Source organism: Pelobates fuscus, chromosome 5, assembly GCF_036172605.1.
Source record: "Pelobates fuscus isolate aPelFus1 chromosome 5, aPelFus1.pri, whole genome shotgun sequence".
Classification (NCBI taxonomy): domain Eukaryota; kingdom Metazoa; phylum Chordata; class Amphibia; order Anura; family Pelobatidae; genus Pelobates; species Pelobates fuscus.
The window spans coordinates 269206782-269350960 of record NC_086321.1 but is presented as its reverse complement, the minus strand read 5'-3'; positions in this window follow the sequence as shown (position 1 = coordinate 269350960).

Genomic DNA, 144179 nt, shown 5'->3' with positions numbered 1-144179 from the left:
ACATATATATAGTCATAACCTCTTTTTCTTAGGAAATATGTATTTTAGTGTTAAACTAATAAAGTGAATCTCTAGCGTGCGTCACAGATACAGGGTGGTCTCTTACAGCGCACTCTGTAATACAAGGAACTCTGAGGAATTCTACTGTATGTTAAAGTTCTATACATTTCATAAGCACTTTGGTTTTGCGTGTCATTTTCCTACAGCCTGTCTGGGCAACATCTATAATTTAAGAAAGCGAGCTAATCTGGAATGAATCATCTTTTGTTGCAGAGCATAAAGAGGAAATAAGTTAATAGCGATAAAAAGCTTTCTTCAAGGTATATGTGAGTGTGGGTTTGTTAGAGATAATGACTGATCAACGCTTGACAGTCTTGTTTTGAGAAAATTCAATCTCTATACTAGAAAAAAAAAATTAGGAAGCAAATTTAAATGTAGATTTTGAACAAAATAGTTTTTATATCTTGCGGTTTGTTGGCAGATGATTGAAAATGAGCAAATTATCAGATAATGTGAAGACATATATCTTTAAATGAGATACATAAAATGATTTTATTCTATTAAAGATCACAAATACCAGCGTGCGTCTTTTACATAATTAGAACTCAAAACGTTCATAATTGTAAATGCTGAGCAAATATAATAAATATAATATTTCTACCGCCAAGTGCACTAAAAACCTTAAAGGAATATTACAAGCTACCGTAACCACTACAGCTTGCCTTGGCATCCCCCCTTCTCACTGTAAGTGTCAAACTAGTTTGTACCAGTTTTAATTCTTGCCCGGGTTTCTCTGGGCTCTGCTCCCCACCTCATGTTTATAGTGAACTACTTAAAATGGGGAGTGAGCTGTAGTGGTTTTGGTGTTTGGAGTGTTATTTGAAAGAATGAATTCTCAATGTCCTTGTTGTTTTAATTAAATTCTCTTTCTTTTGCATTTTTTTTATACAAAAAAATCTACTCTGATGCCATAGTATAAAGTAGTTATGTTAGTTTCACAAATCATGGGAACATTTTCTCTAATTTAAATAGAAATCTACACTTTTTGAAAAATGAAAAAAGCGGACACACTCTTCACACATACAGGGTCTCTGCGAAATCCCAATATTGAGGCAGGTTTAATCATTGGTGAATTTTTTGGGGGGCTTTGGGGGGGCAGAGTTATATTTGTTTATTACATGCCCCCCACCAAAAAAAAAAAACATTTTATTTTAGCTTAGTTTAATATGTGTGTTTACTTTCAGATCTGCAGTTGAAAGGTGTGCTTTGCTACTCTTATATAAAGCAATATAAAGCAATGAAACAGATACATTAATGCTCTTGAATATTTAGGGTTTTGGGCTTGGAAAGCTCAAGGTCTCAGAATCTAATACATTTTTAAATTGTTTATAATTGCGTTGTTCTAATGTTGATTCTACTGCGCACTATATAGAGCACAAAAAGATCTATGTGGTCAGACACAGGAGATCCAACACAGTATTCTGTATTGAAACGCTCAATATCTGAGAAAAACGTAGCACCAGTTTTAATGGCGAAAGCTAAATTCTCTCCCTTGTCTGTGCTAAAATAATCAGATTGAAAAACTAGAAACTCATGTACACTTCATAGCAATACATTCAAGTCTTCACTATTCTTCATCTAAACCCTACGCCTTCAGTGTCAGGCCATACAAGGAATTTCTCTTAACCTCACGTTCAACTTCTTCAAGCTCTGCTTTGCCCATATTGTTTTTCTGCTTGCCCTGACCTACTGGTTTTCCCAGTCTCTTATGAACCTGTTTGTCCTTCTCTGAACAAAGAAGTGGGATTAGTTCCTGGCAGGCTTCATGTTAACGCCATTCACCGCGATGCAAGCTGTGCATTATACCACTTATCTCTTAAAATATTGTTCTTATTGCCAACTCTTTCATATTTTTACAAATACGGAATCCCGTGGACAAAAGACTACACTGCCACAGCTTGCTTTGCACATTATCTTTTCCATTTTCGTTGCCGTCACTGTCTGTGCCAGTTATTCCTTAATCTGGCTTCGATCTGAAAATAAAAACCTGTCAGCAAAGATTGTTAAGAATTGTCTAATGAATCATCGCAGCTCACGGATGTGTCACTGGAAATGTGGGCGGAATCCACTATTGTAGGTTTGCATGCCAGACTAATCTAATCCGAGCAAACGAAATCTTGACGTAAAGCACTCTCTGCAACAAAGTCTTGTAAGAGGTTATGCGATACAGTTTAGGGAACTAAGAACAACCTGTGTGTCCCCTTGTTGAATTGCTATGTGCAATGTGACCAGATGGCATCCCACCTGGCCACTATTGTTTTCATAGGGACCATATTGCATATTCTGGAAAATGATAAGAAAACAAATATTGGATACTTAGTAAATTTGTTAAATGTGAAGATGTGCTAGGAGTGATAGGCACCTGTAGATGACAGTAAACAACATTTTCTTTCCTTTGAAGGTCAGTCTAGGTCAATTCTAAAGGCACGCAAAGCATCAAGATAGTAGTAGTTTTACAACATCTGGGGACCTACATTTTGGGCACCCCTGCTCCAGGCATTATAACCGCTACAGCTCATTGATTTCATCATGGTGCAAAGAGCCATGAAGCGGTTTGAGTCAAACCGGTTTTGAGCTTTGGCAAAAACAGGGCTATCCTAGTCCCTAAACTTTGGCTCCTATCTACTGCTGCTTGTTTAGTGTAGAAATGAATCAGCAGTCCAACTTTGGAACACTGCGGGAAAAGTTAGCCCAGCTTAGTTTTACATTAGCTAAACCATGCATGGTCCGTCTTGTCGGTGCTGACAATCCTCTTGATCACCTAAAGCTTTACTGGTTTTCGTCCTTTTATTTCAGATGCAAAGAATAGGCAAACCCTATGCATCTCTCTGAGGCTATTCATCATAATAATTAAATGCCTAAAATATGAAGGAAATAAGCAATTAGATAATTTGGTTTACTTAATATTCTTTGTGTGTGCAAAGGTTAATTTATGGTGCCATGTTTAAACAGTCATACTTTTCCTCTCTCATTAGTTCATGCTCCCACAATCCCAGGTGTTTCTTTGACATCTTTAACTCTCTTCTTTGCCCTGCTGTGGCCACCCCCCAAACTAACCTTACATGCTACTTTACCGCCAAGATTTCACAGCTAAGGAAAGAATTCTCCCCACATTGCCGTTCTCTTTCTCAACCACACGTAAATCATGCCTTTCCTACCCTTCAGACTTTCTCCCCGGCTACTGAACAAGAGGGGGCTGCGCTTCTCCTTTCCTCTCGCCCCACCAATTGCTCGCTCGATCCTGTCCCATCTCACCTTATCAGAACTCTCTCCCCTTGTCTTGTGCCTTCCTTAACACACATCTTCTGCTCTCTCTTCTAACATTGTCTCAGCTGACCTTAAACACACCACTGTAGTAGCCATCCTGAAAAAAAAACATCTCTTGACCCATACTCCCCCTCTAACTATCGTCCCATATCGCTGCTCCCTTTTACCTCAAAGCTTCTGGAAAGATTTGTCATTACCCATGTGTCTCAATTCTTCAATTCCAACTCTCTCCTTGACCCTCTTCAATCTGGCTTCCGCCCTCTCCACTCTACTAAGACTGCTCTTATCAAAGTTACGACCTAATCGCAGCTAAATCCAAATGCCACTACTCCATACTAATTCTTCTTGACCTCTCTGCTGCCTTTGACACTGTTGATCATGCTCTCCTTCTTCAAAATCTTCAATCACTCGGTCTCTGTGACTCTGTCCTCTCGTGGTTTTCCTCTTATCTCTCCCAACAGTCATTCAGTGTTTCCTTTTCTTATGATACCTCCTCCCCTCATCCTGTCTCGGTTGGAGTCCCTCAAGGCTCTGTCCTTGGTCCCCTTCTATTTTCTCTTTATACTGCCTCTTGGCAAACTTATTACCTCTTTTGGATTCCACTACCACCTGTACGCTGATGATACCCAGTTATATCTCTCCTCTCCGGACCTCTCCCCTGCCATCCTGCAATGTGTCACTGCTTGCCTTTCTTCCATCTCTGACTGGATGTCCTCCCGCTTTCTGAAACGAAATCTCTCTAAAACTGAGCTCCTTGTCTTTCCTCCTTCTAATACTGATCCTCCTCTTTCACTCTCCCTTCAAGTTAGTGGTATCCACATAAGTCCATCCTTGCAAGCATGCTGTTTTGGCATCATACTTGACTCTGGCCTCACCTTTGAGCCTCACATCCAGTATGTTGCCAAATCCTGTAGATTCCATCTTAAAAACATAGCCCGCATCTGCCCCATTCTTACGCAAGATGCTCCCAAGGAGTTTTTCCATACTCTAGTAATTTCCCACAAGGAATATTGTAACCCTCTCCTGATTGGTCTACCCAAAACCGTATTGCCCCTCTACAGTCTGTAATGAGTGCTGCTGCCAGACTGATTTTCCCCTCTAATCGGTCCTCTTACACCTCACCCCTCTGTCAGTCCTTACATTGGCTTCCTGTATCCTGTTGGGGGGTCAAATCAAAGTGCTAACCCATACCTATAAAGCACTGAACAAATTTTGGCCCCTCTTATATCTCTTCACAGATCTCTGATCTGCCGTTGACCTTCTTCTGTCCGCTGCTCGCACCCATACAGCCAACTCACGCTTGCAGGACTTCTCACGGGCGGCTCCTTTTCTATGGAATAGCCTGCCTACCACCATCAGACTCTCCCCTAGTCTTCAATCGTTTAAGAAGTGCCTTAAAACCTATCTCTTTAGGAAAGCTTATGGCCTCCCAGAGTAACCTCTAACTTACATACCTGTCTCTTGCTCTCTCCTAAAGGGCAGCACTCTACTCTCTCCTCCAGCTCTGCTTCACTCCCACCTTGTTTGATTGCTATTTCCTATCCTAATGTGTTTTATACCCCACCTCCTATAGACTGTAAGCTCGTTTGAGCAGGGTCCTCTTCAACCTATTGTTCCTGTAAGTTTTCTTGTAATTGTCCTATTTATAGTTACATCCCCCTCTCATAATATTGTAAAGCGCTACAGAATCTGTTGGCGCTATATAAATGGCGATAATAATAATAATAATTAAAGAGGGGATAATATTCCATGCATTCAGATAGACAGTTTAGGGATATAGATATACTTAGGTTAGAGATACAGTAGATTTCATGTACAGTAAATCAAATGTTGCTTTGGCTCTATATTACAGCATATTTTATTGCAATCAAATAATGCCAATCACGGCAATAATGTGCCATGTGCCCCTTTTATGGTGAATGCACTTAATTCCTTTCACAGAAACCATGTAACAATTACACACAGTTTAACAGCTTGTCCCAAGTCGTGATGAGTGCAGCATCCAATAAACCCCAGGTTAGTAGTTAAACCATTCTAAAACAGGGCACTCCTGGCACCAAACCACTAATACATTATGTAGTGGTTATGGTGCTTGGGTTGTTCCTTTAATGCTGTTGTTGTAAGGCCCAGATAGAGGGTTAATTATTGTATTTCTAAAGAAACTAAAAACTATGAACTGCTTACTGATGTCAGAAATCAAAAAAGTTGTATAGCTGGGAAGGACAATTAGCATACTGATAATGCAACAAGGATGCAAATGCTGTCGTTTTAAACTGTTCTTATGTCATTAACAATACAATAACAGAAAACACATTAGAAAAAAACTTGTCACAAAGACAGAAATATAACTAGAATTTTACTAGGCAAATAAAATCACAATAAATCATAGATTTGCTTCAAGTATTTTGAGCCAACACAATTACCGGTATGTAATGCCCTTATTCCTCTGATAATTCTCCTTTGCAAGTTATTGAACAACTTAATTGAGAGTGTGAAGTGAGTACAGAGAGAATAATTGATGACTGGGTTGAAGATGGAGCAAACGATCTAGTGGTAGATACACTTTTTCCCTTGGTGGAACACAGAGGTTTGTTTCTGAAGATTATAGAGAGCTGTTGTGGTACTTGCCTAAGGAGAAGAATAGGGAGTTACTAGTTTTATTTCCAAATTTAACGCAAAGAAAATCTAGCTTTATAGGAATTGCATTTGCAATGTTGAATCAGGCCTTCAAGAAAATAAAAAGTAAATTATTTTTGGCTCACCTTAGTAAATATAATATAAACACTTGCCAAATACTAATATACATTTTAGTCCAGAGAATATAATGTACTCAAGTGATGCTGGGAGTGAAACCTGTATAAGGAAAGTCTGGTCAATAAGTAAATAAAATGATGGATTTTCCATATCTAAATCTCAGTTGGGACATATGTTGGTCAAACTACTAGTTCCGGAGGATGGAATTAACTACCAGACAGACCGGCCAAGTGCAAGGAAAAGCTGTAGAAAATGTTATAAATATGCATATTTATAAATATATATGAATAACAAAAAGGTGTATTTAGAAATTCTCACATGTGTGGATGTTTAAAGTCTGGGGCTTACTACGCATATAATGTTGTCCAGTCATCTCCAGTAGTAGAAAACTAAAATGGTTTCACAGGACTTTGGGAAAGTAAAGACATCAAATTATTGGCTGTCTGTGTAGCCCCTGACAGTATTTGCAGAGCAATTCTAAGTTATAGTGCAATGAATACCAGCATCAGTGCCATTAGGGTTGATTTCACCCAGTGCAATCAATGGACCTCCTCCTGCACCATACCATAAGAGAATTCTGGTGGTCCAGTGGTGAGCTTTCCAGTCTGCATTTTCCACAGTTGCAGACCTTTTATATTCCTATTGCTAGCAATACTCCAATATTATCAGGGATAGTACCATAGTGATAGCTTGTGGGAGGATTTCCTGTGCAGTGGAAATCTTGGATCTTTAACGGCCCATGAAAGGACACAGTTCCCTGTGCATGTATTGGCCAGCTGAGACCGCCAGTCCTGTTGGTGTCACCTCATCTGATGATATCACCCGGTGCGGTCCACAACTGCACTCCCATAGTGATTACAGTGGAAACCACACTCATAGATGTAATAGCCCCTGCAATAAGACATTCGCCCAAAAGGCTGGAATTTTGACATTTGCTTTCTGGCATGCACTGCTATATCTCTGATGTCATTTACGTTTTCTATGGGCCCTTCATTATGTTTTTCAAAAAAAGCAAACATTTGCACAGGGAATGGTACTTTGCATATGATTTGAAAGTTCATTGATAGTCAAAAAGCCTGGAATGATTAAGTGTTCCCATGGAAGAATTGAGAAAGATAGGATTGCATAGAATTGCATAACTTTGCATTTTTTTTGCCAGCATTATATAGTAAAGAACTTAAAAGTTTTTTGATAAATAGATTTGCAAACACATGCTTCATTTTTCTTTTTGATCAAAGGGAAACCTTAGTAAAGTGCAGTGTTGGACCATGGTTATCAAATTCATCTAAGCGTTAGCTGCAAAAAAAAAAAGGATTTTATATCAGTTTACATATACTCATTATCATGGAATACATTTTAAAATATATTGGTGTTTATTAACTAAGCAGTGATACGTAGTATATTAAAACACTAAAATGAACTTAACCCTTTCAATGTAACTATCGTATGCATATAGTTGTCTAATGGTGCTAATATTGATAGGACTACAGAGTTCCCAAGCCCTTTAAAAAAAATACCACCCATCCTAAAACCAATTAGGGATCAGGAGATGTTGAGACCCCTATTCCTAAGTCAAACACAACTCATCTCCGAAGTACACCCACACAATGTTTGTTTCCCACATTGTTCACGTTCATTACTAAATGCAACAAAAATGCCTCCGTATTACAAGATTAATTTTGTCTGGAATGTAAAATAAAAAATAAGTATAAAAAAAAAATACATATTCAAAAAATAAATAAAAAAAGAACAAGCAATTGTGCAATTGTTTTCATTAAGAACAGTAAACCCAATTTATTATTTACTAATTAGTTTTCTCCTTACAGTAATCCTGTAAAAGCTCCTGTGTTCTGAATGCTCCCATTGCATGATGAGTTTCTGACTCGCAGAAAAATCTTGTTTATTTTGCAGGCTTTTAAAAATTGTTCCGCGATCCTTTAATGGATCTACATACAAAAGAACAACACCACTTTCTAATCCCCTTTAATATCCCCCTTTCCAAATATAATTTAACTTGTTTTTCTTTCTAATAAAGAGGAGCTACTTCACAATTGTATTCTTTGTGTATGAATCCTTCTCAGTGCTTTTTAGACAATGCATCTCTGTAGCCATTTGACCTGCAATGTTTTTGCTTGTTAATGCCTCATTGATAACTAGTCAGATTGGAAGCTGAACATATATTGCTACATCTCGATATACGTCCACATTCCTTGCACTGCTGTGTATGTAATCACTCACAAACTCTGTTACCAAATCTTGAATCAGGAAATGGTTCTGACGATGTAAGTATTGTATTGTACAAGTTTTGCTAACACAAAACCTATATTGTGGAAACATTTTGCTAAATTGTGCACCCAATGTAATAGAATGTACGCACAATTCACAATTCTCTGTGGCACCTCCTGGACTCCATAGGATATTACACCTGTGGTAGTAATGTAAATAGACTGGGGGTACCTGTTCAGTTTTCATTTTTATTTAAAAAAGTAGCACTTTTTGTATTATTCTGTTATTTTTTTATATAGTGAATCTAAAGAGGTTATCATCATAAAACAAGTTATTTTATGAATATGCGTAAGACGTTAACATTAGAATATTAATTGTCATTTTATGAAGATGTATTTGCACAGGGCTCCTAAATGTGTTAATTAATGCAGGTGGTTTGTTTAACAGTTTTATAGGTTTATTATTTCAATCCCAGATTTAAATCTAAATCAATCTAAATATTGCTACATCAGAGGTATTGGACAAATACACATCTCACTGACACATACATGCACATATTATCTCTGTCTTATTAAAACCTAAATATATATGTGTAAAGTAAAAAAAAAAACACCACAGCTAAACTTACTTTATTATTTCACCGCCCTGAAATTGGTATATGAAATACTATCCACCATATCATAACCTCCTCCTCACATATGCAATCCCTTAAAGCAACACACCAAGCCAGCTGTAATGATTATGGTGCCAAACCTATTCTGACACCCACACAGAGACAGTTTTAAAAAAATAATTTTGATAACTTACCTGGCGACTACTGGTGGCCCGTCACATGTTACATAGTGGCATAATGCTGGAAACCACTGAAAGAAGCTTCTCTTAGCATCTCTGCACAAAGCCCTACTGTGCTGTGATGGCTCTTTGGCTAAGCATATCAGCTAAGCACTCTTATTTAATATATGTGGGCCTGTGTGAGTGAGGTTAGCTGAATGGCAGAGCCTCTGGTCCCTTTAACCATTCTTAAATAGTTTGACCACTTACTCTCACTCCTGGCACCATTTCAACTACAGTGTGCTGTTGGGGCTACGGTGTTTGGAGTATAAACATTCCATATCGCAGGTCCTCATTTATTACAACCCCTTATACTCCTTCCACATTGTAACTTTCAACTTTTTACAATTCTTCAAATTCCGCTCTCCCTGAAATATTACATATTACTATTTACTTTCCATATTGCTAAGAGGATGAGTGTTGTCCCTGGTGGCTGGTGAAGGACATGTGTGCTCTTTCGCTGCTCCCAAGCTGACCCAAAGGTCCAGAATGACAAAAGATGTAAAGTCTTGACCCAGCGGGGGTTATTTATCAAAGTATTCTAAAAAGTGTGGTTTATTTTTGGTCTCTAATCTTTTTATATTTATTAACTTCATGGTTGAAAAATGTTTTGCTTTTCTCAGCCTAAAGCAGAAATCCCCATTTCATAAAAGATTGCCAAATTTAAAGTAGAAAAAGTAGAAGATAAACATGATGATAGAAGGTTTGATAAAACCATTGCGTCACTGAAAATAATGCTATACATTTAAAAACGACATTTAGAGTGCAAAAAAAAAAAAAAGAACTAGAAAGTAAAATAGGTGCAAAACTGCCTGCAACAGCATGATCAATTTCCCTAGTGCAGGGATAGGCAACCTTCAGCACCCCAGATGTTGTGGACTACATCCCCCATAATTCTCTAGCATCCATAATGCTGGAAAAGCCTTATGGGAGGTGTAGTCCAAAACATCTTGAGTGCCAAAGGTTGCCTATGCCTGCCATATTGTTATAACTCTGCCCAGCTGCCCTTTAACATTCACGCGCACACAGGGCCTTGTAGGAGCAATGAACATCTGGATGACCTCTGGACAGCACATATTCCACTTGTACCTATGTCACTGAAGTTCCACTAACTGAATTTGGGGCTCTTTAAAAGGCAGAGCATTTCTCACTGCCAACCTAAGGATGGCCCTGTATTATATCTGTATGGAGAACATTCTACTGAATAGAGTGATTTTAGTGCCTTTTTAATAACATTTATGTCTATGTTATTGGCTTACATACCTGCCAATGTTTCTCTCCATCCCAGATAATGGACAGGAAAGAGAGAAAGCTGCATAGAGCACTGTGCAGGAGATGTGCCTGTCCGTCAAAGAGCCTGGCCCGCACCAAAAAGGGTACGATAAGCCTATCTTCTGTCTTTGTGTTTGTTAGGTCGCTGCCTCTCACCTTGCTGAGGATCCTCTAGCCAACCATAATAAAAAATCCATTTTAAAAAGTGTTCTATGGGGGGGCGTGGCTTGGAGCGCGAAGGGACCGGCCGCATTAATGTGAAGCTCCCGCAGCCCGGGTCTTTAGGGGCACAATTAACCGGCACCACTAGCCACCCAATAGCAGCAAACCGATTACTCACCCCCACCATGGCACATAGAAGCAAGGGGAAGATCCCCAGAACAGAGAAAGCCTCCTTCTTCCTCGCACGAGCTCCGGCGGGAATACACAGGGAAGACCATGCCCAAGATGGCGGTGGACAGCGCTCAGGCGAGGTTTCACCCTCCCCTCCACCCTCACCAAGCTCAGCCTCAGAGGAAGGTCCCCTCACAGTTGCAGGGATGAGAACCCTGATGGCAGAGCTCTCTGACAAACTGCAGGCAAGCATTAAAGTGCAGATGCATGAGCTCACCACAGATCTCAGAAAGGAGCTGCTGGAGATTGGGAGCAGGACAGCCCATGTAGAAAAATCACTGGATGATTTTGAAGTGGCCCACAACAGCCTTGCAGACAAGCTACAAGAACTGGAGACCTCGTAAGAGACCCAGAAACGCAAATTCGCAGATCTGGAAGACACATCCAGGAGGAACAATCTTCGTTTCAGAGGTATACCAGAATCAGTTCAAACCACAGAACTGCACAAATACTTGACCGACCTGTTCCAGGAATTAATCCCAGCTACCCACCCAGACCTCTTGGTAATCGATAGAGCCCACCGCCTGCGCAGACCTAACCACCTACCTGCCACTACAGCGAGAGATGTAATTGCACGCATCCAATTCTACCACGTGAAAGAGCGCATTACAAAAGCCTGCAGAAATGCCTCCCTTCCTGAACCATACGCTAACATCAAAGTCTTCGCAGACCTGTCAGCTGCCACGCTGCAGTTTAGAAAATCGATGTCCCTGATCACTACCACGCTCCGATCCAACGATATCAGCTACCGATGGGGATATCCGGCGAAGTTGTTGGTGCAAAAGCAGGGGGTGATCCATGCCGTAGCGACGGAAACTGATGGCCTAAAAAAGCTACAGGACTGGGGTATACCGCTACCTACGCCTCTGGCGTCCTCACCGGCTAAAGTCCCCAGACTGACTCCGGAATGGACTCGCGCCTAAGGGCAGAAGGCCCTCCCGAGTAGGGTATTGTATACCAGTGCACATTCTATGTTTTTACCAGAGAGATGCTTATGACACTTATGTTTCATGCGAACTGTGCACTTCGTTGTAATGATAGATTTTAAGGTTAGAACCCGACACTGCCCAATTAGCATGACCATGCATGTATAGCAGTTGAACAAGACGCATAGAGAGAACAAAAAAACGGTTTTAAAAAAATAAATAAAAAAATAACAATTCTATGACATTTGAGCATAGTCACGCTTCAAAGCGGGGACCCTCTAGTTGTAGGACACCTCGTACCAAGGCATCTACCACGCCTCGCCATATGCGACGACCCACGGTTACTATATCTACCCCACTAGGGCTAGACCTCAGAGTAGTACACTCAGATTTAAGTACTAATCACCCTAGATGGTTTACTTTGCCTCCATGACCTGTGGTCGTCCTCATCACTTCTTTAATAGTAGAGCATACCACTGTACGCTTGGGCGTACGCCGCAGCATAGTCGTGACTTGAAAAAATGCTGCCTCACTAAACCAATGCTTCCCAGCAGCCCCGACTGGGCCCTACGACCAGAGTGACTCTATTCACTGTATGGAGACACTCGAAGCCGCCCCCCACTCCGTGTGGGTCTGGGAGAACCAGACCACACTGTTGCTCAGACTTGCTGAGCGTTTTCTCACCCGCAGTTGCGTGATTTTTCCTTCCACCTATAGTTTCCTCCCCTCCCTATCACCACCCGGCATCACCAATTCCTTCAACGAAGACATGCAGTCCTAGATTGCAATGCTACGACAAGAGCCGAATACTCCACATAGCTCCAACCACAGGGACACCATACCACTGGGCCACCACCGCAGCAACCTTACACTTATGAAAATTACTTTACCTTAATGTCAAAGGGCTTTACCTTAATGTCAAAGGGCTTAATACCCCCGGCAAATGGAGTCTACTACTCAGAGACCTGAAAAAAGAGAGAGTTGACATTGCATGTGTCCAGGAGACCCATTTTAAGAGAGATCATACTCCGGGTATATTTAACAAATACTACCCGACCCAGTTCCACGCCCTTTCAGATCCCAAAACTAAAGGAGTCTCAATTTTCATCCATAAAGACACATCCCTCACACTCCATAGAAAAATCGTGGATCCTAAGGGCAGGTTTATCGTCCTCGTGGGCATGTTTAATAACACAATGTATACCCTGGCTGCGGCATATTTTCCTAATGTAGAATCCAAACGCTACCTACAAACTCTCCTTCTCACCATAGATGAGGTTAGGACAGGAGGCCTGATCCTATGTGGAGATTTTAACTTTATCCAACTGCCAACCTTAGACACGACTGCCCGCCCCACGGGTAGGAGGAAATCACACATAGCCGACACATGTAAAGCTTTTGCCAAAGTACTGGCACAACACGGACTATATGACGCCTGGCGAACATTACATCCCACACAGGCTGACTACACGTTTCACTCGAAAGTCCACAACACATATACTTGAATTGACACCTTTTTCTTAGACAATGCCACACTAGCGCAATTAAGAGACTGCAGGATAGGGGAAATCACATGGTCAGATCACGGTCCAGTACACCTACACCTACACGATAACTTTCAATTCAGAGGACGGGGGCAGTGGCGACTTAACGAATCGCTCTTGGCAGAGGCCACCTTTCGTGATTCGATCCAGACTGTACTGACGGAATTCTTTCAAACGAATGGGACAGGACAGGTCACAGACAGCATGGCGTGGTGCGCCCACAAAGCCGTAGTTAGAGGGCTTTTTATTAGAAGGTCCTCCTATCTTAAGAGGAAAAAACAGCTCACGCTACTAGATGCTTACAAAACCTTGGCTTAGGTCAGTACAAAAAATAAAGCCCAACCTACGCAAACGAGCTTAAACCAAATAAATGACCTGCAGACGACCATTACTAAACTACAGGCGGAAAGAACGAACGGTCTTCTTCATAGGCTCAGGGCCACCACTTACCACACCTCCGGCAAACCCACCAAACACCTAGCAGCACGGGCTAGATCGACCCAATGTAACATATCCGACATAATAGACGACGACGGCAAGAAACATATTGACCCACAAACAATCAGTAACACATTTGCAACCTTTTACTCTAATTTATATAACCTCCACACAGATGACACTAGACCTCACCCTTAACCCTCGGAAAAAGCCCAATACCTAGCAGACATTACACTGCCCAAACTGACAGTGGGCCAATGTCAGACCCTATTACAACCCATTACTGTACAAGAAATCATCAGTACTATTAAGCAGCTCCCCCCAGGGAAGTCTCCAGGGGCAGATGTACTCCCCAAGGCTTACTATAAAGAGTTCAGAGCCACACACACTGGCGCCGCAACTCCTAAAAATGTACCAGCAGACGGCCACTACCGGTATCCTGCCTCCTGAAGTATTACTAGCCACGATAGTGACAATCCCCAAACCTGACAAATCCCCGGACCTTTCCCTACTTAACACGGACGCAAAAATCTATGCAAAAATCCTGGCGAATAGAATGAGCACAATCCTACCACACTTGATACATGATGACCAGACAAGTTTCGTGAGGGGCAGACAGGGCTTAGACAACACCTGAAAATTGGCCCTGGTGCAGAGGGAGCTCGGGAGGCCTGGTCGAGGGGGTCTCCTCCTAGCGCTGGACTCGGAGAAGGCATTTGACCGCCTCGGCTGGGTCTTCCTGAAACAGGTTTTGGAGAAATTTGGGTTCCCCCCACAAATAATCCAACAAATCTTTGCACTCTATTCCTCGCCTTCTGCACAGGTAAACCAAGCAGGTTTCCTGTCCCCCACCTTTCCGATTACCAACGGTACGAGACAGGGGTGCCCCCTATCCCCACTTTTATACGTCCTTGCATTAGAACCCCTCTTTCACCGCATACGCTCGAATGAGAATATAAAGGGAATACACCTAGGGGACAAGCAGATTAAGATTAGCGCATTCGCAGATGATGTACTGCTATACGTAACAAATCCTCACGAGTCCCTGCCTACACTGATGCAGATAATACACACCTATGGACAGTTCTCATACTATTTAGTGAATGCGGCCAAAACACAGGCCCTGCCTATAGGCATCCCTGCCCAGGTTCTACGCACCCTCACACGCACATACGACTTTCACTGGAGGACTGAATCCATACGTTACCTAGGCCTGACGATCACTAAAAACCCTGCGAACCTTATGTCAGCAAATTATGTTGTAGTTTGGAACAAATGCAGTCAACTGCTGAAACAATGGTCGCCACTGTACCTGTCCTGGACAGACCGCATCGTGACACTCAAAATGTCAATAATACCGAGGCTACTGTACCTCTTGCGCACCATCCCCCTCCGTCTCCCTCCCTCCTACTTTAAGACCATTCAGGCTGATATGGGGAAGTTTGTATGGGCAGGAGGCAAAGCCAGAGTAGCCGCAAAGGTCTTACAGGCCCCCAAGAAACAAGATGGTTTAGCACTACCCAATGTCCAAGGCTACTATCATGCGGCAGTACTAGCTACAGCTATCCCACACATAATCTCTGCACTCAAACCACAGTGGGTCTCCCTAGAGCGGGATCAATTAGATAACCACGACATCTTGCACCTACTTTGGACACCGTCGCATCCTAGGCCTGACTTGCCGACAGTTCCCCCCCAGATACTGTTGTTGTTTCAAATCTGGGATAAGTACAGACCTAGGTTGGGCAGTACACCCAGCCTCTCCCTGGCAACCCCCCTAAAGGCCATACCCTACATTATCCCCACATTCTATGCCCTACCGTGGCACAGAAGTGGCGCGACGCACCTTTACCATCTATTTGATGCCCATAAACTACTAGACTACACGACCCTAGCCAGCAAAAACACGCTCCCACAGTCCTCATAGTACTCGTACCTCCAACTACACTCCTACATCTCTAATGAAGCGAAATGTTTCTTAGACACCTCTAGAGATGCTAACAGGTTAACTGCATGGGAACAAATGTGTATAACTGCAAGATTACTACCTCAATGTAAACCAATCTCCATGTGTCTCAGCTGCATATCGAAACACAACCACTTCTCCACCACAAAATATGCTCAACAATGGGAGAGCGATCTAGGCTGCGCAGTGTCACCCATATCCTGGGACTCTATCATATCTGACCCACTAAAGCTACTAAAATCCACCTCCCACATTGAACAGCATCGCAAAATTCTATACCAGTGGTACTTAATGCCGACCAGACTGCACAAGATCTTCCCCTCCACTTCACCACTTTGTTGGAGATGCCAAGCAGCAGAGGGCACAATGCAACATATATGGTGGAGCGGCCCAAGGCTACTCCCTTACTGGACTGATGTCCACACATTGATCCGAGAAGCCACACAGAGCTCTCCCCCATTCACCCCACAGGCGTGTCTATTGCTGGACCTCCCTAGAGAAATGCCCCCACATGTCAGAAAGTTGACCTTACACATAGCCTTGACGGCGCAGCAATTAATAGCAAGGAGATGGAAGTCCACAATCATTCCCAAGAAGGAAAACCACTTAGAAGAATTGCATAAGCAGTGGATTTACGAATTCTCCTACATGTCCCTCTTCCCCCCCTCTACGCTCTATAGGAAAACTTGGGAGCTTTGGCAAACATGGAGATCTGGTAAGGTACCGGGTAAAGCACCAGGGGCTGTACCTAGCAAATGAGCTGTAATGTCCTCAACATACCCAAGTTGCATATGCTTACTCACACTCCCACAACCACCCGTGGGACAGTGGGGACATATTGTCGTTCTGAACTGGAAATAATGTGGATTTACTGTTACTGTAACAAAAAAGATTGTCTGTATCAACCTGTGACGCACCTCCCCCCCCCTCTCCTGCCTCCCCCCCTCTTCCTATGTTATGTACCCTCCCCTGGTATAAGGAGCAACTGTACAAATCTAATCTTATTAATTATTATCCCCTTCTTTTCTGTAACATGAATACGTTGCTTACTGACAAAATAAATAAAAATTGTCAAATTAAAAAAAAAAAAAAAAAAAGTGTTCTATTTATTAATGGAAATCTAGTATAAGGAAATACTTGTAAAGAATATTTTCTCAAAAGATTATTTTACAAAATGACAATGTTATCAACTGTTACTAATTTTAGGTGCGACAAGCTGTCACTTGGATACACATTTTGTTAAATATGTTGACTCTTCTTTAAAACAACGAGTCAAAACAACATAGCTAGCTGTCTTGCACTTTTTATTTTGGTGCCAAAAAGAGAATGATGAGTATGCATGTTTGAGAGGGGCCTCTTTACTGTCTGGATTAATTCATGTGGTCCATAACATGAGGAAGGGAGACACAGGATAACTTGTCCCATAGAGTTTTTAAAAGGAACACTGTCTATCGAATGTGGTAGAGAATGTAACAAATTATATGTTCTGATGTTTCCATAATAATTGTATTACGTTTTCTTTAAATTACTCTTTTTTTTTTTTTTTTTTTTTTAAAGAAACATTCTAAGCACCAACAAAACTTATGTGCATATGGTTTATTTTGGATTTATATTCATGCTGTATTTTTCTCCACGTTAAAAAATGTTTTGCAGTATACAGTACTTCCGTCCTCCCCTTTTCACAAAATATCTTCCTGATTGGATGGTAAACAATGTAGCTCAGCCAATGAGAAACCGTGTGAGCTGACTTGCTGATTTGATTCTGTCCAACAAGCAATCACTCTCTTTTTATCTGTATGGTACATCTGTCACAACACCTGTGGTTATGGTGCCATGATATAGTCACTAACCTCCTGGTCACCCTTCCCATATTTCTCTGTGCACTTTGGTGCTGTTGCTTACGTGGAATGCTGCTGCCCCAAAATTTATTTATAAGCACTCACATTTGCCATGGAAATTTGAAAAGGGGCATCCCTCCATTTCGTACTGCTGCCCTGTCTCCATTTATGACATGATTGCGTCACACACAGGGCTAAAGTGATCTGTCATCATCCACGCACATTCTGGCATTGTACATGTGATGCTGACTGATTGGAGAGTCCCTGCCTATTTAGGTCTCTCCTTGATCCTTTGCCATGCTGTGGTTTCCTTACTGGTTTTCTGAAGTGCGTTGATTAATGATTCCTGATTTCCCTAATTTCCCATTTTTCTTGACTATTCTGTTTGTATCTCTGGCCTAGGGCTATTCTCTTGAGGTGTACATTTATTCTTGACTTTGGCTTCTATACTGACTTCTCTATTTCTCTCTACTTTATTACGTTAATCATGGCAATACATACTTGCCATATTACCCTCGTAGTATACGCAAAACTGCTGCATGGTGCCAAGTCAACTTTGCATCCAATTAAAAAAAAAAAAAAAAAGTATACTTTTTTTCTTTTATTGGAAATGACTCAATAGAACTAATGAATTTTGTATTATTCATTACTGTTTGCAAGAAACTTGCATTTTAGTAAATGTTTGGTATTTGAAAAAAATTAAATAAATGTTATGATGATAATGATTAAATATAGTTCCGCACCTTTTAAAAAGAACTGATCTTAACTCGTGTACAAGGCGGGTTGGTTGCCCGTCTGATGTTGACTTATAGAATCCGCAAGTCATTTCTATAAATGTGAGGATGCTTACAGACAATACTCTAATTATCCCTTCAAAAACATGTGTTACCTTCCTTTCTGTACCTTTTATTTCTGAAATACAACTAGTCCACCCCTCCAAATGTCACTAATCCCCTCTTCTTTATCAATGACTTAGTGAACTGATGACATGTCAAACACTGAGATCCTGTAGGGGCTATGGAAAGTTCATGTCTTACAGTAGAGTCTGTTATTGTATGGTTGGAATGTTTTACCTGAGACACGGATTATGAGGACTCAAGGTGAGAAGGTCACGTTTTATATTAACTCATATGCAGTTTGCAAATATAGTTCATAATATTAATAAAAATAATATTAATGATAGAACAAAGTAAGTTCTATATTTGTATTTTTAAGTGTACTATTTGCATTAAGCCTGATACAAATCCCAAAAATGAAGTCAAGTATGTTAAAATTATAATCTAGTGATTTTAGTGTCCTTTTAATAAAATGTATGTCTATGCTAGTGGCTTGTTCATAATGTTTCTCTCCATCCCAGAAGGTGGGTAGGGAAGAGAGAAAGCTGCATAGAGCACCGTGCAGGAGATGTGCCTGCCAATTGAGGGGGCTGACTTGCTCATGAAGGTGGTGGGCCTGTCCATCAAAGGGCCTGGCCCACACCAAAGAGGGTACGATAACACCCGGACACTCGAAGTCCTGCAATACGAGTCTTCATATCCCCCTGTTTTTGTATTTGTTAGGTTGCTGCCTCTAACCTTGCTGAGGATCCTCTATCCAACAGTACCAACACTAAAGTACTTTATAGTAATTTGTAGGGTTAGTACCATGCCATTTTTTTAAAATTAATTAAACAGGTTTTGTGTAATGATTATATCTGCGCCACACCGGATAGGAATCAAAGAATTAGGACCACTTATAAAAGTCTGGCTAAAATCCAGGTATATCCACTTCTGATGAAGCCCAAACCCGGGCGAAACGCGTTAAGTGAAGGACTGGAAGCTTATTTTATTTTTATCAATAAAGTCAAGCTTTTTTATCCATCCTCTTCTGGTTTTTACATTTCTTCTTGGTGCTGCTGGATCCTGTTATCTCCTTATATCCTTTGGTGGGGATCATACCACCACAAGCTACCAACACCAGATCAAGTCATTGCTCTGGATACTGTAAGTAGGATATTTATATTTTACTCTCCCATATTTGGTTGATTTACTGTACCATTGGATTTTGTATTCTATTCTTTTTCCCACATATATGGGTGCTGAACTTGGATGCCCCATACAGCCAACATATCCTAAGACGGGGATTATGCCGTCCAGGCGCTATACAGCAGAGCTCTAAGTAGCTCTGCAAATTGTGAGTTTGCCTTTTATCTAGTATTTTATGCACACACGTGTCTATTACTTACAGCATATTGCACTATTATTTTGTTGTTCTTTTGTTTCCCTTGAGGATTTTACCATGTTATATTAATCAAAACCAATATGTATGTATAACAGACTTATTTTGCACTTTGAGCAATTTTTGGCGCGGTTTACCACTTTATTTATTTACACCTCAGTCTTCTGTAAGCAGGTATTGGGAAATCCTGCTGGTTTCCTTCTGCCTCACATTTTGGTCATCTAGTGAGCGCCTAACTCCCTGCTTTTTACCTAGTGTGTGTGTGAGAGGTACAGTGTGTGTAAAGGGTGCAGTGTGTGTGTGAGGGGTGCTGTATGTGGGTGAGGGTTGCAGTGTGTGTGTGTGAAAGGTTCAGTGTGTGTATGAAGGGTGCTGTAACGCTTACATATATTTAAGTGGAGCACAACTGCAGATCTCTTAGGAATCAGATTGATGACTATGATACTGAAGTACAGGAACTTTATCTTTAATTACGGTTAAAACAGGTACTGTATCTTTAATTACTTTGCTGGTTGTTTAAACGGAGTAAGCAGCTTCTGGCATACATGCAGTATAGTACATTGGAGTTTATGGAAATGGAGAATTATAGAAATGAGGTTGTAGCAGGAGTGATGTGATTTGGAGTTTGAAGTAAGCAGGCTGTAGCAGGAATGCTTAGCGGTTTGAGAGAAGGCTGTAGCAGGAAGGATTAGCAGGCTTGGGAGCAGGTAATCTCCTATTACGGATATAGCAATTGACTTAGCTTAAATGGAGAAAGATCAGGTTTCCCGAAGTTCTCCTCCGGGGAGGGAAGTTGTTTAAACAGGATGAGGAAGGTCCAGATACTAGCCGTGGTCGAGGAGAGGAGATGGAGGGTCTGTAGATTTCCAGTCCGGTTCGGTTCACAATTAGAGATTGGAGAAATCTTTTAGCCGGTTTGATTCCGCGGTAACGCTGTTCAATAATCCAGCGTCTTGAATCTGGCGCGGTCGCATTATGTAGCGTGGGGAGACCGCGTCAGAGAAGGGGGTGTGGCTAAGCTCTGTCAACCCGGAAGAGACAAGGATATACCGGCAATTAAGGCATGACAGGTGCAGAGGGTGTGTGAGAGGTGCTGTGCGTGTGTGAGGGTTGCTGTGCGTGTATGAAGGGGCAGTGCGTGCGAGGGGTCAGTGTGTATGAGGGGGCAGTCTGTGTGTATGAGGGAGGCAGTCTGTGTGTGTGAGGGGTGTAGTGTGTGTTTGTGTGTGAAGAGTGCCTAGGGTCTATGCTGTGTGTAGGTGGGTGAGATGTAAAAATCTTAATGTCTCCCCCTCCCTTCTTCTTACCTTTTACCAGGGAGGGGGGACATAATGCTGCAAGCCCTGGTGGTCTACAAGTGTGAATGATTTTTTAATTGCTTGCATGATATATAAAGCCACATATGCTCATTCTAAAAGATATCTTCACTTGAGGAAGACCTATCATAGGTTGAAATACGTTCTGCTTTATTTTGTTTTTTAAACTATATGTTAATAAATACTTACCTTTTAAACGTTCACCTTGGACTCTGGAGTTCCTGTTTAATTTCAGTGCAGAGCTCCTGAGAAGTGTAATCGCTGAAAATTCCATCTAATATCTCCTTGATGAGATGAAATGCGCTACAAGTTCCGAGCCAACTTTTAATAGGCTCTGAAAAGTGTGAGTTTACTGAGTATCTTCACATATATATGCATTTTTGTATACAGATTACACTATGTGTGTTTGTTTAATATTTGTCCAATATAGGAAAAAGAAATTCCACTGTATTGGTTACCAAAGAATCATTATCTGTAAAACCAAAGATATTTATGTCCGCAAATCACCTTGTTTGTTTTTAAATTGTATGTGTGTTACAGTCCACATCATTTTAAAAGTAGATACTATCTACACGCAAGACCCAATATTCTTAAGCACTACCTCATCCTGAAGCACTTAACACTTAAATGTACCTAACCCTAACCTTAAACTGCTCAGTTTTTGCAGCACAGTAATGATGTTGCACCGTTAATCACAGAGCAGTATGTCAGCGTCACTCAAACAATGATCTGCATTTAAGATGCTCCATTTAATTGACAATGTTTTAAATGGCTACCTTGTGTATTTGAAGGTTTCTTGCCTATTATTGCTGCAAATAGAAACAGACGCGTGTCGAGGCTGATTTTCTCACCTTTTAGTTTGGTTGCATAAAGTCCCAGAAAATGGTTAGCATGTTCGAACTCAGCCTTTCTAGGTTTGGTAAAACATAAACAGTGCCAAAGAACACTTAACTGGAGTCATGTAACAATTAAGCTACACACAACTACTTAATATCTCTCATGATTTCCAGGTATCAGATGTTCAAACTCCATATCCTTTCCACGCCTGCAATACATTCAATTCATTCCCACCTTTGGTAAACGTTTTTCTTTTTTTTCTTTTTTTAAACTCATGTGGACTCCCTTGAACAAGACCGATTGCATGTTTCAACCAAACATATCTGTATGCTCCTAAAACAGTATAATAGAATGCACTGCAAAGACAACCATGGGCATTCTGTTTATAAACTGTAAAAGAAACACTACAATTTGGAAATACGCGCCACAATGTCATGTCTACTGAAACCACTCCAGAGGTTCATAGTTTAAAAAAAAATTTAGTATGACATTTTCCATTACTGCAATAGATGTTCAGAACAATACTAGTTATAATGGTTTATAAATGTTTTCCACAAATGAAATAGTTTAATAAAAAAAAACTTTGGTTGGAAGTAAAACATATTTGGCTTGCTACTAGAAACTTTTTATTAGATATGTGCTCACACAAAATTTTATAGCTTGTGCGGCAAATATAAATGTATCAAAAAAAATGTCCTCTCCATACCGCTGTCACCTCAGACACCTGTTGCTTAGTCAGGGGAATTAAATACTAGGACAAGACAGAAAAAACATGGATGCAAAAATGTGTACACAGTAGTACACACAATTATTGAAGGACATTAGAGAATCAAACATTTTGGTTTCTCCCCTTTTTCAATGCAAAATGTGCTTGCTACTAGAGGCTATTTATTACATTACTTTTAAATTGGTGAAATGCATCTGTAATGGTATTAATATAATGATTTACGTCATAAAATAAAGCATGATGAGTTTAATGCTTTAGAGGCACCACTAGGGGCAGTGTGTAGGATTCCGTAAGCCATGTGCTTCTGAGAATGATATCACAGGCCTGCCTACTTAGGAATACACTGAATAAAAGCCAGATGTAGGAAGTATTGAATCTCTTTGCTTTTCCTGACTGTACCTAAGATGTAGTACTAACTCTGACTTAACCCCAGCCAAAGGTCTGGGGCCTTGTAAGTAATATGAATCCATTGTAACATCTAGCATGTGTCATAGCCTGTTTAAGTTTGTTCATGTTTATTCGATTGCTACATCTATGTTTGTAGTATTGTATTGTAGAATTATTGTAGTACATTGACATTCTGCTAGCATCTGTTACTTATTATTATAATTATATTAAATATACATTTAATATTACAACCTTTTGTGTATTTTCTATCCACATATTCGACCATAATACCATGTATGTACGTAGTGGGGAATCGCGATGCAGCCTAGAACAAAATCTAACCCATTCAACCCCCCAATAACGACAGACCACTTAGTATGGATGAAACAGGCCACAGCATTTATTATCACAAACTAAATTGCTGCATAACACATCCATAACTTTATTTATTAAATCTCTTCTTTTTCTGTAACCAAAACGTTAGACATAAATAAGCATAAATTAACATATATACATATATAACTCCACACATAGTGTTATACAGTGACCCAACCGTCCTTGCCAATAAACATCCAGTGGTTCCTAATCACCACTTACTCTCACCTCCCCCTCGTCATAAAAATCATATCTTTCCAATGCCCGCCATCAGCCGACCTTATCCACGCTCGATGGGCACGAGACCTCAGGCAACCTAATGTTAAACCTTTGAAGCAGGGGAGGTTGAGACCTTAAAAACTTGTTCATCTCATTCCATATACTTAAACGTAACCCCTCAAACTCAATTGGCAAGGACATACCCCCGCCACAACCCCGCTGTTTTACACCTAAAATCAGGGGGGGACCCCACCACAACCAGCCATGGCCTGTTCCACCACTTCTCGCAGCGCTAGATGAACAGAGGCCTATTCTGACCTCCAGCAAGCGCACCCATCCCCTCGAGATAACTAGGCCACATCCGGCCAAACCCTAAGGCGAACTGGAATCCCCCAAGACAAACCTAGAAACCCATCTCGTCCGAATTTCGACGGCAGCGCACCAGGGCACTCACATTGCTGAGCGCACTGCCAACAGGAACCTCCGGGAAGAAGCAGAATGCGTAACATGTCCAGATGGAAGAGCACCCAATTCCTGAACCGTCACTGAACCCATGTCATTTCACCCAGAGATGACAAAACCCCTGGTACCCCCATGAGGCGGGACAGCTAACCCAGCATAAGGAGGAGCCACACCCCCTTCATGTATCTGGTACCAGACCACCGAACCTCCGCTCCTGAAGGCGTAAGATCCAACCACTCGCCCCTGCCTCCTGGCCCAAATTACATACGAGAATCCCACCATCCCCATTCCGGGGGGGAGGAGAAAGGGACCGTAACCGCGGAGATAAATCCATTCAGAGACCAGCAGGATGAACCTAAGGAACCCCCCACCCTGACTCCCATCATTCGAGCCCTCTGAACCATTGGCGCAGGCACGCCAAGCCTGGTGGCGTCTGTAGCTGCCCCTAACCAGAATGAATGCCCCATGAACTCCCCACCATCCTTATCCAGGAATTCGAGCCCCCAAGCGGAACACCCCAACTAAATGGACGCAGGTGAGAAAACCCATCTCTGAGAACCAAACAGGGGTGAGGAGGCCGAATAATCCAGGGGATGGGACAGCACTACCAATGAAAAATAGGCAAATGACGGAACCCTGCGTCGCCCGCGATCGGAACGGTATATTTCAGACTATCCTGGGAACCCACTACATGATGGTAGGAGCCCAACCATCACCCCGTGCATTCCATCTACCTCAGGAGGATGCAGAAAGTCAACCCTGCAACATCCAAGAATTGCACAGATTCCATCGTCGAATCAGCCAACCGCAACCGACTTACCCTTCCCAACGACAACAGCCGTCGAGCGGCGAAACCTGAAGGAAGTCCGTTCCAACGCTTACTCAACTCCACCAAAACACCCTCTCACTTGCCAACGACGGTAACATGAACGGGAAGCCGAGCCCCGCTAGTCGCAGAAATCGCCCCCAACGCCTGTAATAGACGGAACCAAACATGTAGATGAGCAGTCCAATCTCGGAACCCCCAAGGAAACGTTCCCATCCGTCCCGATCACTCCCACCTTACTGGAGCGGGCCCCACGCCGCCTCAGAGATCGCCCACGGACCAGCTTCAGCAGACCGTTGGACCAAGCAACCACACCTCCACTGCCTTATAAATCGACCCCACGACACCTCTGCCCGAAGTACGCTCTATAATGAACAAGACAGAGCATCGGCCATAACATCGGGAATAACCGGACAAAAAAAAAAAAACATTCACAAGCCACCCCTAGACTCAAACAGCGCCGAGCCAGGCGCCGCAATCAGAGTACCAGAGTACCACCGGGGTAGAGGGTACTGGCATATGATAAAGACAGCCAGCACCACCCCACGATGGTCCCCAAGGAAAAACCCACCCACCTGTTCGTGAGCCGGGTACCCCATGCCTACCATGCCACCAGAAAGGGGAAGCTCCAAGAACACCAGAGTCCGCCAGAGCCAGCGTAATTGGCAAAAGTCAGCACCCCACCGAGAGCCCAAATGGCCCAAAACCTGCTGCAGCGGTAAACAGTTGGAAGCCAGCGGAAAGGACTTAGGGGGCCAGATTGCACAAGCCACCGTTAAAAGAGGCCCAGAAGGAACCCCATACAGTCCCAAGGGCAACCCCAACAGGCAAAGCCCAGCGTACCCAGGAGAGCCCACGGGTAGCGCAGACGAAACCCACAACGCCCCTCCAAACCCCCGACGCCTCCTGTCTGATGTCCCAAACCGCAGTCAAGGGCAACCGACGGTCCCCCTGCAGAAATCGAACCCACTATCCAGGAGACTACAGCACGTATCCTGTCCCACGGATAAGGCCTGGGCCACGGAACTCTGAAACTCCAAAACACTACCCCAGGAAAGCACTGCAGCAGCAGAGTGCGGACATGTGATACTGACATCCCCCACATCGGGAGCAACTCACGTGGAGGCACATAGCCACCTAAACCTGAAACACAGCCTGGAAACAATAACCCGACTGGCGTCAGCCGGAACACCGATTCCACAGCCGCCTTCGTCAGCAAGGCCCCAGGGCCCCGCAGTTCCACCCACGCAGACCGCTGCGCCGAGCCACCATCTCAAACCCAGCCCCTGGATGGAAACGACAACTGAGTAAATAAGGAATCTGGCGATATCAACCCTGCTCGCCCATGGGCACCACATCCCAAAGGGGGAACCCGCAGAGCGGACTTCAGGGGCACACTAAACGATCGGGAAGTAAGCTTATCAAGCGTTCTTGGTAAACGGGACCCACACCGCCCGATGGAGCTCTCACATGGACTGAGAGTCCTGCACCGAGAGCACTAACGTCCCCCATCCCGACAGATTGCAGAGAGATCGAAAAGGCACCGTGCTGAGGCGCCAGGCAAGCCCCAAGTAAAACCAGAGGCCGAAACCCATCCGATCCCAGGCCAAGAATGGTCGCACTGCCAACCGTGGACGAAAGTGCAAAACGTACCTCCACCAACTCAGCTCCTCCCACGGACGATATGCGTCCCGATCGCAGAACCACGCAGCGCATTCTCGGGGAGCCCTCTCCCCGACCATGCTATCCAGAACACGGGGTGCATCCGAATACGCGCAATGGGGTGTAAGGGACCACAGCATGCTCCCCACGACCCTCCCGGAGCCCCTAATGTCCCTTTTAGTCAAGGGACCCCCTGTGGCAGGAGGGAATATACCTGCAATAAAAGCTCCATCCCCCATCTGCTCCCTAGTATTGTGCGCAAGCCAAGCGGGCCATATTAGCTCAGCAACACCCAGAGTCACGGGAACCTGGGAGGCATCGCCGGCGCTATCAGCTGCACTGGACGCTGCAGAAAAGCGTACTTAAACATATGATACATACAGAACATGAAGGGGAGGGAAGCGGCGTCCATGTACCCAATTTCTTTTTTTTTTTTCTTTTTTTTTTATTCTATTTCAGTTTTTTTTTTGCTTTGTTTATTCTCCTCCTTGTACTTGACATTGTATTCACGTTTTGTTTTGTTTTGGTTTTTCAATTTATTTCATTTGTCCGTGCTAAGAGGACTAGACTGAATAAAAGAAGGAACAACGTACGCACGCGAAGCGCGAAAAAAGAGGGGGGATGTGTACTCACCGATCGCAGCCTGGCGATCCAAGAATGCAGCAGGCTGTAGTGGTAAGGATTGTTAGAGAAACCCTCTTTCTGTAACACAACGATAAACCAAGAGAACATTTGCACCTACCCATTGTAATAATGTAAATAATATAATGGGTAATATGACCTCAGCGTGTCCCTTGTTAAACCGGTTTTGAAATATGAATTTGATATTTTACCCTATATTCAAGAACCATTCAGAAAATAGAGGATTAACCTGAGTGACAGAGATAGACATTCTGGCTGCTTTCACTTCATTCCATGTAAAATATCTGTCATTGACATTTTGACATTTTTTCTTAGTGTGAAAAAACTTTGTGTAAATGTGTAATATTTATAATGACCTAAATTCTAACTTCTTCCTCCATTGTTGAGTATATACTTCATCATATTGGGAATTGAATCATTATGGCAGACTCACCTGTGATAAAGCAAGATATGCTTATGATACCATGCCTAACATCATGCTTCTGTACATTAACCTGACATGCGTGGTCTCACCAGACAGCAGGACATTTTAGAGGTAACTGGGAAGCTTTTGACTCTTGCTTCCAATTCCAAGGTAGACTTATCAAATCCCAATAGACTTTCCTGGCTAATCCATGTCAGCATCACCAATGGGTTAAGCTCCTCACTCTCAGGATAGGACAGGAATAATAAGCTTTGAGATAGCATATATTCTGGGATGTCTATAATATGAATAGGGCCCTGGGCAAAGTATTTTCTTGGGCGCCCTGGGTCCTGCCCCTCTCACAGCCACCAATTACACCAATCGCAATTTTCACCCCAAGGCAGTGGGGGAACTAAAGTAGAGAGATTCAAAACATACACAGCCATATACACAGGCATACTGACACATACACAAACAGACAGACATATTGACAAATTCACAAATACATACTGACACACACAGACATACTGACACACACATACACTGACACACAAATATATACTGGCAGACATACTGACACACACAGACATACACTGACATATATACTTACACACACAGACATATACTAACAGAAATACTAAAACACAGACACATACACTGACAGATGTATTAACACACACACACACACAGACATACTGACACACACACACACACACACACTTACATACACACAGACATACTAACATACATGCACACAGACATACTGACACACACGTACACTGACATGCACACACACAGACATACTGACATACACACAGACATACTGATGCACACACACATACTGAGATACACACACACACACACACAGACATACTGACATACACACACACACAGACATACTGAACCACATGCTACATTTAGCCACCCTCCAGGTTCTTACCTTTTTCTGGAGGGTGGTTTCCCTGGGGTCCAGTGGCAGGCTGAGGCAGTTGGGAGTTATCTTCTGGAACTCCTCTCGTCCCTGCCTTCCTCCTCCCGTGCGGCTCTGATCTCCAGTGGTAGGAAGTGACGCGTGGCACTCACTTCCTCCCAGCCGGCTGCCAAACAGGAAGGGGTCCGGTCACACTGTTTAAGCGTCAAATCGCCCGACCGGGCCCCTGCTGACACATGCTCACCTCGTAGCCCTTAGTGCATGGGCCACCTGGGGGGCCTCCTTAGTGTGCGGGCCGGTGCGGCTCTGTGCAGCCGCAGCACCTGGTTGATGGGAGATGCACAAATCGGGAGGGCCCATGGGGCAGCTGCTCTTGGGCCCCCAAGGTGCAACTGGGCCTGGGGCAGCTGAAAGAAATCCTGCTTTTGGGGATCTTTACAAGGTAAGAGAAGTTCTTCCTCAATAAAATTCTCATTGATCTATAAAACTATTTATATCTAATTTTAGCCATATGTATATGTGTATCTGGTTCAGTATATAGAGGTACTTATGTACAGGAGCATGAGGGATTTATGAATGCATTTGTATATATATATATATATATATATATATATATATTAGTAAAGCATATATATTAGTATGTGTATATATAGGTGTGTATATATATATATATATATATATATATATATATATAGTTTTGTATATTTTGTATGTATGTAAATATACAGGTGTATGGGTGTTTGCATATACATTGGTGTATATGTACTGTTCCTTTCTTTCCTTTATAGCTCAATCTGATTCTATGGCTTCCTCTTCCTCCGCCTCAAGAAGTTGATTTAGAAGTATAAGGTGTGCATTTTTACTATTAGAAAAGAGTGCCATTGGAGATGGCCCAAATATATGTGTATACTTATTCTACATTATATACATATCTTGCAGCCCGAGACAGCCTGTAAAGAAGGTTCCACAAGAAAAAGTAAAGAATAAACACAGTGTCAAGCTTGTCCTGTGGTGGCTATGGAGTTGAGAAAACTTCTTCCGAGACTGCCCCCGTGTTAGTGCTAACGAAGGACAATCTACTTGTCCCAGAACCCTAATGCAGATCTAGCAGACATTATCGCTAAGGCTATGGTTGCAGGTATTGAAGAGGCGACTCATAAAGGCATTTTCTCATATACAAATAAAAGAGCAAGAGAGGATTCCTCTAGGTCCCAATCTGAAGGGTAACTAACAAAACAATCCGATTCATCTGAGGATGAAGAAACTTTAGAATGTCCCTATAATTTGGATCATAAATCAGTAGATTCCATCATATCTCTTATCAGAGACACTTTACATATCCCAGAAGAACAGGGGTGATCTTAAAGAATCTGACGTCTATTTTAAAGACTTGCACAGGAAAAGAGCTACCTTCCTTATTCACTCTTCTATTAAAGAGCTAGTAGAATCAGAATGGAATAAACCTGAAAAAAGTCTGACTACTCCGTTCCAGAGTAATGAGGTAAAATTCTAGAATTCAGCACCTAAGATAGATGCGGCTTTTATTAAGGTAGCTAAGAAAACTGTACTCCCTATTGATAGCGCGGCTTGTCTGAGGGATCCTATGGAGAAGCGTATGGATGCTAATCTCATAAAAACATATACAGCTATGCATCCAGCTGTAGCCCTAACCTCATTTCCTAGAGCTCTGATAGTTTGGACAACAACATTGAGCGAAGACATTTCTAATGGAACAGGGAGAGAAGCTCTGCTAGAAATAGCCAGAGATTTAAAATTGGCATCGGATTTCCTTACCGAGGCTTCAGTGGATATTACCAAACTGATTTCCAAGGCGATGGGAGACTCGGTAGCAACCAGAAGTTCCTTATGGCTTAGAACTTGGGGAGCGGATAATGCTTCTAAAACTAACCTGTGCTTATTACTATTTCAAGATAACCTTCTATTTGGCAAAGCCTTGGATGAAGCTATATTGAAAGCAGCGGAAGGAAAGAAAGCCTTGCTGCCACAGGACAGGAGAAGTGAAAGATATTTCAGCAGCTGGGGAAGAGGATATAAGGATCATTTGACTTTAGATCATACAAACCTGGCAAGGAATACAACAGACCAACATACTGGAAAGGACAGGGATAAGCCCCAAAGTCACAAAGAAGAAAAGGAAGAGGTAATCCCTATTGATGGGGGTAGGGTTCAGATACTCGAGGTAGGAGCCCGACTTTAAAGATTTTCCCACATCTGGATCTTGCACAAAGGTCCTGGGTTCTGACTATTATAGAAAAAGGATACTCTCTAGAATTCGCAAATACTCCAAGGCCTACCGTGGTCAAGTCAAGGACATTGGTAGAAAAATAATTGCATATGAGAGAATGCATAAAAAAGCTTCTAAATCAGAAAGTGATTTGTCAAGTTCCTTATGAGGAAGAATTCACAGGGAACTATTTTCCTGTTTTCCTGGCTCCAAAAGCATCGGGAAGTTGGAGGAATATTTTTGGACCTAAGCAGACTGAATACTTTCCTGAAGAAAAGAACATTCAAAATGGAGAGTCTTCACTCAATAATTCCTCAACTACAAACATCAGAATGGTTAATATCAATAGACCTTCAAGATGTTTATTACCATATTCCTATAGCACCAAATCACAGAAAGTTTCTAAGGTTCTGGATTTTAAACAATCATTATCAGTTCCAAGGGATGCCTTTTGGTCTCACCTCAGCTCCCAGGATATTTACGAAGATCCTGATCATCGTGATTGCTAATCTGAGAGAAGGAGGAATACGATTATTACATTACTTAACGACATCCTGGTAGTAAACAAGTGCAAAGATTCCCTAGTATATCACAGGGGTATGGTCATAAAAACCCTACAGGAATTTGGATGGATATTGAATCTACACAAAAGTCAGTTGAGTCCTTCCCAAAAGTTTTCCCAAACTTTCTAGGTGCAAGAATCAACACGAAAACAAATTGGGTATCACTATCGGAAGACCGGATATCACGATGTTGGAACAAAGTGCAGGAAGCCATAATTTGCCTGGAAATGACAGGCTCAGAATATATGAGTCTTATAGGAACCCTGTCCTAGACTATTGGTCTAGTGAGATGGACACAATGGAACCTAAGGCCAAGTCAAATGAATTTCCTATTACAATTCAACCAGAAAGTTCAGAATTGGCATGAACCAATTGTATTAACAGAAGAAGTGAGACTGAGTATTCATTGGTGGATGAAGGAACAAAACATCAGGAGAGGCTTCCCATTGGAGGAACCAGAATGGGAAATAGTAGTAACGGATGCCAGCGGAACAGGTTGGGGTGCCTTAACAAACACCATATGGCTCAAGGTGTATAGCCATTGAAAAACTGGAATCTACAATCAAACATATTGGAATTGTGAGCGGTGTTCCAAGCACTGATTGCTTTCAAACCCTTCCTGATAAACAAGTGGGTGAAAGTACAATTGGACAACACTACGGCCATGGCGTATATAAATCACCAAGCTGGAACGGAAAGCAGGAAATTGATTCAAGAATCAAAACCAATTATCTTCTGTGCCCAACAATACTTAGAAGGGCTTGTAGCTATCCACCTTCAAGGGAAAGACAATATAGTGGCAGACTATCTAAGCAGGAACTACATAGACCCAGGAGAGTGGAAACTAGATGCGGAAATATTTACGGATGTTTGCAAGAAATGGGGAAAACCGGTGATAGATCTCATGGCAACCTTCAAGAACAAACAGCTCCCCAGATTCTTTTCCAGAAGATTCAATTGAAGGGCAACGGGTCAAGATGCACTTTCCCAGAAATGGAACTTCAAACTGAGTTACATTTTTTCTCTGTTCCCTTTAATCCCGAGGATTTTCTCAGGAAAATCTGGAAGGAACAAGCAACAGTCATTGCCATTTTTCCATACTGGCCAAGGAGACCATGGTTTCCACTTCTTCTCCAACTATCTGAGGTAGTGCCATGGGAAATTCCTCTAATTCCGCATATGTTGTCTCAAGGTCCGGTTCATCACGACAATCCTTCCCAATTCCAACTGAGGGCCTGGATGTTGAAAAGAACGTCTTAAAATCTAAAGGTCTGACTGATAAAGTGGTAGAAACATTCTAAAATCGAGAAAAAACTATACTTCTACGGTGTATTATAGAATCTGGGAAGCCTACTCAGACTGGGCACTATACGTGGGCAAAAATTCTAGCTCCATGAATCTTCCAAATTTGCTTGAGTTTTTACAGAACGACCTGGATAAAGATTTAAGCCTGAGTTCATTAAAGTCCAAATCTTAGCCTTTTCAGCTATTTCTAACATTCAATGGGCACTCAATTCTACTATAAAGCACTTTATAAGAGGTGTTATGCATATCAGACCTCCAATAAAGAATTTTGTGCCAGCTTGGGATCTACCCACGGTTCTTTACAGCATGGCAAGCTCTCCTTTCGAACCTGTGGAATCCTCATCTATCTGGGATCTATCATTAAAATTAATTTTCCTGATTGTTATCACATCTGCTCAAAAGGCATCAGAATTACAGGCCCTGTCCTCCGAACCTCCCTTTACTCAGATTCTGGGAGAAAAAGCTATATTAAAACAGATTCCGGAGTTTCTGCAGAACGTCATCTCTAGATTCCATCTTAATCAGGAAATAATTATATTCACCTTTTTTCCTAATCCAGCATCGGAAGAAGTCTACTGACATAATCTGGATGTCGGAAGAAGCCTGAAGGCATATTTTGAAAGAACTCAAACCTTTCGGAAGACTAACAGACTCTTTGTAATTCCGTTCGGATACAGAAAAAAAATATGCAGGGCTGCAGCTTGGTCTGTGAGACATTATCCCCTGAATATCTCTTCTAAAGATTCTAAATCTTTTGGGGAAATTGTTCTTTCTGTTGCTTTGTCCCGCAAGTAAATTTATTTTCAGCATTATGTGGGTGTTTTTGTTTATTCTGCCATGCAGGGCCGCCATCAGAAATGTTGGGGCCCCTGACAAAGCACAAGGTCTGGGCCCCCCCTACTCCCTCCCTCCCGGGCCCGCCCACGCCCTACCTAGTCCGCTCACAGGACTGAATGTGGTGTGTATAGTGGAAGTGAATTAGAATGTGTGTAATGGATGTAGTGTTTGTGTGTATTAGATACTGTTTGTGCAGTGAATGCAGAGTGTGTGTTTGTGTAGCGGACGCAGTGTGTATAGTGAACGCAGAGTGTATTTGAGTAGTGGATGTAGTGTGTGTTTGTGTAGTCGATGTAGTGTTTGTATGTACTAGATGAAATGTGTTTAGTGGATGCAGTGTCTGTAGTGGATGAAGTGTGTATTAGAAGCAGTGTCTGTGTATAGTGAATGCAGAGTGTTTCAATTTGTGGTGGATGTAGTGTGTGTACTGTGAATACAGGATGTTTGTGTAGTGGATGCTGTGTGTACAGTTAATGCAGAGTGTATGTTAGTGTAGTGAATGCAGAGTGTGTGTCAGTATAGTGAATCCAGAGTGTGTGCATAGTTTAGTGAATGCAGAGTGTGTGTTAGTGTGTAATGAATGCAGAGTGTGTGTTAGTGTGTAATGAATGCAGAGTGTGTCTTAGTGTGTAGTGAATGCAGAGTGTGTGTTAGTGTTATGAATGTAGTGTGTGTGTTAGTGCAGTGAATGCAGAGTGTGTGTAAGTATGTAGCGGATGCAGAGTGTGTGTTAGTGTAGTGAATGCAGAGTGTTAATGTGTAGTGAGTGCAGAGAGTGTGTTAGTGTGTAGCGGATGCAGAGTGTGTGTTAGTATAGCGGATGCAGAGTGTGTGTTAGTGTAGTGAATGCAGAGTGTGTTAATGTGTAGCGAATGCAGAGTGTGTGTCAGTATAGTAGATGCAGTGAGTGTGTTAGTGTGTAGTGTATGCAGAGTGTATGTTGTATTAGTGTATGCAGTGTGTGTATCGTATTAGTGTTTTAGTGTATGCAGTGTGTGTGTTGTATTAGTGTATGCAGTGTGTGTGTGTTAGTGTATGCAGTGTGTGTTGTATTAGTGTATGCAGAGTGTGTGTTGTGTTAGTGTATGAAGTGTGTGTGTGTTGTGTTAGTGTATGCAGTGTGTGTGTTGTGTTAGTGTATGCAGTGTGTGTTTGTGTTGTGTCAGTGTATGCAGTGTGTGTGTGTGTGTTGTGTCAGTGTATGCAGTGTGTGTGTTGTGTTAGTGTATGCAGTGTGTGTTGTGTTAGTGTATGCAGAGTGTGTGTTGTGTTAGTGTATGCAGAGTGTGTGTGTTGTGTTAGTGTATGCAGAGTGTATGTTGTATTAGTGTATGCAGTGTGTGTATTGTATTAGTGTATTAGTGTATGCAGTGTGTGTGTTGTATTAGTGTATGCAGTGTGTGTGTTATTGTATGCAGTGTGTGTTTGTTGTGTTAGTGTATGCAGTGTGTGTGTTGTGTTAGTGTATGCAGAGTGTATGTTGTGTTAGTGTATGCAGTGTGTGTTGTGTTAGTGTATGCAGTGTGTGTGTGTGTTGTGTTAGTGTATGCAGTGTGTGTGTTGTGTTAGTGTATGCAGAGTGTGTGTTGTGTTAGTGTATGCAGTGTGTGTTGTGTTAGTGTATGCAGTGTTTGTGTGTTGTGTTAGTATATGCAGTGTGTGTGTTAGTGTATGCAGTGTGTGTGTGTGTTGTGTTAGTGTATGCAGAGTGTGTGTTGTGTTAGTGTATGCAGAGTGTGTGTTGTGTTAGTGTATGCAGTGTGTGTTGTGTTAGTGTATTCAGTGTGTGTTAGTGTATGCAGTGTGTGTTGTGTTAGTGTATGCAGTGTGTGTTGTGTTAGTGTATGCAGTGTGTGTGTTGGTGTATGCAGTGTGTGTGTGTTGTGTTAGTGTATGCAGTATGTGTGTGTGTTAGTGTATGCAGTGTGTATTGTGTTAGTGTATGCAGTGTGTGTGTGTGTGTGTTGTGTTAGTGTATGCAGTGTGTGTGTGTGTTGTGTTAGTGTATGCAGTGTGTGTGTGTTGTGTTAGTGTATGCAGTGTGTGTGTGTTAATGTATGCAGTGTGTGTGTTAGTGTATGCAGTGTGTGTTGTGTTAGTGTATGCAGTGTGTGTGTTAGTGTATGCAGTGTGTGTGTTAGTGTATGCAGTGTGTGTTGTGTTAGTGTATGCAGTGTTTGTGTGTAAATGTGCAATGTGTAAACTAAATGTAAATGTTATTCCCCTCTCCCTGCTTACCTGTGTCCAGGGAGAGGGGAGATTCCATGATCCCTGGCGGTTCGGTGGGGGGGCCCCTGGCTCCCTGTTACCGCAGAGGGGGCCCTGGCAGCACACAGCTTCTCCTCTCTTCTCTCTTCTAATAACTCTCGCGAGACCCGGTTGCCATGGCAACGCTTATTAGAAGAGAGAAGAGAGGAGAAGCTGTGTGCTGCCAGGGCCCCCGCTGCAGTAACATGGAGCCGGGGGCCCGCGGCTGCACACATAGATGGCGATATTCGCTATCTATGTGTGCAGAGAAAGAAAGTGGGGCCCAGGACTGCCAGAGCAGTCCGGGCCCCCCAGGGCCGCCGGGCCCGTGACAACAGTCATGGTTGTCACCCCCTGATGGCGGCCCTGCTGCCATGGATTAGCCAGGAAAACAGAAAATTTTAAAAATACTTACCATGATTTTCTTTTCCTGGCTAATATCCATGTCAGTGTCAATAAATTCCCTCCTTTTTTGCTTTGCTTGGATACATGACTGCCGGTATAGGGGAGGAGGTTCCTTATATATGCTAACTCAACGTTTATTATTCCTGTCCTGTCAGCTTAGAGGGAGGAGCTTAACCCATTGGTGATGCTGCCATGGATATTAGCAAGGAAAAGAAAATTACGGTATTTTAAAAATTTTCTGTTTTTGCACCGCAGTAAACTTTGTTTTGGCCAAATAAGTTCATCCAAAAATAAAATAAAACTTTAGGACTGCAGAAACTAATCCATGTTGCTGATCGGCCTGTGAGAATTTCATTCACTGAAAAAAATTTGGGAAAAATTCAGCAAGCCTAAAAAAGCAGGAAAAAAAGGTGCCTAGTAGTGTGCAATATTGCCTAAATAGCTGTGGACTACATCTCCCATAATGATTGTAATCTTTTTCCTTTAGCCTTTTGGATGGTGAATCATATGTAACAGACATGCTTCTATACTGAATACTACTAATATTGGTAGAAACGGTGGTGGTGGTGGAGGGGGTGTCAGCAGTCCTCATGGCTTCTTTGGATTAGAACATAACATTGACGGTGGGTTTGCTTTTCTTATTACAATACATTTGGGATATGAATAATTTTTCATTGTGTGTTTTGTACAAACTAACATGACTTTATTCAGAAAAAATAGGTGTTTGTGTTACAAAATGTACTGGATTTACTACTCTAACGTAAGTGTTTTGACTTTAAGAAACACTACAGTACTCAGTGCACTGCACAGTGCTCAGACACTTGCACAGCACACACTGTTATTCCAAGTTGCTGTTAAGTGGCAGTGGTTAACAGTAGACCCTGGACTAGCCTAAGCACCAGTTATATGAATATAATATATGAATAAAAAAAACCTCTCATCTCCCACTGAAAGCTGTTTTAAATACCACAGGCAGTAGCTATCAAGCTATGTAGATACAACAGTAATCTAAACCTAGTTTCACACTAGGATCAATGACATAGGCTATCAACCAGTACCACAAAGGAACAGCATTGGTAAAACACACAATCACTGATGTTCTATTTCACTCAATAGCTGCAGTCAAAGTGTATGGAAGAATCCTGCTTAGAAGTATATATTATTTTACTGCTCCTCCTTTTTTCCTCTCTGTTGGTCTAATATGTAGTAATTGTCTTCTAACCATCAATCATCAATCATCGGTTGTCCAATCAACCGACTGGTCCAAATTCGGCAGAATTGCAGTTCAGGATGAGTCTAATTAGGAAATAAGAATTTGGGAAAGTAAACTATATGTGGTAAACATGTAACAACATACATGTTCTCTGTCATGAGTCATGTCATGTTACCTTTAGTAATTTTTCTTAATATATCATAAACTTATCACCTGCTGTTCCACAGTTTAATATAACGTACGTGTAGTGATAGTGTGACTAGAAGCTAGCTCTAGATGCATTATTTCTAGTAACTGTGCAAATAGCAGTTCTTTTCCAGGCAGGAATAACTCACCCTTTTACCATTACAAGAGTGTTAAAGTGAGTACCATTCAGTTGCCTAATAATTACATGGGTCAAATCTTACCAGAAATGTTGTCATCAATAGACTTGCATTGGTTAAGCATATTGCCATGCATATTGTTCCGGCTTCTAGGATTGTCATTGGGTTGTCATTGGGTTCCACCCCCAAACAGGGGTTGGAATTTGACCTCCTTAGATTGGTTGTTCTTTCCGAAATATAAATATCTACAGGGTCAGAATTTAAGTGAGAAATAAGGACAAAGTCTAACTTTGCAGGGACATAGAAAAATAATATTACATAAATCAGAGCAACAACACTGTGACTTACTTCCAAGTCTAAGGTCATGTTGGATAGGTTCTTCTGAAAATGATACTACCCTGTCCATTTTCAGAGATCATTCAGTAGGCAGAGCTTCCATTGGCAAGTAGTCTCAGGTCTGGCTAGTAGCATTGTAGCATAGAACTTGAAAATTTAAGCTCAGATGTCATCAGCCCCCATGGAGTCTAGTAAAAGCTAAATGTGCAATTGGTTAAATACTCAGAATTTTTTTTTATCAATATAACGTTTTCTTGTAATATATTTGCAATTTAAATAATAATTCTTCAATCTTTAAAAAAAAAAACTATAACATATAGCTGCGTAAAAAGATCTTTTAGAATGTGTTTTTTTTTTCTGTGCCAAATCTATGATCTTTAGCCAAAAAACACAAGAATACAAGACACTTGAAAGAGAAGACATGACTGAGGCACGAGGGATTAGTCATGACAGACAAAAGTAGGCAAACAGAAAGAGAGAACACGGAGGTCTCCTCCCATTCTTCGTTATCCAACACAGTTAAGCATGTGCTGTCACTATGACACAAGGCTCAATGCCATCAAGTCTACAGAATTTTTCTGTTTCTTTGTCTTGTCTCCAAACAATCTTGTTTAGTCTGCATAACTCTGAGATTAGGCCCTGGCACTTTGTCACAGATCATTATTTTATTTTTTTATTATTATTTAGGACAGGCTTGTATTTTTAAAGAGGGCAAATGTTGACCTGAAAAATTAAAAACTGAAATGATTAGTTAGGTAAAATGCTATAATTCAGCAAAGCAAATCTCAGAAGGTAGGAAAATGTGATATTGATCCCAGCAGGTTAATTGAGTTGCTCCTTGTGTTGGGATGTTCTCAGATTTCTGTTGAGTGGCAGCTAATGTTCAAAAGCATTTACCCATGAAACATGCATTACCATTGACATGGGGAAGGGCTGGCTCCGTGATGTTAACTACAACTTTCTCTTCAGAGCAGTGAATCATGAAGATGCACACGGCTTATTAAAGTGTACCTGTCCTGGTACACAGAACATATGTTCAAATGAAACAGCATAATATGTCATCTACGCATTGTGTTAGCCAAACTACTAACAAATGTGTAAATCCAATCAATTGATTATTTGCATACAAGGATTTCATGGGGTGCCCATAATATCAGCAGTTGAACATAAAACAATCCATACAACAGACACAGACACATACACTGTTATGTTTTAGTGGTTAGGTGATCAGATGTGGATGTTTTGGGGGCAAAGACTTTTCTGTGTGTTAATGGGAAATCTAACAAGAATTCAATTATGTTCTAATAATAACAGCAAAGTATTTAACCAGGATAGGTACATCCAGATTATAATGGTTTCCAAGTATGTCCTGGGGGTGTTACTTTAGCCAAAAATCCTTGTTGGAATATTACCTCTGGCAAATGTAATTTCTTAGTTTAATTTATGCAAGTTGTATGTATTAATCCACACCTCCTTAAGTAAAGATGTGTGACACAGATGGTGATTCATTGCTTAACTTGTTTGATTTATTGCTTGATTTGTATTGCTTTACCTCACAGGCAAGACCCACAAAAGCTGAGATGATTGGCTGGGGTTTCTGCATATCCTATGCATAGGGAATTGCCTGGCATTTCAATTCTGGACTACACTTTTTTGTAGGATCTGTTTAATATGCATGTGGTAGACATGTGCAATTCATTTAGTTCCAAATGTAAATTCGGACAAATTTCGGCAATTTGAACATTCAGGTTCTTTCGAATGTCCGAATTTCCGAAGTGCCGAATTTCCGAAGTGCCGAACTGAACCCCCAAAGTGACGAATTTCGAAAGTCCCAAAGTGCTCCGGATTTCTGAAAAGTGGCAAAACGAGAGAGGGAGGGAAAATTACGAGAATAATGACAGGAATCTAACCCTAAGCCTACCCCCGACCCTACCACTAGATTGGTACGGATTAGGGACTTGCCAACGTCCCGAAGTCCTGAATTGCTGAAGACCCGAGCTTTGAAAGTGCCGAACCGAATTGCCGGATCAAATTTTTTGCCCATGCACATCCGTAGCATGTGGTATAGGTTCCCCCTGTGATGGCACATAACACAAAGATTGTTTGAGAAGTGAGTGGGGACTAACAAAAGTCCAATTTCAGTCTACTGTTACTTTTTTTTTCATTTTGAAAAATATTTGTCCTTTAAAAGACTTAAAAAGACCAATTCTTGTTAAAAATGTTAGCAGTTGGAGGGGTGGAGCCTGACCATCAATGGAACCAGACGTGTGAGCTCTGAGTTCTCTCTACCCCGGGAATTAAATCTGCAACCATCCGCACTTATACAAAGGATTTTATCCAACAAACTACATTCACCCATGACACGAAACCAGATTGGAGGCAACAAGAAAAGAATAACCCCTTCAGTTGCCACGATATTCCACACACCCAGAGACTAGCGGTCGCCATCTTTATCACAAGGCCTCATGGACTAAGGCTCAGAATCGGAAGACAGCGAAATGCACCTAGATCCAGACACCACATTGACTGCAGGGGACCTCCTCAAGCTCTTAAAAGAAGCCATGAGTGATATTAAAAATGAATACCGCAGCGGAACTGGAGAAGCTACTCGCAGCACGGACAATCCAAGCAGAAACTCACCTCACAGACATATCCAAGAGATCCCAGTTCCACGACCAGGCCACCCAGAGAATACAGCACAACTTGCTCCTCCTCTCGGAGAACTCCTTAGCACAGAGCCCTGACAACCCGCTCACCACCACCCTGACCGACCCGCTAGGAATGACTGACCCACCATCCCCATCACGACTGGGAATCACATTGAGGACCCCCACACCAATCCCCCCCTGAACCCATCATAACTTCAACAAGAACGCCTTCCATAGTCATAAGATGCCACTAGCCCAAAGACAAATTAAGGAAACCACGGAAGCGGGACGCACAACAAAGGCACAGACCCCGAGCAAATAAGACCATCACATGCTGACCACCCACCCTGACCGAGCGTCCCCGACTAGGATGATAACAGACCCCCTGGACAGGCAGGCTACTGGAAAAACAAAAGGTGAAACAAGGCAAAGGGGACCCACCTACAACTGCACTACTTTAAAGGGTAACCCACACGCTGCTCACACCTGTGTATGCATGTAAATGTTACAATGCTTAACTTATGTGAACTGTTATCCAAAGATGTAGATAGTGACAAACTCCTCCTTTCAAGTGAGTTTTACACGAGTTCCTGTAGTTTCCCAAGAGCCTGCTTGCCAGCCTCCCGCCTACAGACTATGGACCCTGTAAACTGTGAAATAAAAGTATACTTCAACCGACACTTCCACGACTCTTAACCAGACGCCCAATCCAACAAACAAAACCAACCAGCCTACTCACACCAGCACAGCGACAGAACAAACCCATGATCCTAAACGTACAACCAAAATCCGCACCATGGCCCACACAAAGACACAATGCACGCAATCCCCGGGGGAGTGGACCCACCAACTCCTACTGGTTCACTCACCCAACCCACCAACCTACCAACCAACCTACCATAAATGAATAACCCATCACAACGCACAGCACAGTACCTATGAAGAACACTTGGTAACAACTGGACTTACCCTCTCCCTACACCATCTAACACGACCAGACCCACTCCACACCGACACCAACCAGATAAAACCAGGTCCATTCCACTTTCCTTTCTCTCACTACCTACTCCATCCCCCACCCCTCACTACCCACACCCTCCCACCCTACCTATATTCTTTTCTCTTCCTTCCTTTCCCATGCACCCCGACCTCCCCAGCCTCCCACAGCCAACCACACTGCCAGACCTGGGCCTCAGTCACATCCCACTGCAGGGCACACACCCAGGGCTTCTGAGCCCAGCACCCTTACATGCTTCTCTATCAACTGTAAAGTCCTCAACCGGTCTAAAGCAGACATAATCCTCACACAAGAAACCCGCTTTGCTTGGGGCAAATCGTTCCCTCTCCTGAGCCGACACTACCACAAATATTACACAGCTGAACCCCCAACAGGCAAACAGAATGGAGTGGCGGTCACACTGCAAATCCTGCCCCCTGCAAGCTTATGCACCCAACGTCCCAACGGCATCTTTTTGGCAGGCATTGAGAACGCACCTGACACTTTTCCCATCCCACCACCTAATAGTGGGTGGGGTCTAAAATGCCACACCCAACCCGACAATAGACAGACACCGAGCTAGACAACCCAGGCGCAATCGACCCCAACAGCCAGATCGGATAAAATGCTACACTCATTCATGAACACAACACATCTCCTGGACACATTTCGTCTAACATCCGACAACTAGAGATGACACTTTTTACTCCCACCCCCACCAATTCCACTCCAGAATAGACCTGTTTCTGATCTCCCCCTCCCTGGCAAAACATGTCAATACCTCGTGCAAAGGCTCAATAACATGGTCCAACCACACGGATATCACCCTAAAAATCACGTTAACCAATACCACGAGACCATGGTCATGGTGACTGAACCCCACCTTACTCCACAACCCGGCCATAAAGGAGGCAATTCAAAAAGCAATATTTTACACTAAATAAAGACTTTCCAAATTGTCTTAAAGGTTCATATCGATTGTATGTTGGAATAGGTTTTCTTTGAGGCAATGGGGTTCTATTTCTTTGCTCTTTCCTAATATCTGGTCGGCCAATTGGTCTATCATATCTGGGGCTTCTCCTCTTTTTTACTTCCACCCATTCATTCGCTCTCTCCCTTCTCTGGTATTTTATAACTTCATTCTCCTTTTTATAGTTATTTCTCTCCTGTATGGGTGCTTTTCTATAATAGCTTTTTTCAAAGTAATCATTATTTTTTGGCCTTTTTGGAACATTGTTGGTTAGATAATCATTTCTATCTCTCTGGAACTTCTTTTTCTTGTTTGAAATTAACGATACTTCTATTCTATCTAATTTAGACATAGTTTGTTCTGCTAAGGATCGAAAATCCTCTGTATCCAAAAAGGGTTCTAGTTTATTCTGGATAATTTTGATCTTTCTATCCAGTTCCTCTAAATTTATATTTCTCTGTTCAATGATAATGCCTATCATCTTACTTGAGAAAGATTCTAGGGCCCCCTCCCAAATACCCATAAATCTTTTATCTCCTTGATCAAATGTTGGATACTTCGTGAATCTCAGTCCACGTGGTGTAATCTCTTCCTTAAGGTACTTTTCCATAGTATATACCTCCCATTTGATTTTTAGTTCTTTAATTAGCAATTTTTCTAATACATGACACATTTCATCAAGATTATCACTAATTTCAAATTCCTCTTGTGATACAAAATCCTCTTTGTCAAATTTCTCAAATTTTTCATTAACCATATATTGCCATTTTGCTCTATTTTCAAAAATGGCCATTTTCTGAGCAATAACTAAAACACCTTAAAGTGGTTACTAGACAAGTGTAAAGAAAACCTTAACACACAAAGTGCAGGTGAAGTGAGATATTTTAGTTGCTCTCTTAATAGGTGCGACTTCCCCAGTGTTTAAAAACCACTTAAAAAACACAAAGTTAAAATATAAAATAAAAACAGATAGGGGGCGCTCCAAATAGTGAATCAAGGCAATAGAAAATACTTATACAGACTGGTTCTTCAATTCGTATGTACACCACCTAAATATTAAAGCCAATAGCACATAGCATAATACTGTATGGTGGAAAGAATTATTTAGAACAGTGTGTCAATTGCCAACTCACAGTTTGCAGAGCCACGTATAGTAGGCTCTGACTATAATCGCATGTTCTGATGTCTCAGGAAATACACCTCCGCTCTCAATGCCCAGAACTCAACTGATCCCAGGAGTCAGCAAAGAAAAAATAATGAGATTAATAAGTATATAGGATAAAAACCTAAATTAATATATAGGGGAGCACAAAATTTGAAACAAGTCTTAACCAATAGTTTTTTAGAAAAATCGGAGAAAGATTTTATAAGTATTAGTAGAGAGTATTGCAAAAGGTTTTAATTATTGTAAAGACTGTATGGGGTGTAAACTATTAGGTACCTTAACAAAGAAAATTACCACTTTTTCGTCTCAGTCTAGCCCTAAACAGTATGGAATAAGATCATTTATGACGTGTAAAACCAAAAATGTCGTATATGTGCTCGAGTGCCCGTGTGGTCTACAATATGTGGGTAAAACCACTAGATGTGTGGCCACTCGGGTATGAGAGCATATATATAACATCAGAAGGGGCTTTAGAAATCACAGTGTTTCGTTACATTTCTTAGAGTATCATGATAAAAACCCAAATGGGCTAAAATTCTATGCTATTCAGAGCATTACACGTCACTGGAGAGGAGGGGATATTGATGCAGCCCTCAGCTTATGTGAAATGGGCTGGATCTTCAACCTAGATACTTTAGCACCAAAAGGGTTAAACTGTGACTTTGAAATGAGTGCATTAATATAGGAAATGAGAATAAGGTATAAAGACATTCATGATAATAATATTCTCCCCTTTCTCCCTTTTTTTCCTTTCTTTCCCTTTTTTGATTGAAATGAGAATATATATATTTTTTATATTGTTTTATACATGGAAACATTTGTATATAGCTAATTATATTTTTACAGGTTTAATGGGGCATATAGGATGTATTTGTTATAGTATTGTGATATACAGGATGAATTTATCAGGTTACTGTAAATATGGTGCAATAATAGCTATCGATAAAGTATTTTTATATCCCGGGACTTCTGTGCAATATGAAAGAGTTAACTCAGTGTTGCCCGATATATGGACATTTAAAGATGGCGATTAAGTCCACAATGCCATCGATGGATGCAAAAGAAAAGCGCCGCATACAACAGGAAACGGAAAGACGCCATCACTGAGAGCCGGAAATGAAGGCGACACAGAGGAGTGAACGAGCGATTGGCGGGAAAACCATTTGGCGCCAAAAAAGATGATCTGGACAGGATATTTAAAGGATGTCCGGACAGTGGGACAATACACTTTGAGAAAGACCATCGGGTCGAAACGCGTTAGTGTTTTTTGCTGTTTTTATACAATATTTTTATTGTTTATTTTATATATCTTTGATTAAAATAGCTATTTTTAGCATTTCAAATACTCCAGACCTACCGATTATTTTTCTTTGCTGACTCCTGGGATCAGTTGAGTTCTGGGCATTGAGAGCGGAGGTGTATTTCCTGAGACATCAGAACATGCGATTATAGTCAGAGCCTACTATACGTGGCTCTGCAAACTGTGAGTTGGCAATTGACACACTGTTCTAAATAATTCTTTCCACCATACAGTATTATGCTATGTGCTATTGTCTTTGACATTTAGGTGGTGTACATACGAATTGAAGAACCAGTCTGTATAAGTATTTTCTATTGCCTTGATTCACTATTTGGAGCGCCCCCTATCTGTTTTTATTTTATATTTTAACTTTGTGTTTTTTAAGTGGTTTTTAAACACTGGGGAAGTCGCACCTATTAAGAGAGCAACTAAAATATCTCACTTCACCTGCACTTTGTGTGTTAAGGTTTTCTTTACATTCAGTTGACTGTACTGCTTGCTTAGCTCAATGAATAAAGCTTCCAGCTCTTGTCGAGGTGCCAATAAACCCCAGTTAAGAAGACAAGTCATTACAAAATGGTTTGACTTTTTAAAGTGAAAAGGGGGAGGCACCAAGGCTCTTCAAACACCACGTAGCACACTCTAGTGGTTATAGTGCTTGTTGTGCTCTAAACAAAAAAATATTATGTAGACACACAGTGATGGTATTGGAAAACACATTTCCAGCAGACACACAGTGATTGTATTGGGGGGCACATTTTCAGCAGACATACAGTGATGGGATTGGAAAACACATTTCCAGCAGCAATACACTGCTGATATTGCAGGACACAGTTCCCTTGTAGTCTATATAGTCTAGTGGTTAGCTATTTGATTGTTTTTTCAAATGTCAGACAAAAACAAAAACACTGAGATATCATATGCATTGAATATATTATTTTACATGGAACAGTAAATAAGTAAATTACGATTACATAGTAATCTAGGTTGAAAAAAAAACAACTACTCAAGTCCATTGAGTTTAATCTTAAAACACATCTTTCACTCCTGCATGTTCACCCACAACAACTCAGTAAGTGAAATTAATGCAGATTATCCAATTATCCAAGTTTCCAAACAAAGATTCACTAATACATTAAGATAATATAGATGTACAGCATTGCAAAATAAATTTGCTAATTACAATATACTTGTGGAAAAATAAAGAGCTGAAATTAGAAGCATGAATGAAAAAGAATAACGAAGCAAGAACTGAGTGTGCTATCTTTACGTTACAAGCCGATTTCTATACCTCTAATTTTCTAGTAGTAATAAACCATGGTATTGTAAAACTTTGGAATAATTATTTATAGAACATCCAGGCTCTAATGCCCCACTAGAAATTAAATGAGGCCCTTCAAAAGTCAATTCTAGAAGCTGACTGAGCATGTCTAAGGTGCTCTTAGACTGGGCATTTTTCACAAATGACATAAATTCTACGCATGCCCAGCTGCTCTTAGCTTATCCAGACAGCCATCATTCATTATCAATGAGTCAATCTGTACTGTGGTGGTGGAAGAAGAAATCATAGCACTGCATGATGTGTGCTTACCACTTATAGTGGGAGTTCTCCAGGGAAACAATGCCAGGTTTTTTTTTCCAATACCGTTTTTATTGTGAATGTCAGGTGGAAATAATACATCAAATACAATATCATCCGAAGTTTGTGAAAACTGAGCAGTTGTACAGTTGACAGAGCAAGGAAATACGACACATCTACTGATTTTTTTTACTTTTCTAAGGTAACAAAACATAATAAAAAATTTGAAAATCAGAACAATAAAAACCCAAAACAAAACATTATAACTAAGAGGAAGCACCATTTACATCCAGTTCCCTTAGTTAGTTAATTTTCAGCTGCTGTAGACATTATTGCTTTGTTGATGTCTGCAACAATTAGTCACAACAGACCATCTAATAAATAGTTATGTCTGGTTAGTAATGTGTGAATAGGTAAGACAGAGTGTCCGTCAATATGGTAAAGTACTAACTTTGTATGTCGTCCGTTTCAACTTTGGGTAGTGATGGACTGGACGTGTATCAAAGAAAAAATAAAAATAACTAAAGTAACAATGCCAATTTTAATTTAAATTCTTTTATTGAATTTTTTAAATATGCACATACATAAAAAAAAAAAAAAAGACAAAATCAAGACACATATATCAACACAACACCACATTATGCCTCCATTAATAAATGTGTCCTATTCCTCATGGATTGTTACATCGATATATACAGAAAAAAAAGCCCACAGAGTTTCTGCGAAGCCGAGAGGGGGGAGGGGTATAAAGATGCTCAGGGATATGATTGCAGGCAATGATATCTATTTTGAAGTCAGGCCTGTTGTGTTTTTGTTAGCCATGCTTGCCACAAAGCCTGTCTTTTTGGGGCATTCAGGAACGGGATGCTTAAATCTCTTTTCATCCTTAGCTGTAAGAGTCATTGAGCTTTAATTAGCTCTCATGATAATTCTTGCGTTTTTTTTTCCAGTTGCTTGCAAGTGTGATCTTATATGCAATAAAACAATGTATAATAAAGCTCTAATTATTTTGTGAGATGTTTGGCCAATGCATATGCATCAGTGCGACTTCAGGTTTCCTCTTTAATCTTACTTCTGTCTTATCCAAAATAGATTTAAAGAGTAAGTCTAATGCTTTCTGAATATATGGACAGCTCCACCATTTATGGAGGCAGGTACCTTCTTTGAGGCCACATCGCCAGCACATAGAAGAGACATTCTGATACATCCGTGCTATTCTATTTGGGACCAGGTACCACCTGTTTATAACTTTATAGTGGGTTTCAGCTAAGTTCAAGCATTGTACTTGTTTGTGAGTAATATTGAGAGCTTTACATCATTCTCGATTATCTAAAAATGCCAATTTTTTTTATCATTTTTTGTATTATGAATACAATAATTTGGTGGGGCTCTGCTCCAAATGCCTCTGTAGATGAGCCACCACTGGATAAAAGACAATCCAGACACATAAACTACATTAACTGTTCCTAAATGCATGCAGTACTGTGAATAATATTTAACTAGAAACCATTACAACCATCTCACCCTCAGCCATTAGAATCCACCCTACACTGGGCAGGGACATGAATACTACATTTCACTAGAATACTTCTGATCTCTGTTTGGTATAAGTATCTACAGCTTTTCTTTCCCCTTTTCTAGTTCACTCTCTTATCTTCATATTTGGTCTACAGATATTAATCCTGTAACTCTGTAGACACGTTGCTTACAATTAAAAGTGATTACCATATCACAGAAAGCAGCATACATATACTTCTTTTAAGTAAGAAAAGCGACAATGTAAGAAAAACGACAACGACAATGGAATACAAATGTGAGTGGAAAGCTTTGTATAGAAATCAATGCAATTGTGTCAGACATTCAGATAACCAGATGAGAAATTTTGCAATAGACTTGTAGTTCTTTCATGTAAATGCCAATAGACCAAGACAGAGTGTGCGCAAAGCATTAGAGTGGGCTTCACAGATTAATTGCAAACATGTTGGTACAATTCAGATGAAGATGAAAGAAGACATGGGCAATTTGCATTTTCCAAAGGGTTCTAGAATCAAAATGCATTTGAAATACTCCTGAAACTATCAAAGACAGACAACAGCTACTTTTCTTTATAAGACAGTCATTTCTACACCAGCAATTACATAAACAGATCATAGTGTAAACCCTTTAAGAATCTGGCATAGTATACACTAGTGATATAAATATACTTCATTGTAAGTTTGACTCTGTGTCACAAGGATAATTTACCATTTCCATCTCTTTCCACCCACCTTTGTATTTAATGAGTTGTTTAGTTGTTTTTTTTTATATTCAACAATGCAAAGAAAATAAGCCGATTTTCATGCATATTTGGGAAGGTTTACTGCATGCTTACAATGTAATAAGACGTTATTACTGTGAGTGTGTCTTGATTTAAAATCAAGTGGGTACATGTTTTATGATAACAAAAACAAATATGGAATTGTCAAAATAACAATGTGTGCAGTCAATATTTATCTATACATATATTCAGACCTCAAAGTTTGCACTAGCTTTGGTGAGTGGAGATTCACCTTGGGAGGGTATACTATTGGCTGCAGAGGTGAGTAGCCGTTAAGGCCTGGCTAATAGCACAGGACGTCAATCCTTAAATACCCATGTAAAAAGCAAACAAACAAAAATTAGTAGTGTGTGAGAATTGTAGGTGGCATGTGCTGCACAGCAACTAAAGATGGGGCCAGTCCCTTGCTTGGCACCTTAAGTTTGTGGGCATAGGCTAAAGTTTCTGAGAGGTACCCTGAGAATGCTGTGCCTGCAGGCATCTGAGATGTATATGGCAATATAGTCTAGTAGCAAATCTATTAGTGGGCATTTATTATTCATTTCTATTTTTATTGGAGATATTTGTTTTCTATAAACAAATTTATAGCTAGTTTTATATTGAATATGTGTGTGTGTGTTGTGTGTGTCTGCTACTGTGTGCACATTTAGTTCCCCAGTTGAGCTTGGGATCTGCTCTTGAAAGAAAACAATATTTTATGTAATACATCATTCCACTCCTACCCTGGATGGGTCAGTCTACAACTGGGCACGAAATAACTAAACACCAAGAGATCTTGAATACTGGAGGTAAAACAAAACTACTTACTTTGTGTGATTTCAACACTCAGGACTCCTGGCGAGTAAATTAACCAGGTACATCTGAGAGAACAAAACCAATAAATAAACAGATTCAAAATGGCAACTAAATTGCATAGAACTTCACATTTATTGATCTAAAATTAAAAGAAAGATGGTTTACACTGCATGACAGCCATAGCATCTTTGTGGACCAACGTGTCAGATAGTAAGAAAAGGTTACCAGCTTTAAATGTTTCCCGCTTTCTAGTGCCATTAAACACTACATAGTCAATGACAATGACCCTTGGAGGGGTCGCAACATTGCCAAGTCTGATTTGTGATGACTGGATAAAGTACTAGAATAGTTGAGTTAAGATTCATTCTTATGGTTCTAACTGTCCAGGGGGGAGCAGAACTCTGTTGGAATTTATTGAAAACTAGGCATTTAAAGACCACCCGGTAACCAAACTATAGGAAAAAAAAAAGGAAAATCCTGACCAATGTAATTTTAAAAAGGAAAGTAGAATAAATAAGAAGTCACTGAAACAAAAGTGTCATATTAGATTGACACCAAAGTATATATCAAATGATAAAAACAATATGAAACAGACTAACATTAAAAACAAACAGACACAAAAATAGCAAAAAAGAAATGATATCCAATAGCTCCACATAGTCATGGGACCAGTTCCCATTCACCTGTAAAATAATCTGCAGTGAATTCTGGTTTATTCTATGAAATTTGTTATAGCAATTTATCAGCCTTCCCATATGATCACTTTTTTCCTGGATAAAAAAAACAGGTTTGCAAAAAGCAAAACAAACAACATTTTGTCAACAGTTGCTTTCTTACACGTCACACCTCACAGAATAAGGTTCTTAAAGAAAATGGGATATACTAAAACTGCATATACAAGGAGTCTTTGTGAGGGGAAAAGAACTGTTATACTACAGCAGCACAAGTAACTAAAAACGAAATAGAGAACCTCCCAACGATGGGACCACCTGTCTGGTCAGCCGCACTTAGGGTATTGACAGCATGTTGAATAGAGTGAGGGCATGTTTGATGCTCTTGCAGTATGCTAATTGGGTATTTTTCCCATATCAATCTCTAACATGCACTCTAATATATATTAGAGTGCAATGTCTAATATATCCTCTCTTCACCCATAGAGGGTATACTATTGCTTGCAGTGGTGAGGATATTTGAAGTCCTATGCTACTAGCCTGGCCTTAAATATTAATATATACAGGGTGGCCGAAAAGTCGACATACAGGTGAATCAATGAAATTCATCACAACAGATTATATGGTACACATACACACTGACACACAACAAAGTGGCAGTTACATTTCAGTCATTAACATATCAGTGTGGCAGTTGGAAAGGAATGTTGAAATGGAATGTTGCAACGTTGATGGAAGACATTTTGAGCACTTGCAAGATTAAATTGTGTTAAAGATAAATGTAATAAACAATGTAATAAAATGCTATCAAACTATACTGTATAACTATTTTGGGCCACCCTGTGTTAGGGGAGTGAAGGAAGGGGGGGGGAGGGGACTGGGGTGTCGTAAATAGCAGAAGATGTGCCTGAAAGAGAAAGGTGCAGGTTGGCTGAGAATAGTCAGAAAAAGTAAATAAACAGAAGAGAAACAATAAGCTTGTTCAAAATAAAAAAAAATAAAAAGCACAAAAAAGAAAGAAAAAAAAAACAAAACAAGAAAATAACATAGCAGGGCATGCAAGTAAATAGCTGCATATGTATACATACATAAGATGTGTGTTTATATCAAGTTTTGGTTGTGTATGAGAAAGCCAGAATCTACATTGTCCTTCATTTCTGGTGTTGAAATATGTGATTATTTTCATCTCAAATATCTTTCGTTCATGAGAGTCTTTGAAATTCCCTTTAAGAACTTTAATCCTGAGGTTTTGGATGAATTGATGACCACCAGGGGTACCTTTTTCCTTGTGGTCCTTGATTGAGTGTCTGTCAGATTCTTACCTGGCGTGTAGTCTGAAGTGCAGAGATGTATGCTCACCCTTGCAGATAAACAGAGCGCACGGTAACAAGGTAAGAAGCTACCTTGGCTGTGAATCTGTGCTTGGGGGCTTAGATAGGAACAATAACTGGGTACAAGGAAACAGACAAGGGCAAATCCAGTAGAGTAGTCAGGCATGGTTCCAAAGGCCAGGGCAGACAGCAAACAGGCAATAATGAAGATTCCACAAGTAGGGGTAGACAACAGGAAACAGGATACAATGAACTGACAATGTAATCAGGGAGGGACAGTGTTTTATACCCAGCTGATGGGCGATCTGCCTCAGATGAAGCACAGGCAATAGCCACAGAAGAAGCCCAGCCCTCTAGTGCTGCAGACATTTAAAAGTACAGGATCTGCTGCAGCTCAGAGGCAGTATACCAGGCCCAAGACAACAAAAGACCCAGGTTTAAATCCCTGTGTGGCGACCACGCCAGGCCGTCTGGAAAACACGGTGAGAGCCGTGACAGTGTCTGTGTAGATTCATTCTCAGATGCAGCTTAAGGCCAGTTTCTCCAATGTCCTTTTGTCACACACTGTACACTGTATCATGTACACCACATTTGCAGATGTGGAGGAAGTCATGCACCCAGGCAGACTATTTCCATTATAGATTTATATTGTGTTCATACAGCGCAGCCCTTGTCCTCGCCAAACAGTCATACTTTTCCTCTCTTATTAATTCATACTCCCACAATCCCAGGCGTCACTTTGACACCTTTAACTCTCTTCTTCGCCCTGCTGTGGCCACCCCCGAAACTAACCTTACATCCCATAGCTTTGCATGCTAATTTGCCGACAAGATTGAACAGCTAAGGAAAGAATTCTCCCCATGGCCACCCCCGAAACTAACCTTACATCCCATAGCTTTGCATGCTAATTTGCCAACAAGATTGAACAGCTAAGGAAAGAATTCTCCCCACCTTGCCATTCTCTTTCTCAACCACACGTAGATCATGCCTTTCCTACCCTTCAGACTTTCTCCCCATCTACTGAACACGAGGTGGCTGGGCTTTTCCTTTCCACTTGCCCACTCAATCCTGTCCCATCTCACCTTATCAGATCTCTCTCCCCTTGTCTTGTGCCTTCCTTAACAGACATCTTCAACTGCTCTCTCTCTTCTGGCATTGTCCCTGCTGACCTTAAACATGCCACTGTAGTACCTATCCTGAAAAAAAACATCTCTTGACCCGTTCTCTCCCCCTAACTATCGGCCCATATCACTGCTCCCTTTTTCCTGAAAGCTTCTGGAAAGACTTGTCTTTACCCGTATGCCTCACTTTCTCAATTCCAACTCTCTCCTTGACCCTCATCAATCTGACTTCTGTCCTCTCCGCTCTATTGAGACTGCTCTTATCAAAGTTCAAACGACCTAACCACAGCTAAATCCAAAGGCCACTACTCCATATTAATTCTTCTTGACCTCTCTGCTGCCTTTGACACCGTTGATCATGCTCTACTTCTTCAAACTCTTCAATCACTTGGTCTCTGTGACTCTAGTCTCTCGTGGTTTTCCTCTTATCTCTCCCAACGCTCATTCAGTGTCTCCTTCTCTAATGATACCTCCTCCCCTCGTCCTGTCTCGGTTGGAGTCCCCCAAGGCTCTGTCCTTGCTCTCCTTTATACTGCCTCTCTTGGCAAACGTATTACCTAATTTGGATTCCACTACCACCCGTACGCTGATGACACCCAGATATATCTCTCCTACCCGGACGTCTCCCCTACCATCACGCAACGTGTCACTGCTTGCCTTTCTTCCATCTCTGACTAGATGTCCTCCCGCTTCCTGAAACTCAATCTCTCTAAAACTGAGCTCCTTGTCTTTCCTCCTCTTAATACTGTCTTGGTGTCATACTTGATTCTGGCCTCAACTTTGAGTCTCACATCCAGTATATTACCAAATCCTGTAGATTCCATCTCAAAAACATAGCCCGCACCCGCCCCTTTCTTACGCAAGATGCTATCAAGGAGCATGTCCATGCTCTAGTAATTTCCTGCAGGGATTATTGTAACCCTCTCCTAACTGGTCTTCTCAAAAGCCGTATTGCCCTGCTTACAGTCTGTAATGATTGCTGCCGCCAGACTGATATTCCTCTCAAGTTGGTCCTCTCACAACTTAGCCCTCTGTCAGCCCTTACATTGGCTTCATGTATCCTATTATAGTCAATTTAAACTGCTAACCCATACCTATAAAGCACTGAACAATTCTAGCGCCTCTTATATCTCTTCACAGATCCATAGGTATGCCCCTTCTCAGCCTCTCCGCTCTACCCGTGACCTTCTAATGTCCGCTGCTCGAACCCGTACGGCCAACTCACGCGTGCAGGAATTCTAGCGGGCATCTCCCTTCCTATGGAATAGTCTGCCTACTGCCATCAGACTCTCCACCAGTCTTCGATCGTTTAAGAAGTGCCTTAAAACCCATCTCTTTAGGGAAGCTTATGGCCTCCCAGAGTAACCTCTACTTAACATACCTGTCTCTTGCTCTCTCCTACAGGGCAGCACTTTACTCTCTTCTCCGGCTCTGCTTCACTCCCACCTTGCTTGAATGCTATTTCTTGTCCTAATGTGTTTTATACCCCACCTCATATAGACTGTAAGCTCATTTGAGCAGGGTTCTCTTCAACCTAACGTTCCTGTAAGTTTTTTCTTGTAATTGTCCTATTTATAGTTAAATCCCCCTCTCATAATATTGTAAAGCGCTACGGAATCTGTTGGTGCTATATAAATGGCAATAATAATAATAATAATAATGTGCACAAATATGATCCTTATCGTTGTATGATTTGTTATTGTGTCTGGCTGTGTTATTGCCACATATGTTGACAGTTTGCAGAGTGATTTGTTGCATCGTACAGTGCCATTCTGTGTGAGCTCCTGTTCTGTGGTCAATTTGCTGCTGAACAATCTCTGTCTCAGGTTGGGCGGTTGTTTGAATGCTAGTATGGGAGGCTCAGGAAATGTTCCTTTGAGTGTGGGGTCCTCTGAAAGTAATGGATGTAGCTCTTTAATAATTTAACGTACTCCTTCTAGAGTTGGGTTGTAAGTAACTACTAGAGGGATTCTTCGTTTTGTTTTCCTTTTCTTTGTGTTGTAGGCGCCTTTCTCGTGGTGTTTTTAGGGCAGATTTTTTTTTTCAACTAGCTTATTGACTCTCCTCTATTTATTTATGTTTTCTGGCTATTCTCAGCCAACCTGCACCTTTCACTTTCAGGCACATCTTCTGCAATTTATGACACCCCTCTCCTCCACCCCCTCCCTTCTCTAACATCAATCAGTTGTTTTAAGTGTTACACTGTATCAGATTGATCAGTATTGCTTCAGACCTGAAGAAGAGAAGAAAACTTGCGAAAGCTTATCTTTGAAGTATTATGTTAGTCCAATAAAAAAGGTATCATTGCATACTGCAATACTATGGTATTTTGGCATTTTCTATATATATATATAAAGAGCAATATTTTTTTATATATATATATACACACATACCGGTACACCCAATTATTATACCATAATAAATGTCTCAGTGACATGTAGTTCTACCTATCTATACAGTACAATGTGAGCATTCATGTATGAATTATTTGTTTCAGTAAATTAATCTAGACCTTAGACCTAAATCTAGAGACACACTTGAATTGATTTCCATTAGCAGGTAGAATACACTTAGCTTTTTCCTAGGTGGGGAACTGGGAATCTCACTGCACTTGAGTCTACACTTAGCTGCTTGAAGACTCTGCTGAGATCAGTTTTTCGGTCAGGAGCCGGCATAGCAGAGCCCTGGCTGCCCAAACACAATACAGGTTTTTAGAGTTAATGTAGTGTGTTAAAGCCAGTGGCACATTCCATCCCAATGTTGTCACAAGATGTTGGAGGGTCTCTGCTTAAAAACAGGTACTGAAATATATAAGCAAATCGAGTGATTAGCTATATGCTTCTAATCAATGGTTGCTGAAGTGTATTTTTTTTTTAATCACCTATTAATGAATCGGTTTTCCTTTATATTATATCAAAGTTCTATATTTCAGAGGTTATTTGCAAAACAGGTAAATGTGGCGAACTGACAATAGTTGCCTCTTTAAGCTAAGCAAGAAATTCATTTTACCTACATTTTGTAAGTTGTTTGTCTATTGACCTAAACTTACAATTTATAAAAAAAAAAAAACACAAATAACTACACTAAAATAAAACCTACCCTCATCCTTCTCTGACAGCCTATGATCTTTTTTGGAAAACTATCAACCCCAAAAAGCAGTTTGTGCATATATACACGTATGCTGCTGGATATCAAATTAGACAGACTGGTTGATGGAGTAGTTTAGTTGGTTAAAATGCCAGTGGTGAAAAATATCTTACATACAACAAAAGCAGTGTTAAAAGAGAGCATAATTTTTCTAATGTTAATTTTTCTTAAAGTTTTCAAAAATATAACAAGGATTGTACATCCCGAAAAAGCATTTTGTAAAACAATTTTCATTTTGGCACAAGAAACACAAAATTTGTTACAGCTATGATTGCATATAGCACAGTTAATAAACTAATCAGGATATTTCATGCAAGAATCCATTTGTGATTTGATGCTAGATAGTAACTTGAGGTTATCTTATTTGAGCAGTGAAGGCATGGAGGCTTTTTGTTTGACCCCCAAGTATAAGGAAGAAGTAGTACTTCAATTGAAATTATATTATAACTGTTTCAGGTGCTATAAGGACTGGTACATGGAAAATTGAGTCTTGATTCTTGCTAACATTGCGTCGTGTTGCCAAAGATGTCCCATCAAGCCATGTCACTGTCAATAATATGTCATCCACTAACTGAGACTTTTTTTATAAGGATGTCAACAATGGAAGATGAAGAATTGATCTTATACACTAATGGCTCCAAAGCCAAAATAAAAACAAGGAAGGATAGAGGACATTCCTCGTCGTTACCATTACTTATGGGAAACAGGTCCTAAAGGAATCCGGAAGATAGAACTCAAGCAGATAAGGTGTATATGAGCTAAGAATAGTCCTAAGGCAGGTGGGACATCATAATTTTTTAAAATTTAGAACACGGACATGACATCCAGTGCAATCTGTTGAATATTTTTTTGGCGTCAAGCGCAAGAAGAGAATTATAGATCGACTCTCTTTGGATGATTTCCCAAAGGTCCGAGGTACTCCTGGTAGTGTCCGGTTTATTGGGAGCAAATCTGGCTTGATTATGGGATACTAAGGATGGCAGTAAGGGAGCTACACTGGAGGCCAGGAATTCTGCATACAGATTTAGAAAAAGCACCAGAAAAGTCTGTTGTGGATTTTTTTTTAAAATTTGTTGTTTTTATGTTATAACAATAAAGTCTCTTTGTTTTTTTCCAGATACCTTTATTGTTATTATGTTTTTTTTTTGTTTTTTTTAATATATTTTTATTTTCATACCTGGCATACCAAGTGAAGCACTACCTAGTAGTTTCTCAATAGTTATCGTTGGTGGGGATTTTACCACCTATGCAGTAAGTACTGAGCCATCTAACTGCACTAAAAGAAGTGAGAACATTACTATATCCTATATCAGAGGCGGCTCTCTAATTAGGCGGTTTAGGCGGCCGCCTAAGGCCTCGCGCTGGCGGGGGCCTCGCGGCCGCCTAAACCGCCTGTTAGCAGAGTGTGTCAGGTCCTCGGTCAGTGACCGAAGACCTGACACCAGGAGGGGGCCCGGCGGCTTGCCCAGTATGCCGCCGGGTGCGAGGCCCCTCCTTGCTGCCAGGCCGGCCACCGCAGACACTGGTCTGCAGCTCCGCAGTGTGCAGAGCTGCAGACCATGTGACTCGCGAGAATTGGCCAATCAGAGCGTTGCCGCGGGTTACCACGGCAACGCTCTGAATCTCGCGAGATTACACGGTCTGCAGCTCTGTGGAGCTGCAGACCGGGAGCAGGGGCCACCGGACCACCAGGGAGCCCACTGGACCACCAGGGAAAGGTAGGCTCACTCACCACCATCACCCCCACCACCCTTAGCTTCACCACCATCACCCCCACCACCCTTAGCTTCACCCCCCACCACCATCACCCCCAACACCCTCAGCCTCACCCCCACCACCCTCAGCTTCACCCCCCACCACCACCATCACCCCCCACCACCCTCAGCTTCACCCCCCACCACCACCATCACCCCCAACACCCTCAGCCTCACCCCCACCACCATCACCCCCACCACCCTCAGCTTCACCCCCCCACCACCACCATCACCCCCCACCACCCTCAGCTTCACCCCCCACCATCACCCCCCACCAACCTCAGCTTCAACCCCCACCACCATCACCCCCACCACCCTCAGCCTCACCCCCACCACCCCACCCTCAGCCTCACCACCACCATCACCCTCACCACCCTCAGCCTCACCCCCACCACCATCACCCCCACCACCCTCAGCTTCACCCCCCACCACCATCAGCCTCACCCCCACCCTCACCATCACCCCCCACCACCCTCAGCCTCACCCCCCACCACCATCACCCCCACCACCCTCAGCTTCACCCCCCACCACCATCAGCCTCACCCCCACCCTCACCATCACCCCCACCACCCTCAGCCTCACCCCCCACCACCATCACCCCCCACCACCCTCAGCTTCACCCCCCACCACCATCAACCCCACCACCCTCAGCCTCACCCCCACCACCCCACCCTCAGCCTCACCACCACCATCACCCTCACCACCCTCAGCCTCACCCCCACCACCCTCAGCTTCACCCCCCACCACCATCAGCCTCACCCCCCACCACCCTCAGCCTCACCCCCCACCACCATCACCCCCACCACCCTCAGCTTCACCCCCCACCACCATCAGCCTCACCCCCACCCTCACCATCACCCCCCACCACCCTCAGCCTCACCCCCCACCACCATCACCCCCCACCACCCTCAGCTTCACCCCCCACCACCATCAACCCCACCACCATCAGCCTCACCCCCACCACCATCACCCCCACCACCCTCAGGTACACCCACCACCACCATCAGCTTCACCCCCCCCCACCACCATCACCCCCACCAACCTCAGCCTCATTCCCCACCACCATCACCCACCATCACCACCCTCAGCCTCACCCCACCACCATCACCCCACCCTCAGCCTCACCCCCACTACCATCTCCCCACCCTCAGCCTCACCCCCCACCACCCTCAGCCTCACCACCCACCACCATCACCCCCACCACCCTCACCATCACCCCTCCCTACCATCACCCTCAGCCTCACCCCCACCACCCTCAGCTACACCCACCACCACCATCAGCTTCACCCCCCCACCACCGTCACCATCACCCCCCACCAACCTCAGCCTCATTCCCCACCACCATCATCCACCATCACCACCCTCAGCCTCACCCCCCACCACCCTCAGCTTAACCCCCACCACCATCACCCCCCACCACCATCACCCCTCACCACCCTCACCCCTCACCACCCTCACCATCACCCCTCCCCACCATCACCCCCACCACCCTCAGCCTCACCCCCACCACCCTCAGCTACACCCACCACCACCGTCACCATCACCCCACCACCATCACCCCCCACCACCCTCAGCTTCACCCCCCACCACCCTCAGCTTCACCCCTGCCCACCCTCAGCTTCACCCCTGCCCACCCTCAGCTTCACCCCTGCCCACCCTCAGCCTCACCCCCACCACCCTCACCATTACCCCTTCACCCTCAGCCTCACCCCCCACCACCCTCAGCCTCACCCCACCCTCAGCTTCACCACCCCTCAGCATCACTCCCCCCACCACCTTCAGCATCACCCCCCTCAGCATCACCCCCCACCACCCTCAGCATCACCACCCTCAGCATCACCCCTCACCACCCTCAGCATTACCCCCCACCACCCTCAGCATCACCACCCTCAGCATAACCCTCCGTCACCACCCTCAGCTTCCCCCCACTCACCATCACCCCCTCCTTCTCACATCACCCCCTTCTCACTCTCACATTACCCCCTCTCACTCTCACATTACCCCCCCACTCTCACATTACCCCCCCACTCTCACATTACCCCCCCACTCTCACATTACCCCCCCACTCTCACATTACGCGCCCCACTCTCACATTACCCCCCTCTCACTCTCACATTACCCCCCTCTCACTCTCACATTACCCCCCTCTCACTCTCACATTACCCCCCTCTCACTCTCACATTACCCCCTCTCACTCTCACATTACCCCCTCTCACTCTCACATTAACCCCCTCACTCTCACATTAACCCCCTCACTCTCACATTACCCCCTCTCACTCTCACATTACTATCACCCCCTGCTCCCTCTCACATTACCATCAACCCCCCGCTCCCTTTCACCATAACCGTCCACTCCCTCTCACCATCACACCCCCCGCTCCCTCTCACCATCAGCTACCCCATACACATAGGGTCTCAGACAAAAACACAAACATGCTCACAGAGACATACATTCGCACACACAAGGATACTCTCTGTCAGACACACTCTCAGGCACATACACAGGTAGACAGTGCGTCAATGTGTATATGTGACACTTTTTTGTTAGTGGGGCCTCATGTTTGCGTTTCGCCTAAGGCCTCATAAAGTCTAGAGCCGCCTCTGTCCTATATCATTTGCTTTATTTCAGTAAGCACTATATTGTTTCTCTTTCTTCTTATATATTACATATTCCATTAATGAGTTTGATGAGTTTGAGACCAAAAGAGGTGGGGATTGTATCACCTTACACTTGATGCTTTGAGCTTAAAATGATAGCTCCTCTTGTGAGTGCTCTACTTTTTATTTAATACAACTCATTCTGTATTGGCAAGACTTATAGAAACATAGAAACATAGAATGTGACGGCAGATAAGAACCATTCGGCCCATCTAGTCTGCCCAGTTTTCTAAATACTTTCATTAGTCCCTGGCATTATCTTATAGTTAGGATAGCCTTATGCCTATCCCACGCATGCTTAAACTCCTTTACTGTGTTAACCTCTACCACTTCAGCTGGAAGGCTATTCCATGCATCCACTACCCTCTCAGTAAAGTAATGCTTCCTGATATTATTTTTAAACCTTTGTCCTTCTAATTTTAGACTATGTCCTCTGGTTGTGGTAGTTTTTCTTCTTTTAAATATAGTCTCCTCTTTTACTGTGTTGATTCCCTTTATGTATTTAAATGTTTCTATCATATCCCCCCTGTCTCGTCTTTCCACCAAGCTATACATGTTAAGATCCTTTAACCTTTCCTGGTAAGTTTTATCCTGCAATCCATGAACCAGTTTAGTAGCCCTTCTTTGAACTCTCTCTAAGGTATCAATATCCTTCTGAAGATATGGTCTCCAGTACTGTGTACAGTACTCCAAGTGAGGTCTCACCAGTGTTCTGTACAATGGCATGAGCACTTCCCTCTTTCTACTGCTAATACCTCTCCCTATACAACCAAGCATTCTGCTAGCATTTCCTGCTGCTCTATTACATTGTCTGCCTACCTTTAAGTCCTCAGAAATAATCACCCCTAAATCCCTTTCCTCAGATGTTGAGGTTAGGACTCTATCAAATATTCTGTACTCTGCCCTTGGGTTTTTACGTCCAAGATGCATTATCTTGCACTTATCCACATTAAATGTCAGTTGCCACAACTCTGACCATTTTTCTAGTTTACCTAAATCATTTGCCATTTGGCTTATCCCTCCTGGAACATCAACCCTGTTACATATCTTAGTATCATCCGCAAAAAGACACACCTTACCATCAAGACCTTCTGCAATATCACTAATAAAAATATTAAAGAGAATGGGTCCAAGTACAGATCCCTGAGGTACCCCACTGGTGACAAGCCCAAGCTTCGAATATACTCCATTGACTACAACCCTCTGTTGCCTGTCACTCAGCCACTGCCTTACCCATTCAACAATATTGGAATCCAAACTCAAAGATTGCAGTTTATTGATAAGCCTTCTATGTGCAACAGTGTCAAAAGCCTTACTGAAATCTAGGTAAGCAATGTCTACTGCACCACCCTGATCTATAATTTTAGTTACCCAATCAAAAAAATCAATAAGATTAGTTTGGCATGATCTCCCTGAAGTAAACCCATGTTGTCTCTGATCTTGAAATCCATGTGTTTTTAGATGTTTAACAATCCTATCCTTTAACATGGTTTCCATCACTTTCCCCACTACTGACTGCACTATTTGATTTATTTTCTGTGATTTCATAGCCATCATGGAAATTCTCACACAGCACCAATATCCATTGGTGGGGATTACACCACTACACGCTACCGTGATTGGAGCTTGTTTAAAGGTCCATATTATGTGAGTGTGACTTTTTCACCCATGTGTTGTGTGTCCTCATTTATAGAGAAGTACCACACCATAGCCTTTTCTTCTTTTTTATATGTAAAATAATTAAAGGAAGCAATATCATTTGGTAAATTCCCAAATCTTGGACTCTGCTCTTTGAAGTCTTTTATATTTAAATTTACATTCTGTCTACTATTAGGCAGAACCTGTTTTTTTCTTGTTGTATTGTGTTTTCATTTATTCAAGCGATTGAAGGAATAACTCTTGTTCAGTGTTTGCTGCCGAAAGTACTACTGGTTGAAATTATTAGCGCATGTACATTTTTGTGTGTATTAAGATCTGTGTTCAGCAAAGTGATAAGTCTCAAGTTTGCAGATGTGGTAGGATGTTTACTGGACTATAGAAGAGATATTATATTGGCTGACAACATCTCCTCTGGGAATTTTTTGCCCTGTGTCTTTAAAATGATTAAATAATACAGTTAGGGCAATGATTAAATAATACAGTTAGAATATTGAAAAATAGTCTGGCCCTGTAGCGTTATGGGTGGGTAGGGATTTAATGGTGGCACATAGTTCATTTTCAGATTGTTGAGCAGTGGAGAGTCACTCCTGTAAAAAATGATTAATTTCGGAAGTAGATGAATTGTGGGCATTTGGGCCAGTAGATAAATCACACAGCTATTTATAAAAGTCAGCAAACAGATTAACTAGGATTTGTAACCTTGTACCCCTGATAATCAATATTGCTTTGTGTGTAGTATGTTTTAATTTCCTTAATCAATGTTCTGTTAACTGCATCTGTATAGACTGTAGTTGGGGCCAGTTTGTAGGCTGGTTCTTTTATTTGGAGATTCTTTAGACCTCAGGGTTTTTATACTAGAGGTGGCAAGCCAACTGTTGAATGAAAGGACCTAAAAAAACAGCCTTATAGGCCAAACAGTCGACAGGATTGCTAGCAGTAGAAGAATGGTTAGTAGAAAAAAAAATGCTGTAGATTGCATGATATGGCTTACACTGATAATTTATCGTATATAGAAGCAAATGGAAAATAATTTTCTATGAGAAGCATCTGATTATCTGAGTGCTGCGCATGCACTTTTGCTTCTCTGACAAGTTTTGAATTAGACAAGAGAACATCAATGTAAGACTTGAAACATGCAGGTATTAAGCAGATTTCTAAAAGTGTTGATAACAGAAAAGTTATTCAAAGATTTAGGGAAGCACATACTATGGAAACAAATTGATTTAGAAGGAAAATTCCATGCTTCACTTTTAAAATTATCACCGTTTTACAGATGTACACCAGTCTTTCTATAAATAGTTGAGGATGGAATTTAAGACTCTGAATATAATATTTCAGTTCATTTAGGACGCAACTGTACTGCTCATATCTTCATACAGATTGATTGGCATCATAAATTCTCTTGCCCTCACTTGTTTTTATATGCTATACCTGACTTTTGTAAACAAACTATTGTGTGGCTTAATCATACATTGTGTTTTATATACAAGATAGGTTGTTAGTTTTATTAAACACTTCCTTGACAAAATCTTATCTTTGTGTTAACGAGAGTTGCAAAGTTCATCATTTGTTGATAGGATAAAGGCAATAACTAACTCACAGACAACCTATTAACAGCATACCACAATTATTATATTAGGGTTATTCAAAATTATATAAAAGGGGACAGCCTTTTTCTTTGCTTGTGAACAAAAGGCAAATATAGATAAGAGAACATGTAACCCACATCAACACAGACCTGACTTTCCCAATTGGCTGGATTTTTCTTTTGTGTAACATTTCTAAGCAAACAATACTTGGAATAATCCCCTAGAATACTCCCAGATGATCCACAGTCAAAGAGCTCTTTTTTCCCATGGCTTCATGAATGAGCTTGATAAATCAAAATACCTATCCTTAATCCGACAGATACTGTGTAACTCCTCAGCTGCTTCATAGGTGACTGTCAGGGTTAGGAAAAGTCATTGCAACATGTCAGGCTAATTAGGGTGGAGTGCAAGTAGCCTAATCTATCTTACTTTACATTGTACATTTCTACTCGGACGCATGCCCCTTAGGGGCGAAGGGTAAAAAATGCAGACTTACAATATCTTTCTAAGGAGATCCAACATGCTGTAAAACATGTAGAGTTTCTAACCAGTTACCTAATGCAAGGATATCATAAGGATGTAGCTCAATTTGTCCAAGTCTTTCTAAACAGGCTTACCTGTGCCTCCAGGCAGCTTTTCCATGCAAATAAGACCACAGTGTTTGCATGCTGCTGTTGAGGAGAATATTCAAAGTGGGTGGCATTTAATCTGTGTTAGTAGTCAGGCCCCATGCAAGCTTTAGTGGGGAGTTTAGCAGCCTGATTGTCATGCTTAAACTACAATTAAAAGAAAAGTGATATGTTTAGCTTACCTGGAGATTGCAAATGCCATTCCAAAACAAAAAAAGAAATTTGACAAACTGTGCCTATCACTGATTTAATTGCGATGTTTTTAGTTCATCAATAATAAATGAATGTACCATAATTACACTATTTAATGTGTCCCATACAGTCAATTGACTCTACATACATTTTTTTTTAAAAACATCTTAAATATTACAAAGTTAAAGTGTCACTCCAGACTCCTATAGCACTCCTATATGTGAAGAATATGCAGATTTCAATAGAAATTTACACTTTTATAAATTAATCTGGTTACTCCCTCTTGGCTCTCAAGCAGACAACATGTCCTGTTACTTTCTGGTTTGGTTAGCTCAGTGGAGCTAAACTCAATAGGCAACAATTGCCCAGAGCACCTTCTTATGGGGACTTCTGACTTGTGTAGTGTCCCCTACTCAGTGTAAGAAAACGTAATCTATACATAGAAAAAGATTAAAATAAAACTCTTAACAATTGCCTGTGGACTAATGTCTAAGGACACTATACTTTCTACTTTTTCCATGTATCCCATACAAATTGCCCCATAACCTATCATGTACTTTCCTCATTCTTCAAATATACTGTATTATAAACATGATGTAATAATTAGATGTCATAAGAAAAAGGTTTTATGCTGTCAAAATGAGATGTACTTTATGATGTCATAATTTCATGCACTTAATGTTATACTCAGAGGCCGTTCACATTGTCAAAATTAAAAGTAATTTGTATAATAGGAAAAGCATGATGTAATAATGAGGTGCACTTTGTGATATCAAGATGACGTGCACTTACTGATGTCATGAGGTGCACTCTATAAAGTCATAATTCAAAGTACTTTTTTCAAATAACACAATAATGAAATGCACTTCAGGATGTCATAACATTTTTGAGATGCACTTTATGATGTCATAATGACATGCACTAAATGGTGCCATACTAATGGGCGCTTTATTTTGTCATAATAAAAAGTACTTTTATAATACAAAACATTTTGATGTTACAATGTGATGCACTTTTTGATGTCCTAATCAAATGCATTTCATGATGTCATAACATTTTGAGATGCACTTTATGATGTCATAATGACATGCACTAAATGGTGCCATACTAATGGGCACTTTATTTTGTCATAATAAAAAGTACTTTTATAATACAAGAACATTTTGATGTCACAATGAGATGTGCTTTTTGTTGTCTTAATCAGATGTATTTCATGATATTATAAAAACTTTCTGATGTCAAAATAAGTATATACATATACAATAGTTATACAATTAAGTGTTAATTCACTTGATCCTATTAAAAGTTCATATTTTAATTTATTTACCATCCCACTTCCCATCCCTTCCCTTCTATAGTATTGCACAATTACTTTTTATTTTCTTTAGCCATCACCTCACATTTATGGTCAAAACTGAGACATGGGTCCTTTCAACAAATACTGCCCTCACAACAGTTTCAACCTTCTTCTCTCACACTCATTGTCCAGCTGATGTTGACCTTGTCACATCTTCATAATGGATACCTAACCCAACCTTTCCACCATCCCTTCTCTCCCATCCTCTTCATTTGAAACCCATATCTCTTATATCTCTGTCCATGTCTCTATAACTGTCATTATATATCCCCCTCCCTCCCCTGCCCCCAGGCCACATTAATCCTTTTATGAATTTGACATCTTTCTGCTCTCTCTTTTCTAACCCGCCCTAGTAATTTTTGATGACTTCAACATGACAATCTATCCACAGGATCTTTCTTTAAATGTATTTCTTCTTTTGGCCTGCCTCTTAAGACCCCTCTTGCCAGGCTGCTATTTACTCAAGCCTCTATATTCCACCAGTATTTCCATTCACCTTCCAAAACTACTGTCCACCAATATGTCCCCCTTCTCTTCAATAATTTCATCCCTTCTCCCCCCCCATTTTTCTCCATTCTTTTAACTAATGTTGCTGTATCTTCCATGAACAGAATTTCTTCTTGTTACTATCCTAGTGCCTTCAAAATGGCAGTTATCTCTCCACTTATAAAAACACAATCTCCCTCGATCCTGACCTTCATTCCCGTTTTCAGGCTGTCTTCCTTCTCCCTTAGATCTCTAAACGTCTTAAAGGCGTAGAAAAACAGGAGAAAAGGGAAGGGCTGCGCCACAGGTAAAATCTAATAGTACAACTGTATCTAGCAAAAACAAAAACAAAACAAAGTCTCTCAGTATAAGTTCTTATAATCCAAAGATGAAAAGTCAGTGCTTGATAGGATGTACTGTCCTCAGTTCAAAGCTCTAGCAGTATAGGCGTACAGCGGTATAATCCCCGCTTTAAAGGATATGCAGCAAATGTCCACCACATCCACACACTCTGGAAGGATTAAAAAAGGCAACAGATAGTGCTCTCAATAAAATAGAGTAATCTCTAATAAAAGGAAGTCAAATTATACTTACAAGGATAGAGCAGGCTGACTGAACTCGGCGTTGGTGGTATTATCCCCACCTTGGGATTACTTGAAGTATAAAACTTAAAATTGCCAGGGAAAGTGCATATAACAAAGGCGATTGGCACAAAAAGGTGACCAAAAAATCTTTAATTGGTTAAAATACACAATATTAAATGTCCATAGCGGGTTTCACCTTTACAGGCTTTTTCAAATGGAATAAAAACATTCAACCTGCCTAAGTAGAGTGTATATAGGGATAACTGTGTTTAAAATTGGCACCAAAATTAGCTTTATCCAATCTGAATTCAACATATTTAAAACATGCTAAAAGTACGTAAAAGGTATTAAATTACATTTATATACAAAGTCTAGATATCATAGATTATATAAAAAAAACAAAGGTTATAGAGATTATAGCTCCATTTAGAAGCCATAATGGGAGGGGAATGGGGGAAATACAGATAGGGAAAATGAATATTTCAATACAGGAAATAATTTGCATAAATACAAGCAAAAACAATAATAAATAATTTTAAAAGAGAGCATTAGGATATTAAAATGAATAGATATAAAAAAAAAAACATAAAACTGTTGATATTACAATTTATAAAAAGTTAAACAGATCAAAGTCTGCATTTAGACCACAAGGGGTTAGAATTTGTAAATTATATACCCATTCCATTTCTGTTTTGCCTAAAATATTTTTCATATTTTTGTATTTGTTATGTTTAATAAAATGTTTAGACACTGAATGGTTTAAGTATAGTTTTTTGATATTTCTACAGTGTTCACATAAACGTATTTTAAGACTTCTTGTAGTCATTCCTATGTATTGGAGGCCACAGGGGCACTCCAATATGTAGATTACATTTTTTGAATTACATCCAATAAAGTCATTTATTTTGTATGTTTTTTTTGTTCTATTGGATGCATATTGAATTACTTTGGATGGGACAGAGGGGTCGGTACTTTTACACATTATGCATTGTTTACATTTGAAAAAACCTTTTGCTTCAGGTAAAAAACTTTTTGTCTTAACTTCTCTAGTAAAATTGGAGGTTAAAATAGATTTGAAGTTAGGAGCTCCTCTCAATATTATGCTTGGTTTTTCAGGTATAATTTGCATAAGGGTCTCGCCTTGTCTTAATAGGTGCCAGTGTTTTTTTTATAATTTTTTGACATATCCGCTTTTATTATTAAAATTGAAATGACTGGAAGGGGCAAAGTGTCTTTAGTGCATTTGTTTTTGTATGTTAAAAGTTCATTTCTGTCTCTTTTCTTAATGGTATCAATTGTTTTGTTTAAGTCAGAAGGTGAGTAGTTTTTTTTCAATGAATTTGTGTTTTAAAAAAAATCAGCTTGTTGATTAAAATCTTCTAATTGGGAGCAATTCCTGCGGATGTGTAGAAATTGGCTTTTTGGTGTGCGTTCGAGCCAGGGTTTGTAGTGGCAGCTCGATTGTTCTATGGCTGTGTTTGAACAGACTTTAAAAAAAAATCTTTTAGTGTGTAGTGTCCCTTCTTTTATAAAAGTATTTATATTTAAAAAGTTAATAGTTTCTTTACTATATTCGTGGGTTAAGATGATACCTATGCTGTTTATATTTATAATTCCAATAAAATAAATAAGATTATCTTCAGAACCCTCCCAAATAAAAAAGATCATCTATATATCTAAAATAGGTGACCAGGTTTGCCCGCCAGTTATGATTGCCTTGTCAGCCCACACACTATTTGACAGACAGACACACACACACTCACTAACAGACACACACTCTCTCACTAACAGAACCACACTAACTTGACAGACAGACACACACACACTCACTAACAGACACACACTCTCTCACTAACAGACACACACACTAACACACTAACAGGCACACACACTAACACACTCACAATTTTTTAGAAATGTTCAAATTTCAGTCCACCCAGCCTCCCTACCTTTGGGAGTGCTGGAGTGGATTCTTCCCTGGGGTCAAGTGGGGATGGCTGCAGCTCGGCAGGCACAGCGGGCAGCCAGGTGGTGGGGTGTGGTGGGCAGACAGGTGAATAGTGGAGGAGCTATGATCTCCCTGCTCACCTGCCTTGTGCGCCTCTTAGTGATACAGGGGGTGGAGTGATGTCATATTCCGGCTCCGACATCACTGTGGGTGCGCAACGGAGCTGAGGAGGGGAGAGCTCTGGGGAGATGCCTGCCTCAGCAGATGGCCTGCCTCGGGGGGCCCTATGTTGGCCAGCCGGCCAGCTCCTGGGCCCCCCAGACTAGAGGCTGGCAAGGCATCTGTCAGAGTAATTAGGGGCGGCTTTTTTGCTGCCCCTCTGAAAGTGCCGTCCAAGGCAAATGCCTTGTCAATCTCGCACTAAATACAGTGCTGTGTTTGTCACTGAGTGTGTGTGTCTGTCACTGAGTGTGAATGTGTGTTTGTTAGTGAGTGTGAATGTGTGTCTGTCAGTGTGTGTGTATCTGTCACTGAGAGTGTGTGTATGTGTGTTTCAGCGTGTCAGTATGTGTATGCGTGTCTGTCACTGAGAGTGAATAACTGTCAGTGAATGTGTATGTCTGTCAGTGTGTCTATCAGCTACTGTATGTGTGTCTGTCAGTGAATGTGTGTGTCTGACACTGAGTGTATACACGTCTGTCAGTGAGTGTGTATGTGTGTTTGTCAGTGTGTATCTGTCAGTGAGTGCGCATCTGTCAGTGAATGTGTATGCATTTCTGTCAGTGAGTGTGCATGTGTGTCTTGTCAGTGAGTGTGTATGTATCTGTTGGTGAATGCGTGTCTGTCAGTGTATATGTGTGTATGTCTATGAATGTGTATGTTTCACTGAAAGTGTGTGTTGGTTAAACAGTGTGTGTGACAATGACTGTGTATCTGTAAGTGAGTGTATGTCAGTGCATGCATCAGTGAGGGCGTGTGTCTGTCAGGAAGAGAAATTTGGAAGGGGGGTGCCCAGATTTTGTCATGCCTAGGGCAGCACAAAACCAGAATACACCACTGGCTGAAACATTTCTCTCTGTGTGGAGCTTCCAGATCTTCTTTTGTTACCCTTCCTTTATACCTGATCTTTCCTCCCTCATACCTTTGTGATTATGACATTGTCCAATGGATGTCCTCACATTTTCTTCAAATTTAGTCAGGAAAAATTAGGTTATCTTCTTCCCTGCACCCTCTTCTACACATCCCTTTTCAGACCACACTCTTTCAGTCATCTTTGACTTTGAAAAACACCTAGCAACTGTCACTTCTGTGTGTTTTCACCTGCTTAATATTCAGAAAATCTTGTTTTCTGCAAAACTCCTTAATCACTCCCTCATGTTTACCAACCTTGATTATTGTAACTCCCTTCTACTTTGTTTTCCGCAACACTTTATTACTCCCAAAAATATCCGAAATGCCGCGTACTCCATAACATGCTCTTTGAAAGCATAGCTGGCTTCTGGTACGCTATTGATCTCTCTTCAAATGTCTTACCCTCGTGTTCAAAGCCCCCCATAACCTTCCTCATGCCTACCTCTCCATGCTCATAATAAGCAGGGGTGGATTTTCTATAGGGCTAATGGAGCTGAAGCTCCAGGTGTATGCCCATGGAACAGGCCCATTGATTTAAAAAAAAGAAAAATACATTTTTATTTTTATTTTTTTACTACTCTTCACATGTTCTTGCTGCATGCAATTAAGTATTGGCATGACAATAAAATGCAAAGTGCAAATGCTCTTGCTGCTTCAGTCTCTCTCCAGTATGACATGTCCCCTTAATTCTGCACTCACTACAAGTGAGTGCTGGGGACATTAGGGTCTTATCCCCAGAAAGCGTAAAGCATCATTAAATGCATTAGCATCAAGTTCAGGATGCTGAAACAATGCTGTCTCCATAGTCCATCCTAAGATGGCTGGCATGTATGATTGGCTGGCAACCTGACGTGCATTTACATTAGGCTGTCCTCCAATTCTTTGGGCAGACCTGCCCCCTTTTAGGTGGGTCCACACATTTGTTTCACGTCACTGGCCCAGCTCCTTTTACCACGCTCACTGACATCCTACTTCACAGGATACTGATTTGGGGGATATCTGTTGGTTAATAGATGAAAGAGAGAGATTAACATGGGTCTGTGTATTCTTATAAATGAATACGTTTCCTCCAGCACCCCCTCCACCAGATACATGATACTTGGGAGGTATGACTGTTTTAGTGTTTTCTCTCAATAAGATTTTGTATTAAGGCCCATTGTAATAGTCAGCACCAGGCCCAATGGGCTCTTAATCCAATCATGATGTCATAATCAGATGCACTTTATAATGTCAACAGATGCACCTCATGATGTCATAATAAAAACTTTATGATGGCAAATTGAGATGCAATTTATGATGTCATAATCGGATGATGTTTATGACTTTATAATGCCAAAATAAGGTGTGCTTTATGCTGTCACAATGACATGTACTTAATAGTGTCACAAAGAAGGTAACTTTATGATGTCATATTTAAAAGTACTTGTTTAATGAGAAAAACATGATATCATGAGATGCACTTTAAGGTATCATAATTAAATGCACTTTATGATGTCATAATAAGATACACGTTATGATAAAATAGTGAGGGTACTTGATGATATAATTAGATACACTTAATGTTGTATGATGAAAAAAATAAATCAACTTTCTGATATCATAATGAGATGTTTTTAGTTACTTTAAAATAAGGTGTTATTTGAATCCAAGTACAGAGTTGGTATCTTCATGTCTCCTCTAGAGATCCTGATAACATAGAAGTATTTTTTTACGTGTATAGGCCAATTTACTAACATACTGCTAAAACTCGCTGTTGGTAGCCCTGATTACAAAATTAATAATTATGTTATAGACACTGTCCCGGGTACACTCCTGTGACCTAAGGAACGACTTTTTAAGGAGAGTGAATGTTTACTTTGTTCCTATATGTAGAAAAATGTAGCTAGACTTATCGTAAGATAATATTATAATCTGCATTTCACGAGCAGCAGGGTAAATTCAGATACATGTAAATATGTATGCATTCTATTTAACACCACCAAACAATGGCTGAATTATGTAACACTTGCTGTGAATTAAATTCCATTGCTTTAACGGGAGGCTATGCTCAGCAGAATAAACAAAGTCTAAAAACAGCAGTGATGTTTTGAAAAGCTCTTCTTTGTGTATTTATAATCTGAAACATTGAACCGCTTTGGATAAACACTAGATCCGCGCTAAAGTGGATTATTACCATATGTAAAGTGAATGCGGGGAAACACTTAAAAACTGTTTTCACAATTGTTTTCAAAGTTAAATATATATACTGCCAGCAGGTATCTATTAACACCAACACCAATACAGCTGATGAGATAATGTCAGACACTTCTCATCACCTATCATGTAACCTCCACTTTTAATTGTTTTGTAGTAACTAAGTATACTTGTTTTAGAGCCAGACTGGTGTAAAGTAAGCAAAAGGGCTTGGAAGATGACTCAGGTATATTGGATTATTTGCTTACTACTACAAAATAGGCATGAATATGGAGAGGCTTTAGATTTAAAGGCATAAAAACAATAAGGGAAGGTGTAAAACCTATTAAATACTAAACCCCTTTAGAAAATGGTGCTGGGATTAGCTTTATACAATATTGTCCATACGTGCAATACTATGAAAGATTACATGATATAGATCTGTTAGGTTTCATTGCTAAGCAGATAACTGTAATGAATTTCAAGCTGAATTGTAAAATGTAGTCTACAGTTATGATACAAAAAGAGAAGTCCTGCGCGCACTCCCATCACAACTGGGCAGGCAGCAATGTCTACAGTACACATCAGCCCCAATATATACATAGTAAAAACCAAAGAAAAGAAAACGTTACCTGCACTCTCTCCTCAATCCCTATGTATATTTAGACAAATGGAGGTCATTTAGTTACTCCAATGGCCATTGGAGGGATGCCCGCCTACCAACGTCAAGGCAGACCCCCCTAAGTGGGTCCTAACACTGACCCTTCAGCCTGCTTCTTTGAGCTTCTGGCAAAGATATCTCTAATGAGACAGAGAGGGGTATTTTTTATATACACCCCTATATACTTATTAACCCTTAATAGGGAACACATGGGATGGGCGGCAGCATTGTAACAAGGTTCTTTAGTTATGACTATTGAGTTGGAGAAATTATTTTCTTTATCAGCTACTACTGCCTACATTTCCAAATCTGTTTTCAATGTTCTACAATTTGATGTTTGGTGAATAAAGCCTTGTTCCCCTGTGCAGGTGAATATACCTACAGTGCTTTCCAAGTGGACACTCGTTAACCCCAGAGCTCCTAAACTTGCTGACATTGCTTTAGAGGTTAACTGGCTGACCCCCTTTCCCTTTCAAGAGAAAGCTGAACCTTTATGAATTAATTTAGGAATAGCCACAGACAGTCAAGCTGACAGCTAGATGTGCTTACTGATTCACTTTGCTTGAACATTCGTTCAGGCAAAAGTAAAAACTTTCATAAGGATGCATTCGTCATTGAGAAGCTTTCTTTTGGGCAATCAGTTGAACTCAGATCATTTTTTTTTTTTGCTCAACAGAAGTTTGGAAGTGGGATGTAACACCAGACAGAACAAGAACAGTAACAGATCTATAAATGCTTTGCTAATTATTGGCCTGAAGACAATACTAAGCTCAACAGGTAGACAGAATGGCATTCTGTTCATCACTTCCTCTTACAAAATAGCTTTTATTCACATGAAATAAATATAAAAAAATAAAATAATGGAGAGATTTCTGTTTATGGTAAGGTTTTGTCCTTAAATGCATAAAATGTGACTTTGTGACTTGCACCTGTGACTTTAGAAAAAACAATGGCTTCTTTAGATGTAAATTTGTTAAAGTACCATTTAGCATTTAAAATAGTGTATTGATTTGAAAAATCGTATCCATTTTTATGTTGCAGTTTTTTCTGATGGTGGCAATGATGCTGATATTTTGACTCCTACTGTGCAAACAAATGCACAGTTCTATATTAATATGGGAGATGTCAAAAAACAACCTCTACTTAGAACTGCGATCATTTTCATCTAGTATTGATCATCTGGATAAAATTTGGTGTTTAGTGAATAACCCTGTTAATGAGATACATTTTATGATTTCATAATGAGGTGCACTTTATGATGTCGTTATAAAAATACTTGATGTCAAAATGAGGGGCACATTATAATTTTATAATTCGATAGACTTCATGGAGTAAAGATGAAAAGAACAAACAATAAGTCGCAAGAGTGCACTGAGGACGGACAGCAGCTGAAATAGCCTGCCCTTCGGTGGGTCACCGGTCAGAACTCAAGCTGGTTTTAGCTCATCTTGTGCCATTACAGAGAGAACATCTCTGAAGCATATCAGACTGGTCCCGCCCATACGGGCAGTCCAGATCCGAAATGCCAGCAAGTTCCCTCTGCACGAGAGATACAGCAACCCCAGACGATTGTTTCAACCTTGTTAGGCATCATCAGTGAGGCATAGCTGATATCTCTCTAGGCACCGCGAGCAAGGGGTCCACGTCTGGATTACCCTTTAAAATTGTGGAGAGCAAAAAACAAGTTGCAAGAGTGCACTGAGGACTAGTGATGTACCGAACTGTCCGCCGGCGAACAGTTCCCGGCGAAATTAGCGTGTTCGCGTTCGCCACGGCGGGCGGACACATGCGCAGTTCGATCCGCCCCCTATTCGTCATCATTGGGCAAACTTTGACCCTGTGCCTCTCGGTCAGCAGACACATTCCAGCCAATCAGCAGCACTCCCTCCCTTCCACACCCTCCAACCTCCCTCCCAGCATCCATTTTCGATTCATTCGGAAGATGCATGCTTAGTGAGAGGAGGGAAAGTTTAGCTGCTGCTGATTAGATAGGGAAATTGATAGCTAGGCTAGGGTATTCAGTGTCCACTACAATCCTGAAGGACTCATCTGATCTCTGCTGTAAGGACAGCACCCCAAAAAGCCCTTTTTAGGGCTATAACATCAGGCTGCTTTTTTTTTTTTTTCCTGTGTAATGTAATTGCAGGTGCCTGCCTGCCAGCTTCTGTGTGAGGTTCACATTGGATACTGTGCCTACTTGCCCAGTGCCACCACTCATATCTGTTTTAACAATAGGTTAAGCTTTACATTTAAAATAAATATTTTTTTTTCACTGTAATAGAAGAGCAGTTGCCTGCCTGCCAGCTTCTGTGTGAGGTTCACATTGGATACTGTGCCCACTTGCCCAGTGCCACCACTCATATCTGTTTTAACAATTGGTTAAGCTTTAGATTTAAAAGAAATATTTTTTTTTCACTGTAATAGAAGAGCAGTTGCCTGCCTGCCAGCTTCTGTGTCAGGTTGGATGCCTTGCCCATTTGCACAGTCAGTGCCACCACTCATATCTGTTTTAACAATAGCTTAAGCTTTAGATTTTAAAGAAATCATTTTTTTTCACTGTAATAGAAGATCAGTTAGTTGTCTGCAAGCATCTGGGTGTCAGGCCTACTTCAGCGTGTGCTCTGCAGACCTGTGCCAGCGTGCTTTGACAGTTGCCAATCATATCTGGTGTCTCTTTAGCAAGCTTTTACAAAGAAAAAAAGGTTTCCAGTGTAAGCTAATAGCAGACAGTCAGTGTCCTTCAAGCGGCTCTGTCAGGCCTTCCTTCAGCGTGTGCCCTGCACAACCCTGCCAGCGTACTTTGACAGTTGCCACTCATATCTGGTGTCTCTATAGCGTGCTTTTACAACCAAAATTTTGTTTCCACTGTAATAGAAGAGCAATTGCCTGCCTGCCAGCTTCTGTGTGAGGTTCACATTGGATACTGTGCCTACTTGCCCAGTGCCACCACTCATATCTGTTTTAACAATTGGTTAAGCTTTACATTTAAAATAAATATTTTTTTTTCACTGTAATAGAAGAGCAGTTAGTTGTCTGCAAGCGTCTGGGTGTCAGGCCTACTTCAGCGTGTGCTCTGCAGACCTGTGCCAGCGTGCTTTGACAGTTGCCACTCATATCTTGTGTCTCTATAGCGTGCTTTTACAACCAAAATTTTGTTTCCACTGTAATAGAAGAGCAGTTGCCTGCCTGCCAGCTTCTGTGTGAGGTTCACATTGGATACTGTGCCTACTTGCCCAGTGCCACCACTCATATCTGTTTTAACAATTGGTTAAGCTTTACATTTAAAATAAATATTTTTTTTTCACTGTAATAGAAGAGCAGTTAGTTGTCTGCAAGCGTCTGGGTGTCAGGCCTACTTCAGCGTGTGCTCTGCAGACCTGTGCCAGCGTGCTTTGACAGTTGCCACTCATATCTTGTGTCTCTATAGCGTGCTTTTACAACCAAAATTTTGTTTCCACTGTAATAGAAGAGCAGTTGCTTGCCTGCCAGCTTCTGTGTGAGGTTCACATTGGATACTGTGCCTACTTGCCCAGTGCCACCACTCATATCTGTTTTAACAATTGGTTAAGCTTTACATTTAAAATAAATATTTTTTTTTCACTGTAATAGAAGAGCAGTTAGTTGTCTGCAAGCGTCTGGGTGTCAGGCCTACTTCAGCGTGTGCTCTGCAGACCTGTGCCAGCGTGCTTTGACAGTTGCCACTCATATCTTGTGTCTCTATAGCGTGCTTTTACAACCAAAATTTTGTTTCCACTGTAATAGAAGAGCAGTTGCCTGCCTGCCAGCTTCTGTGTGAGGTTCACATTGGATACTGTGCCTACTTGCCCAGTGCCACCACTCATATCTGTTTTAACAATTGGTTAAGCTTTACATTTAAAATAAATATTTTTTTTCACTGTAATAGAAGAGCAGTTAGTTGTCTGCAAGCGTCTGGGTGTCAGGCCTACTTCAGCGTGTGCTCTGCAGACCTGTGCCAGCGTGCTTTGACAGTTGCCACTCATATCTTGTGTCTCTATAGCGTGCTTTTACAACCAAAATTTTGTTTCCACTGTAATAGAAGAGCAGTTGCCTGCCTGCCAGCTTCTGTGTGAGGTTCACATTGGATACTGTGCCTACTTGCCCAGTGCCACCACTCATATCTGTTTTAACAATTGGTTAAGCTTTACATTTAAAATAAATATTTTTTTTTCACTGTAATAGAAGAGCAGTTAGTTGTCTGCAAGCGTCTGGGTGTCAGGCCTACTTCAGCGTGTGCTCTGCAGACCTGTGCCAGCGTGCTTTGACAGTTGCCACTCATATCTTGTGTCTCTATAGCGTGCTTTTACAACCAAAATTTTGTTTCCACTGTAATAGAAGAGCAGTTGCCTGCCTGCCAGCTTCTGTGTGAGGTTCACATTGGATACTGTGCCTACTTGCCCAGTGCCACCACTCATATCTGCTTTAACAATTGGTTAAGCTTTACATTTAAAATAAATATATTTTTTTCACTGTAATAGAAGAGCAGTTTCCTGCCTGCCAGCTTCTGTGTGAGGTTCACATTGGATACTGTGCCCACTTGCCCAGTGCCACCACTCATATCTGTTTTAACAATAGCTTAAGCTTTAGATTTTAAAGAAATCATTTTTTTTCACTGTAATAGAAGATCAGTTAGTTGTCTGCAAGCGTCTGGGTGTCAGGCCTACTTCAGCGTGTGCTCTGTAGACCTGTTCCAGCGTGCTTTGACAGTTGCCAATCATATTTGGTGTCTCTATAGCGTGCTTTTAAAACCAAAATTTGTTTTTCACTGTTATAGATTGAATAGCAGTTACTTGTCTTCAAGCGGGTGTCTCAGGCCTACAGTGTGTGCTCTGCAGAACTGTTCCAGTGCACATTGCCAATCATATCTGGTGTCTCTATAGCGTGCTTTTAAAACCAAAATTAGTTTTTCACTGTTATAGATTGAATAGCAGTTACTTGTCTTCAAGCGGGTGTCTCAGGCCTACAGTGTGTGCTCTGCAGAACTGTTCCAGTGCACATTGCCAATCATATCTGGTGTCTCTATAGCGTGCTTTTAAAACCAAAATTTGTTTTTCACTGTTATAGATTGAATAGCAGTTACTTGTCTTCAAGCGGGTGTCTCAGGCCTACAGTGTGTGCTCTGCAGAACTGTTCCAGTGCACATTGCCAATTTACGTTGCACTCATTAGAACCAAACACTGTGGGGTGATTTCACCAAGGACCACACGACGGAACAGGATCTGATTTTTAGGGTCCTTCAAATTGAAAAGGAGGATCCGGTATTTATTCTTATATCTGCTGTCAGTACACAGGAAAAGTTTAAATATTTCTTGTTCTACGTTCTCTGCAACTCCACGCACCGACTCATCCAATACGTGAAGATCTGGGGTTTCTCTGACTCTCCTCAGTAGTGTATCAAACAGAGTCTGCACTGTGGTAACACGGACATCTTCAGGACATAACTCAACTATTTGCAGATAGGCAGTCTGCAGCTTCTCTTTTTCACCTGTTCTCTTCTTTCTCTTATGCGTATTCTTGTCTATATGCAGGTGGTCTCTTGCCTTTCTTTTAACCAATTCGTTCCTTCCATATGGTTTGAAAAGATCTCTGGCATCATTACTTTCAACGCAAATAACGTCATCATAGTTAGTCTCCTCGTTATTCACCGGGAAGAGAGTGTTTGCACTGACTACCCACAGCATGCTCTTGCCATTGCCTACTCCACCTTCAACGACAGGGTGCAAGTCCCAAGGAGAAGGATCATTCACTTTATTATCTGTCTTTATTTCACAAGTAGTGCCTGGAACATCCTCATGGGTCACAAGATGTAAATCTGGACTAATGTCAACCCCAGGGTCTGGAAAATCATCAATTTGAAATTTTTCGAATAATCCCAGTGGGCTGCCACATTCTTCCACCTCTGATGGTATTAAAGTTTGCAGAGATTCACTATGGGGTGGTGTCAAGCATTTTGGAGAACAATTAAGCATCTCCATCCCAATACGATTCAGATGTCCTATCAGCTCTTCCACCCTATGCGATACTATGGGCAGGCTACCCGTGACGTCATTACTCACGGCCCTATTTCACGCGGACACTCTGTGTCAGTGTGTATCATGGTCTCTGTGGACAGGGAACAGTCTCTATTCTGCTCTGTGTCAGTGTGTATCATGGTCTCTGTGGACAGGGAACAGTCTCTATTCTGCTCTGTGTCAGTGTGTATCAGGGGTTTTGAGGACAGGTGTCAATCCATATCTGCCAAGTGACCCTATGTAGGGGGTACAGTCCCTATTCTGCTCTGTGTCAGTGTGTATCATGGTCTCTGTGGACGGTGAACAGTCTCTATTCTGCTCTGTGTCAGTGTGTATCATGGTCTCTGTGGACAGGGAACAGTCTCTATTCTGCTCTGTGTCAGTGTGTATCAGGGGTTTTGAGGACAGGTGTCAATCCATATCTGCCAAGTGGCCCTATGTAGGGGGAACAGTCCCTATTCTGCTCTGTGTCAGTGTGTATCAGGGGTTTTGAGGACAGGTGTCAATCCATATCTGCCAAGTGACCTTATGTAGGGGGAACAGTCCCTATTCTGCTCTGTGTCAGTGTGTATCATGGTCTCTGTGGACAGGGAACAGTCTCTATTCTGCTCTGTGTCAGTGTGTATCAGGGGTTTTGAGGACAGGTGTCAATCCATATCTGCCAAGTGACCCTATGTAGGGGGAACAGTCCCTATTCTGCTCTGTGTCAGTGTGTATCAGGGGTTTTGAGGACAGGTGTCAATCCATATCTGCCAAGTGACCCTATGTAGGGTGAACAGTCCCTATTCTGCTCTGTGTCAGTGTGTATCATGGTCTCTGTGGACAGGGAACAGTCTCTATTCTGCTCTGTGTCAGTGTGTATCAGGGGTTTTGAGGACAGGTGTCAATCCATATCTGCCAAGTGACCCTATGTAGGGGGTACAGTCCCTATTCTGCTCTGTGTCAGTGTGTATCATGGTCTCTGTGGACAGTGAACAGTCTCTATTCTGCTCTGTGTTAGTGTGTATCATGGTCTCTGTGGACAGGGAACAGTCTCTATTCTGCTCTGTGTCAGTGTGTATCAGGGTTTTTGAGGACAGGTGTCAATCCATATCTGCCAAGTGACCCTATGTAGGGGGAACAGTCCCTATTCTGCTCTGTGTCAGTGTGTATCATGGTCTCTGTGGACGGTGAACAGTCTCTATTCTGCTCTGTGTCAGTGTGTATCATGGTCTCTGTGGACAGGGAACAGTCTCTATTCTGCTCTGTGTCAGTGTGTATCAGGGGTTTTGAGGACAGGTGTCAATCCATATCTGCCAAGTGACCCTATGTAGGGGGAACAGTCCCTATTCTGCTCTGTGTCAGTGTGTATCAGGGGTTTTGAGGACAGGTGTCAATCCATATCTGCCAAGTGACCCTATGTAGGGGGAACAGTCCCTATTCTGCTCTGTGTCAGTGTGTATCAGGGGTTTTGAGGACAGGTGTCAATCCATATCTGCCAAGTGACCCTATGTAGGGGGAACAGTCTCTATTCTGCTCTGTGTCAGTGTGTATCAGGGCTGGGCTTTGAGGACAGGTGTCAATGTTAGGTGATTTCTGCCCTTTATGGATTAAAAGCAGACTCTGCATCAACTGTGCAATTTTCCATGGGAGTTTTGCCATGGATCCCCCTCTGGCATGCCACAGTCCAGGTGTTAGTCCCCTTGAAACAACTTTTCCATCACTATTGTGGCCAGAAAGAGTCCCTGTTGTTTTTAAAATTCGCCTGCCCATTGAAGTCAATGGCGGTTCGCGCGGTTCGCCGGTTCGCGAACATTTGCGGAAGTTTCGCAAAATTCCGGGTTCGCGACAACACTACTGAGGACGGACAGCAGCTGAAATAGCCTGCCCTTCGGTGGGTCCCGGCTCAGAACTCAAGCTGGTTTTAGCTCATCTTGTGCCATTACAGAGAGAACATCTCTGAAGCATATCAGACTGGTCCCGCCCATACGGGCAGTCCAGATCCGAAATGCCAGCAAGTTCCCTCTGCACGAGAGATACAGCAACCCCAGACGATTGTTTCAACCTTGTTAGGCATCATCAGTGAGGCATAGCTGATATCTCTCTAGGCACCGTGAGCAAGGGGTCCACGTCTGGATTACCCGTTAAAATTGTGGAGAGCAAAAAATAAGTCGCAAGAGTGCACTGAGGAAGGACTGCAGCTGAAATAGCCTGACCTTCGGTGGGTCCTCGCTCAGAACTCAAGCTGGTTTAGCTCATCTTGTGCCATTACAGAGAGAACATCTCTGCAGCAAATCAGACTGGTCCCGCCCATACGACCCATTTTTTTGCTCTCCACAAGTTTAAAGGGATAATCCAGACGTGGACCCCTTGCTCACGGTGCCTAGAGAGATTTCAGCTATGCCTCACTGATGATGCCTAACAAGGCTGAAACGATCGTCTGGGGTTGCTGTATCTCTCGTGCAGAGAGAACTTGCTGGCATTTCGGATCTGGACTGCCCGTATGGGTGGTACCAGTCTGATATGTTTCAGAGATGTTCTCTCTGTAATCGCACAAGATGAGCAAAAACCAGCTTGAGACCTGAGCGGGGACCCACCGAAGGGCAGGCTATTTCAGCTGCTACCCGTTCTCAGTATACTCTTGCGACCCATTTTTTTGCTCTCCACAAGTTTAAAGGGATAATCCAGACGTGGACCCTTTGCTCACGGTGCCTAGGGAGATTTCAGCTATGCCTCACTGATGATGCCTAACAAGGCTGAAATGATCGTCTGGGGTTGCTGTATCTCTCGTGCAGAGAGAACTTGCTTGCATTTCGGATCTGGACTGCCTGTATGGGTGGGACCAGTCTGATATGTTTCAGAGATGTTCTCTCTGTAATGGCACAAGATGAGCAAAAACCAGCTTGAGACCTGAGCGGGGACCCACTGAAGGGCAGGCTATTTCAGCTGCTGCCCGTTCTCAGTATACTCTTGCAACCCATTTTTTTGCTCTCCAGTAAAGATGAAAAGCACATTAAGAAGTATTTTATGGTGTTATAATGAGGCGAACATTATGTTATAAAGTGATATGATTTATGATTACATAACACATTTTAACCTCGCACTTAAAAGTAATTGATGATATAATGAGATACACTTTATGACATGGTTTCTGATGTACTAATACTCTTTATGATTTTTAGAAGAAATGTACTTTAGGGTATCATAAGGAAGTGTACTCTGTGATGTCATAAGAAGGAGCATTTTATGTTTACATAATTAAGTGTACTTTTATGTCATAATGACTGGTACCGTATAATAAAATAACGACATGCACAATATGACAGAATTAAGTTAGTTTGTCATTTTTAAATGCACTTGATGGTGACATGGTTATATGATGTCATAATGAGATGCACATTATAATGCATAATGACAATTGCTTAATCCCCTTGACAGTCTCGGGGTGGGACAGGGCAGAGTGCAGTCACTGTATATAAAGTTATCTTTATTATTTTTGTTGTCTAAGGGGGGCACCTACATGGTTAATGTTAAACACCAAACAATACAACTTTAGAGCATTATGGGAGATGTAGTCTATTACATCTGGAGTGCCAAAGGTTGTCTACTCCAGTAGCAATGATTTTTAATTCCTGAGTCTGGACCCAAAATAGGTGCCCCATGCTAATTTCAGTTGGTCCCCATTTGTTGGCACAAGGAAATAATATTTGTCAGACCTCCGACAACTACTCACAACAGATAGTTTACTGCAGCAGCATTGCCTTTTGATGAACTGGAGGCTCCTTTGATATTGGAAAAACACCACTTAATTGTGTTATATATTAGAATCCTGAGTCTCTGAAGAATGGGTCTCCCTGCTCATGTCATTTGCAGATTTGTCTCCCACAGGTTTAGATAATAAGGCAAAGCAGCATGAACCATTATTGTTATCAAAATTAGAGCCAGGGTCCACATATCACATCATAATACTAGGTAATATCCTGGTGGGCAGAGAAGTCTGACTCTGGTCACTGCAACTAGGCAGCCTAATTTTCATTGTGCTGTTTTTTTCCCGTTTTTTTTCTTCTCTTTTTTTTCAATCCCCCAGATCATCTTCTGTCCGGAAGAATAAACATGGGTTCTGGGAGGTGATGTCTGAGCTTGGGAAGAGGGAGCCAAGGTAGCCTGCACTCAATAATTAACCACGGAGGAGCACTGTAAATGCTCCCTTGTGGTTATTTGTTTATTAATTGCCAGACAGATATTATAAGTCCATCACATCACTGTCTTAAGTGTAGAGGAGTGAATGAACAGACTACCTGTCCTTTCTGTTCCTTCATCTCTAGGTCCAATAAGTAAGGTTCTGACTCTGCTTTATAACGACTTAAGGATGAACCAAATCAAAACATTGAATTGGAACTATAGGTTTGTTTCACTGTAATTTAAGGGTTTCTCTTGAAGAGCCCCATACATATTATATATCATATTACTAAAGATCAGAAAGGGCTTCAATTTAACCCTGCTCTAACCAAAAATGCAGAGTGTTTTATTATTTTTTCTTTTTTACAATTAACGATATGTCATTGTTTATTATAAACTAAGATATATAAACAATACATATCATTTATTACACTATATTATAAGTGTTTTTTAAAGTCATGTTTTATCCTACTTCTAGAAACATCTTACAAATGAGATTATATCTTAAAGTGCGTTATAATATACCTTCATTCTTACTGATCCATGCAACATTTATACCTCGGACGGATTACAATGTTATATGATTTTTACTATCATGCCATCTATACCATACTTTATCATATAATTTCTAATTAGAACACTTGTATATATAATAACCTCTTTCCATCTGTGATTGATATTCTTGTTGATTAAGAACCTTGCACCCATTACATTTTTCATTACTTTTTCAATTTCTAATAATTTAAAATTACATACAAACACATATAACTAAATTTCCTAGCCATACATTGCAGCATCGAATATGGGTAAGCTGCTCCTCCCAGCTGTCAGGACAGGCATAATTAAACAATTAACTTCCCAATAATAGTCCCCTCTCCTCTAGACCCCTCTGTCTTTTTTTCCTGTATCAGTTGACAGACAGGGATTTGAGAGCCCTTTAAACAAAAGTCTTCTTTCTGGGTTCACTACCATGTTTAAAATGATTCTTCCAGGGGGAGTTCAGCCTCTCTCCTCCTGAAGAAGCCAGTAAACAGACTGCACTGGCAGCACTAACTGGTTTGAGTCTCTTTTCAGCAAAAGAGACTCCACCGTTGGACTGAACTACCAGTGATGTGAACTCCGGCATCGCGTCCTCGATTCCGAGATGGCGGCCGCAATCTTTTCATTGACCGCGGGACTCGCGTGCATGAGCGGTAATTTCTAATAGCCGCGCGGGAGTCCCCTAGTGGTATAAAAGTACACTGTGGCTAGGTATTGCCCGGGAAATTTTACAATTAAAGCGTTGGTGTAAGTGTAGGCTGCCTTTGCTTCCTGCGTTCGTCTCCAAGGTTAGTTATGCTTCAAAATTTGCTAATGTTTTCTTAGAAATATTTAAATATTTCTTTGAAATTATTCTAATTTTGTACCCTTATTTAAATTAGATGGATTCTTATCCCACCTCCCTTAGAAGTGTATCTAGAAGAAAAAGGTGAGTCCAGTTCATGAGGCTGCAAAAAGACTGGAAGTATTAACATATGGCCTTGTGTTTTCAGCCCTAGAACCTCTCAGGATTCATCTCCAAGAAAGAGGACACAGAAAACCAATCGCTGCATGGGCTGCCGGTTAAAAAACCCCAGAGGGGAAGAACCTGTGCTCCCAATGTATGAAAGAAGTAGTGGAGAGACAAACTAAAAGAAGCTCACCCCAAACGGAATTAAAATAAATGGATTTCTGATGCCATCTCTGAAGGGGCAACCAAACGGTAAAGAGAAGCTTCTGTCTCTTCGGGATCTAGCCTGGAGCTAAATGATCCATATTCAGAAGATGAGGAGTACTATGAATACTGGAACAAATCTCTAGACTCCAGGAAGGTGGACAAACTAATTTATTTGGTTAGAAGCACCTTAATCCAGAAGATAGCCAGGAAATATGAGCTTCAGATGTCTTCTTCAAAGATTTGATATCTGTCAGACCTACTTTTCTGCTACATTCTACAATAAAAGAATTGATCCATTCTGAATGGTCCAAACAAAAAAAAAAAGACTCGCTTTGCAAGCGAAAGTGAAAAGAATGTACCCATTTGCATCAGAGGAAGTAAAGCATTGCAAAACCATTCAAAAAATTGACACTGATGTGATCCGGTTAGCAAAGAAGATCATACTTCCCATTGATAGCATAGCATACCTGAAAGAACCAATAGAAAAGCCTTGCATTGTCAGTAGCGGCTAAGAGAGCGCTGTGGCTCCATTCCCGGGGAGCAGACTACATATCCAAAGCCAGCCTTTGTGCATTACCTTTCCAAGGGGAAAGGTTATTCGGTAAAGTCTTGGATGATGCCATGTGGTAGAAAGCCTTTCTACGACAGTCAAACAGAAGACCCTACAGGGACAAGATTAACAAGGATAGGTCATTTTGAGACAGTAGGTCATACAAGCCTGGAAAGGGAATATGGTAAATCCCAGTGGAGATTTCAATCTTCTTCTTCCAATAGAGTATCCAGAGGTAGAGAACCTGCCAGAACACAAAATATTTATGAAGGTCAGGACGCCCAGACTGGAATAGTGGGGAGCCGTCTGAAACAGTTCTTTCCGGTATGGGCAACATCCATCGAAGACAAATGGGTCCTGAGTATAATCGAAGATGGCTCCAAACTAGAATTAGAAGAATTCCCAATAAATTTTATATTTCATCGATCAAAGGTGTCAGCAGGTGTAAAAAGGAAGGAAATGGAGAACTGCCTTGAGCAGTTGATCGCACAAGTCCCTCAAATAGAGGAATGCAGGGGATTCTATTCGAATATATTTTTAGCTCCCAAACGGGAAATGAAGACTTATTTTGGACCTAAAAAGAATCAATTTATATCTCAAAAACATGTTTTTCAAGATGGAGTCCATAGCTTCCATAAAACAGGCCATCCATCAGGGCAACTGGCTAACATCAATAGACCTGAAAGATGCGTACTACCAGATCCCAATACATCAATCCGATTAGAAGTTCCTGAGATTCTGGATATCGGGAAAACACTTTCAGTTCCAGGGCATACCATTTGGTCTGAGTTTGGCACCAAGAACATTCTCGAAGGTTCTCATCACAGTTATTGCAACTGAGGAAGAGAGGGATCCAACTATTCCACTGCTTGAAGGATATCCTGGTAGTAGCATATGAATACCATACAGCAGTCCATCAGACAAAAGAGGTGATCTCTACTCTGCAAGAATTTGGGTGGCTTACAAACAGAAACAAGAGCAACCTCATTCCATCCAGACACATAGTTTTCCTTGGAGCAAGTATAAACACAGAAGCTTCAACAATTGCTCTATCCCAAGATCGTATAGCTTGGATCAAGAACAAGATATTGGAACTACTCCCAAGAACAAGAGTTCGAGCAAATTAATTATATGAGTTACTTGGATCCCTCACGTCGACCGTCTGGTCAGATGGGCACATTAGAAAACAAGACAGGCCCAGATGAACTTCCTCAGACAGATTAACAAGTCAGCAATGAACTGGGATCAATGGATCATAATTCCCCAAGTCCTAAAGTTTCAACTGAGATGGTGGATATAGGAATCCAATTTAAACAAGGGGTTTCCCCTGGAAAATCCCCAATGGGAAGTGATTATAACAGTATGCAAGTACAAGGGGATGGGGATCTCATTACAAGAACCTTGTCACGCAAGGAGTATGGAACAACCAGATCCGTCTTCTCTACTCCAGCATCCTGGAAATGAGGGCAGTTTTCAAGGCAATGATGTCCTTTGTCATTTACCTGAAGGGGAAGAGACTATTGATAGTACTGACAACATGGTGATTGCTGCCTACCTGAACCACCAAGGGGCACAAGGAGCTATCAGCTACTTTCTCAACTGCAACCAATTATGCAATAGTCCATAATTCACCTAAAAGACCTAAAAGCGGCATACTTACCAGGAACAGAAAATACCTTAGCAGACTTCCTAAGCAAAGCAAGTATCGAGCCAGGTGAGTGGTCTTTGAACAGGGAAGTCTTCCTACAGGTAGTGAAGACATGGGGAATCCCACAAATAGATTTGATGGCCACATCGAGAAAATCACAAACAACCAGATTCTTCTTGAGATGGAAAGACAAAAGAAACAAAAGAAGGAGATCCTGAGACACAATGTACAGGATCCACAGGTAGGATAATTCAGAGTAAACTATTACTGATAAAAACCATAAGTTTATTGAAACATCATAGACATAAACAAAAAATAATAAATATAAATAAAAAAAACACACACCCAAATTCCCAAAATGAGGAAAGAATAATAAAGCTCAAATTGCTAGGGAGGGAGAGCCAGAATATGTGGGAGAAAAAGAAAAAGAAAAAGAGAGGTAAGTTGCTATTAAATGGCAACTAAGGCACATTAGATAAATATCTAGAGGGGATAATAAGGAATAATATCTACGCTGTAATAGCATTAGTAGGACTTATGGTGCCTTTAATCCCAATTTTAGTAAAGCTTCAGGATAAGCAGAATGGATAGTAATAGGCACTAATCAACAGTTCTCAGGAAACAAGTCCCTATCATCCTGTTAAGATGCCCTATCCCAAAAGTGCGAGTTCGCGCTGGCATACATTTTTTCACAGATACCACTGATCAGCAAAGTACTGAGGAAAAATTGGAAGCAGAATTGCACGGTGATTGCAATCATCCCATCATGGCCGAGGAGACCTTCATTCCCGCTCCTGTTACAGATGAGTCAATGAAACCCAATAGTACTCTCTCTGAGATGGGACTTGCTCGTCCAAGGTCCAGCAGGGCATCCAGAACCACAGTCACTTCAGTTAGCAGCATGGTTCTTGAGAAAAACAACCTCTTGAAATCTGGACTGTTAGAGTCTGTCTCTAATACACTGCTAAAATCCAGGAAATGCTCTACGTCAGTTTCCTATTATAAAATATGGGAAAAGTTCAGCTCCTGGACAGCGGAGAAGGAAATTACTATTTAATTTCGTTCAAGAGGGTCTGGATAAAGGGCTTAGTCTAAGCACGCTGAAAGTACAAGTTTCGGCAATTTCAGCCATGACAAATGCCAGATGGGCCCTGAATCCTCTCATGATGAAGTTTTTAGAGCAGTTTTGAGGATAAAACCACCTACCAAACAGTTGGCGCTTCCTTGGGACTTGCCTCTAGTACTAAGTACCATTTGAGCCACTAGAAGAAATAGGAATTTATTTGCTCACCATGAAAACTCTATTCCTAATAGCAATTACATTAATTTCTAGATTCCACATTCAACAAGAAATTGTTCTACCTTCATTCTTTCCGAATCCAGCAAACGAGGAAGAATTAGGATGGAGTAAATTGGATGTGATGAGATGCCTAAGCGTCTACTTAAAGAGATCAAAGAATTTCAGAAAGTCAGAAAAGCTCTTTATTCTACCTTCAGTCAGTAAAAAAGGGGAAGCAGTCTCCACTGCAACATTGAGACGATGGCTATTTCTAGTGATTAAAAGGGCATATTCTACCCAAGGCTATCAAACCGCATTCAACATGGAAGCTGGCTACTTCATGGGCTTCAATGGCAGAGGTGCCCGTTGAGGATATTTGTAAGGCAGCTTCATGGACCTCTCCAATTACATTTGTCAAACACTACAAACTGGGTTTGTCTTCCTCAAACGATTCTCGCTTTGGGAAGGGTGTCCTTCCCTCAGTGGCAGGGAAAAATTAATAAATACTTTGAGTTATTTTCAGCATCAATAATGACAATATTAACTGCTTTTGGTTAAATCCCACCCTTCTTCAGAGCTTGGGTAATACCTAAATGTGATGCTGCCATGTATGGCCAGGAAAGTAGAAAATTGTGTCCAAACTTACGGTTATTTTCTTTTGCTGGCTATTATACATGGCAGCATAACGCTCCCTTCCTTCTGGATTCTTAAACTGGAGCTATTTAACAAGACTGAAGGGTCTGGAGGGGAGGGGGATATTATTGAAAAGTTAATTGTTTCATTATTCCTGTCCGGACAGCTGGGAGGTGGAGCTTACCCATATGTGCCATGTATAATAGCCAGGAAAAGAAAATAACGGTATGGATGCAATTTCCTACTTTTTCTTTTACTAGTTGGGTATTCATCTACAGGGAGTGCAGAATTATTAGGCAAGTTGTATTTTTGAGGATTAATTTTATTATTGAACAACAACCATGTTCTGTCAGGGTACCTGAGGTCTCTACCTCCGAGAGAGGTAGAGACTTAGACGTTTATCCGTCCGGACGCCATATTTCTCCTGTTCCTCGCGGTCGACCCGTTCACATAAACGCCGGCCGCGAGGGACTTACTTCCTTATGTAGCATGGTGCCCGGAGACCGATGTCATGACGCCAATCCGGAACGACCTGTCACTCAATCCGTTGGAGACCAATCAGGACTCGTCGGAGGCGTGTCTATCCTCTCTAGCCAGGGTATTTAAACATACTTCGCCCTGTTGCTCATTGCCCTGTCGTGGTTCTAGCCTGTCTAGTCACACAGTGCTCTGGTGTTTTTCAGTTATCCTTTTGGTTTCGACCCGGCTTGTTTGACTTACTCTGTTTACCTCGGTTATCCTTGACCCGGCTTGTTACTCGCTTACCTGTCCTCTCGTTCCCTCGACCTCGGCTTGTCTCTGACCATTCTCTATACTCTCTGTACGTTAGTCCGGCCATTCTAAGGTCCGGTATACGTATCCTGTACCTGTTTGTACTTTGCGTGTTGGATCCCTGACCCGATCCTGACATTACGACAGGGCCAATGGATCCTGCAGGTACAAACAGTCAGGTTTGTCCCTCTGATTCCAGGTTTGATGCCATGGAACACAGAATGGACCAAATGGCCTTAGCACTACAGGCGTTATTATCTCGTGCTAATAACCCACCAGAGGAGACGCGTACTACTCCAATTTCCTCTGTAAATTCAGGCCTAGAGGTAGCCACTGTAGGTGCCTCTTCCTGTATTACCCCACCAGTACGTTATGGTGGTTCACCGGAGAAGTGTCGTGGTTTTTTAAACCAGATCAGTATTCATTTTGAATTGCAACCTCGCTCCTATCCTACCGATAGGGCAAAGGTTGGATTTATTATCACCTTACTCATTGAGAAAGCTCTGAGATGGGCCAACCCATTATGGGAGAACGATAACCCGTTGGTATATAATTATAATGCCTTTGTAGCTGCCTTTAGAAGAACTTTTGACCCGCCTGGTAGGAAGGTCAATGCAGCCAGATTACTGTTGCGCCTGAGACAGGAGAACCGAACACTTGTGGATTATGCACTAGAGTTCAGGTCTCTGGCGGCAGAAGTCAAGTGGAATGAGTAGGCTTATATAGATGTATTTTTGAACGGGTTATCAGATGTTATCCTTGACGAAGTTGCTACTAGGGAGCTGCCTGAGAATTTAGAGGACTTAATTTCGTTCATTTCTCGCATTGATGAGCGTTTAAGAGAGAGACAGAACACTCGAGAGAGGAATCTTAGACCTACCTTTAAGTTAGCACCCGCATTTCAAAGTCCTGATTCCAATACCTCACTGTTTCCTGAACCTATGCAGATAGGCAATACTCGCCTTTCAGAGGAGGAGAAACAGTACAGGAGAAGGGAGGGATTATGTATGTATTGTGGAGTCAGAGGTCACTTGCGCCTGAATTGTCCTATTCGCTCGGGAAACGCCCGCACCTAAGTTTCTCTAGAGGACAGGCCTTGGGTGTTTCTATTTTGTCCTCTACTCATGATTATAAAACTCACAGGTTGCTGTTACCAGTTTCTTTAACGTGGGAGAAGGGAGTGCTAAAGACCATGGCCTTGATAGATTCCGGTGCTGCTGAGAATTTTATCGACCAAGCCTTTGCTACTAAACACACTATCCCATCCCAGTTAAGAAAGATACCTTTGGCCGTTGAGGCCATAGATGGTAGACCGCTACTCGAGCCTGTTATCTCGCGTGAGACTATACCTATTAACTTAACTGTTGGTATCTTACACGAGGAGAACTTATCACTTATGCTCATTTCGTCTCCTTCTGTTCCCATAGTTCTGGGGTACCCATGGTTAACGAGACATAATCCTATTATCGATTGGGAGTTAGGGGAAATACTCTCATGGGGTCAGGGTTGTCAGGAGAGGTGTCTACGCAGGGTATCCCCATTGGCTGTAATTAACACACCAGACAGTTCTACCCAGTCTAAGGGGATACAGATACCCTCTCTATACCTGGATTTAAAAGCAGTGTTCGACAAGAAGAACGCTGATACGCTACCCCCACACAGGACATTTGATTGTAAAATTAATCTATTGCCTGGTACCATGCCGCCCAGGGGTCATGTATACCCTCTATCCACTAAAGAGAATGCTGTTTTAGAGGAATATATTCAGGAGAATTTAGACAAAGGATTCATTAGGAGATCTTCCTCTCCTGCCGGGGCTGGATTTTTTTTTTGTTAAAAAGAAGGATGGTTCACTCAGACCTTGCATCGATTACCGAGGTTTGAATAAAATAACCATCAGAAATGCCTATCCTATTCCCCTGATTACCGAGCTCTTTGACCGGCTAAAGGATTCTAAAATTTTCACCAAGTTGGATCTCAGAGGGGCATATAACTTGGTGAGAATTCAGCAAGGCCACGAGTGGAAGACAGCGTTTAATACCCGCTATGGTCATTATGAGTACACGGTCATGCCCTTTGGTCTTTGCAACGCACCTGCAGTTTTTCAAGATTTGATTAACGAAGTTCTTAGGGAATTCCAACATGATTGTGTTATTGTCTACCTGGATGACATACTCATACACTCTAGAGAGATTGAGACTCACCATAGACAAGTCAGAAAGGTGTTACACAAACTTCTGCAACACGGTTTATACTGTAAGTTGGAGAAATGCAGTTTTGACCAGACCCAGATAGACTTTCTGGGATACGTGATTTCTGGGAAAGGCTTTAAGATGGATCCTTACAAACTCCAGTCTATTCTAGATTGGCCATTGCCTAAAGGACTCAAGGCTATTCAGAGGTTTATTGGGTTCTCCAATTACTATAGGCGCTTCATTAAGGGTTACTCGTCTATTATTGCGCCCATTACCAATATGACCAAACAGGGGGCGGATACTAAGACGTGGTCTACTGAAGCTCTCGTTGCTTTCAAGAATCTCAAGGAACTTTTTGCCTCTGCTCCAATTTTAGTCCATCCTGATACGACTTTGCCGTTTCTACTCAAGGTCGATGCCTCTGAGACAGGAGTAGGTGCGGTTCTGTCACAAAGGTTAGGGGTGGATAAACCACTACACCCGTGTGGTTTTTTTTCCAAGAAACTTTCTGGGTCTGAGAGCAGATATGACATCGGAGACAGGGAACTGTTAGCGGTCATTAAAGCCTTAAAGGAGTGGAGACATTTATTGGAGGGGACCTTACACCCTATTACTATTTTGACGGACCACAAAAACTTGTTCTATATTGGGGAGGCCAAGCGTCTGTCTTCTAGGCAAGCGCGTTGGTCCTTATTCCTGACTCACTTCAATTATGTGCTGACTTACAGACCTGGTTCTAAGAACTCTAAAGCCGATGCTTTATCTCGCCAATATGAACCTTCTACTATACCGGAACCGGTTCTTTCTTCTATAGTTCCGAAATGCAATATTGTTGCTAATACGAATCTCAGGATTCACTCCCCGTTACTGGCCAAGATCATTAAGCTGCAACATCTAGCACCTAAACAGACTCCTGCGGGTCGACATTTCGTTCCTCCTGCTCTTCAACTGGAACTGTTGCAGTGTCTCCATAACAGTAAGATGGCGGGACATCCTGGTATTCGCAAAACATTTGCTTTGATCTCCAAAGACTTCTGGTGGCCTGCTTTACGTAAAGATACTAAAGATTTCATCGCTGCTTGTGAGGTTTGTACTAAAACCAAACAACCCCATACACTCCCTTGTGGATTCCTGCATCCCTTAGAGGTTCCAGAGAAACCATGGTCCTGTTTGGCCATGGACTTTATTGTCGATCTACCTATCTCTAAAAAACAGACTGTTATTCTCACCGTGGTTGACAGATTCACTAAGATGGCTCACTTCATTCCTCTGCCTAAACTACCGTCTTCTCCCGAATTGGCAGAGATATTCGCTAGGGAGATTTTTCGTCTACATGGGATACCCTCCCAAATTGTATCTGACAGAGGCTCTCAATTTATTTCCCGATTTTGGAGGGTCTTCTGTTCACAACTAGGTATCAAGTTGAACTTTTCTTCTGCCTATCATCCTCAGTCTAACGGAGCTGCTGAACGTACCAACCAGAAAATTGAACAATATTTACGATGTTTTGTTTCCGAACACCAGGACGATTGGGTCGGTTTGATTACTTGGGCGGAGTTTGCACACAACAATCTCGTCTGCGATTCTACTCATTCAAGCCCCTTCTTCATGAATTATGGCTTTCATCCGTCTATTCTTCCTTCGGCTTCTCCTTCCCAGGGGGTGCCGTCGGTTGATGTTCATGTGGCCAATTTGAGGAAGTTGTGGGACCAAACTCGACAAATCCTTATGCACAACTCTATGCTGGTTAAGAAACACGCTGATAAACGTAGAAGGGCAGCTCCGGTCTTTGTTCCAGGTGATAGGGTATGGCTGAGCACAAGGAACATCCGTTTAAAAGTGCCCTCCATGAAGTTCGCTCCCCGTTATATTGGTCCTTACAGGGTACTGACTCGAATCAACCCAGTTGCGTACCGTCTAGCTCTTCCTACTACCTTACGCATCCCTAACTCGTTTCATGTTTCATTGCTGAAACCACTTATATGCAACAGATTTTCCTCCACAACAGCCCCTCCTCGCTCTGTTCAGGTGGAGGGTCAGGAGGAGTATGAGGTTAACTCTATTATTGATTCTCGAATCTCACGGGGGAAGGTTCAATATCTGGTCGATTGGAAGGGTTATGGTCCTGAAGAGAGGAGTTGGGTACCTCAAGAGGATGTCCATGCTCCTCGTCTCCGCAGGGCGTATCACTCCCGCTTCCCATCTCGTCCCGGTTCCTTCCGCCCGGTGGGCGTATCTGAGAGGGGGGGTACTGTCAGGGTACCTGAGGTCTCTACCTCCGAGAGAGGTAGAGACTTAGACGTTTATCCGTCCGGACGCCATATTTCTCCTGTTCCTCGCGGTCGACCCGTTCACATAAACGCCGGCCGCGAGGGACTTACTTCCTTATGTAGCATGGTGCCCGGAGACCGACGTCATGACGCCAATCCGGAACGACCTGTCACTCAATCCGTTGGAGACCAATCAGGACTCGTCGGAGGCGTGTCTATCCTCTCTAGCCAGGGTATTTAAACATACTTCGCCCTGTTGCTCATTGCCCTGTCGTGGTTCTAGCCTGTCTAGTCACACAGTGCTCTGGTGTTTTTCAGTTATCCTTTTGGTTTCGACCCGGCTTGTTTGACTTACTCTGTTTACCTCGGTTATCCTTGACCCGGCTTGTTACTCGCTTACCTGTCCTCTCGTTCCCTCGACCTCGGCTTGTCTCTGACCATTCTCTATACTCTCTGTACGTTAGTCCGGCCATTCTAAGGTCCGGTATACGTATCTTGTACCTGTTTGTACTTTGCGTGTTGGATCCCTGACCCGATCCTGACATGTTCTCAATGAACCCAAAAAACTCATTAATATCAAAGCTGAATATTTTTGGAAGTAGTTTTTAGTTTGTTTTTAGTTTTAGCTATTTAGGGGGATATCTGTGTGTGCAGGTGACTATTACTGTGCATAATTATTAGGCAACTTAACAAAAAACAAATATATACCCATTTCAATTATTTATTTTTACCAGTGAAACCCATATAACATCTCAACATTCACAAATATACATTTCTGACATTCAAAAACAAAACAAAAACAAATCAGTGACCAATATAGCCACCTTTCTTTGCAAGGACACTCAAAAGCCTGCCATCCATGGATTCTGTCAGTGTTTTGATCTGTTCACCATCAACATTGCGTGCAGAAGCAACCACAGCCTCCCAGACACTGTTCAGAGAGGTGTACTGTTTTCCCTCCTTGTAAATCTCACATTTGATGATGGACCACAGGTTCTCAATGGGGTTCAGATCAGGTGAACAAGGAGGCCATGTCATTAGATTTTCTTCTTTTATACCCTTTCTTGCCAGCCACGCTGTGGAGTACTTGGACGCGTGTGATGGAGCATTGTCCTGCATGAAAATCATGTTTTTCTTGAAGGATGCAGACTTCTTCCTGTACCACTGCTTGAAGAAGGTGTCTTCCAGAAACTGGCAGTAGGACTGGGAGTTGAGCTTGACTCCATCCTCAACCCGAAAAGGCCCCACAAGCTCATCTTTGATGATACCAGCCCAAACCAGTACTCCACCTCCACCTTGCTGGCGTCTGAGTCGGACTGGAGCTCTCTGCCCTTTACCAATCCAGCCACGGGCCCATCCATCTGGCCCATCAAGACTCACTCTCATTTCATCAGTCCATAAAACCTTAGAAAAATCAGTCTTGAGATATTTCTTGGCCCAGTCTTGACGTTTCAGCTTGTGTGTCTTGTTCAGTGGTGGTCGTCTTTCAGCCTTTCTTACCTTGGCCATGTCTCTGAGTATTGCACACCTTGTGCTTTTGGGCACTCCAGTGATGTTGCAGCTCTGAAATATGGCCAAACTGGTGGCAAGTGGCATCTTGGCAGCTGCACGCTTGACTTTTCTCAGTTCATGGGCAGTTATTTTGCGCCTTGGTTTTTGCGACCCTGTTGACTATTTTGAATGAAACGCTTGATTGTTCGATGATCACGCTTCAGAAGCTTTGCAATTTTAAGAGTGCTGCATCCCTCTGCAAGATATCTCACTATTTTTGACTTTTCTGAGCCTGTCAAGTCCTTCTTTTGACCCATTTTGCCAAAGGAAAGGAAGTTGCCTAATAATTATGCACACCTGATATAGGGTGTTGATGTCATTAGACCACACCCCTTCTCATTACAGAGATGCACATCACCTAATATGCTTAATTGGTAGTAGGCTTTCGAGCCTATACAGCTTGGAGTAAGACAACATGCATAAAGAGGATGATGTGGTCAAAATACTCATTTGCCTAATAATTCTGCACTCCCTGTAGATTTAATGGCTAAATCCTAGATTCAGATTTACTTTTCTCTGGAGTAATTTGGAGATAATTTTAAATACATATAACCATATGTCACTTATTCCCTCACATTACCTCCAAATATGTTTGAAAGAACCCATTTGTTTATTATGCCTCTAACAGGCAGGGTTTGAATTTTATATATATATATTAATTATGTATAGTGATGTCACGAACATAAAATTTTCGGTTCGCGAACGGCGAACGCGAACTTCCGCAAATGTTCGCGAACGGGCGAACCGGGCGAACCGCCATAGACTTCAATAGGCAGATGATTTTTAAAACCCACAGGGACTCTTTCTGGCCACAATAGTGATGGAAAAGTTGTTTCAAGGGGACTAACACCTGGACTGTGGCATGCCGGAGGGGGATCCATGGCAAAACTCCCATGGAAAATTACATAGTTGATGCAGAGTCTGGTTTTAATCCATAAAGGGCATAAATCACCTAACATTCCTAAATTGTTTGGAATAACGTGCTTTAAAACATCAGGTATTGATACCGGAGAAACTGACGGAAGCGAAGCACAGAGAGATGGACACAGGTTTCTTCAGGAAGGAAGAGATTCTTTATTGGATCACCGATCGGGACTCAGAGGGACTAATGTCACCAAAATACAGCAAGTTCTGAGCCCCGGACAATAGTGCAGGCTCCTTATATAGGCACATAACTCCTCCCATATTAAGCTCCACCCGCACATTCTCTTAACCAATCAACACAAATAAGAATTAACTTCCTGCTTGACCGCATGGCCTGTCCAGCACAATGGAGGAGGGGAATACTATATCCTGTATTCTTGCACATGCTCCGTACACTACTGATCGTATCTTGCCTCGTGCAACCAACTGATCGATACGTCAGCATATGCACGTACACATGCCACGTGGTAATCTTGGCCTACTAAATTTATTTTTACCGAGATTCCACCACATTCCCCCCTTTGATGCCTCTTGATATTTTACAATTACTTGAGGCATCACTTAACCTTAGTTTGCATACACCGCAAGTTACCTTGAACCAGACCAGACTTCTCTTATGATGTGAATCTTCAATATTCATCTTCCTGCATTGGTTCTCCCTGATCTAGAGCCTCATATTTATATATTGCCATTATCTGTGCAGCAGCCTTTCTCTCTGCTATATTTTCTATCAGGCTTTGCACAGACCTAACTACTAAGGGTATAAGACACGGTAGGAGTAGACACAACATTAAAATCAGTAGGACTCCACCTACCACTGCCTTAAGCCCTCCAAACCACTCATACCAGCTACCAAACCAACTACTCGGATTATACCCTTTCCATACCTGAGTAGGCACATGCGCTAGTTTAACCATATGGCTAGTAAGCTCAGCTATTGCTTGCCCTTCGTCATCTATTTGAAGACAGCAATTGCTTAGGTTAAACTTCCCACATACACCTCCCTCTACTGCCAAAAGGTAATCCAAGGCTAATCTATTTTGGTAGACTGCTGTCCTCATCCTGGTATTATGCTTCGCTAGAAGATTGAGCGCTTGTGATGTCTCGTTAGTGATAATCTCAACCACCGCCTGTAATCTTATAATACGGTTGAGCATATAAATAGGGGTTCTGTAACCAAAGGTACCATCTTCTGCCCACGTGGCTGGCCCATAATAATCTATAATACGCTGGGGAGGCCATTCATTATCTTCCCAGGCGCCTATCTCTATGGGTCCCCTTTTCTTCCTATGATTCACATCATACACTTTAACACCTAAAGTCTCACCTGTTTCAATAGGTAACAAGAAGAAGGATGGTTTGAGCATACCCAACACACATGCCCCTTCCCAGTCCTGTGGCAACTCCGAATAGGCTTTCTTACCACAGATCCAGTACAAATTTGCTGGGGCTCTCCAGGTAGATGTGATGGATAGATCAAACCACACATCCTTTAAATTGGCGTATCTAGCAAACGGGTTAGATGGTTCTGAGACATTTGAAGCCGACCACCAAGTTGTATTCTTAGTATCATCATCATAAGCTTTTTGCCCTAGACAAGTTAATTCTCCTACAGAAGTATTATACATTATTCCTTTCCTTGCTATGCAAACATAACCTATGATGGAGGTCTTTAATCTCCACTCAGATTTACCTCTAACACTCATATGATAATCGGCTTGTGTAGATATTAGTTGGTCAACTGCCTCAGAACCGGACATTACCTCCTTTGCTTCCCAAGGCCATTGGTCTCCCATGTTAGTACCTCCACACACATAGCAGTTGGTAACATTAAGACTACCGGCAATACTTTCGGCTAAATCAATGAACAGGTTTTTAGCATTATGGGGGATCTTATTATCTATGCTCATCTCTTCATAAAAGGAATGGTATACTTGATGAGTCTGGGAGGATACCGTATCAGTCTCTATCCCTATAAACAATACTGTCCCAGGATCTAAACCCGTCCCGTATATTTGAAACCCAAATAAATTGCCATACTTGTCTAAGAACTTGTCGGGGTTATTTATAAGTATATGGACTGGGTTGCATTCCATAGACTTACAATATGGGCTGGTAGGCAACTTAGTCACTATCATGTCCTTGTCTACCGTCTGTCCCCAAGTTGCCCACCCCACACAAGACCAATATGGGCAAAAGTTATACTCTCTATTTGGGCATCTAGGACTCACATATTTATTTTTACTACTGGGACAAATATATTTATCGTTAGACCCATACGTCCTCTCCCATCTAAGATCCCCACATACATTCCACGGCTTTCTACCACTTGATATCGCCTTACATGCATCAAATAGCAGAACACCCGAAGAATGTACGGATTCTAACACCGTCTTATTAATTAGGGTCCCCTGAGGATCTCCATTCCTGAGAGTCAACCAAATTGTACGAGGTTGATACTCTGGACTGAAGCACTTAGGTTCTCCTACTCCTAAATGGCACACACTATATTCTATATTAAGGTATCTACATCTTGATACATCTCCTTTACACTCATATTGTGAATGCCAAATTAGGGTTTGGGAAATATGGTTACCTGTTCTCGTAGTCTTAATGCATACCTCACAGCTAGGAGTGTCGGTACCTCTACCTTCCTGAATATAAAAACACACATAAATAGACAATATCAAAAACACATCTTTCGCCGTCATCCTCAGTCTTCGTCCGTGCGAAGGCACCTCAGCTTCCAGGATGTAAGGGCTGCAGGGAATGGAGTTCTGCTCGTCTTCACAGGTGTCCCTTCGAGACTTTCCTGGCTTATATACTATGTGTTGGTAAGCGGACAGGCTTTATTATGGCCGTCTAAAACACTCACTTCACCAAATCCCTGTAACAATAAAATTTGTAATCCACAATAGTTCCTCGTTACTCCGACTGAGTAGTGCGTTTTAACCGGATCTTGCAGGGATTCTCTGGATCTGCTGTAACTTGCCAAGAATCGACTGCTGCTGGCTTAACCCTGGAGTGATGTATCCACGGAGTCACTTCGGCTACTTTTATCGCTGTAGGGGTAGACAAAAGAACAACATAAGGACCTCTCCACTTGGGCCCTAACGGTACATTATTCCACTCTTTAATCCACACTTGATCTCCTGGATGGTAACTATGAACTGGGGGATAAATATTCACAGGTAATCTATCTTGTACCCATTTCTGTACCTCCTCCATAGTCTTACCCAACTCTACAACCTGCTGCCGGGTAATTCCTTCTCCCAACTGACTCAAGTCCCCCCTTAAGTTACCAAGTACGGGAGGTGGTCGCCCATACATGATTTCAAAAGGAGAGAGGCCCATCCTTCTGGTAGGAGTACTGCGGATTCGCAATAGAGCTATGGGTAAGAGAACGTTCCACTTAAGTTGGGTTTCCTGACACATTTTAGCCAACTGGTTCTTAATAGTTCTATTCATTCTCTCTACCTTACCAGAACTCTGGGGTCTATATGCCGTATGAAGCCTCCACTTTATACCAAGCATATGAGTCAGTTGTTGTAGGCACTGGTGAACAAAAGCTGGACCATTGTCCGATCCTATAGAGCAGGGTAGTCCATATCGGGGTATTATTTCTCGTAACAGGAATCTCACAACTTCTCCTGCTTTCTCAGTACGAGTAGGACATGCTTCTACCCAGCCTGAATAGGTGCACACAATTACCAGCAGGTAACGATGTCCACCCGATTTAGGCATCACTGTAAAGTCTATTTGTAGATCGGACATGGGGAGTCCCCCCATAAACTGGACTCCTGGTGGCTTTACTGGTCCTTGTCTTGCATTATTTTTAGCACACGTTACACATCTTCGTACAATGGCCTGAGTCAAGTTGGACAATCTTGGTATGTAGAAATGTTTTCTGAGAGATTCTTCTGTACTGTCTCTCCCAGAATGTGTCCCGTTGTGATAGTTTTGGACAATTTCTACCGCTAGTGATGCTGGTATAACTATTCTTCCATCTTCTAGCTGATACCACTTGTTCTCCAAATACTTTCCTGGTTCAGTCTTTAACCACTCCTCTTCTTGAGCTGTATAAACTGGAGTCCATTGAGACAGTGGGGTTGGTATTAGAGCAGCTATATGCCCCACATACTCCTGTCTTCCTGATTCAGCGGCACGCTTAGCTGTACTGTCTGCCATCCGATTTCCCTTGGTTACATCACCATCTCCTCTCAGATGCGCTCGACAATGTATGATACCGACTTCTTTCGGCTCCCACACTGCTTCCAATAGTTGTAGAATTTCAGCTGCATACTTGATTTCTTTGCCTTCTGAATTCAGTAGTCCTCTTTCTTTATACAAAGCTCCGTGGGCATGAGTGGTTAAAAACGCATACTTGGAGTCCGTGTAGATGTTCACTCTTAAACCTTCAGCCAATTGTAACGCTCGTGTCAGTGCTATCAATTCTGCCTTTTGTGCTGATGTTCCTTTCGCCAGTGGCCGAGCTTCTATCACCTTGTCTATTGTTGTTACTGCATATCCTGCATAGCGGATCCCTTCTTTCACATAACTACTGCCGTCGGTGTAATATTGAACATCGGGGTTCTGGATGGGAAAATCACGAAGATCTGGTCTACTTGAAAATACTTCATCCATTACTTCCAAACAATCATGTTGACTTTCAGTAGGTTGTGGCAAAAGGGTAGCTGGATTTAAGGTGTTTACAGTCTCTAAATGCACTCTTGGGTTTTCACACAACATTGCTTGATACTTGGTCATACGGCTGTTACTACATAAAGTACATAAAGTACATAAAGTTCTTGACCCAGAGTGAGTTTATCGGCTTCAGCTACTAGCAGGGCGGCTGCAGCTACGGCTCTTAGACAAGGTGGAAGTCCGCTGGCCACTGCATCCAGTTGCTTAGACATGTAGGCAACAGGTCTTTGCCATGATCCCAAGTACTGTGTCAATACTCCCACAGCCATTCTTCTTTGCTCATGTACGTACAGGTAGAATGGTCGTGTGTGATCAGGTAGACCTAATGCTGGGGCACTCATCAAAGCCTTCTTCACATCTTCAAATGCCGTTTGCTGTTCTTGAGTCCATAAGAAGGGGTCGTGCTCTGTACCTTTTATAGCTGCATATAGAGGTTTTGCCAGTATCGCGTAGCTGGGAATCCATATCCTACAGAAGCCTGCTGCCCCCAAGAATTCTCGCACTTGTCTTCTATTCTTGGGTATCGGTATTTGGCACACAGCTTCTTTTCTCTCTGGCCCCATAATTCTTTGACCTTCAGAGATATGGAATCCCAGATATTTGACAGTTGGCAAACACAACTGAGCCTTCTTTCTAGACACCTTGTATCCTGCCTTCCAGAGAATGTGTAGTAGATCGTGCGTTGCTTGTTGACATATTTCTTTTGTAACTGCTGCTATCAACAAGTCATCTACATACTGTAACAATACACACTCTCCTGGGATAGACTCGAAATCCAGTAGATCTTGACTTAGAGCTGAACCAAATAGGGTAGGTGAATTTTTAAACCCTTGGGGCAGTCTTGTCCAGGTCATTTGGCGTTTCGAGCCCGTTACAGCGTTTTCCCATTGGAAAGCGAAAATACATTGACTTTCTGCGGCAATTCGGAGGCAAAAGAAGGCATCTTTGAGGTCTAAGACTGTAAAATAGGTAGCCCCGCCCGGAATTAAAGCAAGCAGGTTATATGGATTGGGCACGACTGGATGTATACTAACAACCGCATCATTGACTGCTCTCAAGTCCTGCACAGGTCGATACTCATCTGTACCGGGCTTTTGAACAGGCAGCAATGGGGTGTTCCAGGGGGAAGTACAGAATTTTAGGATACCATACCGTATGAACTTATCCAGGTAAGATTGGATGTTCTTCTTAGCCTTCTGCGGGATGTGGTATTGTCTTAGGCTCACTGGATAAACCCCAAGTTTTAGTTCGATTTTAATAGGTGGAATATTGCGGGCCAGTCCTGGTGGGTTGTTCTCTGCCCAAACTCCTGGTATGTTGAATAAAGATTCATCACTCCTAGGGTTTTGGATAGTCAACGCTGTATAAAGTCGCCACTCTTCTTCCTTTGGTACGGATAAAGTCATAATACCTGAAGGTCCATTAAACTTTAAGGATGTTGTTCCATTTGGTAGGAACGTAATCTGCGCTTGTAATTTAGATAGCATATCACGTCCCAGCAATTGGACTGGACATTCAGGCATATAAAGGAATTGATGTTTTACTACGTGGCCTCCCAATGTACAGAGTCGACTTTTAAGAACCGGTTTTTCAGCACTTCTTCCAGTTGCTCCTATCACAGTAATAGTCCTTCCAGATGGAGGAGCAACTAGATTAGTCACCACTGAATGTTCAGCACCAGTGTCGATCATGAACGCACTCCTTTTTCCCCCTATTGATACATCGACCATAGGCTCCGCTCGACCAAGGGGGATGGAGCCCGGTCGGTATCAATAGTCCTCCATGACCGTGTCAGCCAATCCTACAAAGTCCCTACCTTCTCTATCGCGGGACCTTTGCGCTGCTGGAAAATACCTGTCTTCCCTAACACTTCCTCTGTTCCCATTGCTCCCTCTATTACCATTACTCCCTCCGGGGCCTCCTCTACCTCTCGCTCTGCCTCTAAAGTTTCCATAACCTGTCCTAGGTCTGTCTCTCTCAGACTGTTCTCTTCGCGGACACTCATTTCTCCAATGCCCTTCTTCCCTACAGTATGCGCACTGATTTCTACTTAGAGGTTCCTCATTCCACTTACTATCGCCTCTATCTGGGCCCCTTCTATCTACGCCTGCGATCGCTACCGCTAACATATCTGCCTTTCTACGCATCTTGCGCTCTTCCTCTTTCTTACTTTCTGTTTCCCTATTCATATAAACCTTATTCGCTACCTCCATTAGTTGAGTGATTGACATACCTGCAAACCCTTCTAACTTTTGTAGCTTGCGCTTAATATCTCCTTAAGCTTGGCTGACAAAGGCGGAGTTCACCATTCGGGAATTATCTGCGTCTTCCGGATTAAAGGGGGTATACAAGCGGTATGCCTCCAATAATCGGTCATAAAAGACACTGGGCGCTTCATCACTTTTCTGAATCACCTCAACTGTCTTCGACATGTTAATGGCTTTCTTTCCTCCGGCTTTCATGCCAGCAATTATAGCGTCTCTATAGGCTCTGAGTTGAACCATATCAGCACCATTTACATTCCAATCGGGATCGGTGTTGGGATAATGTGTTGCGGCCCATGCTGCTGGATTGGCTTGGTTCAAAGTACGGGCTTTATCCTCTAGCGCTTTAATGGCTGCTTGATTAATTCTTGTCCTTTCCTCATTGTTAAATAAAGTCATTAATAACTGCTGGCAATCAGCCCATGTCGGGTTATGTGTCTGTACTATTGAGGTGAACAGATCAGTCATAGCTTGTGGTTTCTCAGTATACGAGGAATTGTGGGTCTTCCAGTTTAAAAGATCGGTTGTAGTGAATGGGACATATACGAAGACTGGGTCAGCATGTGCCATTTGACCTGCGGCATCGATATAGGCTGACCCGGGATTCAGACGAAGAGGCATCTGATAGTGCTTTAATTGTTGGGTACCGGTCAGTTGTCGGGTTAGTATGGGGCTACGTAGAGGGGCGTCAGTTAGAGGTTCCGGTCGGGGAGAGATAGGGCATGAGGATGAGGGAGCTTGGTTTTGGGAAAAGGTAGTGAATAGAACACTTCGGGTCGAGCTAGAAGAAGCTTGACCGGAAGTCTGAAGTGGCGCCAAATGAGGATATTCAGACCTAATGGGGGTTGGCTCTGATTCCGGAAGGGGAGATTTAGTACGAGAGGGGGTGGATCCTGTACTGGAGGAGGAAGCGGAAGTGGATGAGGGCAATGAGGGGAGGGTTGCAGGACTTCCTGCACTTGCGTCACTTCCTCTTAAAGGAAAGTAAGGGGGCGGCAAAGGGATCTCGGACTCAGGGGGCGTGTCCAAAATGGGCCTAACACCAGTCCTAGTGGACAAACAAGTTCTAGCCACCATGAGGCGACACTGCTCCTCGTGGCATGTCTGAATCCATCTTGGCGAGTCATTTACGACCTGTCTCCAACAGTCAATATAAGGAAACTGGCCGTAAAGTTCAGGCCTACCTGATACAGCCACGTGTAAGCGCTGTACCAGAGTTGGATCCAAACTGCCACGTGGCGGCCATGCCGCAACCAAAGTAGGCCACTCCCTAGTACACAAAGTGACCAAACGTACAGGAGACATTTTAACCCCAAAATCACATGTCTTGAATCCCTTTTTAAAATTCTTCACCATACAACCTAAGGGATCCGGAATCGTTGACTGCGACGCGCCCATACTTATCAATGGAACGTCGTCGACAACGAATACTATACACGCGTACTATTCAACAGTCACACCCGTTTCCTCTGGCAACAGCACCACGTGGTACGGTTACCAAGTGAAACGTACACAATAATACAATAAACACTCAGGGAATTCCCGTACACACACAGCTGTTACACCAGTCACTAGATAATCAATATTATGCCCTTTGGCGAAACTATACAGTCACCCACGCTATAATTCTCTATATACGAATTACCCGTCTATAACACACCCCAGTAACATCGTCTTTTACAAATAGCGGTTACAGTACGGTTAGCATAGGTCAAAGCACAAGTTAAGGTCACAATACAATTATTAGTGGTTATGGTGTTAAACATGCAATGGATGACAGTGATTAGTACTTATATACAGTGTCAGTAAATATACAGGGTTATGGTACCGTGCACTATGATACAGCAACACACTATTAACACTCTCGCTAGACGGCTGAGCTCGCGCTATCTAACAAGATATACACTTTACTAAACAATCTTTAACACATTTACAATTCCCAACTAAACTATTGGCCAGTACCTTGAATGGACTACCTAAAAACAATCTACATACGTTTTGGTTAGCCACACTGCCCAAGCACCACATATAATCGAGCTAGAGGACCGAATTTACACAGACGCCTCTTAGTCGAACTATCAAAAGTCTAGTGGGTTCCAAATTTACACGCCTTCCCACTTAGCCCAGATAGGTTGAGAGCTAGCGAACCGAATTTACACAGACGCCGCTTAGTCTCCCGGTCCCTCCGACCTAGCGAACAAAATATACACCCTAGAACGCTAGTCTAGACAAGACACCAGAGCCCCGCCTGACTAACAGAATCAAACGGTCTGACTAAAGAGCGTTCGATCGAGCGGTGCGCCTTCGCTCCTTCCCTCCGACAGAGGGGGCAGATACACAGATTCAAACCCCTTTGGGCCTACCGCACAATCGGTATACCCCTAGTGGGTTCTGCCGTCTAAAACAGCAGTTGTCTTACCTCCTCGTTCCTGAACCTGAGTTCACACTCATCGACGGGGACACCCCAGCACTTCTTACGTAGAGGCCGATGATCTCCTGGACAACAGACCAGTGGCGCCGAGACGAAGGGAGGTCCACGCAGAAGTTCAGGGGTGCAGCCGTAGAGAACGTGGGCAAAGATAGACCGTCTCACGCCTCTGCCTCTCAGCTACCGTTGAACGATGAGCTTCCCGGCCAATGCACCAAATGATACCGGAGAAACTGACGGAAGCGAAGCACAGAGAGATGGACACAGGTTTCTTCAGGAAGGAAGAGATTCTTTATTGGATCACCGATCAGGACTCAGAGGGACTAATGTCACCAAAATACAGCAAGTTATGAGCCCCGGACAATAGTGCAGGCTCCTTATATAGGCACATAACTCCTCCCATATTAAGCTCCACCCGCACATTCTCTTAACCAATCAACACAAATAAGAATTAACTTCCTGCTTGACCGCATGGCCTGTCCAGCACAATGGAGGAGGGGAATACTATATCCTGTATTCTTGCACATGCTCCGTACACTACTGATCGTATCTTGCCTCGTGCAACCAACTGATCGATACGTCAGCATATGCACGTACACATGCCACGTGGTAATCTTGGCCTACTAAATTTATTTTTACCGAGATTCCACCACAGTATGATGTTGTATCGATCAAGTAGTGTAAGGGTTACGCCCGCTTCACAGTGACAGAGTAGATAGTGGGAACCACACTCAATCCAAACAGCCAAGGGTGCTCCAGATCAGGACCAGCAATCCCAGGTCAATAGCAAAGAAGAAAAGATCACAGGCACTCCAAATTTTAAGCCGTATGCAGCTTTAATGTAACAAAATGCAACGCAACGTTTCAACCAAAAAAGACCTTTTTTGGTCGAAACGTTGCTTTGCATTTTGTTACATTAAAGCTGCATACGGCTTAAAATTTGGAGTGCCTGTGATCTTTTCTTCTTCGCTTCACAGTGACAGACCAAACTCCCCATTTAACGCACCGCAAACAACCGCAAACAGTCCATTTGCACAACCGCAAACTCCCCATTTGCACATGTTTTAGTGAAAACTAGTCTAACTACTAATATAGTTGAAACATGCTACTTTTATTCATGCCAGACAACCATGCAGGCCAGACTAATAAACATGCCAGGGCCAATCATAGTTAACCACCTCAGATAGTAACATAGCTCCCTCTATATACAGAGTAAACATGGCTCCCTCTATATACAGAGTAAACATGGCTCCCTCTATATACAGAGTAACATGGCTTCCCTCTATATACCGTGTAAACATGGCTCCCTCTATATACAGAATAACATGGCTCCCTCTATATACAGAGTAACATGGCTCCCCTCTATATACAGTGTAAACATGGCTCCCCTCTATATACAGAGTAACATGGCTTCCCTCTATATACCGTGTAAACATGGCTCCCTCTATATACAGAATAACATGGCTCCCTCTATATACAGAGTAACATGGCTCCCCTCTATATACAGTGTAAACATGGCTCCTCTCTATATACAGAGTAACATGGCTCCCCTCTATATACAGTGTAAACATGGCTCCTCTCTATATACAGAGTAACATGGCTCCCTCTATATACAGTGTAAACATGGCTCCTCTCTATATACAGAGTAACATGGCTCCCCTCTATATACAGAGTAACATGGCTCCTGAGCTGCGGGTGGGGGCCCTATAAAAGAATAATGGGGGGGGGCGCCTACTGTCCTCCCCCCACCCCTGAGCGGTGGGTGGGAGTCCTAAGTTACAATAAGAGGGGGGGACCTACTGTCCTCCCCCCGGCCCCCACCCCTGAGCTGCGAGTGGGGGCCCTAAACAACAATAAGGGGGGGCTACAGTCCCCCCTGGCCCCCACCCCTGAGCAGCAGGTGGGGGCCCTAAATTAAAATCACTCCCTCCCCCATTAAAGGTGACTAGGGGTTCCCCAAGCCCCTAGTCACACACCCAAATAAAAAAGCCCCTACCTACCCCCCTCACCCTAAATAATAGTGAGGGGGGGTTAAATTACTACCCTGTAAAGTAAAATTCAACTTACTATTCAACGTCTTCTTTTTTCTAAAATCTTAATTTTTCAGCCCCAAAAAAGGCCAAATAAAAAGCCATCATACCCGTCGAACTTAAAAATAAAATAAAAAAACCTGAGCGCAAAAAAAAAAAGAATCCATCTTCACCCATGGAGGGCTCTGCGCAGACTAGGGTATTAACATATACCCTATTGTTACAATTGTTACTTGAAAAGCATGATAAATGCCGTTGGGGTACCACATGCTCATTTGTTATACCTCCATGCACTACAAAACTAAAGAATTAAAAAAAAAAAAAAATGTATGCAGCTTCCAAATGAATCTAAAATGGATGCTGTCCAGGAGGTGTGAGGGTCTGCTAGGGAGGGTGTGCTGCTGATTGGCTGGAATGTGTCTGCTGACTGTGAGGTACAGGGTCAAAGTTTACTCAATGATGACGAATAAGGGCGGATCGAACCGCGCATGTGTTCGCCCACCGCGGCGAACACGCTATGTTTGCCGGGAACTATTCGCCAGCGAACCGTTCGGTACATCACTAATTATGTATTCATTTTTTTCCAATGTATTTATTTATGTATTTATTTTTGGTGGTATATACCATCTCTAATGCAATTTATAAGAGGATTCTAGGAGGTCTAAGCTATGAATAGATGTTTTTTTCTTTCTAAAAACACCTTAGACACAACTGGGTAATCCCTAAATTATGGACTGTTAGGGGGTACTTGAGGACTGGGTTGGGAGCCACTGATATATGTCATATGAATAGATGGTTTGTAGCATTTGTATCTATTTTCCAATCATCTTTGTCCTGAGATTAAAATCTTGTGTCCATGCCATGTATTAATATTTGGGTATACACAAACATTTGTGTTATGATTAATTAGTTCAGTTGCCTTATTATTGATAAGGCAACTGAACTAATTACTTGACAACAAATTTAAATCAGCATTTATATTGTCATCATTTAATTTCAGTTTTTTTTTCTAAATAATTCTTTATTTGGGCATAATAATATTTTTCATGTCACAGTGTAAATTGTAAAGTTCATCGAATGGTATCATGTTTTTGTTCTGCATTGGTCATTTTAAATCTTTAATTCTCTTTAGCGTTTAGTTTGTTTAGATTTATATTGCTTACTTCTGTTTCTAACATATCTAGTGGCATATTGATTTTTATATTGTCATTCAATAGATATTTTTTTCTGTTTCTTACACCAAAGATCATGAAGGTCCTTAATTATAAGATTTTTACTTTTAATAGGTGTCTTTGTTTTCCATGCAATAGAAATTATATTTTTGATTTCTAAAGTATTTTTGTTTTAAATTATACCAAAAGTCATATTCATTATTTGCTGATAGCCATTTAGACATATGTGCCAACATCACTTCATCATGTATTTTAATAATATTTGGAATTGATATACCCCCTTCTTTAAATATACCTAAATTATTCTAGGTCTTTTTTTCTGGCCCACATAAATGTATAAAAAAGATTCTGAAATTCTGTGAGTGTATTATGATTTACTCATAAAAGTAATGATCAACAAAAGTTTTGGTAGTACATATAAATTTATTGTATTAACTTTACTTAGCCAATATATAATCATGTTCTTGCAATTATTAAATTTTATTAATATTTCCATCAATAATAGTGTATAATTAATCTTCAATAGTTCTTCGGGATCAAACAAGATTTTAACTCCTAAATAATCTCTCCACTGAAATGTATAATTGTTCATTAAATTATATTTTTCAAGTTGGTTGCCTTCCTTTGTCAAGGCTTGGTATTTTTCTACATTTAACAAATTAGATCATCTTTCTAGTTGCTTGCTTCCTTAAATTTCTCAGATTGAGTCACATTTGTCAAAATAAGTATTATGACATCAGCAAATGATTACATTTTCTATTGTTCCTTACCTAAAGTAAGATCTCAAGCCAAGGGCTTCAATAACAGCATATACAAAAGGGGTGTCAGTGGACTGTCCTGCCTCGTTTAATTGTGTATCTCAAAAAAGGGGGAATCAACTCCTGAACCTGAAATGATGGCACTAGGGGTTCCATACAAACTCCATGTGGCATCATAAAGGAAAGATCCAAGATATCCCATATTTTCCCAGCCGACCATGTCAAAGGCTTTCTCTGCAAACAACAACAAGGCCAGCATGGGCTCACCACTAGTTCTTGCTTTACACAAGACATTTAGAGCTTTTCTACTATTATCTCCAGCAGACATTAACAATAAAACCTGGTTGTTCACCATGTATTAGTTTTGCAATAACCATTTTTAGTCTTTCTGCCAAGATTGAGGAGAATATTTTGTGTCCACAAATATTAAGGAAATTGATCTACAGTTTTGTATTTTTTGTTTTATCTTTTCCTGGTTTTAATATTGGACTTATACTTGTGATTAGCATTTAATCATCCTGTGGAATCTTTCAAACATTATGTATTTGGTCCAATATCTTCTGTCAGTTACTGGAAGACATCAAACAGATAAATCATTAGGTCATCATGTATAAGATTTTCTGGAGCTCCTAAGATTTTACCTTCTTGCTCTGTTTTCATATAAACATATTTTCTTTCAAATCCATGAAATTTGTTTTCATTTAATTCTCTGTTCATATCCTGTTGTTTCTCTAGTCTAGATCATATTTAAGAGATTTAACTTTATCATTATTTACTTGTAGATTTTGAATTAATAATATAATTTCTCCTTTTAATTCCTCCAGATTTTTTTTGGTAATCTCCTCTTATTGTGTCTCAATGCTCTTCTAGTATTTTAGTGAGACATTATCCTTTGGTTATCCTCTCTTGCTGAATTATTGTATCTTGACTTATATCTTCTGTAGTTATCATTGTCCTGTTTCTCATTCATTTATTCTGGTAATGAAATTATTTTTAATTTATTTTTCTGTGTTCCTTCTGGAGAGGCATAATATTGAAGCAGATATTTGTTTCATGGTATAACAAAAGTGTTCTGTGTTTACAGGCGCTTTGTATAAATTACATCAAGTGCTCTAAAGTGACAGCTGCTCCCACACAAAAACAGGAACTCTCCAATCCTGTCGTAATTCAATGTGAAAAAAAATACACTAATTTACATACACAGTATGAAATAGTGAGAGTGTGTAGCGCTTAGTTTAGTGAACTTACTCCACAGGAGATCCCTCAGAGTATAAAGGGTTGATAATCTATTTAAACAAAAATAGAGAAAAATATAGTGCACACTGTGTAAAACGTAGTATCAATACACCACACAATAAAGGACACACTCACGTGGTTTAGAGCCTATTAGGATTGGCTCTGATCACTTGCGCCTTGTGTCCTTTTAGGTGACACACACCTTACTCTCCAAACGAAATTTTTTCCTCAAAAGGGAGAGATAAAGACAGGGGAAAATCGCCCTAGTATTGAAATCTTTAACGTACTCTGGTAGCAAGTTTAAAAGCACATAGGTGAAGATTGCTTCTCACCTGGAAGAGAGCCTGTGACCTGGCTCAAAGTAGATCAGCATATGAGTCCTTTTAGGGATGACTCTTACCCTCTTTGATAGGATGGAAAATGCACCAAATATGTATTCTAATAAAAAACTATTTATTTCACAAATTATAAAATCAACTGATACATACAATATGAGGTGAATCCGAAACGCGTTTCGCCGGTTCCGTCCGGCTTTCTCAATCGGTATTTTCCATCCTGCTTACTTCCTGGTTATAAACCCCGCCTTCCGTCCTGATTGGATGCCGAAAATTTGATGTCATCCAATCACGGGCGTCGCTGCGAGGGAGGGCAGAGTATTTCCAGCTGTATTAATTTATCCCTTAATGCGGACGTCATCACGCACGCACGTATAATCGTGCGGACGGCGTCACTTCCGGGAATGTGAAAGGGTTGTATTTCTCCTGTTGATCTATGAGATTCAATCATTTTCTTCTATACGTGTCACTTCCGGTCTCGTAGGTTCTCTCCTTTAGTCAGTTTATAACAGTTCAAACGTCCATTTTAAGTGATGGCAAAAGTCCTGGAAGACCGGAAAGGTCATCCATAGCATTATAAATATCCTTCAATCCTAGAAATATGCTCATAATGAGCATAGGTGACAGACAATAAAGTGCATTAATGGATTATAAATATACCAAGGTGATACTACACATCTATACATAGAGGGGGACATATTACAAGCTAAAAGATTAAAAAATTCAAAAATTCAAAAATGCATAAAGGGGGTATATTAAAAGATTAATAATATGATACATATGTGTTAATGATGTTTTAAGCCACTAAATCTTAAAAATAGAAATATAAAATATATATAGAAAAGTATCAAATATGTGCAAAATAGCAATTTTCATATAAATAATTTATATGTAAAAATTGTACAAATTATAAAAAGTGGCATAGTTCGAAGTCATCATTAAGACCATATGGTTGCATAGTGTTCAAGTTAAAAATCCATTTCATCTCTGTTTGTCCAATTTGTTTATTGAGATCGCCCCCTCTCCAATTACCTACTATTTTTTGAATTCCCATAAACTCCATTAATTGGGGGTTACTGTTATGTTGATTCTTAAAATGCAGGGATACACTATGATTCAGGAAACCTTTCTTGATGTTTCTGATGTGTTCCTGAATCCTAGTGTTCAGAGTTCTATTAGTTCTACCTACATAGGCTAATCCACAAGGACATGTGATCATATAGATTACTCTGGTTGTATGGCACGTGATTATTTGTTTTATCTTATAACTTTTGTTTTTATCTTGTGGGTGACAGAATTCACGTAATGTCCTCCTATTGTTGTTGGAGCCCTTGCAGGCCCCACACATACCACATCCGTAGAATCCAGTTTTTTCTTTAAAAAACTGGTTTCTTAATTTCCTAGATGGTATGTGATTTTTAATCAATGTCCTTCTGAGATTCGGTACTCCCCTATAGACAATCTCCGGTGTATCTGGGAGTATTGAGTTTAATATAGGGTCATTTTTTAGGAGTGGCCAGTATTTTTGGATGATTTTCTTTAGACGTCTATTGTTATAATTAAAATCACAAATGAACTTTACATTCTGAGGTTCCATATTTTCTTTTTTTCTTTTGTACTCTATCAATTTTGTTCTATCTACAATTTCTACTTCGTTAAGGGCTTGTCTTAAGAGTTCTTCTTTATAACCCTTTTCCCTGAAGTCTTCCATTATTTTTTCCGACTGTTCCTGAAATTTATGTGAATCAGTGCAATTTCTCTTCATTCTCAGTAGCTGCGCCTTGGGGGCGTTTAACAGCCAAGGGGGGAAATGGCAGCTATTCTCCCCTATATAACTGTTCACATCTACCTTTTTAAAGTGGGTGCAGGTCTTGAGTATATTCTGTTCAACATAAATATTCAGGTCTAAAAATTCCACAGAATTCTTATTAAAATTGCTTGTAAGTTTTATACCCCACTCATTATTGTTCAAGTGATTTAAAAAAGACGTGAGTGATGTCTCGTCTCCCTCCCAGATAAAAAATATATCATCGATGTAGCGGCGATAGGTCACGAGGTTCGCATCCCATCTATGGTCACCATAGATAAATGTTTCCTCCCAATACGCCATAAACAGGTTTGCATAGCTGGGCGCGAACCTCGTGCCCATCGCCGTACCGCAAATTTGTAAAAAGAATAAATCATCGTACCAAAAATAGTTGTTCGTTAAAATCCAGTTGATCCCCTCTATGATAAAATCTATCTGTTTCTGTGGGAATTTCTTGGAGACTTCCAGAAAGTGCTTAGTTGCTTCACAGCCTTTTGTATGAGAGATTATTGTGTACAAGGAATTGACGTCTGCCGTTACCAAATAGTAATCCTCTTTCCATTGTATATCTTTAATTACTTGTAATATATTAATGGTATCCTTCAAGTAACTGGGGCATGTGCAAACTATAGGCTGTAGACATCTATCTATATATTGGGATAGTTTGCTTGCGATTGACCCTATCCCAGAGACTATTGGTCTCCCTGGAGGTCTGTCTTTATCCTTGTGAATTTTAGGTAAGTAATAAAATACCGGGATTTTGGGGTGTTGTACGTTTAAAAATTTATACTCCTTTTGGTTAAGAATCTCCATACTTTTACCTTTTTCAATCAAATTGTTATAGCTGAGTTTAATTTCTCTAGTAGGGTCTGTTTTTAAAATGCAGTAAGTGTGTTTATCATTCAAAAGTCTCCATGCTTCTTTATTGTAATCTTCCATATTTAAAATTACAATACCCCCCCCCCTTATCAGCCGGTTTGATTACCAGAGATTCATCATCTCTCAATTCTTTCAAAGCCTGTCTTTCTTGGATGCTTAGGTTATAGTTTTTCATTTTAGGTTTTTTTATTTTATTCATGTCACTCATCACCATCTTTTCAAACGCCCTCATTTCGTCTGAAATGAAATGGCGAGGAAAAAATGTGGAACCTTCTTTCAAATTTGTGTGTATAGTGTCTGATTCGTATTCAACTACAGGATTCTTAGTGGCCGGATGCTTTAGAAAAAACTTTTTCAGACACAATTTTCGTTTGAACCTGTTTAAATCAAGATACACGCTAAATCTGTCTATTGGTTTGGTCGGAGCAAACTTTAACCCGTTAGTCAATAGACTCATCTGCGGCTTTGTTAGTACTTTCTGAGAAAGGTTGAAGATTCCATTTTGTTTGGATTCTTTTCTCTCCTTTCTCTTTTGTAAAAATGTTCCTCCTCTACTTCCCCTTCTTCTATACTTCGTCTCCGCTTGCTTGGGGATAATCTGGATGTTGGAATCTCCTTGTGTCGACCTTTCGTCTGCCTGTGCCAAAAATCCTCATCTGTCTGAGGTGTGGAGAGGACTTGAAATCTATTATGTATTGTACCTTCATCTTGTTTATGGGGAGGTCTATAGGTCATCCCACGTCTATCATTGATGGTAGCCAGACTTGATTTAGGTGTTCTTGTTTTTTCTTTCATTGGGGATTTAGGTTGTTTTCTTCTACCTACCCTTTCCCATCCATCAATTGTACGTGTGGGTGTTCTTTGTACCCTCCATGATGGTCTTTCCCTTTGAGAGCGTTCTTTGCTCCTTCTACGGGTGGGAGTCCCTCTTATTTGGTCCCCATCTACCCTTCTCTTGTTTCTATGGAAATCGAATTTATCATTCCTATTCCATTCATTATTCCTGTTTTGTCTAATATTGCCATAGGATTGATCTTTCCCTTTCGCATATGATCTGATTTGGTTTTTTGCGTAATCCTCTTTATCTCGTAAGTACTTCCTTTTCTTAATCTCAATAGTGTTTTTTTCCACTTTTTCTAAATTTATTTGAATTTCATTCATTGCACTGGTGTATTGTTCCTTTGTCATATTTTCAACTAGAAAGTTTTTTATCTCAGTTATCTCTGCATCTAGTTTAGGTAGTGAGCCATTCCGTCTCTTAATGATCAGGCTCATCATCCCAAAGGAGAAGCTCTCCAAGAGGTCCGTCCATTCTTTTATAAAGTCTTCCTCTTCCTGATCGAATGAGGGACTTTTGGTAAAACGTAGGCCTCTTGGAGTAATTTCTTCTCTAACATATTTATCTAGTGTGGCAACTTCCCACTTTATCTTAATTTCTCTCATTAGTAGTTTCTCCAATTTATAACATGAATTTCGTATTTTTACTCTTAATTCCTGTCCGTTGTCCATATTGGGTGTTAAAGGATTATTAAATAGAGCATCTATGTTTTGTCCATATTTGGACCTATTCTCAAACAGAGACATTTATAGTTTAGCAGCACACACAGAGATGAAGAGTCGTGACAATGATAAATGGTATAACAAAAGTGTTCTGTGTTTACAGGCGCTTTGTATAAATTACATCAAGTGCTCTAAAGTGACAGCTGCTCCCACACAAAAACAGGAACTCTCCAATCCTGTCGTAATTCAATGTGAAAAAAAATACACTAATTTACATACACAGTATGAAATAGTGAGAGTGTGTAGCGCTTAGTTTAGTGAACTTACTCCACAGGAGATCCCTCAGAGTATAAAGGGTTGATAATCTATTTAAACAAAAATAGAGAAAAATATAGTGCACACTGTGTAAAACGTAGTATCAATACACCACACAATAAAGGACACACTCACGTGGTTTAGAGCCTATTAGGATTGGCTCTGATCACTTGCGCCTTGTGTCCTTTTAGGTGACACACACCTTACTCTCCAAACGAAATTTTTTCCTCAAAAGGGAGAGATAAAGACAGGGGAAAATCGCCCTAGTATTGAAATCTTTAACGTACTCTGGTAGCAAGTTTAAAAGCACATAGGTGAAGATTGCTTCTCACCTGGAAGAGAGCCTGTGACCTGGCTCAAAGTAGATCAGCATATGAGTCCTTTTAGGGATGACTCTTACCCTCTTTGATAGGATGGAAAATGCACCAAATATGTATTCTAATAAAAAACTATTTATTTCACAAATTATAAAATCAACTGATACATACAATATGAGGTGAATCCGAAACGCGTTTCGCCGGTTCCGTCCGGCTTTCTCAATCGGTATTTTCCATCCTGCTTACTTCCTGGTTATAAACCCCGCCTTCCGTCCTGATTGGATGCCGAAAATTTGATGTCATCCAATCACGGGCGTCGCTGCGAGGGAGGGCAGAGTATTTCCAGCTGTATTAATTTATCCCTTAATGCGGACGTCATCACGCACGCACGTATAATCGTGCGGACGGCGTCACTTCCGGGAATGTGAAAGGGTTGTATTTCTCCTGTTGATCTATGAGATTCAATCATTTTCTTCTATACGTGTCACTTCCGGTCTCGTAGGTTCTCTCCTTTAGTCAGTTTATAACAGTTCAAACGTCCATTTTAAGTGATGGCAAAAGTCCTGGAAGACCGGAAAGGTCATCCATAGCATTATAAATATCCTTCAATCCTAGAAATATGCTCATAATGAGCATAGGTGACAGACAATAAAGTGCATTAATGGATTATAAATATACCAAGGTGATACTACACATCTATACATAGAGGGGGACATATTACAAGCTAAAAGATTAAAAAATTCAAAAATTCAAAAATGCATAAAGGGGGTATATTAAAAGATTAATAATATGATACATATGTGTTAATGATGTTTTAAGCCACTAAATCTTAAAAATAGAAATATAAAATATATATAGAAAAGTATCAAATATGTGCAAAATAGCAATTTTCATATAAATAATTTATATGTAAAAATTGTACAAATTATAAAAAGTGGCATAGTTCGAAGTCATCATTAAGACCATATGGTTGCATAGTGTTCAAGTTAAAAATCCATTTCATCTCTGTTTGTCCAATTTGTTTATTGAGATCGCCCCCTCTCCAATTACCTACTATTTTTTGAATTCCCATAAACTCCATTAATTGGGGGTTACTGTTATGTTGATTCTTAAAATGCAGGGATACACTATGATTCAGGAAACCTTTCTTGATGTTTCTGATGTGTTCCTGAATCCTAGTGTTCAGAGTTCTATTAGTTCTACCTACATAGGCTAATCCACAAGGACATGTGATCATATAGATTACTCTGGTTGTATGGCACGTGATTATTTGTTTTATCTTATAACTTTTGTTTTTATCTTGTGGGTGACAGAATTCACGTAATGTCCTCCTATTGTTGTTGGAGCCCTTGCAGGCCCCACACATACCACATCCGTAGAATCCAGTTTTTTCTTTAAAAAACTGGTTTCTTAATTTCCTAGATGGTATGTGATTTTTAATCAATGTCCTTCTGAGATTCGGTACTCCCCTATAGACAATCTCCGGTGTATCTGGGAGTATTGAGTTTAATATAGGGTCATTTTTTAGGAGTGGCCAGTATTTTTGGATGATTTTCTTTAGACGTCTATTGTTATAATTAAAATCACAAATGAACTTTACATTCTGAGGTTCCATATTTTCTTTTTTTCTTTTGTACTCTATCAATTTTGTTCTATCTACAATTTCTACTTCGTTAAGGGCTTGTCTTAAGAGTTCTTCTTTATAACCCTTTTCCCTGAAGTCTTCCATTATTTTTTCCGACTGTTCCTGAAATTTATGTGAATCAGTGCAATTTCTCTTCATTCTCAGTAGCTGCGCCTTGGGGGCGTTTAACAGCCAAGGGGGGAAATGGCAGCTATTCTCCCCTATATAACTGTTCACATCTACCTTTTTAAAGTGGGTGCAGGTCTTGAGTATATTCTGTTCAACATAAATATTCAGGTCTAAAAATTCCACAGAATTCTTATTAAAATTGCTTGTAAGTTTTATACCCCACTCATTATTGTTCAAGTGATTTAAAAAAGACGTGAGTGATGTCTCGTCTCCCTCCCAGATAAAAAATATATCATCGATGTAGCGGCGATAGGTCACGAGGTTCGCATCCCATCTATGGTCACCATAGATAAATGTTTCCTCCCAATACGCCATAAACAGGTTTGCATAGCTGGGCGCGAACCTCGTGCCCATCGCCGTACCGCAAATTTGTAAAAAGAATAAATCATCGTACCAAAAATAGTTGTTCGTTAAAATCCAGTTGATCCCCTCTATGATAAAATCTATCTGTTTCTGTGGGAATTTCTTGGAGACTTCCAGAAAGTGCTTAGTTGCTTCACAGCCTTTTGTATGAGAGATTATTGTGTACAAGGAATTGACGTCTGCCGTTACCAAATAGTAATCCTCTTTCCATTGTATATCTTTAATTACTTGTAATATATTAATGGTATCCTTCAAGTAACTGGGGCATGTGCAAACTATAGGCTGTAGACATCTATCTATATATTGGGATAGTTTGCTTGAGATTGACCCTATCCCAGAGACTATTGGTCTCCCTGGAGGTCTGTCTTTATCCTTGTGAATTTTAGGTAAGTAATAAAATACCGGGATTTTGGGGTGTTGTACGTTTAAAAATTTATACTCCTTTTGGTTAAGAATCTCCATACTTTTACCTTTTTCAATCAAATTGTTATAGCTGAGTTTAATTTCTCTAGTAGGGTCTGTTTTTAAAATGCAGTAAGTGTGTTTATCATTCAAAAGTCTCCATGCTTCTTTATTGTAATCTTCCATATTTAAAATTACAATACCCCCCCCCTTATCAGCCGGTTTGATTACCAGAGATTCATCATCTCTCAATTCTTTCAAAGCCTGTCTTTCTTGGATGCTTAGGTTATAGTTTTTCATTTTAGGTTTTTTTATTTTATTCATGTCACTCATCACCATCTTTTCAAACGCCCTCATTTCGTCTGAAATGAAATGGCGAGGAAAAAATGTGGAACCTTCTTTCAAATTTGTGTGTATAGTGTCTGATTCGTATTCAACTACAGGATTCTTAGTGGCCGGATGCTTTAGAAAAAACTTTTTCAGACACAATTTTCGTTTGAACCTGTTTAAATCAAGATACACGCTAAATCTGTCTATTGGTTTGGTCGGAGCAAACTTTAACCCGTTAGTCAATAGACTCATCTGCGGCTTTGTTAGTACTTTCTGAGAAAGGTTGAAGATTCCATTTTGTTTGGATTCTTTTCTCTCCTTTCTCTTTTGTAAAAATGTTCCTCCTCTACTTCCCCTTCTTCTATACTTCGTCTCCGCTTGCTTGGGGATAATCTGGATGTTGGAATCTCCTTGTGTCGACCTTTCGTCTGCCTGTGCCAAAAATCCTCATCTGTCTGAGGTGTGGAGAGGACTTGAAATCTATTATGTATTGTACCTTCATCTTGTTTATGGGGAGGTCTATAGGTCATCCCACGTCTATCATTGATGGTAGCCAGACTTGATTTAGGTGTTCTTGTTTTTTCTTTCATTGGGGATTTAGGTTGTTTTCTTCTACCTACCCTTTCCCATCCATCAATTGTACGTGTGGGTGTTCTTTGTACCCTCCATGATGGTCTTTCCCTTTGAGAGCGTTCTTTGCTCCTTCTACGGGTGGGAGTCCCTCTTATTTGGTCCCCATCTACCCTTCTCTTGTTTCTATGGAAATCAAATTTATCATTCCTATTCCATTCATTATTCCTGTTTTGTCTAATATTGCCATAGGATTGATCTTTCCCTTTCGCATATGATCTGATTTGGTTTTTTGCGTAATCCTCTTTATCTCGTAAGTACTTCCTTTTCTTAATCTCAATAGTGTTTTTTTCCACTTTTTCTAAATTTATTTGAATTTCATTCATTGCACTGGTGTATTGTTCCTTTGTCATATTTTCAACTAGAAAGTTTTTTATCTCAGTTATCTCTGCATCTAGTTTAGGTAGTGAGCCATTCCGTCTCTTAATGATCAGGCTCATCATCCCAAAGGAGAAGCTCTCCAAGAGGTCCGTCCATTCTTTTATAAAGTCTTCCTCTTCCTGATCGAATGAGGGACTTTTGGTAAAACGTAGGCCTCTTGGAGTAATTTCTTCTCTAACATATTTATCTAGTGTGGCAACTTCCCACTTTATCTTAATTTCTCTCATTAGTAGTTTCTCCAATTTATAACATGAATTTCGTATTTTTACTCTTAATTCCTGTCCGTTGTCCATATTGGGTGTTAAAGGATTATTAAATAGAGCATCTATGTTTTGTCCATATTTGGACCTATTCTCAAACAGAGACATTTATAGTTTAGCAGCACACACAGAGATGAAGAGTCGTGACAATGATAAATGGTATAACAAAAGTGTTCTGTGTTTACAGGCGCTTTGTATAAATTACATCAAGTGCTCTAAAGTGACAGCTGCTCCCACACAAAAACAGGAACTCTCCAATCCTGTCGTAATTCAATGTGAAAAAAAATACACTAATTTACATACACAGTATGAAATAGTGAGAGTGTGTAGCGCTTAGTTTAGTGAACTTACTCCACAGGAGATCCCTCAGAGTATAAAGGGTTGATAATCTATTTAAACAAAAATAGAGAAAAATATAGTGCACACTGTGTAAAACGTAGTATCAATACACCACACAATAAAGGACACACTCACGTGGTTTAGAGCCTATTAGGATTGGCTCTGATCACTTGCGCCTTGTGTCCTTTTAGGTGACACACACCTTACTCTCCAAACGAAATTTTTTCCTCAAAAGGGAGAGATAAAGACAGGGGAAAATCGCCCTAGTATTGAAATCTTTAACGTACTCTGGTAGCAAGTTTAAAAGCACATAGGTGAAGATTGCTTCTCACCTGGAAGAGAGCCTGTGACCTGGCTCAAAGTAGATCAGCATATGAGTCCTTTTAGGGATGACTCTTACCCTCTTTGATAGGATGGAAAATGCACCAAATATGTATTCTAATAAAAAACTATTTATTTCACAAATTATAAAATCAACTGATACATACAATATGAGGTGAATCCGAAACGCGTTTCGCCGGTTCCGTCCGGCTTTCTCAATCGGTATTTTCCATCCTGCTTACTTCCTGGTTATAAACCCCGCCTTCCGTCCTGATTGGATGCCGAAAATTTGATGTCATCCAATCACGGGCGTCGCTGCGAGGGAGGGCAGAGTATTTCCAGCTGTATTAATTTATCCCTTAATGCGGACGTCATCACGCACGCACGTATAATCGTGCGGACGGCGTCACTTCCGGGAATGTGAAAGGGTTGTATTTCTCCTGTTGATCTATGAGATTCAATCATTTTCTTCTATACGTGTCACTTCCGGTCTCGTAGGTTCTCTCCTTTAGTCAGTTTATAACAGTTCAAACGTCCATTTTAAGTGATGGCAAAAGTCCTGGAAGACCGGAAAGGTCATCCATAGCATTATAAATATCCTTCAATCCTAGAAATATGCTCATAATGAGCATAGGTGACAGACAATAAAGTGCATTAATGGATTATAAATATACCAAGGTGATACTACACATCTATACATAGAGGGGGACATATTACAAGCTAAAAGATTAAAAAATTCAAAAATTCAAAAATTCAAAAATGCATAAAGGGGGTATATTAAAAGATTAATAATATGATACATATGTGTTAATGATGTTTTAAGCCACTAAATCTTAAAAATAGAAATATAAAATATATATAGAAAAGTATCAAATATGTGCAAAATAGCAATTTTCATATAAATAATTTATATGTAAAAATTGTACAAATTATAAAAAGTGGCATAGTTCGAAGTCATCATTAAGACCATATGGTTGCATAGTGTTCAAGTTAAAAATCCATTTCATCTCTGTTTGTCCAATTTGTTTATTGAGATCGCCCCCTCTCCAATTACCTACTATTTTTTGAATTCCCATAAACTCCATTAATTGGGGGTTACTGTTATGTTGATTCTTAAAATGCAGGGATACACTATGATTCAGGAAACCTTTCTTGATGTTTCTGATGTGTTCCTGAATCCTAGTGTTCAGAGTTCTATTAGTTCTACCTACATAGGCTAATCCACAAGGACATGTGATCATATAGATTACTCTGGTTGTATGGCACGTGATTATTTGTTTTATCTTATAACTTTTGTTTTTATCTTGTGGGTGACAGAATTCACGTAATGTCCTCCTATTGTTGTTGGAGCCCTTGCAGGCCCCACACATACCACATCCGTAGAATCCAGTTTTTTCTTTAAAAAACTGGTTTCTTAATTTCCTAGATGGTATGTGATTTTTAATCAATGTCCTTCTGAGATTCGGTACTCCCCTATAGACAATCTCCGGTGTATCTGGGAGTATTGAGTTTAATATAGGGTCATTTTTTAGGAGTGGCCAGTATTTTTGGATGATTTTCTTTAGACGTCTATTGTTATAATTAAAATCACAAATGAACTTTACATTCTGAGGTTCCATATTTTCTTTTTTTCTTTTGTACTCTATCAATTTTGTTCTATCTACAATTTCTACTTCGTTAAGGGCTTGTCTTAAGAGTTCTTCTTTATAACCCTTTTCCCTGAAGTCTTCCATTATTTTTTCCGACTGTTCCTGAAATTTATGTGAATCAGTGCAATTTCTCTTCATTCTCAGTAGCTGCGCCTTGGGGGCGTTTAACAGCCAAGGGGGGAAATGGCAGCTATTCTCCCCTATATAACTGTTCACATCTACCTTTTTAAAGTGGGTGCAGGTCTTGAGTATATTCTGTTCAACATAAATATTCAGGTCTAAAAATTCCACAGAATTCTTATTAAAATTGCTTGTAAGTTTTATACCCCACTCATTATTGTTCAAGTGATTTAAAAAAGACGTGAGTGATGTCTCGTCTCCCTCCCAGATAAAAAATATATCATCGATGTAGCGGCGATAGGTCACGAGGTTCGCATCCCATCTATGGTCACCATAGATAAATGTTTCCTCCCAATACGCCATAAACAGGTTTGCATAGCTGGGCGCGAACCTCGTGCCCATCGCCGTACCGCAAATTTGTAAAAAGAATAAATCATCGTACCAAAAATAGTTGTTCGTTAAAATCCAGTTGATCCCCTCTATGATAAAATCTATCTGTTTCTGTGGGAATTTCTTGGAGACTTCCAGAAAGTGCTTAGTTGCTTCACAGCCTTTTGTATGAGAGATTATTGTGTACAAGGAATTGACGTCTGCCGTTACCAAATAGTAATCCTCTTTCCATTGTATATCTTTAATTACTTGTAATATATTAATGGTATCCTTCAAGTAACTGGGGCATGTGCAAACTATAGGCTGTAGACATCTATCTATATATTGGGATAGTTTGCTTGAGATTGACCCTATCCCAGAGACTATTGGTCTCCCTGGAGGTCTGTCTTTATCCTTGTGAATTTTAGGTAAGTAATAAAATACCGGGATTTTGGGGTGTTGTACGTTTAAAAATTTATACTCCTTTTGGTTAAGAATCTCCATACTTTTACCTTTTTCAATCAAATTGTTATAGCTGAGTTTAATTTCTCTAGTAGGGTCTGTTTTTAAAATGCAGTAAGTGTGTTTATCATTCAAAAGTCTCCATGCTTCTTTATTGTAATCTTCCATATTTAAAATTACAATACCCCCCCCCCTTATCAGCCGGTTTGATTACCAGAGATTCATCATCTCTCAATTCTTTCAAAGCCTGTCTTTCTTGGATGCTTAGGTTATAGTTTTTCATTTTAGGTTTTTTTATTTTATTCATGTCACTCATCACCATCTTTTCAAACGCCCTCATTTCGTCTGAAATGAAATGGCGAGGAAAAAATGTGGAACCTTCTTTCAAATTTGTGTGTATAGTGTCTGATTCGTATTCAACTACAGGATTCTTAGTGGCCGGATGCTTTAGAAAAAACTTTTTCAGACACAATTTTCGTTTGAACCTGTTTAAATCAAGATACACGCTAAATCTGTCTATTGGTTTGGTCGGAGCAAACTTTAACCCGTTAGTCAATAGACTCATCTGCGGCTTTGTTAGTACTTTCTGAGAAAGGTTGAAGATTCCATTTTGTTTGGATTCTTTTCTCTCCTTTCTCTTTTGTAAAAATGTTCCTCCTCTACTTCCCCTTCTTCTATACTTCGTCTCCGCTTGCTTGGGGATAATCTGGATGTTGGAATCTCCTTGTGTCGACCTTTCGTCTGCCTGTGCCAAAAATCCTCATCTGTCTGAGGTGTGGAGAGGACTTGAAATCTATTATGTATTGTACCTTCATCTTGTTTATGGGGAGGTCTATAGGTCATCCCACGTCTATCATTGATGGTAGCCAGACTTGATTTAGGTGTTCTTGTTTTTTCTTTCATTGGGGATTTAGGTTGTTTTCTTCTACCTACCCTTTCCCATCCATCAATTGTACGTGTGGGTGTTCTTTGTACCCTCCATGATGGTCTTTCCCTTTGAGAGCGTTCTTTGCTCCTTCTACGGGTGGGAGTCCCTCTTATTTGGTCCCCATCTACCCTTCTCTTGTTTCTATGGAAATCGAATTTATCATTCCTATTCCATTCATTATTCCTGTTTTGTCTAATATTGCCATAGGATTGATCTTTCCCTTTCGCATATGATCTGATTTGGTTTTTTGCGTAATCCTCTTTATCTCGTAAGTACTTCCTTTTCTTAATCTCAATAGTGTTTTTTTCCACTTTTTCTAAATTTATTTGAATTTCATTCATTGCACTGGTGTATTGTTCCTTTGTCATATTTTCAACTAGAAAGTTTTTTATCTCAGTTATCTCTGCATCTAGTTTAGGTAGTGAGCCATTCCGTCTCTTAATGATCAGGCTCATCATCCCAAAGGAGAAGCTCTCCAAGAGGTCCGTCCATTCTTTTATAAAGTCTTCCTCTTCCTGATCGAATGAGGGACTTTTGGTAAAACGTAGGCCTCTTGGAGTAATTTCTTCTCTAACATATTTATCTAGTGTGGCAACTTCCCACTTTATCTTAATTTCTCTCATTAGTAGTTTCTCCAATTTATAACATGAATTTCGTATTTTTACTCTTAATTCCTGTCCGTTGTCCATATTGGGTGTTAAAGGATTATTAAATAGAGCATCTATGTTTTGTCCATATTTGGACCTATTCTCAAACAGAGACATTTATAGTTTAGCAGCACACACAGAGATGAAGAGTCGTGACAATGATAAATGGTATAACAAAAGTGTTCTGTGTTTACAGGCGCTTTGTATAAATTACATCAAGTGCTCTAAAGTGACAGCTGCTCCCACACAAAAACAGGAACTCTCCAATCCTGTCGTAATTCAATGTGAAAAAATTGACTAATACACTAATTTACATACACAGTTTCTTCTTGCTATCATTTTTGCTTTATTCTCATCTTTTATTGTTATTCTTCTAGAGCATCTCCCCCATGTCCAAGGCACCCACCAGCATCAATAAAGTCTCCATTTAAAACATCACCAGTTTTAATCCAAGGAAAGTTATCCTCTTTTCTATTTTTCTTTTCTAAGCAGCATCCAACTTCTCGACACCTTCACGTCACCACACCTCGACCACCATGCAGGGAATTCTATGCTGCCTTATAGGCTTTAAAACCCACTTTTTGTAGGACGGCATAGAACACCCTAACGGCGATAAGAGGTTTCACCACTGGTAATAATTGTGAGATCTATTTAAAAAATTGCTGTTGTACATCAACTCAAATTAGACTTTGGAAAGTCCCCCTTGAGCACAGAAAGTCTGAGAAATCATGTTTCCAAAACTATCTCAGAATTCCCAGATTCGCATGCAAATGAGCAGACAGGCATCGAGTTACAGACTTCACCCTGCATTTCTGCAGATACCCTTAGTAATGGACCCTGCTTTAAACCCAATTTTTGTTTTATCCAAAGCATGGTTTATGATCCAAAAGGACCAGAAATCAGCCATGCACTGAACAACTTGGACTTTTTAGGTCTCACCAGCATAGGCCATTTGTGGTCTGGTAGCTAAAGGCTCTCTGAGAGTATATAGCTAGCTGCCAAAAAGTTTGCAGTGATATCAAACACGATACAAATCCTCACAGTACAGATAGATAAATGATTGTTGTGTATCGTAAACTGATCTCTCCTCGCTCTCTCTCTGTGATAGATACATTTTTTACAAAGCCCCAAACATGTTTTACATTCATCATTGAGATCTCTAGAGCAGCATATCTGCTTTTATTACCCTTAGCATTTTTTTTTTAAAAATAAAATGAACTTAAAGTCAGTTTAACCCCTTAAGGACACATGACATGTGTGACATGTCATGATTCCTTTTTATCCCAGAAGTTTGGTCCTTAAGGGGTTAAATACTTGTGACGGTAGGTTGTTAGTTACCTAATGATAAAATAAAATATAGATAGGATATTTGGAGGAGAAATCCTCTTGTACGAACATCAATGATGAAGCACAGTACTTTTTTGCATTATATCATGTATACTCTGATCAATATATATACCTGGAATGTACATGTTAAATCTTATAAAGATTTACTCCAGCTTTAATAAAGTTTAAATGAAAAAAAAATAAAAAATGTATTCATCGAAACATTGTAGGTGACAAGGGAGTGGATCAGACCATAAAGTCCAGCATCACTGGCATTAATTCACAAAAGGCTGACTGACAGCCTCCCTGTCCAATCCCACTCAGAGTAGACCATGCAGAGAGCAATGCTGCAGTTCTATGTGTGACATCATTTAGCACAACACAAGTGCGTCTAAAGGTGTGTTCATGTTTTGCTTGTTGGGGGCAATTCTCTGCTCTGATATGATACACCAAGGAACCAACATGAGATGACAGGACAAGACTCAGTAACAGGACGGCTGCACTGTATCTGGGACTGTTGGGAGTTATGTAAGTGTGTTAATGCACGTGTAAGTATATGTGAATGATAGCAAAGTGTGCGTACAATATGTAGGTTCTGTGTCCCTGCACAGTCATTATGTCACATTGCTTATATAATGAGCTGCATATACTATGTTTGAGAATGCATACTGTTAAATATTTCAAACAGTTCATGGAAACTGCTTATGGTTTTGAAAGATGGATTATATGCAAGTGGTTTATGTAATATGAAGTGGCATTTCTCTGAGTCAGTGTCCACACAGAATATTCACATTACACCTGTGCTGTGAATTCACCATTTTGCACCTGTTTTTTCCTTTTGTTATCTGTAACAATTGGACCATGAAACATGCAATTTTTGCTCTATCTTTCATGTTGATAAAATAAACAGCTACATAACTAACTCTGGGACTGGAATTCACAGTGTTTCAGTAATTCAATGTTTTTGCTGTTCTAGTAAAGGCACATTTACTTTTAGTCTGTTTTCATGTATTTTTGTGAAATGGCAAAATTACACTACACTATGAGACAAAAAAATTAAGCAGTTAGGCAGTAATTGTGGACAACGTGTGCTTAGTGTGGCAAACCTACCTGCACCCATATTGTAGTAATGTTTCTCCATAAGAGAGTGATAAAAGATAACATAAAGGTACATTGAAATAAATTTGAAAAGGACAAACAGGAACACTTAAATAGTAGGGGTGTGAATGGGGGTGTAGGTGATTTATTAAAGGACCACTGAAGTCCACTTCATCTCAATGTGTTGTGGTCCTTTTGTTTTAACCTATAAAACATTGCCTCATAGTAGATATGGCAATGGTTGCATTGCAGGGTTAAATATGCCTTTGGTAAATGTCTTCCTGACAGCCATTAGAGGATCTTCCTTTATGACAATTAAGTCAAACTCGCTTCTCACAACTAGCCTCCATTTGATTGGTCATACATGCACTTTATGAGGAGCATTGGATTGGATGAAATAGAAGAGTCATCATGATGTCGTGGGAGGCAAATCAAGTGGCTGCAAGGACTAGATCTTGGCACTGGAAAAAAAGGTGAGTAAAACCCTTTTTACATTTTTTTTTAGTTTTTTTTTTTAGTTTTTTTTATATGCGGAGGAGAACACTATAGTGTTAGGAATACAGATTTGTATTCCTAACACTATAGAGTCCCTTTAATAACAATATTTGCAACTAAAATGGAATTTACAACATGAACAATTTATCTAATTTGCACAGACTGATTTCTAAACACATGTGCGGTAGTGATTACTGTGTAGTGTGACCAACCTTCTTTACCGTCCATTTACCCCCCCAATAAAACTTGAGACATATTTGTGGGATAAAAACAGGCCACAGCTTTATTTATAAATTAACAAATATGTATTAAACCAATAAATAACATTTACTAACAATATCAAGATGATATAAAATTAAACCACAGACTCGTCCTTGCCAAACCATTCCATCACCAAACATGAGTACTCCTGGGTGCCTGCCCTCCCCCTAATCCTTACACCACTTGGCCTCCAACCTGGCCTTAACTTACCACCATGCCAACCACTGGCCGGCCTTTGGCTCATTGGGCACGTCCGAATGTCCAAACATTTACCAGAGGTTAGGGGAGGGATCAGCCCCAACCTTCCTTCCTTCCCCTGTACTCTTGCTCCAACCCGGATTGGCAAGGACCATACCCGCCAACTGCGACAAGAAAAAGAGTTGGGTGGGAAGCTGTTACCAAGCCGTTATTTTAAGATGGCGGAAGTTAGGAGGCAAAATGCCTGCCTTATTCCTTTCTTTACCACTCTCCCATATTACACTTCACATCTCACTTCACAAACTTCGCATCTCACTTCACTGAGAAGATCTCTACAATCAGGAAAGAGATCTCTAATCTCTTTCCTACCCCTATCAATACAACACCCAACCCCACTCCACCTGCCATCCTGTGCTCATTTGCACCTGCTACAGCACAAGAGGGTTCTGCTCTTCTCCTGTCCTCCCGCCCCACCACCTGCTCCCTCGATCCTATTCCCTCGCATCTCATCCGCACTTTGTCTCCCTCTCTTGCTCTTCCTCTCGCTAACATCTTCAATCTCTCCCTTTCTTCTGGCACATTTCCCTCACCCTTCAAACATGCAACCGTAACCCCGATTCTGAAAAAGCCCAACCTTGATCCCAACTCCCCATCCAACTACCGCCCTATCTCGCTACTGCCATTTGCCTCCAAGATCCTCGAGAGAGTTGTGTACGCCATATTGACTGACTTTCTCGAATCCAACTCTCTGCTTGACCCCCTTCAGTCTGGATTCCGCGCTGGTCACTCTGTCGAGACTGCTGTGACCAAAGTATCCAACGACTTAATTGCTGCTAAATCTCGCGGCCAATACTCTATCCTAATCTTCCTTGATCTTTCTGCCACCTTTGACACTGTTGATCATCAACAGCTTCTTCACATTCTCCGTAACTTTGGTCTACAGGATACTGCTCTGTCCTGATGCTCCTCCTACCTCTCCCAGCGCTCTTTCAGTGTTTCTTTCTCTGGCACTGCCTCTTCTCCCCAACCCCTCTCTGTCGGCGTCCCCCAAGGTTCTGTCCTCGGCCCCCTACTGTTCTCTATCTATACTGCCTCCCTTGGTAAACTCAACAGATCCTTAGATGACACACAAATCTACCTCCCCTCTCTCCACCCACCTTGACTCGTGTTTCTGACTGCCTCTCTGCTATTTCCAACTGGATGGCTGCTCACTTCCTTAAACTCAACCTGTCCAAAACAGAACTTCTAGTTTTTCCTCCCTCAAGTGCTGCTACTCCTGTGTCTGTCTCCATCCAAGTCAACGGCGCTACTATCACTTCTACCTTGCAAGCTTGCTGCCTAGGGGTTCTTCTTGATTCTGACCTCTCTTTTACTCCTCATGTCCAATCGATAGCCAAATCCTGTCGCTTCCAACTCAAGAACATAGCACGCATCCGCCCATATCTAACGCCGGACGCGGCTAAGGTACCGGTTCATGCTATTGTTCTCTCTCGCCTTGACTATTGCAATCCCCTTCTCACCGGTCTTGCATGTTCCCAGCTTGCACCTCTGCAATCTATAATGAATGTGGCTGCGAGGCTTATTTTCCTGTCCAAAGGTAAAAATCAGTATGGTCCGTGGCGCTGAAAAAAGCAGCTAGAACACACTTAATGGGAATAATCACTAAATCCCACAACACAAAGTGAATACAAACAGAAATAGTGTGCAGCGCTGATTAGTAATACCACAAAATAAAATATAAATATAATACATGCACTGTGGTGGTGTATATACCCAATCAAAACACACATAAATATACCCCAAGTATATACAGGATCAGATGGTAGCCAGAAGTCAAATATTGTAAAATTCAGTAGTACATCCCATTTCTGAAAATCTGTATTGGGTGATGGTGTTTATAGATGGTAATCCCAAGGGTATTCTTCTGTGTGAAGCTTGTTCCTCAAAGTAAATGGTGTAGAACAGGCACACAAATTAGAAATCAAGTATAAGCATTTATTTGTAGAAAAATATAAAAATCTTACATTAAAGTAATAATGATGCCGTTCACAGGTAGATACCATAAGCACAACGCGTTTCGACGAACTGGCTCGTCTTCCTCAGGTGCAACAATAAATGACAAGCTTCAAATGCATATAAATAAAAAAATAGCGCGGGAAACGGGTACTTCCAACCCGCCCCCTTTGCCCAACAACCAATCGACAATGGATTTGCTCGTTCTTCTTTGATCCTCTCCGGTTACTGTAGTCGCGGCTGTTTTACTTCCGGTTTTCGGTACTTTGCGTTTCACTTCCGGGTTTTGTGCGTTCCACGGATGGCCAATCATGTTCTCTATGCGTTCCACAGGTCGCGAATACAGTCTCTGGATGCGAAAACTGTGACAATCACAGCTCAGTCCATATATGTAGTGTTGTCGCGAACCCGGAATTTTCGGTTCGCGAACGGCGAACGCGAACTTCCGCAAATGTTCGCGAACCGGCGAACCGCGCGAGCCGCCATTGACTTCAATGGGCAGGCGAATTTTAAAAACAACAGGGACTCTTTCTGGCCACAATAGTGATGGAAAAGTTGTTTCAAGGGGACTAACACCTGGACTGTGGCATGCCAGAGGGGGATCCATGGCAAAACTCCCATGGAAAATTGCACAGTTGATGCAGAGTCTGCTTTTAATCCATAAAGGGCAGAAATCACCTAACATTGACACCTGTCCTAAAAGCCCAGCCCTGATACACACTGACACAGAGCAGAATAGAGACTGTTCCCCCTACATAGGGTCACTTGGCAGATATGGATTGACACCTGTCCTCAAAACCCCTGATACACACTGACACAGAGCAGAATAGGGACTGTTCCCCCTACATAGGGTCACTTGGCAGATATGGATTGACACCTGTCCTCAAAACCCCTGATACACACTGACACAGAGCAGAATAGAGACTGTTCCCTGTCCACAGAGACCATGATACACACTGACACAGAGCAGAATAGAGACTGTTCACCGTCCACAGAGACCATGATACACACTGACACAGAGCAGAATAGGGACTGTACCCCCTACATAGGGTCACTTGGCAGATATGGATTGACACCTGTCCTCAAAACCCCTGATACACACTGACACAGAGCAGAATAGAGACTGTTCCCTGTCCACAGAGACCATGATACAAATAGACACAGACCAGAATAGGGACTGTTCCCCCTACATAGGGTCACTTGGCAGATATGGATTGACACCTGTCCTCAAAACCCCTGATACACACTGACACAGAGCAGAATAGAGACTGTTCCCTGTCCACAGAGACCATGATACACACTGACAAAGAGCAGAATAGGGACTGTTCCCCCTACATAGGGCCACTTGGCAGATATGGATTGACACCTGTCCTCAAAACCCCTGATACACACTGACACAGAGCAGAATAGAGACTGTTCCCTGTCCACAGAGACCATGATACACACTGACACAGAGCAGAATAGGGACTGTTCCCCCTACATAGGGTCACTTGGCAGATATGGATTGACACCTGTCCTCAAAACCCCTGATACACACTGACACAGAGCAGAATAGAGACTGTTCCCTGTCCACAGAGACCATGATACACACTGACAAAGAGCAGAATAGGGACTGTTCCCCCTACATAGGGTCACTTGGCAGATATGGATTGACACCTGTCCTCAAAACCCCTGATACACACTGACACAGAGCAGAATAGAGACTGTTCCCTGTCCACAGAGACCATGATACACACTGACACAGAGCAGAATAGGGACTGTTCCCCCTACATAGGGTCACTTGGCAGATATGGATTGACACTTGTCCTCAAAACCCCTGATACACACTGACACAGAGCAGAATAGAGACTGTTCCCTGTCCACAGAGACCATGATACACACTGACACAGAACAGAATAGGGACTGTTCCCCCTACATAGGGTCACTTGGCAGATATGGATTGACACCTGTCCTCAAAACCCCTGATACACACTGACACAGAGCAGAATAGAGACTGTTCCCTGTCCACAGAGACCATGATACACACTGACACAGAACAGAATAGGGACTGTTCCCCCTACATAGGGTCACTTGGCAGATATGGATTGACACCTGTCCTCAAAACCCCTGATACACACTGACACAGAGCAGAATAGGGACTGTTCCCCCTACATAGGGTCACTTGGCAGATATGGATTGACACCTGTCCTCAAAACCCCTGATACACACTGACACAGAGCAGAATAGAGACTGTTCCCTGTCCACAGAGACCATGATACACACTGACACAGAGCAGAATAGAGACTGTTCACCGTCCACAGAGACCATGATACACACTGACACAGAGCAGAATAGGGACTGTTCCCCCTACATAGGGTCACTTGGCAGATATGGATTGACACCTCTCCTCAAAACCCCTGATACACACTGACACAGAGCAGAATAGAGACTGTTCCCTGTCCACAGAGACCATGATACACACTGACACAGAGTGTCCGCGTGAAATAGGGCCGTGAGTAATGACGTCACGGGTAGCCTGCTATAGTATCGCATAGGGTGGAAGAGCTGATAGGACATCTGAAACGTAGTGGGATGGAGATGCTTAATTTGTCTCCAAAATGCTTGACACCACCCCATAGTGAATCTCTGCAAACTTTAATACCATCAGAGGAGGAAGAATGTGGCAGCCCACTGGGATTATTCGAAAAATTTCAAATTGATGATTTTCCAGACCCTGGGGTTGACATTAGTCCAGATTTACATCTTGTGACCCATGAGGATGTTCCAGGCACTACTTGTGAAATAAAGACAGATAATAAAGTGAATGATCCTTCTCCTTGGGACTTGCACCCTGTCGTTGAAGGTGGAGTAGGCAATGGCAAGAGCATGCTGTGGGTAGTCAGTGCAAACACTCTCTTCCCGGTGAATAATGAGGAGACTAACTATGATGACGTTATTTGCGTTGAAAGTAATGATGCCAGAGATCTTTTGAAACCATATGGAAGGAACGAATTGGTTAAAAGAAAGGCAAGAGACCACCTGCATATAGACAAGAATACGCATAAGAGAAAGAAGAGAACAGGTGAAAAAGAGAAGCTGCAGACTGCCTATCTGCAAATAGTTGAGTTATGTCCTGAAGATGTCCGTGTTACCACAGTGCAGACTCTGTTTGATACACTACTGAGGAGAGTCAGAGAAACCCCAGATCTTCACGTATTGGATGAGTCGGTGCGTGGAGTTGCAGAGAACGTAGAACAAGAAATATTTAAACTTTTCCTGTGTACTGACAGCAGATATAAGAATAAATACCGGATCCTCCTTTTCAATTTGAAGGACCCTAAAAATCAGATCCTGTTCCGTCGTGTGGTCCTTGGTGAAATCACCCCACAGTGTTTGGTTCTAATGAGTGCAACGTAAATTGGCAATGTGCACTGGAACAGTTCTGCAGAGCACACGCTGAAGGAAGGACTGACAGAGCCGCTTGAAGACAAGTAACTGCTATTCAATCTATAACAGTGAAAAACTAATTTTGGTTTTAAAAGCACGCTATAGAGACACCAGATATGATTGGCAATGTGCACTGGAACAGTTCTGCAGAGCACACACTGTAGGCCTGAGACACCCGCTTGAAGACAAGTAACTGCTATTCAATCTATAACAGTGAAAAACAAATTTTGGTTTTAAAAGCATGCTATAGAGACACCAGATATGATTGGCAATGTGCACTGGAACAGTTCTGCAGAGCACACACTGTAGGCCTGAGACACCCGCTTGAAGACAAGTAACTGCTATTCAATCTATAACAGTGAAAAACAAATTTTGGTTTTAAAAGCACGCTATAGAGACACCAAATATGATTGGCAACTGTCAAAGCACGCTGGAACAGGTCTACAGAGCACACGCTGAAGTAGGCCTGACACCCAGACGCTTGCAGACAACTAACTGATCTTCTATTACAGTGAAAAAAAATGATTTATTTAAAATCTAAAGCTTAAGCTATTGTTAAAACAGATATGAGTGGTGGCACTGGGCAAGTGGGCACAGTATCCAATGTGAACCTCACACAGAAGCTGGCAGGCAGGCAACTGCTCTTCTATTACAGTGAAAAAAAAATATTTATTTTAAATGTAAAGCTTAACCAATTGTTAAAGCAGATATGAGTGGTGGCACTGGGCAAGTAGGCACAGTATCCAATGTGAACCTCACACAGAAGCTGGCAGGCAGGCAACTGCTCTTCTATTACAGTGGAAACAAAATTTTGGTTGTAAAAGCACGCTATAGAGACACAAGATATGAGTGGCAACTGTCAAAGCACGCTGGCACAGGTCTGCAGAGCACACGCTGAAGTAGGCCTGACACCCAGACGCTTGCAGACAACTAACTGCTCTTCTATTACAGTGAAAAAAAAAATATTTATTTTAAATGTAAAGCTTAACCAATTGTTAAAACAGATATGAGTGGTGGCACTGGGCAAGTAGGCACAGTATCCAATGTGAACCTCACACAGAAGCTGGCAGGCAGGCAACTGCTCTTCTATTACAGTGAAAAAAAAATATTTATTTTAAATGTAAAGCTTAACCAATTGTTAAAACAGATATGAGTGGTGGCACTGGGCAAGTAGGCACAGTATCCAATGTGAACCTCACACAGAAGCTGGCAGGCAGGCAACTGCTCTTCTATTACAGTGGAAACAAAATTTTGGTTGTAAAAGCACGCTATAGAGACACCAGATATGAGTGGCAACTGTCAAAGTACGCTGGCAGGGTTGTGCAGGGCACACGCTGAAGGAAGGCCTGACAGAGCCGCTTGAAGGACACTGACTGTCTGCTATTAGCTTACACTGGAAACCTTTTTTCTTTGTAAAAGCACGCTAAAGAGACACCAGATATGATTGGCAACTGTCAAAGCACGCTGGCACAGGTCTGCAGAGCACACGCTGAAGTAGGCCTGACACCCAGATGCTTGCAGACAACTAACTGATCTTCTATTACAGTGACAAAAAAATGATTTCTTTAAAATCTAAAGCTTAAGCTATTGTTAAAACAGATATGAGTGGTGGCACTGACTGTGCAAATGGGCAAGGCATCCAACCTGACCCAGATGCTTGCAGACAACTAACTGATCTTCTATTACAGTGAAAAAAAATTATTTATTTTAAATCTAAAGCTTAACCAATTGTTAAAACAGATATGAGTGGTGGCACTGGGCTAGTGGGCACAGTATCCAATGTGAACCTCACACAGAAGCTGTCAGGCAGGCAACTGCTTTTCTATTACAGTGAAAAAAATTATTTATTTAAAATCTAAAGCTTAACCAATTGTTAAAACAGATATGAGTGGTGGCACTGGGCAAGTGGGCACAGTATCCAATGTGAACCTCACACAGAAGCTGGCAGGCAGGCAACTGCTCTTCTATTACAGTGAAAAAAAAATATTTATTTTAAATGTAAAGCTTAACCTATTGTTAAAACAGATATGAGTGGTGGCACTGGGCAAGTAGGCACAGTATCCAATGTGAACCTCACACAGAAGCTGGCAGGCAGGCACCTGCAATTACATTACACAGGAAAAAAAAAAAAAGCAGCCTGATGTTATAGCCCTAAAAAGGGCTTTTTGGGGTGCTGTCCTTACAGCAGAGATCAGATGAGTCCTTCAGGATTGTAGTGGACACTGAATACCCTAGCCTAGCTATCAATTTCCCTATCTAATCAGCAGCAGCTAAACTTTCCCTCCTCTCACTAAGCATGCATCTTCCGAATGAATCGAAAATGGATGCTGGGAGGGAGGTTGGAGGGTGTGGAAGGGAGGGAGTGCTGCTGATTGGCTGGAATGTGTCTGCTGACCGAGAGGCACAGGGTCAAAGTTTGCCCAATGATGACGAATAGGGGGCGGATCGAACTGTGCATGTGTCCGCCCGCCGCGGCGAACGCGAACACGCTAATTTCGCCGGGAACTGTTCGCCGGCGGACAGTTCGGTACATCACTACATATATGTCCATAATAAAAGGTCCATGAATTAAATAAAAAGGAAAAAATTATATGTATAGTAATTATAAAAATAGACACATGTATAAAACAAGAGTAACAAATACCTATATAGTATGGATGTAGAAAGGATCTTAAAGTTAGATATAATTTTACCACATGACAGGAGGCTTCATATTTGCATATCTTTCTTTACTGAAAACTCCAGCAGCATAGAAACAGTAACAACCAATCAGAGAAAAGATATGGTGCCCATAAAAGGCCCTGTCTATGACATCACTTCCTCTTTCTTTGCTGCTCCAGCCATCAACAGGTCAGAGTATTCATTACCTCTCTATTTATTTACATCTTTTATAATTTTATTACCTATCTATTTCTTTATTCTCACCCTGCTACCTATAACCTGTCCCTTTCCTTTTCCCTTATTCAGTTCCCCTGCTTCACCGGTCTTGTTATCTTTTTGTGATTTATTGTGCTTGTATAGTTTATTGTGCTTGGATAGTTTATTGTGCTTGTATATTTTATTGTGCTTGTATATTTTCGCGGCGGTCCGCGGGCGTCACGGCTGTCTGTGCCGCGCTCGCCGCATGGACCGGCACTCTGTACATACAGGGGGCTGGGTGGGGACGGGTGGGGGGTAGCCGGGGTTAAATTCTCTTTTTCCCGCATTTTTTCCGGCCCGCTCGCGGCTGCGGGTAGTTCTTGCACGCGCGGCTGGCGGCCATCTTGGATCTCGCGGCTCGCGAGACCCGCGACGGCCGCCCTACCTTCACGGCGGTCTGGAAATCACCCGACCGCCGCAACGAGCTTGGGGATTGCCCTCAGGGCATTTTTTTTTTTTCCTCCCCTAACTCATCTTTCACTGGCATTAGGATTACACCAAGTAAAATAACCCTTGCAAAGGGAAAAACGGCATGCAAACTTCTGACTTATGAGGGCTATATAGCACTATTGTTTCTCTATCTGCCCTTATACTGAGCATATTTCTTAAAGGGTCCCTGCAGGGACATATGAAATATTACATCACCCCTCAGGGGATTTGGCAATACTGTACCCTTCTAAGGGGAATTCATATTAATTACCCTACACAGGGTCATATTATAATCTGCTGTGTAATTACACACTGGCTAGAGGATCATGTGTGCTGATATTCTTAACGTTTCCCTGTTGCGATTTTTTGCCGCAGTGCCTGCCAACAGTGTCTGCCAAACAAATATTTACATGCAGGCATTAAAGGAGACACAATATTTTTCCTATACCCCACACAGGATCTTTATGTCTTTGTACCTTATCCAGGGTCATTCTATATTACTACACCCTATCCAGGGTTATGCTATATTACTATACCCTACAGGAATCACCGGATCACCGCGCCCTGCAGCTGGATTAACCCCTTCAGGGGTTCCCCTCTCTGGGCACATTCATTTATTGATACAATTATAATTTTTTATTCTCATGGATATATCTCTCATGGTGCCTTACACTGGATGATTATATGTGAGCACACAGTCTATGTATTATTGTGAAGCCATACAATATCACAGTTGTTATACAAAACATATACTGTACCTATAACAAGATCAACTATATCACTATACCCCACAAAGGGCATTTTGTATTACTGTACCCTGCAAAGGGCATATTATATTATATTATCGTACCCTACAGAGGGTCATATTATATTACTGTACCTGACGGTGCAAATTTATGTGGGTGTCCTCTGGGTATTTTTTCATGGCACACCACCTGGGGTGACCCCCCAGATATGCATGCAAGGTCATTCATAGACCATTACATTGATGTGGGTGTCCTCTGGGTATTTTTCATGGCACACCACGTGGGGTGACCCCCCAGATATGCATGCAAGGTCACTCATAGACCATTACGTTGATGTGGGTGCCCTCTGGGTATTTTTCATGGCACACCACCTGGGGTGACCCCCCAGATATGCATGCAAGGTTATTCATAGACCATTACGTTGATGTGGGTGTCCTCTGGATTACCACGGCACGCCACCCGGGGTGAACCCCGATGGAATACACAAAGTCCAACGCCTCAACTTTATCACTCAGAACTGCATACATATATGTATGTTTTAACACTGACTGGCAGTTTTACATTAAAGAAACAGTACCACCTTGCTGGATACGATTTGCAGGCAGGATCATGAGTGAACTGAGTGTATTACGGAGTACCCTTCACAGGGATACATATCTGTACAGTTACTGTACCTGGCGTACATATTGAACGTGGGTGTCCTCTGAGTAAATTTTCATGGCACACCACCTGGGGTGACCCCCAGACATGCATGCAATACTTGTAAGGTGCCAACAATTATAATGTGGGTGTCCTCTGGGTTACCATGGCACACCACCTGGGATGACCCCAGTCGAACACACGTTGGCCCTGCAGCTGCAGACCTTATGGAGACAGGTCCCACGCGCTTCTATAATAAGCCTGTATAGTTACATCCGTGCATACAGCTCTGGCGTGCCTTTATGGTGAACCCGGCTAACCGGACCAACACTACCGGTCAATCGCGCCTACGCCACAGCTCCCAATAGCCGGATTAAACTAATGGAGGTGACCCCTCTACTCTTGACACGAGTATTTCATACACTCAGACAATCTGATGCAGGCAATTCAAGCCGCTTTACCTGGGTGACCCCCAGTGCTACCAGGAGTCTAGCACCCCTACCCTCAAACACTACTCCCACTGACTACCACTATCTCCCAACAGGATGAGAACGGGTCATGGAGAACACTCTCAACCCCCTAGGACTTCTAGGCATTGATAAACGACGCAGTAGCGGCCTCAGTGGAGAAGGTTTCTTGTTATGAACTCTGCCCCAAACTGCTTGCTGGAGACCTCAGCAGCAAGGTGGCGTGGCCGAGCGGTCTAAGGCGCTGGATTTAGGCTCCAGTCTCTATGGAGGCGTGGGTTCGAATCCCAGCCCCACGAGCCTTCATGTCAAAACGGCAAGGGAAGGGCTCCACCCCCCCTACCACTATGGTCTAAGACAAGTTGCCCATCGAACAGACCAAGTAGACGGAACGCTGGGAATCCGCGACCCTGTCCACCACAATCTTCCGACAAAGAAGACTACTATCCACCACGCACGTTGGACATCGCCATCTGAGGAAGGGGAACGTGAGAACGACTAGTATTCGGCCCAGAAGCACAAATCCTACTATTTGACGGCGGGAACTTACCCACCACACTAACTTTAGCCCAAACCTCGCTGAAGCATACCCTCCACACCCCTTCGGGGAAAGGCGTTTTCGGGAGGACTGGTCGTTAGCGGAACCGAACCACCAACCGCTTCATCTACTAGTGAGTCAACCTATCACCAAGGGAACTCCTACGTGGTATACAAACGCTTCAGGATAGAAAAAATCAACCTTCTACTAGACCTCCTGAACGATAACGACTGGTTTACACATCTGGACCCCGAGGACACATACTTGTCAATATCCACTACCCTAAACTACCTAGTTTTCCTCCGATCCCAGTGATAAGGACTAACACAGCCGTTTACGACTCCGTGGTACCCACAAAGCTACTGAAGCCGGTGAGGGCTCACATCCGCGAATTTGGACGTGCGATGTCTCGTGTACCTGGAAGACTGGCTGACCCTTTGCGAATCCAGGCTACGTTTGCGGTCAAATTTGACGTTCACGTTCTGGACTCCACGGGTTTTTTGGTAGTACGCAGACAAATCGCTCCCCCATCTGTGTCAGGTCAGTTCCTCTGTTTCGACATCGACTTGGAGAACTACGTTCCGCGTCGGTCCCCGACAAGATCACCCCTATACGGATGGATATCGGACACGCTCTAAGGTTGGATACGATTCCTCTCAGAATACTCACCGGATTGTGGGATTCCTCTCCTCCTCCGTACAATCGATATTCCCTGGCCCACTACACTACAGGGCCATGCAACGACTGCTGGCTAGATACGTACACGCCGGTCACTCATGCGACCACTGGATCCCACTGTCGGCAGAAGTGAGGACGGAATTCCGAGGGTGATTACTTCACTTGCAAACTTGGATCGGCAAATCGATCTTTGACGCTTCCTCCGGATGCGTAGTGGTGGATGAACCCATACAAATGGACCCAACCGCTCTCCACAATGGCAAGGGTGCTTCGATACACACGCACACACAGGATATCGCTCCTGCTCATGACACCCCTCGGAAAATGCCAACCGTGGTTCCCGGATCGCCTGGGGGCGTCTCGCGGAGACCCTCTACCACTCCCTACCTTCCCTCTACTTTTGACGGGAACTCAAGGGGAAGCCCACTCCTTTGTCATGGAAGGACGACTGGCACTAGTGGACTGGACGATTTCAGGGCCTCCTGAAATGACCACGACCTATTGCACCAACTAAGACCTCTGATGGGACTCAGGCTCCCGGCACCAGAAAATGCTATATTTCTGCCTGATCGGCCTGGAGTGTTTGGTGGGTGGAAAGGGATTCCGATCCCTTTACCGCACCTGTCCCACCGATCCTTAACTATCTGTCACACCTGGTCTCGTTGGGGCAGTCATATCGATCCCTCAACGTGATCGGATCCGCCATATCGGTGGCGCACGTACCGGTACAGGGCGGACCAGTAGGTCAAGATCCACTGGTTTGTCGACTACTGCGGGGTGCCGAATTATCGAGACCAGGCACCCAAGTATTCACACCTCTGGCAGGTGGATGTGGTGCTGTGATTCCTTGGGGGAATAGCAGGACAATCCTTGTTTGTCACTGAAACAACTTTCAGCCAAACTCGCCCTCTTGTTATGACTCGTCTTATTTAGACGGGTGACGGACGTTAGGGCTTTCGATATGGATGTTTTTTCTCTCACACCAGACGGGATTACCTTTACCATATCGAGACGAACTAAGTCCAGTTCATCTTCGGTGTCATACCCATACTTTGTGTCAGACACCAAACTAGGTGTGGTCGGAACGCTAATGGGGTATACCGAAATCATTCCCCCTTCGTATTCATGCGACGGGTCTACTCCTGACTTCTTACGTGGAACCTCATGGAGAGGTGTCTACCGCTACACTGGCCAGATGGATCCGCTGGCTATTGCAGCTAGCGGGCGTCGAACCTTGTTTCGGAGCCTACTCGGTCAAGGGAGCGGTGGCCCCACAAGTCCTTTTCTGCCGACGCTTCCCTAACCGACATTATACGATGCGCGGTTTGAGCGCGAGAGGGTACGTTTGGAACGCTCTATTTCGGCAAACATCTCATACTTCCTTCACACTGGTCAATTCTAAGCTTTAAAAATGCAAATATGAAGCCTCCTGTCATGTGGTAAAATTGAAGATTATACTAGCTTTAGTGTACTAATAATCTTAATTTTAGTAATGACAGGAGGCGAATATTTCCCACCCTATAGGATCCCTCCCATGTTTTTCTCGTGTTGAACAGATTATGCCCTTTATGTTCAGGAAGGTAAGTACGTTATGGTTGTATGTTTGCTACTTAGATATGTGGCTTGAGAGACTTGTATAGGCTGAATAATTAGACATGTACCTTGAATTATGTTGTGTTTACAGATTCTTAAATATCATTGCTTTAGAATGAATTTATATTGATATGTTACTCATTCTAGTATCCATTGGTATATCAGATTCTTAATGTTTATTGTATGCGGACAAGCTACCACGCCAGAGTCCTTTCACCTTTTTCTTTTTCTTACAGCGTGAACGTCTTCTCATCAAGGCAAAGACTCACCTTCCATAACTCTACATCACGGAACTACTGGAGTTGATTATTCTAATATGTTGTGGAACTGTTGACGTAATATGATTATGTTTATTGTTGCTATTTATTGTTTCGCTTCAAAGAAAGAGGAAGTGATGTCATAGACAGGGCCTTTTATGGGCCAACTATAGGTTGTAAAAAAGTATCAATATAGTGGGACCGAGGTGAAAGAAGTGAATTCACCCCTGCCACTATAGGTCGACCTGGGGGATGTACTGGGTCTTTGTGCATCTTGGGGAGGATATAAATTACTGGGATAATAGACTTATCCATATTTAAGAATTTATATTCGTCCTGGTTCAAGACACCTTCCTCCAAACCTTGATTCAAAAATGTAATAAGAGCTTTTTTAATATTAGGTTCTGGATTAGTCGTAAGTTTGCCATATGTGGTCTCTTCTTTAAGTTGATTAAAAATTTCCTCTAAATAAAATTCCCTGTTCATGATAACCACACCCCCTCCCTTATCTGCCGGTTTGATAATAATTTTATCGTCCTTCCTAAGGTCCTCTAGGGCCTTTCTCTCGCCCCATGTGAGATTTTGTTGGAACTTAGACAGTGGTTTAATTTTTTTCAGGTCAATAATACATGCTTTTTCAAAAGCTTTCATACTGGCTGTTTTTAAATAATGAGGGAAGAAGGAAGATTTAGGTCTTAGATCAGTATGTTTGAATCCTTCTAACTCCAATGCAACGGGTTCTTGATCTCCTTTAGTGGCAAAAAAAATATTGAGGCATAATTTTCGCATAAATCTATTGAGGTCCATAAACGTATCAAATTTGTTAATATTGCAGCTATTACTCTGAGATCAGTAACCAAGAAGTCAATTTTTTGGATTTAAGGATTTTTATTAAAAATAATAAGATTATGACAAGCACTTATTTCAAAACTGTCGACGTTAACAGCTATATTAACTGTGACAGCTGTCATTTTAAGCCGTGGCTTTCTAATGTCCCTAAGGGTCAATTCATTAGACTTAAACGGAATTGCACTGAGGAAGATACGTTTTTAGATCAATCTGAATTTTTAAGAAAACAGTTTATTCAAAAAGGTTACGAGAAAGATGCCATAGAAGAACATTTTAAAGTAGTATACACTAAGCCCAGAGAAGAATTTTTAACCTATAAAAAGAGGGATAAGGATACTAGAGAAGAAAAAGTCTCTTTTATTTGTGATTTTAACTCCCAGAGCCATTCTTTTCATAAAATTTTAAAAGAGCATTGGCACATTTTAAAACAAAATGAGGACTTGTACTCCTTCATAGGAGATAAACCATGGGTAATATACAGGGGCGCTAATAATTTAAAAAATATTTTAACCCATAGCTATATAACCAAGGAAATGGGGTCAAATAAAGATGTGCATGGAAATACCCTTAGAGGTTTTTATAACTGTGGAAATTGCAGGGCTTGCAAAACTAGCAGAACTTTAACTAGAAAAACAGAAAAATTCCAGTCTAACATAACTAAAAAGGAATATAGTGTTAAAGAATTTATAACCTGTAGTTCCAACAATATTGTCTATCTATTAACGTGTATATGTGGTTTGCAATACGTGGGGCGAACTATCCGACCATTGAAAATTAGAATTGGCGAACATTTAAGAAATATACAGAATGGGGTTTTAACCCATTCTGTATCTGCTCATATACACCAAAAACATAATGGAGACACAAAAGCATTGCACTTTATGGGAATTCAGAAGGTTCTAAAACCTTGGAGAGGGGGTGACCATTTGA